The sequence below is a fragment of the Podarcis vaucheri genome, assembly GCF_965113315.1.
Source record: "Podarcis vaucheri genome assembly, chromosome: 1".
Lineage (NCBI taxonomy): Eukaryota > Metazoa > Chordata > Lepidosauria > Squamata > Lacertidae > Podarcis > Podarcis vaucheri.
Genome location: NC_138759.1, coordinates 9,069,233 through 9,172,729, shown reverse-complemented (window position 1 = coordinate 9,172,729; position 103,497 = coordinate 9,069,233). Strand labels below are relative to the sequence as shown.

Here is a 103,497-nt window from a genome sequence, read left to right as displayed (position 1 = left end):
GTGTTATTGCAGAAGACTGTCTCTCTCCCTGACTCCCCAAACAAAAAAATAGAATAAGCAAGTAAGTGTTGAATAACAACATTCAGGTTGTGTGTGTCTGTCTTGGTGCTGGCATCCACTGTGCAGAAGAACTACTGTGCAGCCTGTATTACAGATTCTGTCCCGGAGCAACAGATTTTTCCAGCATATAACCATTTACAGTACTCTTAAAATTATGAATTGTGGCTTCAGAGAACCTGGGACTGTTACCGCACCATCATTTTGCCCCAACAACTAGGGGCTCCTGCAACCTATTTATTCAGCATTCATCCTGATGTCCTGGCACAAAGGCTATGCAGATATTGAACTATGCATGGTCTTTTTTATTGAGTATTTGTTCCAATTTACTTGCAACGAGGTTATAGGACAAAAAACATCCTGATTTGCTTGGTGTGGGGTGTTTACATGTCTTTGCATTAATCCAGGTGCGCCAACCCCAAGGGGCTAAGGTGTCTTTGGCCCCCTCAAACTCTCTGGGCAAGGGGCTGGGCCCCCCTCAGTTTTGAGCGGGTGGAGGAGGCCAGCGCTCTGAAGATCCAATGCTCTTGCACGACCCTTTGATGAGCCCAGAGAGCCAGACAGGAAATTGCACTGGGCTCATCAGCAGGGTTGCGCCAGAGTGCTGAAGGTCGAGCACATGTGACGTCATGCATGCGCGACAAGCACCCAATGTTGGGTGCAACTCAGCGCCTCTGCATTAATCATTCATTTGCTCCACTCTTTTTGATGCGTTTCCCCCATCAAACTGGAAAAAAAGTTCATTTTAAAAAGTGGTGATTGAGTGCTTTAATCCACTTTTAATAAAGTAAGTTGGAGGGTATGTAACCCCACAAATGAAGTCCCACCTTCAGATGTCAGAAAATTCTCTGCCTTTCACTAGGTTTAAGATAAGATTTACATCACGTGCTGAAATGTTGAAAATGTCAAAATGTTATAAAAATTAAAGGGGTTTTCTTTTTTAAAAAAGTAAGACTTAGGGGACTGGTCACACACAGGCCTTTCTTATGTGCAAAGTGCAGCTTCTCTACATTCAAAGGGAACTTGCACACCCCCCCAACACCCCGAGAGACCACCAGGGTGTGACAAACTGCATGTCAAAGCATGGCACAAGACTGCAAGGAAACAGCAATCTGTTGTTCAAAGTGCTAGTTTCAACCTTTATTGCCTGTGAGGGGAGAGACTGCGTCAGGCAAGGCCTTATTCCTCCTGCCTTGCCCTACCCTCCGGTCTCTGCTTCTCAATTTGTATTGCATTATTTTATGCACTGTGGCTTGCCATCGATTTATTGATTGTAGTTTAGATATTATTTATTGTGATTGTTAAGACTGAATTTCTGTTTAATTGTAAATGCTGGTATTATTATTCTATACTATTCTAATGATGGTTGAATGTTACATTTTTGATGCAGGTGGCATATTTTAAAGTTATGTTTTATTATCACATTTTTGTATTACATTGATGGTTATAAGATGTACATTCCTTGTTTCTGCAGCTTGTAAACCACCTTGTGTTTCCTGCTTGGCAGGGGGTTGGACTCGATGGCCCTTGTGGTCTCTTCCAACTCTATGATTCTATGATTCTACCTTGAGTACAGTGGACACTCGGGTTGCAAATGTGATCCATGCGGGAGGCACATTTGCAACCCACAGTGTTGCATCTGCGCACATGCGGGTCGCTATTTTGAAGAAGAAGAAGAAGAGTTTGGATTTGATATCCCGCCTTTCACTCCCCTTCAGGAGTCTCAAAGCGGCTAACAATCTCCTTTCCCTTCCTCCCCCACAACAAACACTCTGTGAGGTGAGCAGGGCTGAGAGACTTCAGAGAAGTGTGACTGGCCCAAGGTCACCCAGCAGCTGCATGTGGAGGAGCGGAGACGCGAACCCGGTTCCCCAGATTACGAGACTACTGCTCTTAACCACTACACCACACTGGCTCTCCAGCTGGTACTGCCGGGTTTGGCACGGTGCGCAACCCGAAAACACACAACCTGAAGCTTCTGTAACCCGAGATATGACTGTATTGTAAAATAGAAAGACGGTATACAAATTAAAAGTGATGATGATGAGTGATGATAAATGCCTGAGCCTTGGATATCTTAAAGGACCAGCTCCTCCTGTATGGATTCAATCCGTGGTTCAGCTTAGTTTGTGAAACCCCATTCATGACCGTGTTGCTTCAGTGCAGCTACCCTTCCATGGATAGCTCAGCTGGCAAGAGCATGGGACTCTTATTATCATGGTTGTGGGTTCGAGCTCCACATGGAGCAATAAGATTCCTTCATTGCAAGGGGTTGGACTAGATGACTCTCATGCTCCTAACTACAATTCTATAATTCTGTGATTGGGACCCTGGTATTAATTAAACCAGGGGAGCCACACACACACACACCCGAGGCTTGAGGGCAGGCACATTTGGAAAACTTGAGAACATTTTCCGGGCACCACAAAATGCCCATTTCACAGCAAGGGACACTGAGGCTCAACATCCACCCAACTTTAAACACCTACACTTCCCAGAACAACAACAACTTCAAGTACACAACAAAGTCATCTAGAGCAGCATTCTGTTCTCACAGACAACCGGAAGAAGCCAGTAGTGAAGGGAGACTAAGACCATAAGTCCTATTGAATTCAACCAGGCTTACTCCCAGGTAACTGGGGTTGGACTGCAGCTGTATTATACATTCTAGCTACCACATTTAGCTGACTTTCAGAGGAGAAGGTTGCCCTTGCATAACCGTGAGCTCCAGGAGTCTTTGTACAGCTTCCAGTCTTCCCTTGAGTAATGCAGCGGAACTATTTTTGGACTTGCACTGAGATGCAAAAGGATCTGGAAATTCCATTAATCTTCCATGCCTCCAGCTTCACCCAAAGCTCTAAGGGAATGAACCTTTGCAGTTGTCTTTATCTTTTTGATAGGTATTAAACTATTTAAGGATTCCAGTCTCAACACTTCTGCAGAACCACTGCCGTTTCCTCGCTCTCTCACACATAGAGGCACATTGTTAATTCCCAAAACATCACCAAACTTCTGAGAGCTGATGCAAATGTCTTTTTAGAATGGGAGAGGGCCACTGTTATGATGCCAAGCCCAACCCATCTACTGTCCTAGAGAAGACCAAGATGAAGAAGAGAAAGAGGGTGTTTCATTTGCGGTAGGACCTTCAACTCCTCCTGGGCCTTCCCATTCTGAGGACGTAGACCTGCCTTCCTCAGACTCTAAGAATGATCTGTTACCTCACAGAAGCAAAGGGTTACAGAACAGAGGCAAGATATCTATTTCTCTACCACAAAGGGTTGTCTACAGCTAACTCAGCTTACTGGGAGCTCTCCGTGGTCCTGAAAAGGCCTGCCTGACTCTGGACACACCTTGCCAAGTCCAGCTACTATGGTCTCTTGAGCTTGGCTTGACCTGATGTCGCAGAATCATAGAAAGTAGAGTTGGAAGTGATCCCGAGGGTCATCTAGTCCAACCCCTGCAATGCAGAAATCCCAACCAGATCTTGCATGACATATCTTGCAAAACCTCCAGGGAAGGAGAACTTGCCACCACAGGTCTTACTTTCAGAAAGTTCTTCCTGATGTTTAGTTGGAATCCCCTTTCTTGTAACCTGAATCCATTGATTCAGGTCCCACCCTCCAGAGAAGGAGAAAGCAAGCTTGCTCCATCCTCCATGTGGAAGCAATTCAGATATTTGAAGATGGCTATCATATCTCCTCTCAGTCTTCTCTTTTCCAGGCTAAACATACCCAATCCCCTCAACCGTTCCTCATAAGGCTTGGTTACCAGACCCTTGATCATCTTGGTTGCCCTCCTCTGCACATATTCCAGCTTGTCAACATCCTTCTTAAATTGTGACACCCAGAATTGGACACAGTATTCCAGGTGTGGTCTGACCAAGGCAGAATAGAGCAGCACCATTACTTTCCTTAATCTGGACACTATACTTCCATTGATGCAGCCTAGAATAGTATTAGCTTTTTTGCTGCTGCATCACACAGTTGACTCACGTGAAGCTTGTGATCTACTAAGACCCCTGGATCCTTTTCACAGGTACTACTGGCAAGCCAGGTGTCCTCCGTCTTATATTTGTGCAGCTGGTTCTTCCTGCTTAAGTGTAGAACCTTCCCTAAGTAAGTCTGCAACCAATTCCTCTGAAAGTCACGAGCCCCAGCAGATCAGGAAACCCACTTGATTCTTACATCCAAAATGTTTTGCTTTTAGAGCAAGGAAGCGGCAACACCAGATCCTGAAACTAGCCCCTGGGATGTCAAAGATGCACTTCTGATTCCAAGCCAGCAGTTGCCAACAGTAAAAGAATGGCAGCAGAAGGTAATGGAATATGCAGAAATAGCTAAATTAACGGGGGAAATTCGACAACAGGGCGATGAAACATTTCAAAAAGAATGGGAAAAATTTATGCCGTACATAGGAAAGATAAGGTGAAATAGTGAAATCAGTAGAACTGAAACAAACCTCATAATGTAAAATACAAAGAAATTTACTGGATGATAAAAACAACAACAACAATAATAATTTTTATTTATATCCTGCCCTCCCCAGCCGAAGCCAGGCTCAGAGCGGCTAACATCAAATGTATAACACATTAACATAAAATCAGACAATCAATTAAAATACATCCTCAAATCAGATCAGGATCAGAATAAAATCCAATCGGATGGCAACCCGCAGATTAGGGTTGGGGACCTTAAATGCTCACCAGAACCAACTGTTTGTGCTGAACTTATATGCGCCTGTGAGAAAAATTGGGAGGCCACTTTCATGCAAGTTCTTATGAAAGGGGAGAGGGAGTCAGACTGAACCCTGATCAAAGGCCTGGCAGAACAGCTCCGTCTTGCAAGCCCTGCGGAAAGATGTCAAGTCCTGCAGTAAAATGTACAATGTCACCAATGTAACTAATAGCAGTTGTAAATGAACATAGACAACAAGAATTGTACAGTATATATAGAAGGATTTATTTGTTTATAGACATTTTATGGGCAAATGTGGAAGAACAACAACATACAAAATGGATAAAGACAATGCGAAAAATTTAGAGGTGATATAAAAAAGCAAGAAGGAGGAAGGAGGGAAGTCAGCTCCTAGGAGCAAGTATAAATGTAATACAGTATGTGTATGCGGAGTATGTAACTGAAAAAACCAATAAAGATTATCTGAAAAGAAAAGATGCACTTCTGAAGGGACAGCCGACTCCTCTGAGCATCCAGAACCCTCCACAGAGCTTCCACAGGTCAAGTTCCCAGAGCCCTAAATAGCCAATGTGGTGGTTATAGAGTAATGGAAAAGGAATCATAGAATCCTAGAGTTGGAAGAGACCACAAGGGCCATCGAGTCCAACCCCCTGCCAAGCAGGAAACACCATCAGAGCACTCCTGACATATGGTTGTCAAGCCTCTGCTTAAAGACCTCCAAAGTAGGAGACTCCACCACACTCCTGGGCAGCAAATTCCACTGTTGAACAGCTCTTACTGTCAGGAAGTTCTTCCTAATGTTTAGGTGGAATCTTCTTTCTTGTAGTTTGGATCCATTGCTCCGTGTCCGCTTCTCTGGAGCAGCAGAAAACAACCTTTCTCCCTCCTCTATGTGACATCCTTTTATATATTTGAACATGGCTATCATATCACCCCTTAACCTCCTCTTCTCCTGGCTAAACATGCCCAGCTCCATTAGCCGTTCCTCATAAGGCATCGTTTCCAGGCCTTTGACCATTTTGGTTGCCCTCCTCTGGACACGTTCCAGTTTGTCAGTGTCCTTCTTGAACTGTGGTGCCTAGAACTGGACACAGTACTCCAGGTGAGGTCTGACCAGAGCAGAATACAGTGGCACTATTACTTCCCTTGATCTAGATGCTATACTCCTATTGATGCAGCCCAGAATTGCATTGGCTTTTTTAGCTACCGCGTCACACTGTTGACTCATGTCAAGTTTGTGGTCAACCAAGACTCCTAGATCCTTTTCACATGTACTGCTCTCAAGCCAGGTGTCACCCATCTTGTATTTGTGCCTCTCGTTTTTTTTTGCCCTGCGAGACCAGGGTGGAAATCCCTACTCAGCCATGAAGCTTGGGTGAGCTTGGGCCAGTCCCTGCCTCTCAGTCTAACCCACCTCGCAGGTTTGTTGTGGGGATTAAATGAGGAAGGGAGAACTCATTGGAGAGAAAAAACGTATGATATAAATGCAATAGATAAACCCCATTGCCTAGAAGGAGAAAATTGCTGCATGAAAAGGGCCTTTAACTGGGATGTTGCACCATTCAGAAGGCGGGGCTTCCCAAAGCCAGTTTTGATGCCCCAAACTAGACCATGGAGGAAAGGATACAACAAAAGGCGAATATGGGGAGACATGCCAGAGGTGTGGAAAGTTATTCATGGCATGTACAAAGCTGATAGAGAGCCAGTTGTCTTCCTCTTCCTCTTCCACGACAGAGGACGTTCAATGGAGGTGAATGGAGTGTGGAGGAAGACAAGGGAGATCATTCTTCACACAGGGCATGGCTGTGGAACTACCCACCACCAGACGGAGTGGTGGCTGCCCACTTTGACAGCTTTAAAGGGGGTTTAGGCAAAATTAGGGACGCAGGTGGCGCTGTGGTCTAAACCCCCAAGCCTCTTGGGCATGCCAATCGGAAGGTCGGCGGATCAAATCCCCGCGAAGGGGTGAGCTCCCGTTGCTCGGCCCCAGCTCCTGCCAACCTAGCAGTTCGAAAGCACACCAGTGCAAGTAGATATATAGGTACCACTGCAGCGGGAAGGTAAACTGTGTTTCCATGCGCTCTGGTTTCCATCACATTGTTCCCTTGCGCCAGAAGCGGTTTAGTCCTGCTGGCCACATGACCGGGAAAGCTGTCTGTGGACGAACGCTGGCTCCTTTGGCCTGAAAGTGAGATGAGCACTGCAACCCCATAGTCGCCTTTGACTGGACTTAACCATCCAGGGGTCAAAATAAAAAATAAAAAAAATCCTTCCAGTAGCACCTTAGAGACCAACTAAGTTTGTTATTGATATGAGCTTTCGTATGCATTCACACTTCTTCAGGTACACTGAAACAGAAGTCACCAGACCCTTCTGTTTCAGTGTACAATGGTACTTCGGGTTAAGAACTTAATTCGTTCTGGAGGTCCGTTCTTAACCTGAAACTGTTCTTAACCTGAGGTCCCACTTTAGCTAATGGGGCCTCCCGCTGCCACCGCCGCCGCACGATTTCTGTTCTCATCCTGAAGCAAAGTTCTTAACCTGAGGTACTATTTCTGGGTTAGCGGAGTCTGTAACCTGAAGCGTCTGTAACCTGAGGTACCACTGTATCACCATATGTTTCTCAGCGCCTAGACACAAAGGCAAGAGGTCACCTTAATTGTCTTCCTACGGCATCCAGAAATTTTCCCCGGCAACGGGTTGTATATGTAGACTACATTTCTCATCTCCAAGCTTAGCAAAATACCTTGGTGTTAAAATGAAGGAACAACCCCCCCTCCCACCCATCCAAATAATTACATATACATAAGGTGTTTTTTGGTTCTTTCTTGAAGAGAAAGTAATGAGGGAAGACATTAAAGGCACCACGATGGCAGCAGAATTAATGCAAAGAGGTTTTGGGGAGATTGGTTGGGTCTTTCCATTTGTCTTAACAGTCCAATTATGTACCACATAGCAGTCCGTATAACCGGCGTACGATGGAATTATCTTGCAATCAGGTTGCCCACAAAGACCCCAAGAGGATGAGAGGTTTTATTTTATTTCTCTACTCACCCCCCTCCCGCTCCTTTAAATCTCCTTAGATTTAAGAAGGTTTTGGGCAACCAAATTAATTGTTTTTTAGGGGGGTGGAATCCTCCTTTACGGATCACACAGAGGATCAAGAGAGGGAGAGAGAGAAAACATGCCTTCTGTAGCTCTGCGAGTCAGATGTTCTTTTGGAGTTACAGTGATTTTCGCTTTTAATTCCTCATCTCGCCGACATGCATGCTGAAAGAATAATGAGGGCTGCGCTGGTGGGTTTTAAGGCTCTTCTCTGCCAGCGTACTTTAGAAAATCTTGGCCCTGCAGCAGCAATAAGGGCTGGGCTCTGAGTGTCAGGTAACTTTGAAAAGAATTGCAGTGAGCTGTAAGCAAGCAAGAAAGCTTCTGTTCAGCTAATACACCCAGTTGTCGAGGCACAACACAGAACTGGTCTTCTATTTATTTCCATAAATATTTATATAAACTATGCAATAAAAGCCATAGTGAAATTTTAAAATCGGCTCACGAAACAGTAGCTAACTATCGTGGAAAGATGTTTATTACTTATTATTTATCATTATTTCTATTCATGGCACTTTTTGTCCTTACCAATTCCCAGAGCAGCATGTTGCAAGCATAATATAAGCCTTTTAAAGGGAGATTCTTACCCTAATTTGCATCTACATTGGATTTGAAATGCCCACCCCGTACCAAATTGTCGTTATGTGTGGAGTTGTTTTTAATTGGTTCTATATTTATAGAGTGGCTTTTATGTATGGGGTTTTTTTTCCACATGGATTTTTCTTTCGAAATGCCCCCCACCCTGTTAATTTTAATTTTCCTGTGAGATATTTGGTGGGAAGCAATTCATAAATGGAATCTAGCTAACTAACCATCAGTTTGGAAAGCCAACATCAACTGGGGAAAACATTGAAACAGGTTAAAAACCAATATGCTGATTAAAGATGGGTCAACCTGCCAATTTTGGTTTCCCTCAGCATCTAATTTTTCCAATCTAGAGTTATGTTCACATTTCCATTTGCTGATTCCCCCCCCCCAAAGTCCTCATCATGAAAATCTGCCATTTTAGTGTGAATTTCTCTCAATATACATGGCATGCAGTTTTGCCACATATGCACATTTCTGCGAAGCAATTCTCCCTAATATAATGCAATCTTGTATATTATTTTCACTAATAAATGCATTTTCACGCATGTGTTTTACCCTATTATATGTACCTCTGTACACAGAACTTGGCTGGGGACTGGACTGCTAGATTTGGAAAAGTGCACATTGTTCAGTTCACATACCGTATAAGAAATTGCATATTAGTTAGGCTCACCTTCAAATACAACCTAAATCAAGATTCTACCCTGTCCTTCCCTGTGATGCATGCGAAGCCTGAACCTGGCAGCTTAAAAGGCAGCGCAGAATAGGAGGTTCTGCTGGCTTTCCAAGGGACAAACTAGATGCTTTGTGGGGCAACCAAATTTTATTTGGCCCTGTTCATGACTGAAGAGTGAGTCTCTCTGCATGTTCCTTTTCTCTTTCTTTTTGTATCAGGAGGGCAGTTTTTTGTTTAATGCTTAATAGGTTATTGTATTTTAGTGTTTTGTTGGAAGCTGCCCAGAGTGGCTGGGGAAACCCAGCCAGATGGGCGGGGTCTAAATAAATTATTATTATTATTATTATTATTATTATTATTATTATTATTATTATTTAAGCAAGCCTACTGGAGACATGTAATTTTATTGCTATGAAACTGTTGATTTTATCTGTATTTTGATAGCTTGTCTGCTATTTTTTAAACCTGTTAAAATACTATTTTTTAAAAAACAGGGATAAACTATTACATAACTGGTTAGAGGTGTTGGGTATCCAGCTAACATGTCCCATCAGTGCAAGGATTTACATTTGCACAACGGAGGGTCCCACAGTGCTATTTTTCAAGAAAAAGAGATGTTGTCAACACCACCACCCCTCATTCTCTTAGAATGGCAATGGCACCCACCTGAGCACCATTTTTTTTCCAGCTGAAAAAACCCCCCGGTTCCACTCCCCCTCCCCCTGCGATGCCCCTAAGTCTGTTCTAGGGGATTTCCCCAACCCTCCAGAGCTGGGTTTGGGGGGCGGATGGGACACATGCAAAGAAGGGCGAGAGGATTTAGGCATGAGCCGAACTCCTTGCACTGATGTGGCACTTGAAGTGAATACTACCCATTATTTTGATTAAGCAGTATCATCATCATCACCACCACTTTTAATTTGTATACCATCTTTCTAATTTACAATACTCAAGGCGGTTTACAAGCTGCAGAAACAAGGAATGTACGTCTTACAACAATCAATGCAGTACAAAAATGTGATAATAAAACATAACTTTAAAATAAGCAACCTACATCAAAAATGTAACATTCAACCATCATTAGAATAGTGTATATAAACCTTGCTGAATTAATAAGGGACTGTAAACAGGAGAAGGGGGAATAAAAGCACAAAAGTGGTCTTAGAATTATTGCAAAGAAGTCTAGGGAAGTCTCACTGGGTCTTGTGTCCAGTTCAGTCCGACACAGCAATGCTCACAAGAGGGGCACAGCGGGATTATATTGCAACAGCAAGAAGTCGAGAGGTTTTATTTTGCCGTTGACACAGACACCCTTCACACATGAACCAACAGCGCACATATATTTAAAACAGTAAGGGGGGGGAGATTAATGAGGTCTCCATCACAGGGAAGCCACCACCGGGAAGGCCCTGGTGCTAGAAGATTTTGATCCTTTCTCTCAAGAGAGGAATCCATACAAAAGGATCGCATCTCTAGACCACAGTTGTTATTATGATTGATTAAATTTGTATCTCACCCTATTCCCACAGGTCTCAGGACGGTTACAACATAAAATCACAAACACAACATACGTAATAAAAACAAAAACCACCCAGTAACACACACGCAGCCCCCCTTCCCAGCAAATATTAAAAGGGCATTGGATGTCAGTCAGCCAAAGGCCTGGTTAAAGAGGAAAGTGTTTGCCTGGTGCCTAAAGGTGTATAATGAAGGCCTGGGGAGACCGTTCCACAAACAGGGAGCCACTACAGAAAAGCCCTGTTCTCGTGTTGCATCTCTCGTGGAGGAGGCACACAACGAAGGCTTGCAAAGTTCTGGGTCGCAAAGGGAATTGTGCTCACAAGGGAGAAGATGGCTTACTCTGGAGAAACATCTCCTGCACAGCCCTTTCAGAAACAAACTTGTGCAGGAGGCCTCCTTGCCGGATCGTGTCCTTTGCCTGCAGCCCCGTGAACCCTGTCGCAACCCCCCTGCTGGCAACGCTGAGCACGCTGCTTATGCAGCCGAAAGACTTCATTTCTGCGGAAGCAGCATTGCCTAATAATCCCAGGGTTTTTAAAGCTCCGCAGGTGGAAAACAGGGGGCCATAAAAATTGGGTTATTTATTCCAGGGAAGGGATAAAGGAAGCCATTCAAAATAATGCTGGTTAGGATCTCTCTCTCTTTTTTAAAAAAGAAAGGAGACAATCCCTTCCAAAGTGAATTAAACCGCAAACTATGCCAATTTTGATTTCTAGCCTCGCCAGCCACCCCGCGCATTCATTTGGCTCCTGCTTGAAGGCCCTTCATTCTGATGTTTTGAGCCTCTTTTTATAGTCTCCAGCTTCCTTTTCACCTTCCTCCTCACAGTTTAACACAGATGTCTCGGCCCAGCCTATTGTTCCAATTGTCAGTAGTTTAAAAAGCCTCTGCAGTATTTTACTCTTTCCATTGTATCTCTGCTTCCCTGAGTGCTCTGCTCAACAGCGTATTACTTGTCTTGGCTGCGTTTTCTAAACCCATTTATCCCTCTCTCTTTCTCTCTCTCTCTCCCCCTCCCCTTCTCCAGACACTTGTTCATCAGGGAGCTTAAATTGACTTCTCTCCCATTTTGTTTCCTTAACTAAAAATGCACCATTAAGGCTGATTGAAGTCTTTTGAAAACACTTCATGAAAAATGAAAGGACCCGAAGAAATGAGGCTACCCCTGTTTGCAAATACCTGTTTTTCAGACAAATTGGTGGGAAGAAATCTGAAAGAATCGGGAACTTAACAACGCCATTGATAGGTGTTTATGCGCTCTCCTTATTCTCGCACAAATTGGAAAACTGGGCGTGAAAACATCATTTTCGGAAATGTGAAAAACTGGGGGGCACTCAGCAAGTTTCTTTAAATAAAAACAGATCAGCTTGATGGGGACAGCCAGAACAAATACTTGTATTGTTTCTTTAAAACACACACACACACACACACACACACACACACACACACACAACCCTGTGGCATTTAATAAAAACATGTATTCAGCATTTAAATATTACCCTTGTCTTATCATCAAGGTAAGTTTTGAAACAAGAGCAACATACAATTATCAGGTATTTGAATTTTAGCTAATATTTTCTCTTAAAAGCAAAATATTTCCATCTGGAGGAAATTGTGTAATGGGAAGTAATTTAGCACATACTAAATATATTAGTGGACTGTGGTTTTGGCTTACATTTGTTACAGTAAGAATTGTTACTTTGCTGTATGGACTGTGGCTGATATGTTATTATAGAAGTCACAAAGTTATAAGGAAATGTCTGAAATTGTTTATTTTGGATATTTTACCCCACCAGCACTATGGAACGTGCCCTTTCCGGTGGAAAAGAGAACGATATTGCTTTTGCCTTTTTCGCAAGGGTGTGTTTTTCTCATTGTTCAGCTCTCCACATTCCACATTTGTAAAAATTAATCAGCATTTCAGTGCAAATTTCTCTTAATATAGACATTTGTGTGCAATTTCCCATTTTTTTGTACATTTGTGAATCATGCATTGTTATGCATATTTTACTCTAGTACATACATCATTTGGATAGAGAAATTTGCAAAATTTGGAGAAGTGCAAGTTTCGAAGTATGACTAAGATTCAGTTTGCTTATTGTATTGTAAAGTAAAAAATGAGGCTGGCTTTCCTTTAAATATGAACTGAATCGAATTTATCCTTTATCTGTACTTTTTGGTGGGGAGACATATACTCAGGTTCTTAAATGAGACTGCATTTTTGTACCTTTTAAGATGGTAGCTTGTTTGGCAGTCTTTTTTGGTTAAGAAGTGGGATATAAACACAGCAAATAAATCCTCACATTTGGGGGATTTCTTGACGAGCGCTTTAGATATTTTTACCGGCGAGTGCTAGCACTTTCTCTTTTCCTCTTGCCCTTAAAAACACACATCCTCAGCATCAGATATTAAATGTCAACTTGTACCATAAATTGAAACAAATACATGTGATTGAAATCGTCTTGTCGATTTCTTAATTTATGTGGGCTGTTACATGCTTAAAACTTGTTTTCCTCCATTGAGTTTAAATGCAGTAATGTTCTTTAAAAATATAAAATGATTAAAAATACAGTGGTGCCCCGCAAGACGAATGCCTCGCAAGACAGAAAACTCGCTAGACGAAAGAGTTTTCCGTTTTGGAGGTGCTTCGCAAAATGAATCTCCTATGGGCTTGCTTTGCAAGACGACAATGTCTTGCGAGTTCCTCCTGGGTTTCTTTCCTCCCCCCCCCTTTTTCTAAGCCGCTAAGCCGCTTATCAGCTGATCCGCTAAGCCGCTAAAAGCCGCTAATAGCGCTGATCCGCTAATCCGTCAATGGGCTTGCTTCGCAATACGAAAAAACCGCTAGATGAAGAGAATCACAGAACGGATTCTTTTCGTCTTGCGAGGCACCACTGTAAAAATATTAGAATGCCTCAGAAACTGTGACGTGAATCAAGCCTTATGAGGAGCGGTTGAAGGAGCAGGGTATGTTTAGCCAGGAAAAGCGGAGACTGAGAGGAGATACGATAACCATCTTCAAATATCTGAAGGGCTGTCACATGGAAGAGGGAACAAACTTGTTTTCTCCTGCTCTGGAGGGTAGGACTCGAACCAGTGGCTTCAAGTTACAAGAAAGGAGATTCCAACTAAACATCAGGAAGAACTTTCTGACGGTAAGAGCTGTTCGACAGTGGAATGGTCTCCCTCAGAAGGTGGTGGACTCTCCTTCCTTGGAGGTTTTTAAGCAGAGCTTGGGTGGCCATCTGTCATGGCTGCTTTAGTTGAGATTCCTGCATTTCAGGGGGTTGGACTAGATGACCCTCGGGGTCCCTTCCAACTCTACAATTCTATGAATCAGCTGCTTTAGAAATGGACACTTGGCTTTTGCTAAGGATGGAGGAACCTGCAATGTCAGTTTCTCATTTTTCCAGTCATAAGTTTGCTTCTTCACATTTTCACATCAATCTGCAATTTATTTATTTTTTTTAAAAGTTATCTTGACAATTCATCAGCACTCCAGTGAGAATTTCGCCTAATATAGTGGTACCTCTGGATGCGAACGGCATCCGTTCCGGAGCCCTGCTCACATCCTGAAGTGAACACAACCCGCGTATGCACATCTGCGTCTGTGCGGGTCACAATTCGCCGCGTCTGCTCATGCGCGTGGCGTCATTTTGAGCGTCTGCGCATGCACGAGCGGCAAAACCCAGAAGTAACGTGTTCCATTCTGGGTCACTGCAGAGCGTAACCTGAAAATGCTCAACCTGAAGCACATTTAACCCGAGGTATGACTGTACAGCTATTTTTGCAAACAATTTCTCCCAACACACACATTTTTGCAAATAATTTCCTACAAATACAAGGCATTTTGGTATGTTATTTTCAATGATCTGTGGGTTTTTATAGGCACGCTTTATGTGTTTTTTTACACATTACCTGGCTGTAGAACTGCGTTGCAAAATTCAGAGAATTGTGCCTATCAAAATGTGGCAGTTTCACATATTGCTTTGGAAAGTGTGAATTGGGGAAATTCACCTTTAAATGCAAACTGAATTGAATTTCTCCCACATTCCTACTTTCAACCAAATGGGTCCTCAAGAGAAATTGGCAATAAATAATTATGCATTTGTGAAGCTAGGAAACAGAAAATCCTGACGGCGTCTTTACTCCTTAATGCTCAAGCCATCCCATGCTTCTTGGTGCTCCAGATATGGGATCACCGAAGAAGAGGAAAATCCACTTGTAAACCATCTGACACAAGAGAGGAGGAGGCTAATTCTGGTCAGTGGAGAGATTTGTAATGGAAATCTCTACCCGGCATATGGAAAAATGCCTCTCGCTGCAAAAGGAGGAAAATATCAGGAGGGATTATGCAGAGCTTAAAAGCATGCATGTGCTTCCAACGGATGAATGATTAAATTGAAAATGGCAGACAGTTCATGAAGAAAACTGACCTGGCTCTGTCTGCAAAACAAGGGACTGCATCAGAGGCTAGGTGAGGTTAGGTGGGTAGCTGGATGGGCCTTTTCGGTGTTGGCCCCCTTTTCCTGTTCTTCTCCAGGGAGCTGGCAACACTTCTCTCAGACAGAAAATGCAAGGCCTTCAGTGTAGTGTCAGTGGTCATAGCATTGGGTTTGGCCCAGGGAAACTTGGTTTCAAATCCCCAACTCAGCCTTGAAGCTCAGTAGCCTGACCTGGAAATCATCTAACAGGCCATGGCATGTGTCTGTGGTCTGTTAAGATTAGAGAGCGCTTCCCTTACTAAAAAAGCAAATTACACTTACGCTATAGTAGAATTTGCAGAGCGTGGAAGTTGACATTTCAGCTGGGCCTTAAATGATAATTTTAGGTTATATGTTAGTGACCAAGTTTTAATTTATATATTTTTTTAACTGTTGCTATATCTGTAGTGTCCCTGTTATACCTAATTGCAAATTCAAATGCATCCTTATCATGTTTTATGACTACCTTGATATTGTATGTTGGCTGGAACCATTCTGTGGCTGAAATAATAAATTCACATTCAGCTGGGCAAATGTTGCATCTTGCCAGAAGGAATGATTCCCTCCATCCCTCCACTTCCTGATCTGGGGTTTCTCCCAACCCCTGACCCCCAAGAGCCAGCTGCATGGGGAGGCAATGGAGGAGAGCCCCCATTGCACAAGCAGATGGCAATCCCGCTGTGGCAGGAAGGTAAACAGTGTTTCAGTGTGCTCTGGCTTCCGTCATGGTGTTTCTGTAGCTCCAGAAGCAGTTTAGTCCTGCTGGCCACATGAACCAGAAAGCTGTCTGTGACCAAACGCCAGGTTCCTCGGCCTGAAGCGAGATGAGCACCACATCCCATAGTAGCCTTTGACTGGACTTAGCCGTCCAGGGGTCCTTTACTTTCTACCTATTACGAACACAAACAAGCCATTGGCAATGCATGTAAGGTTGTTTCTGCAGGGTTGAGGTTGAGTCTGCATAACACTCTTGGGTGAAGCAGCGCCTCACCAGATAGCCATGTTGTGCAAATGACTCTGAACTGCATTTTACCTGGGGCTGCCCTTCTAGACTGCTTGGAAATCATAGAATCATAGAATCATAGAGTTGGAAGAGACCACAAGGGCCATCGAGTCCAACCCCCTGCCAAGCAGGAAACACCATCAGAGCACTCCTGACATATGGTTGTCAAGCCTCTGCTTAAAGACCTCCAAAGTAGGAGACTCCACCACACTCCTTGGCAGCAAATTCCACTGTCAAACAGCTCTTACTGTCAGGAAGTTCTTCCTAATGTTTAGGTGGAATCTTCTTTCTTGTAGTTTGGATCCATTGCTCTGTGTCCGCTTCTCTGGAGCAGCAGAAAACAACCTTTCTCCCTCCTCTATGTGACATCCTTTTATATATTTGAACATGGCTATCATATCACCCCTTAACCTCTAATCAATGGCACAATTATTATTTTTTAGTTTCCAAAATATTTTTTGTTGCTGGTGGTTCACCAGGCCAGCATAGCTACCTCTCTGAAAGTTCTGGGTTGTGTCAATTAATTATTATTATTATTATTATTATTATTAAAGGTAAAGGTACCCCTGCCCGAACGGGCCAGTCTTGACAGACTCTGGGGTTTGTGCGCCCATCTCACATCTATTGGCCGGGGGCCAGCGCTGTCCGGAGACACTTCCGGGTCACGTGGCCAGCGTGACAAGCTGCATCTGGCGAGCCAGCGCAGCACACGGAACGCTGTTTACCTTCCCGCTAGAAAGCGGTCCCTATTTATCTACTTGCACCCGGGGGTGCTTTCGAACTGCTAGGTTGGCAGGCGCTGGGACTGAGCAGCGGGAGTGCACCCCGCCGCGGGGATTCGAACCGCCGACCTTTCGATCGGCAAGTCCTAGGCACTGAGACTTTAACCCACAGCGCCACCCGCGTCCCCTATTATTATTATTATTATTATTATTATTATTAATTTATTTATACCCCGCCCATCTGGTTGAGTTTCCCAATCAAATGTTGACGGCTCCCAATCAAATGTTAAAAACAGTACAGTGTTACATATTAAAAACTTCCCTGAACAGGGCTGCCTTCAGATGTCTTCTGAATGTCAGGTAGTTGTTTATCTCTTTGACATCTGATGGGAGGGCGTTCCACAGGGCGGGTGCCACTACCGAGAAGGCCCTCTGCCTGGTTCCCTGTAGCCTCACTTCTCGCAATGAGGGAACCGCCAGAAGGCCCTCGGAGCTGGACCTCAGTGTCCGGGCAGAACGATGGGGGTGGAGACGCTCCTTCAGGTATACTGGGCCGAGGCCGTTTAGGGCTTTAAAGGTCAGCACCAACACTTTGAATCGTGCTCGGAAACGTACTGGGAGCCAATGTAGGTCTCTCAGAACTGGTGTTATGTCGTCCCGGCGGCCACTCCCAGCCTAACCAAGTTCTACTCAAAGTAGAATCACAGCAATGACTGGACCTAACTTAGTCATGCCCATCAATTTCACTGGGTCTACTCAAGAGTATGACTAATGTTTTAATCAATTTGTGGTTTTATTTTTCATAGACACACTGTGAAGTCCCTTGGATTGAAGAGTAGGCCACTAAGCAGCAGAATAAATGAAAATAGGCTAGGAACTAAAATGGCAAAGGGAACTTTGGGTTAAGGGATTCAAAGCGGCCATTAGCCACCTTACCTGCTACTCTAGGGCTTATTGATTGCAAACATTAATTTTCCAAATTAGAACTTCTGACTGGGGATGGGGACCCGTTTCCCTTCCACCCCCCAGCTTTTGCAGAGAAACATGTACCTTCTTTGAATATTTACAGAAATGCTTAAAATAAAACAAATAGCCAACTCAGCTTTTGTAGCTGGAGTCAGTCCAGACCCTCCCCTCCCAGGCCAGGTGGGGAAAGACCTGCAAGTCTTCCAGGATCCACAACCAAGATGGTCTCCTGTACTCACCATTCAATAGTGAGTCCCAGTGGGTTCACTGGGGCTTGCTCGCGGGTAAACGATAAAGGACTGCATGTTCAGTTGAATGACAGATTTAGGTATGTGGCTAAAATCATCTCAATTTTTTTTAGTTTGTAGTTTAAGGGAAACAAAAACAAACATACAGAATTTTTCTTCTGGAAGGTTTTTAGCACAAAACAGCAGGTGATCCTCAACACACTTGCTCAGCTGTGACAAAGTTGACTGAAACAGAATTTCTAGGGCTTTATTAGAATGATGCTTTACGGAAAAAGGTTTGCTTTTCATGGCTGCATCTGAAAAAAAATCGCTTTGACCAGGAAGAGCATTGAAAAGCCGAAATAACTAAAACCCATGAGTTGTTTTTTGTAAACTGGATATTAGGACAACTTTCTTTCAGCAAAGGGGGAGAGGAGAAGGGAACTTCCAACCAAACCAAACAAATTAATTAAGCATTTAAGACCCTGGGTATTACAAATTGAAGCATTCCAACTCCACTGTTAAAGTTCTTCTGTAATATTTTTCTTTTCTTTTTAAATAGAATGCATGAGATATATTTCAAGCCAAAACTGTCTTTATTATTTGAGGGAATGTAGAAAAGTGGGGCATTTGCCTTTAAGAGTTTCTCCCATTAATGGAAGGGAAAAGAGCAGTGAGATCAACAAGCAAAGTAGCTAAGTACGCTGAGGTCATTTGAAAGCTATGAGTTCTATAGCAGCGGTACAAGACAAACCCGTCAGCTTCCATCCCATTAAACAAGCTATGAGCCATGTGTTAGGCACGGCGTGATTATGGGCAAATCTCGACCGAGCTACACCCAAGTGTCTGCTTCTCTATAAATTATTCAATTCCTTTTATGCAAATAATGTTTCAAGGAAGCAACGGGGATCTGAAATGGCTGGGAGAGAAACATCCATTTAGAAGAATTAAAGACTGGGCGAAAGGTACAGCCTTTTTATAGGCCAAGGCTTCTGAAAACTCCAAAGAATCGGTACACTCTGAAAGGTTTGCAGCAGGGCACAGGAGTGTACATGAAGGTACAGGTTTTGCTGTCCTTCTCTCCCTTTATCCAAGAGGAAACAAAGGATTGATGCCAGCAGACATCATCCTACTGGTTTTTGAAGACTGGGAGGAAGAGGTTTGTGTGTGTGTGTTTCTCACACACAAATGCACTGCACTGTATCCAGAAAGTTCGGATAGATGGGCTTTCATTTGTGCCACCGTGAAAAACAAACCGTACTCTTTTCTGAAAAAGTGCACACACCATTTGAATTTCTGAAGAGGGAGGCATTGCAACACACACACACACACCCTGTAATTATTATCTTCTTTTTAAAAAAAAATACTTGGGGGAAAATAATAAATAAGACTTAAAACGAGAAAGCAGACCCCAAACAGCAAGAGGATTTGAAACAAGAGCTGAAAGCAGAGAGGTAGAACCGGACCAGGGAAACAGAGCTTCACACACAAAATAACCACATCATCTGGGCTTGATCAGGAATTCAAGGGGGAAGCATTCCCCCCTGTATGTTCTTCCCTGTCACATCGTATCTGCAGATATTGCTTCGTTCCAAGTCCATACTTTCTGGAAATGGGAAAAACAACAACGAAGCAATGCGCAAGTGTGAATGCAGAGGTAGGGACTCAAGGGGAAGAATTGTGCCGGGGCGTAGGTGCTTAACCCCTCCCGCAGCCATCGATTCTTTTCCCGCAGATGCACCCAGCCCCCTCTACTCGACATCTGATTTCAGAGTCCAAAAGAGAATTAGTCAACATGGGATATCCTCCACCTCCCTGCCAATTCCCTCCCACAGTTATCCGGTATCTCTGAATCAAGGCTGGGGACCACATCTTCTCCTTGTGGTCAGCATCACGTTCCACTCTGAAGGCACTTTGGTATGACTTGTTCATTGAACATTCATCCCGAATGGTTAGCAGGGAGGGTAGAGAATATGGGCTACTTGATGAGGATTCATTCTGATTTCTGTGCAGGGAGTTTAGATGCTGCTGCAGAGTGGTGCATGCTCTAGTTATCTCGTGCTTGGACTACTGCAATGCGCTCTACATGGGGCTACCTCTGAAGGTGATTTGGAAACTGCAGAGCCTAGGACTTGCCGATCAGAAGGTCGGCGGTTCGCATCCCCATGACGGGGTGAGCTCCCGTTGCTCGGTCCCTGCTCCTGCCCACCTAGCAGTTCGAAAGCACACCAGTGCAAGTAGATATATAGGTACCACTGCAGCAGGAAGGTAAATGGCGTTTCCGTGCGCTGCTCTGGTTCGCCAGAAGCAGCTTAGTCATGCTGGCCACATGACCCAGAAGCTGTACGCCGGCTCCCTCAGCCAGTAAAGCAAGATGAGTGCCACAACCCCAGAGTCGTCCGCGACTGGACCTAACTGTCAGGGGTCCCTTTACCTTTTTATTAAATAAGAAACATTTCAGCCACAGTGAGGAGAGGTCCGGTAAATGCCACCCCCAGGGATCCCTGGCTGGATCGCAAACACTCCAGCAGTGGTCTCGGGTATGGCTGCACACAGCTTGAACATTTCCTGACGCACCAAGTCAGCTTGGCTAGTTGGTTTGCTCCCTCAAGGATGCTCTACCGACGTTTCCTTTTAAAAGAGCACCTCAACACTCAGCACCCTTAGCCTCACAAGGGTCAGCAGCTCCAAAGAACCCGACGCAACCCATCAGCAGTTGGGTAGCGCAGGGAAAGGCAACCATTGCTCTCTTCTCCTGAGATCGCTGGACCAAAATTCCCATCATCCCTGACCACTGGGCCATGCTGGCTGGGGCTGATGTGAGATGGGAGTCTATAATCTGGAGGGCTGCTGGTTCCCTGCCCCGAAGACAGAGGGTCAGCTGGTTAATGGCCACAAAACGGGGCTCTTCAACCTGCCCTCCCCCCCATTTCAGATGGCCATCCACATTCCATACACTCTCCTACTATGTGCCAGTGCACATTTCCAATGTGGCAACCCCAAAATTTGCCGGCTTCTATGGTTCCACTCTGTTGTCATGCTGTGCCCCCCTTGTGAGGACTACCACACCTGATTCCCCCCCCAAAAAACACCATATATGCAAGGAACACCTTTCTTCAGTTCCACTGGAAGAGCACTTCTTGTTTTTCTTTTGCAGAATGCCTGAGGGTTTAAAGTGTTTGGGGGAAGTTATGTTATTAAACATTAGGAAGAACTTCCTGACAGTAAGAGCTGTTTGACAGTGGAATTTGCTGCCAAGGAGTGTGGTGGAGTCTCCTACTTTGGAGGTCTTTAAGCAGAGGCTTGACAACCATATGTCAGGAGTGCTCTGATGGTGTTTCCTGCTTGGCAGGGGGTTGGACTCGATGGCCCTTGTGGTCTCTTCCAACTCTATGATTCTATGTTTGGAGCTCAGTTGGCAGAACATGAGACTCTTAATCTCAGAGTTGTGGGTTTGAGTCCCACATTGGGCAAAAGATTCCTGCATTGCTGGGGGTTGGACTTAGAAGGCAGCCCTGTTTAGGGAAGCTTTTAATGTCTGATGTTTTATCACTTTTTTATTATTATTTTCATTAATTCTGTTGGGAGCTGCCCAGAGTGTCTGGGGAAACCCAGCCAAATGGGTAGGATATAAATAAATTATTATTATTATTATTATTATTATTATTATTATTATTATTATTAGACCCTTGGGGTCCCTTCCAACTCTATAATCACCAACTCACATTTTCTGCTCTCCGATTATATTATTTTCATTCATCTCTTGTTACAAGGACAGTCTCCCATATGAATTCCATATCCTGAGCCGACGTATTTTAGGAATGGATGTCAACATCAATTTATTCCTTGCTATTATCTTTTCTCCAAAGCTGCCCCTGCCAACAATACTTCCATCAGAATACCCTTATGCGACCATAACAGCTACATCTTGTACTCAACCCCAAGTCTAATTAAAACGGAACACCACCATAAGGTCAGGTTAAGGGGATGAATGCTAGTACGGTTATCCATCCGCAATCCGTCAACAGTTATGTATTAAATCTGGAATAAACATGGGCTTCCATGGAGCCTCATCTTTTCCACTGATAGCTAAGGCACACCCCTGATTTGCAGTACAACAGTGCTGAGGCTAAAACTACACGTGGAGGTCAATTGTGTGGTTGTTTTCATAAAGGTATAAATTCCAAATCAGCCTGGGCAGAGGAGTGAAAGTGTCAGAGGAGCTGTTAAATCTGTTTTCCTTCCTGTTGTTTGCCCGTCTCCTCAAGATGTTTCTCTGGGGAGCGAAAATATAGGGGAGAAAACATAGTTTCCGGTAGGGGGAAGCGTGGTGCAGCGGTAGCACTCACCTGAGCTCCTGACCACTGAGTCACTGCTGCTTATCAGGACGGAGAAGGGTCAAGCACCAGGGAGATTGGCTCAGTGCAAACACACCAGCAGGAGCACAGGATTAGCTCTGCTGCTCTATCTGCACCACACTGACATTCCTGCGACTTCTCTGTCTCCGGGTAAGCAGCAGCAACGCAGCTGTCGGGAGGTCAGGTGAGCATCACCACTCCCATCCAGCCACCGTCTGCTGCTGGTTATTTTCTGACACAGGTGGAAAAGCAGTCTGGGGAGGGAGGCACTTTTGAGCAGACAAATGAAAGAAAGGGAGAGGGTTAAGCAGCCCCTCTCCCTGCCATTCTTTCAGCGGTTAATGGCCTCCCCAAAGGTTGCTTTGCATTCTGGTTGTTGTTGGTTTTTTATGGGCAGAACTGATTGCACTTCCAATAGTCACATGTTAACTGGAGTCCCATTTGGTCCAGAGTATCCTACTCAGTCCGGGATTATTTTTTTTTTTTTGGGGGGGGGAATTAGGCATGCTTCATCAACCTTAAGAAACTTAAATCAGTTCATTCATTTGAGTCTCTGATCGAAGATATAAAATGTGAAATTACGGAACAAATTCTCCTGGGCTGTAACTCAAGTTGGGAAAGCAAACATCTGGATACAAATGTAAATCAGTGTCAAAACTAGCGTTCGTTCCTCTTGCAGCTATTTACAATTTGTTCGATCCGAAAGTGAAACTGCACTGTTTCTGAAAGGAAAAGAAAGGAAGTCAAATGAGAAGGGTTATATTAATTCAAAACAGGGATGCTACAGGAGTTTCTGTGACACAGGTGATTTTATTTATTTATTTGGTACATACCATTTGGTACATCTTGTATACCTGAAGGCAGTGTGTACTAGGCTCTGACCAGACCCACCTAAACCTCTTTAGCTTATGGAAGGTGGCTACATTATGTACCCTCCAATAGAAATAGGCAAATCTGTCTTTTTTGGATTCCCTCCGTTTCTCATTTTTCTAATCTTAAATTCCTCGTGAAAATTCACCAGCATTTTAGTGCAAACTTCTAATAATCGCATTCTGGTATGCAGTTTTGTCTAATCTGCACATATAATATACAGAGCAATTACCCCTCATATATTTTTACACACTGGTTGCTTGGAGAACTCCCATCACAAAATCTGGAGAAATGCAAATTTCAAGGGATAGCTGTTTGAGTTCACATATCGATTTGAGATAAATTAGATAATTTATCATTAAAGCTCAAACAAAACTACATTTCTTCCCCATCACGAATCACAGACTACGTCCCAGGTTTCCAGAACTGATTGCCTACAAGATCATTCTTGCCATCTACCCATTCAATTTTTATTCTCCCATCTAAGCAACACAGCTTAACAACAACAACAAAAATCAATGGTGTCAAGGGCCGAATTCACTAAGAATTAACTTCATTCCTATCCCATTTCAGACAAGAACTGTTTGCTAATACACCATGCATGGAGGGGAAAAATGTGGAACCCAGAGCCACTTTTAGCAACTTGTATCAATGATCCGAGTGCAAAAATATGGAATTGACACAGTGCCAGATCAATTTGGTGGTTAGAGTGCCAGGCCGATCCAGTTTCAAATCGGCACTTAGCCATGGAGTTCATTGGGGCAACCTTTGGCTAGTTGGTAAACCTCACAGGGTTGTTGTGAGCCTAAAAGAGGAGGAAAAGAACCACACATATGACACTAAGCCCTTAGAGTAGGGCTTGATTGCAGCCCCCATCACCCCCGACCATTGGCCAGGCCGACTGGGGTTGATGGGAGTGAGGTCCATTTAGCCCCCCACCCCATAAAATATTTGAGGGAGCTGGACCCCCTCAAAGTTGATGGGCATTGCCATTCAGATGGTGTGCATGTGATTGTGGTCCTGTGATTATGTGGACTGTGGCATACCTGTTGTCCCCCCCCCCTATATTTTATTCAAGTTGGCACCCCTGGCCACAGGTTAGGCAACCTTAACTTAGGAGGACAGGTGGGATAAAACCACTAAAACCCAGGCAAAAAATGGAGGGCTCTTTAGAAGTCTTCTTCCCCTGCTGATACATGTATTCTGCGTTTGGTCCTTTATTTTCAGCCAGAGGAGTGACATACGGGAGTGTGCAAAGCGTAGCTCACACCAAGAGAAAGAGGAAAACAGTGTGCTCAGTCGCATACCTGCACTTTCCTTGCTGGTGTGGCAGGTTTACGTGGTTCGAGAGGGGCCGCTCTGTGGTGCCCCATGGGCTGGAAGGTTGGCCGAGGCAGCTCTGACTTGCCTGATGGCGACCTCCGAATGGATGCTCCGAGGGTTACACACGCCCTGTGTGGCGTTCTTGGATTTCTTACCTGAAAGCGGAACTGTAAAATAGGCACTTTTCAAACTTAGGGTCGCCATTGTTTTACACCAGAGGCCGGCAACCAAAGGCCCATGGGCCAGAAGCAGCCCATGAGGGTCGCTTAACCGGCCCATGAGCCACGCCTGAACCTAGCCGCCTGCTTGGCGAGTCCATGCACGCTGTGCTAAACTGGCAAGGCATGGCAGGGTGCAGGGACTCTCTTCCACAGCTCCAGAAATCACTTCTGCACATGCCCAGACAATGGAAATCACATCTGTGCATGTCTGCAGTGCCGGAAATCACTTCTGCGCATGCCCAGATGCTGACAGAGTCTGGCCATGCGCAGAAGCGATTTTCGGTGGCGCGGACATGCGCAGACGCAATTTCCAGCGTCACGCTGCACCGGCCCGGCCCACGGAGGATCTCCACGGGAGTGATCCGGCCTATGCCCGGTAAGCCTTGCCGACCCCTGTTTTACACCAAGCAAGAGGAGTCAAGTTTATGAAAGGGAAAACAAGGCTGCAGGCAGCTAACTGAACCAGGCTGCTTCTTTGGGCGATTCTGCCTTTAGATGATGTTTGCCTTGGGACTGGTCCCTGGCGCCGGACCTGAACTAGACCTTGACATTGCAGCGCATCGTTAAAACTGCAGAACTCCCTCCCACAAGAGTCTGGGATGGCCCCCAACTGGGATGGCTTTAAAAGGGCATTAGACAAATTTATGGTAAGGTACATGTAAATGATGGGACGCGGGTGGCGCTGTGGGCTAAAGCCTCAGCGCCTAGGGCTTGCCGATCGAAAGGTCGGCGGTTCGAATCCCCGCGGCGGGGTGCGCTCCCGCTGCTCGGTCCCAGCGCCTGCCCACCTAGCAGTTCGAAAGCACCCCCCGGGGCAAGTAGATAAATAGGTACCGCTTACCAGCGGGAAGGTAAACGGCGTTCCGTGTGCGGCTCTGGCTCGCCAGAGCAGCGTTGTCACGCTGGCCACGTGACCCGGAAGTGTCTTCGGACAGCGCTGGCCCCCGGCCAATAGATGTGAGATGGGCGCACAAACCCCAGAGTCTGTCAAGACTGGCCCGTTCGGGCAGGGGTACCTTTACCTTTACTTTACATGTAAATGACCCCTGGACGGTTAAGTCCAGTCAAAGGTGGCTATGGAGTTGCCGCGCTCATCTTGCTTTCAGGCAGAGGGAGCTGGAGTTTGTCCACAGACAGCTTTCTGGGTCATGTGGCTAGCAGGACTAAACCACTACTGGTGCAACGGAAAAACCGTGACGGAAACCAGAGCGCACAGAAATGCTGTTTACCTTCCTGCTGCAGTGGTACCTATTTATCTACTTGCACTGGTGTGCTTTCAAACTGCTAGGTTGGCAGGAGCTGGGACACAGCAATGGGAGCTCACCCCGTCATGGGATTCGAACAGCCGACCTTCCGATCAGCAAGCCCAAGAGGCTCAGTGGTTTAGACCAGAGCGCCACCCATGTCCCTATAAATTCATGGAGGAGAAGGCCCTGATGGCTTTGCTCTGCCTCCACAGTTGGAGGCAGCTATGCTTCTGAATGCCAATTGCTGGAAACTGCAGGGAAATTTTCCTTGTGCTCTAATCCTGCTTGAAGAATTCTGGTTATCCAGTGCGAAAACAGGATGCTGGACTAGGGGACCCTGTTGTGACATCTTCAACCAACCAAGTGGAAGACCTGAGACTTAACCCAGAGAAAAACAATGAGCATCACGGCCTATTTACACTCACCTTTGACGGACTCGCTCCCAACCAGCTCATCCACAGAATGAGGGACGATAAAGTCGCCCCCATATAAATAGTTGATACCCGCATTCAGGTTCACGTTGGCTATCTTCAGGGGACAAGGCTTGGGGAAAGTAGTCTGCAGCATGGGGAATCCACAGTCTATTGGAGAGTTGGCAAGAGGAAAGACCTACATGGTGAGACATCAGGGGTATTAGTAAGTCTCGACTCTCAGGCTCGGAAATGCCGCAAAGGAAACAGGGAGGGAAAGTTACTTACCCCAACTACTATGGTCATGTGGGCCCCCCCAATCGTTCTACCAGGACACTGAGGTCCAGCTCTGAGGGCCTTCTGGTGGTTCCCTCGCTGCGAGAAGCCAAGTTACAGGCAACCAGGCAGAGGGCCTTCTTGGTAGTGGCACCTGCCCTGTGGAACGCCCTCCCACCAGATGTCAAAGAGAAGACATCTGAAGGCAGCTCTGTTTAGGGAAGCTTTTAATGTTTGATGAATTACTGTATTTTAATATTTTGTTGGAAGCCGCCCAGAGTGGCTGGGGAAGCCCAGCCAGATGGGCGGGGAATGAATGAATGAATAAATATCATCATCATCATCATCCCCTGGGCTAAAAAGGGTTTCTCAGTCCTGCTCTCATTTCAAAGCAGGATACATTCCCATTCTCCTTAGAAAAATATTCTACTATGTGCAAGACTGCCTTACAATTCAGAAGTTTCCTCCCAGTGTCCAGTCTGAGGCTGTGACAATTTTATTTCTGCTGGTTAGCGCACTCACCCATTTTCCCCAAGCTCTCAGTCCAAAGAGATCTGCCTTGACTCCATTTCCCTCCCTTTCACAATTCAGTACAGTACAGCCTGCAAAACTACAATCCCCATCAGGCTTTGCTCCTCTCCTCTCTCACAAGATTCCACCGCCAAGGGTCAAGGGCTACGCGTTTGCCTCAGTGCCCTCTGTAATTATTATTTTTTTTAAATGCACTTCCCAGCGTGTTTCTGCCTTTCCCTGTTGGATTTTCCTGCAAAGTTCAGTGGATTATGTTGGCTTTGCTTTAGCATGAGCTGAAACCTAACTTAGTCATGCTCATTAATGTTAGTGGGTCTACTCTTGACTAAAACATGGTTGCATTGCCAGTCCCCAAGTTTCCACCATGCTCTGCCTTTTTGTGAAAGATCAAAGGGTGGAATTAAATGTCACACTATGACGGATATCCCACTTGCGCAAGCATTTTGGCTTGCCAGACGGAACGATTCCCCCTCTTCCCGCACTGTGTGCTGTTTTGCAGGCTCCCCCAGCGTTAACGGAGAAATCTGAGGGCTCCCTTGGACAAAAAACAAGGACACCAGCCAGGAATACCAGAGCAAAACAGCAGCCAGTAGGCTTGGTCTTTATTGAAGACTGCCACGACAGGACTCCCCCCTGCCCCCAGGTGGAACAAGATGGAAGCCCTGAACAAAAGAAGACCCCAACTTTTATTAGCTACTAATCCCCCAAGCTACACCCCTAGAACTACATCACAACTACATCATGATTGCTTCATTGACACATCACAAAAAGGAGGGGTTGAGGGAGGAGTTGTGGTGGTAACCTGAGTGTCTGGTCACCTGGCCGGTTCCACCTTTCCCCTTCCCCATGAGTACTTTCCAGAGGACAAAGGGGAGTTTGCAGTATCCTGCCCCCAGAGGGAAGAGCTGATCATTGTCCTTTGTCTCAGTCCGTGCTGAATCCACTCCCATATGCAAGTTCTTTGTGACCTTGATGGTCTTCTGTCTGGGACCATCACGGTTGGCATGGCAACTGGGTAGGGCTCCTGAGTACGCTCAAGGGATTATGGCTGCCCTGTATCAAACCTTCCCCCTTTGTTAGTCCTTCCTTCATGGAGCAAAATAAAAGTGGAACGGTGTAGATCCGATGTACGGTTGATTTTCTATGAATTTATAACAGAAACATCGCGTATGTCGTGTGTGAGAGTGTGTGTGTGTTGAGTTTGTACAAACTAAATGATTGGGGGGGGTGTTTCCTGCAGCACCAGCACAGATTTTTTTCTTTGGTGGGGGAGGAAGGAGGACGAGGCCCCATTGTGCAAATGGAAGTCCTTATGCGGGGCTTTTGCTGATGGCCTCTTAAAGTGAACCCCACCTTTAGACCGTGACCAAAAGACCAATGAATTTTAAAATAGTTAAACCCAGTTGAAATACGAACCCTAAAAAACGGACAGGAGATTTGAGAACTGGAGCTTCCCCTCCCCCAGGTGAGCTCCCCCCAGGATCACATATACCGTATTTTTCGCTCTGTAAGACACACCAGACCACAAGATGCACCTAGTTTTTGGAGGAGGAAAACAAGAAAAAAATATATCCTGAATCTCAGAAGCCAGAACAGCAAGAGGGAAAGCAGCGATCCCTCTTGCTGTTCTGGCTTCTGGGATAGCTGCGCAGCCTGCATTCACACACATTTCCCCTTACTTTTTAGGAGGGAAAAAGTGAGTCTTATAGAACAAAAAATACGGTAGTTAAACCTGGTTGAAATGCGAACCCTAAAAAAAGGGCAGGAGATTTGAGAACTGGTGCATCCCCGTCCCCCAGGTGAGCTCCTCCCCAGGATCGCATATAATTGGTTTGCAAATGAGCTGAGCTATATTTCCCCCCAAGGAGGAAGTAGATTGGCCCATTTCTAAACGTCCTCCGCTAATACTTTCTGGTTGCAGCCTCTGCAAGCGGCAAAGCAAAGAGATGAATGGGATCCTTCTCAGCACGAGGGGCCCTGTTGCATGCAGCTGGGTGCTGCCTCCCCAGTCCTTCGCAGCTGTTTCCCTGCTAAGGGAAGCAAGGGTGAGCCACAAAAATTTTTAATGCTCCCCCTTTCCACTGAGCCGAGTATGACTGGGCACCTACATCTTGCTTCTGGGCCTGAGCCCAAGAAACTACAGATGCATCCCTTTCTGAAACTGTCGCCAGTTTACGTTGATTGTGTTTAACACCAGTGCTCCCTTCTCCGCCTTCGGCTGCAGGGTTTAAAATTCGTGCTTCTTAATATTCCTAATTGGCCTCGGCCCAGTATACCTGAAGGAGCGTCTCCACCCCCATCGTTCCGCCCGGACACTGAGATCCAGCACCGAGGGCCTTCTGGCGGTTCCCTCACTGCGAGAAGCCAAGTTACAGGGAACCAGGCAGAGGGCCTTCTCGGTAGTGGCACCCACCCTGTGGAACGCCCTCCCACCAGATGTCAAAGAGAACAGCAACTACCAGACTTTTAGAAGACATCTGAAGGCAGCCCTGTTTAGGGAAGCTTTTAATGTTTGATGTATTACAGTATTTTAAATTTTTTTGGAAGCCGCCCAGAGTGGCTGGGCAAGCCCAGCCAGATGGGCGGGGTATAAATTAATTGTTGTTGTTGTTGTTGTTGTTGTTATTCCACACAGAAGCATGGTCTGCCCGTGACTCATAGAGGTAGGACTGAAGGAATGAGGAAAATACAACAGGCCCCATAGAATCAGGGGCGGGGGGACCCCCAGTCTACAGAACCTTGGTTCCTGGAACAGTTTGATGGGACTGTAATACAGTCATACCTTGGTTTGCAAATGGCTTAGTTGTCAAGCAAATCGGCTCCCAGAAGTAACATTTTTCGGAAGCCAAACATCCATTTTGGCTGTTGGCGTTATTTCCGGGGCCAATCAGAAGCCGTTGCATTTTGAACACTTTGGAAGCTGAATGGATTTCCAGAATGGATTGAGTTCAAGAACCAAAGTACCACCATACCTGCTAGGACTTCAGCCCAAAGCTTGAATTGGATATGCACTTGGCAATATCTTGCAGGCAGGCAAAGCTTGCAGGAGGTGGAGCAAAAGACTGGTATTCTCCCGCATGACGTCACCATGTTCCGCCCCGTTTTACCAGCCCATCTTTGCTTCTCCAAGGGATGCCATGAACTAGGGGTGTCTCCGACTTATAAAAGAGCCCAGCAAATACATTAGGCAGTAAAAATTTGCAGTCAGGGAAAGATGGCAATCAACGCCTGCCATACCATTGAATTGATTCAGGGGATTTTGGGAACAATCTGTACGTTATTTGGCTCATCATTATAGCGTTTCTACCCTCATGTAGGGGTTGGGATGGGGGCTAATGTTTTGGTTTTCTGCTTCCGTTCCCAAAATGTTTCCGGAGCACCTTGGAAGAAAACAAGGCGCTAATTAAGATGCTTTCTCCTGTGCAAAATTTCCTGTGACATTTAACACCAAAAAACGTACTTTTCAAAGAGAAACGACAGAAGATCTTGCTTCTCAACTTTCTAACAAGCACTTAGGAAAGAGCAGCTTTGATGTCGCGAAGGAAACCGAGAAACCGCTTGTTGTTCCACTTCGGTGGCCTAATGAGATAATGCCTCAGTTCTGTCCGAGCTAACGAGGCAGAGCATCTTCACTGAAGCTTTCTGAGAAACCCAGAAACCTCTCTCTCCTAAGAGAGGGGAGGCCTTAGCACTCTTTCGGCAGCTGCACTAATACGGCCATGTTTTTTTATTTTTAAGTGATGTCCAACGTATAAAAAGCATAGGTCAGTTTGGAAATAAAGGCATTTACAACGTGCTGCAATCCGCTTCACAGCACTTAGAAGCCTTGTATACAAAGCACCACATCTTCAAGCAGCAAAACACACACACACACACACACACACACCAGTGTTCATTTTTGCAAGGCAGCCTGCTGAGCTCTTGGCTCTACAAAGAGGCAGGCGCTGCTTCTGATACTGTAAACATGGCAAAGATGTCGCCTAATGTGTTTGTCGGACTGGGGCTTGGGGCATCATAAACTGAGCGAGTTTTCACGCAGACTAGAGCAGCCTTCACCAACGAGGTGCCTTCCAGATGTTCTGGACTACAACTCCCATCAGCTCCAGCCAGATTTGGGAGTCGTGGTTGAAAACATCAAGAGCACCAGGTTGACGAAAGCTGGGCTAGAGACTGCGGGTGGACATTCCTAAATTACACCCCTAAATTTTAAAAGGCTACCAATAGTGTTGTAGTCAAAGGTAAAGGGACCTCTGGCCGTTAGGTCCAGTCATGGCCAACTCTGGGGTTGCGGCGCTCATCTCGCTTTACTGGCCGAGGGAGCCGGCGTACAGCTTCCGGGTCATGTGGCCAGCATGACTAAGCCGCTTCTGGCGAACCAGAGCAGCGCACGGAAACGCCGTTTACCTTCCCGCCGGAGTAGTACCTATTTATCTACTTGCACTTTGACGTGCTTTCGAACTGCTAGGTTGGCAGGAGTAGGGACTGAGCAACAGGAGCTCACCCGTTGCGGGGATTCGAACCGCCGACCTTCTGATTGGCAAGTCCTAGGCTCTGTGGTTTAACCCACAGCGCCACCCACGTCCCTGTTGTATGCAAATTACATATGCACAAACATGTATTGCGGAATGGTATTCCTCCTACAAAGAATTATAGAGTTGGAAAGTCCAGTCCAATCCCGTGCAATGAAGGAAGAAGGGTGTAAGGCCATTAAGCTCAGAGTCTAAAATAAGGGTGGGAGCCTGTGGTCTTGCAGGCGTCAATGGACTCCAACTCCTACCAACCCCCAGCCAGCACAGTCAATGCACGGGGGTAACATGATGGGGGTTGTAACTTAGCACCATCTGCAAGGCCACAGGTTCCCCATCGCTGGTCTGAAATTAACTGCTTGCATATATACAACTTCTTGTGTCTACACACATGCACACCCATAGAAGCTCTGGAAGCACGTTGCAGCGTACTCAGGGACTGACAGTGTAATTATATTGCATGCACTTCCTGACGCACATATTGGAATCACAACAGCTTAAAAATCTGGTGTGGTCTTGTTTACGTTACACAAGCGTACAAACCTCCCGCAGGCAAGTGTGAGGATTTGACCTTACACCGAAAGCGGTAAGCTTGTACCGCACATTGTTCAGTCTTACCTCTCAAAGCCTCACTCGATCGATCGCATAAACCAGTCCGCCATTCTCCTTCATCCCTCCTCTGCCATCCTCCTTCATTCTCCTTCTTCTGAACCCTGTCCTTTGCCCAGCCACATTCAATTCATCCTCCCAAAATCTCTGCCAGAAGTCATTTCTTGGCTGTACCCATCTATATGTCAAGTAAGGTCGATGCATGGAAGTGAGAGCTGGACCATAAAGAAGGCTGATTGCCAAAGAATTGATGCTTTTGAATTATGGTGCTGGAGGAGACTCTTGAGAGTCCCATGGACTGCAAGAAGATCAAACCTATCCATTCTGAAGGAAACCAGCCCTGAGGGCTCACTGGAAGGACAGATCCTGAAGCTGAGGCTCCAATACTTTGGCCACCTCATGAGAAGAGAAGACTCCCTGGAAAAGACCCTGATGTTGGGAAAGATTGAGGGTACAAGGAGAAGGGGACGGCAGAGGACAAGATGGTTGGACAGAAGCTACCAGCATGAGTCTGACCAAACTGCGGGAGGCAGTGGTAGACAGGAGTGCCTGGCGTGCTCTGGTCCAGGGGGTCACGAAGAGTCGGACACGACTAAACAACAACAACAAGGTTGGTGGGGACTAATTTGAATGTCCCCCAATAACGAGGGTGGCAGCGGGGATGGTTCACCCAGAATAAAAAGTGAATCGCAAGCATGCGTTCAATGTCATTTGGTGCTGCAGGAAGGTGGTTTTTTAAAAAAAGAAATAAAGAGAGGAATGAACTGACTTTGCAAGCCCCGTCAGAAAGTGTTATTTTGGTTCTTTGGGTGCACAAGGATTATCATTCCAGACAGGTAGCAGGACCCAGGGAGGGGGGTGGTATGTGCCACTTTGGGACTTGACAGTAGCTCAAGGTAGCTGTGCCACTGTGTGGAACTAAAGAGCCCTCGTTACTGAACTGTTGTGGATACCAGCACCCAAACATGGCTGCCCCTGAATGCGACTCAAAAACATGCTGAATTTTTAAACAGGATGGAAGAGGAAAAGAAGACACCAAAGGCAATTTCTGAGTTGATAGACTCACATCTGCCTCGGTCCTCCCCAAAACGGTAAGAGGCCTAAGCAGATCTTAATTATAATAATTGTGCTTTACTTGCTGTTCTAGCAAATGGACTTCCGCCCTTGCCCTCTCTTCTGGAGTGACTGTTACTCCATCCAGCACCTGAAGGTTAGGTAAGTGGAATACGAGGAGCGGGCGGTGGCAAATCTTGCGGGACACCTGGGATGTGGAGAGAAAGGAAACAATGGTGAAACCCAATTGTTAGGTCAAGTGCATTTTGCTCACATCCCTTCCAGAGTTTCAGGTTCAGGTTTAGGCCCTACAGTTAGCTAGCAGATGTAACACAACACAGTGAAGACAGATGTGACATACTTAACAGTGGAGGGAAATCTTGCTTCTAAACTTGCCATATGCACACGCATATGTCCAAGACAAACTCTGGATCTGCTTTCAGCCTTGTCCCTCCCATTGTGCTTTCTGAAAGGCATCATTTTAGAAGAGGCACATATACAATTTAATGACCAATGCAATTCTGGGCTACATCAATAGGAGTAGAGCATCTAGATCAAGGGAAGTAATAGTGCTACTGTATTCTGCTCTGGTCAGACCTCACCTGGAGTACTGTGTCCAGTTCTGGGCACCACAGTTCAAGAAGGACACTGACAAACTGGAACGTGTCCAGAGGAGGGCAACCAAAATGGTCAAAGGCCTGGAAACGATGCCTTATGAGGAACAGCTAAGGGAGCTGGGATGTTTAGCCTGGAGAAGAGGAGGTTAAGGGGTGATATGATAGCCATGTTCAAATATCTAAAAGGATGTCACATAGAGGAGGGAGAAAGGTTGTTTTCTGCTGCTCCAGAGAAGCGGACACGGAGCAATGGATCCAAACTACAAGAAAGAAGATTCCACCTAAACATTAGGAAGAACTTCCTGACAGTAAGAGCTGTTCGACCGTGGAATTTGCTGTCAAGGAGTGTGGTGGAGTCTCCTCCTTTGGAGGTCTTTAAGCAGAGGCTTGACAACCATATGTCAGGAGTACTCTGATGGTGTTTCCTGCTTGGCAGGGGGTTGGACTCGATGGCCCTTGTGGTCTCTTCCAACTCTATGATTCTATGATTCTATGATTCTAAAACATTTCCAGGCTTTCTCATGGATATATTTACTGTCAAATGATATATGACCTGTTTGGGGATACCAAAACACACACAAAAAAAACACTGTACTTGACATCATGAAAATGAGTCCTGAATATTCCAGAATGAGATCATAGAATCACGGAACTGTAGAGTTGGGGTCATCTAGTCCAACCCCCTGCAAGGCAGGTATCACAACTAAATAATGTCAGGCCTCTTTGATAGCACTTCAGTCTTAAGGCAGCATCCTGCGAAGCACTTACTAAATAGATTGTGCATAGTTAATGAGATGATAGTTAATAGTTTACTCACCGGATTTCCGTATATCGAGAGCTCTTTAATGCATGGAAGACAATCGAGTTTTTCAAGTTCTGACAACTCCTGTCCCAAGATTAAAAAAGGTTGTATTCAAGAGCCATTGAAAGCTTTCCTGCGGAATGCAAGCACTGACAGTCTTATGCAGGAATCTTCATACAGCTTTGCTATGGAGTCCTTCAGGGATCTCTTTCGGTAGGAATGGGGAGCCTGTGCCCCTCCAACTACTGGAGGACTGCAACTGCCACCAGCCCTAGCCAGCCTGGGGAATGGCCAGGGATGATGGGAGTAGTGGTCCAAAATCTGGAGGGCTGCAGATTTCCCAGTCATATTCCAGTCTATTCAAATCATGACCGCTAATTCCCAGTTGACCATTTGTTGGCTCAATTGTTTCTTGACCGATCCTAAGAGATAGCGGCACAAGATCCATTGCAATTAGGGATGGGGCAGAAATTTATTCCAGTCCCCATTCAAAGGCAGTCCTACCTAATTCGCCCTTCCCAAAACAGTGAGTCAATCTAAACACAACCATCCTTTCAAATCTGCACTTCTCCAGATTTTTGCAGTTCTCCAGCCAAGCTTACCAAATAAAATGCATATACCAAGGTAAAGTATGCAGTCAAATGCTCACATAACATAGAACCATGCATTGCGTTAGGGAAAATTCATTTGCAAAAAATGTGTGTTCTAGCCAAAGCTGGATACAAATCATTAGGAGGAATTTGCCGATGAATCTTCAAGAGGGTTTTTTTAAAACAAGAATTTGCAAACTGATGCGGAAATTGAAGAACTGCACTTTGGAAAAATGAGAAATGGAGAGAAACCAAAATGGATAGATTTTCTCTTTCCTAATTGTAACGGCCAAAGACAAGCTGAGTGCAGAATTCAGCGCTGGAACCTTTCTCACCCAGCCTTCCCCAAGTTGGTGCCCCCCAGCTGTTTTGGACTGCAGCTCCTACAGATCCACTGTACCTGAATTCTGTTGAGGCCAAGAAAAAGCTTCTGCAGCTTCACCAAGCAATGCAAATTGTTCAGTTCTCTCAGGCGGTTCTCCTCCAGGTGAAGCGCCACCAGGGAGCTCTGCTTAGCAAACGAATTCTCGTGGATTGCTTTGAGTCGGTTATGATCCAGCACCAATTCCTGTAGAAGTTGCAGGCCGTCAAGCCCCTCAATCTGGCTGATCTCGTTGCCTGCAGTGGCAAGAGCAAAGGATGTGGGGTGGAACAAAAGCAGTCAAGTACAACACTTCCTGTTTGCCCAGAGCGGACACACAGGGGGATGTTACTCCGGCCAGGAGGACTTCCTGTCACACCTGGCCTGGAGCATCCTCCCCCTGCGTGTGACCCGGTAGATGGGCGTGACCCTGTGAGACCCTGTAAAAAGGGCCAGTCACGCAGCCATCCTCCTCTTGCTCTGTTGACTTCTTCAACTCTTGATGCTGTTCTCTTGATGTATTTTGCTGTCTGCTGGCTTTCAGCCAGCAGCACATGGGCTCATATCCCTACATGGGATGAACCCACTCTCTTTCCTGTAACTACAAGCTAAAACCTGCTTTCAGGGAACCTACTGTGAACTGAATGTAAGTAAACTTCTTGTTATACTTTTAAAGAAGACTGTTGTGTCTTTGTTCTTTTGAAGAGGGAACAAAGGGGATTTACCAGGATCAAACCCAATCTGGACAAGCCAGAATGGATTGCTTAAGTTAAAATTTACCCACGAAACAGGACTTTGTATTTTTATTTTTATTTAGTTTGTTTTTTATTGTAATGTATTGTGAAAAGTCTTAATAAAACCTTATAAAATACAACAGACACAGCAACACACATATGCACAGTGCTATTTTTCTAGAAAAAGAGGTGCCGGAACTCACTACAAACCCTTGTTCTCTTATATTGGCAATGGCGCCTACCTGAGAGGTGCTGGAACTGAGTTCCGGTGAGTTGTGGCTGGAAAAAAGCCCTGTATATATAAACACAGACACACACAAAACCCCACAGATCAAATGGTCTACCTCTGGCCTTGTTTAGAAGTCTGCAGTGGCTTCTGGGAAGCGAATGGGTAACATTTAGTTGGGGACTATATATACTACAAGCTGAGTCTGCAACCAAATGTTGCTGTGCTCCAACTCAGGGTTCCAGCCCACCCACCCCAGACCTTCTTACAGACCTCTCTTCCATCTCTCCTCCCCCCCAAAAAGGTATCGTGTGAACATGTGATAATGACTGTTTATACTACTGTTGTTACTTACCCTGTAAAAACAGAAACTTCAGGTTTTTTAGCCTGCTAATCTGCAGCGAGGCCAAACTGGCAATCCCATTGTAGCCAAGATGGAGAACTTCTAAGCTCTCCATTATCGGAGGCAAGCTTTCATTGGCTCCCACGTCCCTGAAACAACAAGGGGACCATGTCAGGGGACAGAGCTCAGCCGCCGACTGCCAAGAAGGAAATTGACATACCGCTTCCCCCCACCCCAATGCACAGAGTTTTGCTAGAGCTTTGAAGCAGGGCTGGGCGAGGACACCCCGCTGCTGTTAAAACAGCAGAGCTGGAACCCCCACCATGGACTTTGGGCATTAACATGGAAATCCACTCTTCCCCCAGCAAAATGCCTGACAGGAGGAAAAGTGGAGCAGCTGGAAACCGCTGTTTGCTTCTGTTTAGTAAAAGTTTTATGACAACCCCTTGGCAACAGCCCTTTGCTGCCAGGGCAAAGTAGAGCAAGACATCAGAATGCAATACTTCTGCCGCTCTGCATAGGAAAAGTCAGGGCTCGGTCAAATGGAGGTTACTTCTGAGGTTTCGGTGCACTTCCTCTTTACGGGTCTGGCATGCCAGGTTAAGTTAACTGAGGTCCAGCGCTGAGGGCCTTCTGGCGGTTCCCTCGCTGTGTTACAGGGAACCAGGGAGCTTTTACAGGGAGCCAAGCTACAGGGAATCAGGCAGAGGGCCTTCTCGGTAGTGGCACCCGCCCTGTGGAACGCCCTCCCACCAGATGTCAAAGAGAAAAATAACTACCAAACTTTTAGAAGACATCTGAAGGCAGCCCTGTTTAGGGACGCTTTTAAGGTTTAATAGGTTATTGTATTTTAGTGTTTTGTTGGAAGCCGCCCAGAGTGGCTGGGGAAACCCAGCCAGATGGGCAGGGTATAAATAATAAATTATTATTATTATTATTATTATTATTACACAGCAGCGCACCCAGGGGAGTGTTCCTGGGTGCATTATCAGCAGGAAGCTTCAGCCATTCCTGGCCCCTTGACAGGCCTACCTGGAGAACGCGCGTTTGTGTGCAAACTCACTGGTCATATTCCTACATCGCATTTTTAGGTGTTACAAAAGTTGGGTGCCAACCCTGCTCTCTGCCAAGTGGTGGCAAGAGACTATGAGGTTCCAGGCACTCACCCAGGGTTTTTGTTCCTTTGGGGAACTGAAGATGTAGCGGGGACTGTCACAGCTTTAAGAAATATGGTTTATTCACCCATTTACACCTTCAGTCTGCATGGAAAGAGTCCAAATCACGCCCCTTAAGAGGTGCTGCCTCATCCTGCCTCACAGGCGGACTGTCTGTGCTCTGAAGCACAAAGAGCAAACACTTCCGATGGCCATTGCTATGAGAATACTCATACACAGTAGAGGCCTTAGATGATTACTGAAAGCAGGCTGAAAGGGAGGACTTAATTGCCTTAAGAAGGAAAGGTCGTACTGATACCCCCGCGAATCAGACAGTGGAATTAAGCAGTTTTTAATTAACTAAAGGGTTCAAAGACTTAATACCCCGACTGATAAGCCTGATTAAGGTCTTTCGGAGACATCAGACCTGCAAAACCCACGCATATCTTTTGCCAGATGTTTCTGAGAAAAGCACAAAAGCCTCGCTGTACACCTGGACCAAACTGACCGAGGAGAAGGCTGGACAAAGCAGTCTGATTTTCATAGATTAAGCAGATATAAGGGGCTCACGTGTCTGGAACAAAAGGCCGAGATGCAAGAGAGATTCCATTTGTTTTCTCTTCATGCCTCTGCCAGGAACTTGTCCACAGTATCTCAAGGCCTTCATTTACCAGTCTGGGTCGTTCACACACCAGTTCCCCTCCTCTGCACCCCCATGCTCTGATGGTGTTTCCTGCTTGGCAGGGGGTTGGACTCGATGGCCCTTGTGGTCTCTTCCAACTCTAGGATTCTATGATCAGAATGTGCCCCAGAAAAGGCTCCAAATGGAGCTGTTGACTAGGGGGACCCAGGGTGTCTGACTTGGGAAGCAGGCAGCCCCCTTATGGGGTCTTCGCTGCGAGATCACATTCATCCGGTGCTGTGCCAGCTGCACTGGCTCCCAGTGGAGTACAGGATCAGGTTTAAGGTGCTGGTTTTAACCTTTAAAGCCCTATACAGCTTAGGACCCTTGTATCCACGGGATCGCCTCTCCTGGTATGCCCCACAGAGAAACCTACGGTCTGCAAATAATAACATCCTCAAGGTCCCAGGCCTCAGAGAGGTTAGGCTGGCCTCAACTAGAGCCAGGGCCTTCTCGGCTGCGGCTCCAATCTGGTGGAATGCTCTGTCACAAGAGACTAGGGCCCTGCGGGACCTGACATCTTTCCGCAGGGCCTGCAAGACAGAGTTGTTCCACCAGGCCTTTGGTCAGGGCGCAGCCTGACTCCCTCCTCTGGCAACCTGCACAGAATTCTGCTTAATTGGTTGCCATCAATTTGATTTTAATTAATTTTTATAATGAAATATTTTTAGATTGTGTGACTATTTGACTGTTTGATTATTTGATTGTTGTTAGCCGCCCTGAGCCCAGCTTCGGCTGGGGAGGGCGGGATATAAATAATAATAATAATAATTATTATTATTAAATGCATAGAAATGGTTCTCCCTCCATAGACCAACCTCCCAAAGGGGAACCATCATCCATCTGGGCTTCACAAAGCAACGGTGCTTCTAGATCGGCGTCAGAACACCCATCCATCTTCAGCAGCTCCTGCTGGACTTATCTACGACGTACCTGTTTCCTTTGGAAGATCCTTGCTGTCCGTAGCCGCTGGATGTCACTTTCTGGTACAGCAGCTGCCTGTTGGTTAAGTGATTTGAAACCTTCTGCCTGGGAAGGATCGACTCGATGTGATTGTAGTTGAGGCAGAGGACCTGCATAAAAAAGGGAGCTGGAGGATATCAGATGAATTCAGTTTGGCCATGTAAAAAGGACCCATAATTGACCCTCTGCATTGGGTTGGACCATATAACCCCTGGCATCTCTTCCAACTCCATAATTTTCTATGATTTGCAGCTCGGCATCCAAAGAAAAATCAGTCTCACACCATGATAGGTTCCGAAATATGGCTGCTCTTTAGGGCTAATGCAGCACAGCTTTTATTGTGTGAAATCAGAAAGATACAAAATACAAGCCAAGCAATTTGTTCTAGCCAGCAGATAAGGACCTTCGCACTAGACCGTTCGAGCCTCAGGCCATGCTACGTTAGCCAATCATATGGGACAGCACGAGCTGTTCACGCGCTGTTCATGCTCCAAGGATGCTTCTAGCTATGAAATCACCCTGCAACAATAAGAACTTTGCTCATGCTCTCATGTACAAGCAATCATTTTCCCACATGTCCCCTTTTCTTGTTTATATTATTAGAGGAAAAGAGGGACCATTATTCCAAATCGTACACTTCATTGCCTAAGCGTCTACACTTTGCAACATAAATTCCTCTTGTAACCCCTGTGGTGGGCCGTGGTCGGTACCACCATGCAGTGCATTGGGAAATCAAAGAGGGTATGCATTGAATGCAACAATACACCATAATGAAGCCAGCAATACATGCAATTACAATCAATAATATTTTTCTTAACCATAATCCATTAGGCAACTGTCAGGGCTGCTACCCAGTCCCAGCTCACATAGGACCACGCTACCAGCGTTCACGTTATACAGGTTCCATTTTCAAACTGCAATGTGCAGCCCTACGTCTTCTATGTCAGGCCGGCGAAGATCCGTCTGAGTTTCCGCCTCTAGCACACCAGCTTATTACCCTAGCCTTGCTCCACCTCCTGCGCCTCTCCTTAACGTCTCTGGGTCCTTCTGCCTGGGCTTTCCCCCTGCTCTCCCCCCTTGCTCTGACCGCTGGCGCTCCCTTCTGGGAATCCCCGGACTCACTGGACAGGCTCGGGGATCTCGGGTCGTCATCCCCACTCATCCCTCCTTCGTATTCCTCCCCCTCGCTCTCTGTTTCCTCCCTTCTCTGCGTCTCTGCTCCTGAACCCCTGACAGCAACCAAGAAAATAAGCAATCCCATGGATCAAAACCTTCAGGTGGATTCAAAGGATTATGGGCTATCATTTGTTCCATATAATCAATAGTAGCAGAGATATTGGTCGATTGATCAGTTATATACATACAGCAATGAGAATGAATTAAGGCACAAATTCCACCTTTAGAAGCAAGGATCACATCTAAAGCATAATGATGTTGAAGAACTACATTTCTTATTTCTGATATTTCTTTGTTAATAGCTTTTTTAAAATCATTTTTCTCAGCAGCTAAAAGGCACTAGCCAAGCATATTTTTTTCGCTTCAAGCATATTCCACTTGCTGTAACCAAAAAGATTGCAACAAGGTCGAGAACAGAGCCCATTGTCGCAGGCCTTGCTAAAGAACCATATTGCAACTTTCTGTCCGGGAACCATGCCAAAGCACAAAAATGAAACAAACTGGAACACACTGAAATTCCCTCACCCCCTCCCTTGCCAAGAGTCCACAATAGTGCCAAGACAGCCCTCTGTACATGTTCAGGGGAACACATCATAGGGCAGGACTCCTGAGGGAGGAGAAAAAAAAATCTCTGGGGGGTAAAATCCAAGTGATGTCAATAAGGATGAGAATGGTAAATTAGTCCAATGGCTGTTTCTGAGCAACCTGCGTGATATTTCGTGGCTCGATTATTGGCATGTAAAAACCACAATCCAGGAGAAGTCACACAACCATTTCTGCAGATACAGGAGCCCATTTGCTGTAAATAAGTCTGATGTATTGCTCCTTGTACTTCTGAGTCAAAAGTCCAAGCCCAACGAAACGTGATGACACAGATGGGATGGTTGCTATTAGGAGGCAGCAAAACTGTAATGATGTTTGGTGGTTGAAGTGGCTTCCCAAGAAAAAGGGGGGCCAATGCAGTAGGGGTGAAGATGGCCTTTCAGCGTGCCAGGAAACACTGGAACAGCTGTGGAAGAGCCTCTTCCATTGCAGAGGTGATTGTGATCTTGTCCGCTGGATTCTTGTGTCCTTTAAGGGCAGAAAATAGTGGAGACAAAGTGGAGGTGGGCAGGTCCAAATAACTCTTTATCCAATTCAGCTGTCCAAGAATTTGTTGTAAATCCACCAGTTTAAGATGATCAGGAAACTGTAGTTGAGGCGTAACTGGAATGGCTGCAGATGGTGTCAGCTTGTGTCCCAGGTACGTAATGCGTAAAGTCCGCTGGATTCTTTCCTTAGCCACTGTCAATCCAACAGGTTGTAGCCTTTGCAGGAATTTGGGACACGGTGGAGGACAAGGCCGTGGCTAGCAGGCTGTGGCTAGCAGTGCCCACTGACTGGCAGGCTTTAAGCATATCAGCAATGGCTATATTTGATGTTGCCATTAGAAGGTGCAGCTCTTGCGTACAGTGCTCATTTGCATTATCAAACACAAGCTGGCGTACAATCGGTTCTTGTGCTGCCAGGTCCTGAACTTGCCACTTGAAGGTATTATACAAGCGATCAACAAATTGTCCATAGAGCTTTGCAGGGCCCTGTCTGACGCTCCCCAATTGGCCATTGCGCTCATTCTTGTCATCAGGGACAGAAGCTAAAGCCTCCTGAGCAGCAGCCGTAGTGGCCTCCCAATATTGAGGATCGAGAGTTAGCTGTTGGGCAACAGTAAGAAAATTGCCTCCTCCCGTTAACCCATCGAGGACATCAGCTTGGGTTAACATGACGGGGGGTGGCGGTGGTGCGGGAGCAATCACAGGGAAGAGATTTGGAGTATCAGCATCAAAAGGCAGCAACGGAGCGGTGGCACAGAGAGATCTTTGAAGAGGAATTGTAGGAGCGGTGCCAAATGCCTTGGGCGGAGGAGGTAGAAGAGCTGGGGGTGCTGCAGAATTTGAAGAATGCAGGGGAGTGACAGGAGGAGCCGAAGGGAAAATGTCCGGCGGTTTAGGAGGTAGGTTTGAGGCAGGCAAAGCAGGAGCGGGGAGGGCGGGCGAAGAAGTTGTGGCAGCAGCCAGAAGAATGTTTGAAGGAGTTAAGCACGACATAGCTTTGTAGACGTTACTCCAGGCATGCAAAACCTTGACATCAATCTGAGGATGATTTTGAAAGAAGTGTCCAATTTTTTTCCAATCGTCTAACTCCCAATTTCCGTCCTGGGGGAACCAGGGGCAGTGAGTGTCCAGGGCTTTTATAAGGGACTTAAGGTCAGCTTTCCGAACAGCAAGGTTGTTACTGGCCAAAAGGAATTTAAGGTCTTTAAAAAATTTTTTTCTGTGGTGCAGAGAGAGACTTTCCCATGATTGCAAGAGTTGCAAAAAGAGCAGGGAGCACTTACCGGAGGGATCCTTAGGAGGATGAGGGAGGCGCCTTTTTGCCCTGTCCGGGCGGAAGTAAGTGCTGATAAGTCCGTAACGTAGTCCAGAATCACATTCACACGGGAGCTCTCACCAGGGATCCACTACGTGGATGAACGACGCGTCTGCAGCCCTTGCCAGGCGAGGTGAGGCTGAACGTTGTTTAACAGCATGAAATCCAAAAGAAATCACACGGGAGCACTCACCAGGGATCCACTACGTGGATGAACGACGTGTTGGTGAGTGCTGAATAATGAAAAACAACGTGAAGTCCGAAGGCAGTCACACGGGGCACCAATTGTCGAGTTGCAGCTCGGCATCCAAAGAAAAATCAGTCTCACACCATGATAGGTTCCGAAATATGGCTGCTCTTTAGGGCTAATGCAGCACAGCTTTTATTGTGTGAAATCAGAAAGATACAAAATACAAGCCAAGCAATTTGTTCTAGCCAGCAGATAAGGACCTTCGCACTAGACCGTTCGAGCCTCAGGCCATGCTACGTTAGCCAATCATATGGGACAGCACGAGCTGTTCACGCGCTGTTCATGCTCCAAGGATGCTTCTAGCTATGAAATCACCCTGCAACAATAAGAACTTTGCTCATGCTCTCATGTACAAGCAATCATTTTCCCACACTATGACCTAGGATGAGGCAAGTAGCGCAAACAGGGAATAAAGATAGATCCACAGTTCTGACCTGCTTAGTCCTAGGATGTCGTGGACTGGTTAGACGCAGAAGAATGATGAGAGTGACCAGCTGGGGAACCCCCAAGGGAAGAAGGCTGAGAACCCGGAGAGTGGTGGTGGGACAACGATGAGGGGGCAGAGGGAGAAGGTCTCCCAGAACCAGAAGAGAAGAAGAAGAAGAAGAAGAAGAAGAAGAAGAGTTTGGATTTGATATCCCGCCTTTCACTCCCCTTCAGGAGTCTCAAAGCGGCTAACATTCTCCTTTCCCTTCCTCCCCCACAACAAACACTCTGTGAGGTGAGTGGGGCTGAGAGACTTCACAGAAGTGTGACTGGCCCAAGGTCACCCAGCAGCTGCATGTGGAGGAGCGGAGACACGAACCCGGTTTCCCAGATTACGTGACTACCGCTCTTAACCACTACACCACACTGGCTCCTGGCGGAGAAGAGACATGCAGGCACAGTCTCCAATTGCTCCAATTGCTTGGGGGAAATCATGGAGTGGAGGGGACTTGGTAAAGGTAAAGGACTCCTGGACGGTTAAGTCCAGTTGAATTTGACTATAGGGTGTGGCCCTCATCTCTACTTTCAGGCCGAGGGAGCTGGCATTTGTCCACAGACAGCATGACTAACGTGGTGACAGAAGCCAGAGTGCACAGAAATGCCGTTTATCTTTCTGCCGCAGTGGTAGCTATTTATCTATTCGCACTGGTATGCTTTTGAACTGCAAGGTTGGCAGGAGCTGGGACAAAGCAACGGGAGCTCACTCCGTTGCATGGATTCGAACTGCTGACCTTCCGATCAGCAAGCTCAAGAGGCTCAGTGTTTTAGACCACAGTGCCACCCGCATCCCTACAGAGGGGACTTAGGCAGCGGTGAGGAGGTGGGAACCTTCAGTCTCAAGAGCTGCTTCATTAAGCCCGACACTACTATGCCGATCACGTTTTGGCTAATAAAGAGTTAACTCACACAGTGTGATTTACTGCTGCCTCACTCCTGACAGCAGCCTTTTGAGCCGGGATGGGACACCTGTGGCCTACTGTATCCAGCTCCCATCATCACTGTCCACTGGTCCAGGCTGGCTGGAGCTGATGGGAATCCAAGAACGTTTGCGGGGCTGCAGATTCCCCACCCCTTCTCTAGAACTTCTGAGCCTGCTACCCCTGGCTGCTACTATCCTTGACATTGCAAAGCAATGTATGGACTTCACAGCATTCACCCTTATAATAATCTGTGGAGGAGGAGAGAAAGAAGACTGAGACGGAGGACTGAAAACTGGGGCATAGTTGTAGTAAATGGTAATAATTTTTTTTTTTTAAAGTAAGTCTGAAATAGCCCTCGCACACCCACTCCAGGGCCATCTATATCTGCACTCTATTCCCTGTGAATGAGAGGGGAAGAATAGGAAGCACAGATGACTCACCTTGATGTTAGGGAGGTAGACCAGACCACTGAAAGAGGTGAGGTTATTGTTCTGTAAATTCACGCTGGTGATGTTCTTAAACTGGTCTGCTGGCGCAAGATCCACCATTCTGAGTCAGACAAAGGAAAGAAAGAAAGAAGACATTTAGAGAGAGCGGATGGTAAATAAAACCTGATGCTGTTTCCCGCCCTGAGGCATGCTCTAAGGAAGCACCGACAGAGCTTTTCTTTCCCTTTTCAAAGCAAATGGAAAACATTTTGGGAATTATAGGGACAGAACTACTTAAATCGTACAGAAATTTATTTATGTGTGCTACTACAGCAGCAAGAATGTTACTCGCCCAAAACTGGAAAGAAGCAGAAGTCCCAACAAAGGAAAAATGGATACAAAAACTTATAGAATATGCAGAAATGGTGAAACTTACCAAAGAATAAGAAATCAAGATAACAAGCTTTTTATAAAAGAATGGAAATGGTTTATTGAATATTTACAGATAAACTGCAAAAAGATAAAAATTATTATAATAACCTGCAGTTTTAGCAAGAGTATATATTTAAAGTAGATAAGCAAGTGAGCAAATTAAATGAATGTATGCCGAAGATATAAAAAACAATAATAACTTTAATGAACCGCAGAAAGAGGGGGAAGGAAGTCAGGTTTTGAAATGTTAAAATGACTGTAAAATTAAGGAAATGTATAAACCTGAAAAGCATAAATAAAAATTAAAAGAGAGAGACAGAGAAAGAAAACAATGGTCTAGGAACATAGGAAGCCTCCTTACTCCAGGTCAGACCAATTGGTCCAGCTAGCTCCATATTGTCTTCTCTGACCACCACCAGCAGCAGCCACTCTCCAGAATCTCAGACAGAGGCTTTCCATGTCTTCTACTCATTATCTATTTAACTGGAGATGGTGGCGATGGAACTGGGTACCTTCTGTGTGCAAAGGCTGTGCTCTGTCATTGAGCTACACTCCCTCTCCAGGCATGCAAGCAGTGGCATAGCAAGGTCAGGTGGTACCCGGAACGAAAAATTTCTTGTCATCCTCCCCCACACTGAATTTGCGACGAGGAGTCTACCTGCCGCCCTACAGGGCAGAGTCTACCTGACACCCAGGGCAGACCGCACCCACCTTGCTCCATCCCTGCATGCAAGTCCAGCTTAGACCAGTCCCAACCACCGCATGTTTCATACACACACAAATCAAGGCACCAGCCCTTTCATTAAAAGCAGACAGTTCCCAAAAGCCTACTGGAATAAGGAGGTCTTCTTCACATACCAGTGGAAGGACAGCAAGGAGGGAGCCAGTCTGGCTTCTCTAGGGAGCTTCCCATCCCTAGCCAGACATGGTGGGAGCTGTACTTTTTAAAGGGATTCAGGGACAATTAGTGGTAAGCGCCGATGTGCAGTTTTAGGAACTCTGCTGACAAACAGAGCTGGGCAGCTGCCCACAGTCCTTGTCACTCGTGTTAAAAATATTACTGACCTGATCATAGAGGCCGTCCAATTTAATTCTTGCATTTTGCTGAAGTTGGAATGGCCCAGTCTTTCCGCAACCATATCCGCATTAAGTTTGCCCCCAAATAAATCTTTAGCGTTCTCAGTTTCAGCTGCTTCCTGCATTGAGGACATTAATTTATTTATTTTTAACTGAGAGCCGAAATGAAAGTTAGAAGATGGAAGGTGGATGTTGGAAGAATCAGGACAGAGATAAGAAGAAAGTCGTTATTCGCAAAGTATACACAGCACATCTGTGTTCCGCTCCTTCCTCCTGGGCCATGTTCAGAAAGTGGTGGTGGGGGATGAGTGTTCAGACCCCTGGGCTCTCACTTGTGGGGTGCCTCAGGGTTCTGTCCTCTCCCCCATGCTATTCAACATCTACATGAAGCCGCAGGAGAGATCAACAGGGGGTTTGCGCTGGGTGTCCATCAATATGCGGATTATACCCAGCTCTACCTCTCAAATCAGAACCAGTGAAGGCGGTGAAGGTCCTGTATGAGTGTCTGGAGGCGGTTGGAGGATGGATGGTGGCTAACAGATTGAGGTTGAATCCTGACAAGACAGAAGTACTGTTTTGGGGGGACAGGAGGCGGGCAGATGTGGAGGACTCCCTGGTCCTGAATGGGATAACTGCCCCTGAAGGACCAGGTGCGCAGCCTGGGAGTCATTTTGGACTCACAGCTGTCCATGGAGGCGCAGGTCAATTCTGTGTCCAGGGCAGCTGTTTACCAGCTCCACCTGGTACACAGGATGAGACCCTACCTGCCCGCGGACTGTCTCGCCAGAGTGGTGCATGCTCTAGTTATCTCTTGCTTGGACTACTGCAATGCACTCTACACATTTGAAGGTGACCCGGAAACTACAACTAATCCAGAATGTGGCAGCTAGACTGGTGACTGGGAGTGGCCGCCGAGACCACATAACAGCGGTCTTGAAAGACCTACATTGGCTCCCAGTACGTTTCTGAGCACAATTCAAAGTGTTGGTGCTGACCTTTAAAGCCCTAAACGGCCTCGGTCCTGTATATCTGAAGGAGCGTCTCCACCCCCATCGCTCAGCCGGGCCACTGAGGTCCAGTGCCAAGGGCCTTCTGGCAGTTTCCTCACTGCGAGAAGCTCAACAATTTTGGGGGTGTCCTGGTTTTTCCTTTTTGAAATATGGCAACCCTACATTTGCCCCAAGGTCCGAATATTCAACACAATGTTCAACAAAGCACAATATTCAACACTGACTCTGTACTCTGCTTGGGGCTGGCTGCCTTCTTTGCTTATAAGACATAAAAGTTTTATACATATCCTTTACGTAGAAAAGGAGCTCACCACTGCGGTGCCGTCCAAGGCTTTCAGAGATGGAATATGGAAAATTACAAAGAGGCGGTAGTTATCCTGCTTCCAAACGATCAGGTTTCCATACATGTCCAGGATGACCAGATTGTTTAGACCCTGGAAAAGGAGGCTGGTGTTATCAAGCGTCTCGTTCTCCCGCTTTCCACCATTCCACTGTGTGAACCCTACTAGTAAGGAGATGGATGCTCTAAGCTTAGACCGCATGGCTTAAGCAAGTCATCATTGTGTTTCTATACAATTTAGAAACTCTCACCATGTTAGAAACTAAGTCTTACTGCCTGTGTTTTCTTACTGCTGTATGGAAAAGCACATGAATCTGACCTTTGAAGAGTCTGTAAGTAAACCACTTTTAACCTACCAAACGTGTGATTTCTTTCTACGTCAAGGGAAGTAAGGGGAACTTTGGAAGCAACTTAGAAGGGGATAGCTTTATCGGTGAAACAGCTTATATTTCCACGTGTTACTTTGCTGTATATTTTGTGATTTTAAATCTCTACTGGGGCTCTCTCACCAAAGAGCACTTGCCCCAAACCTGGATCTAAACATACGGAGAATTCTATTTTTATAACATTACCATATTTTATATTTAACCAAATACCAAAAACAAGAATTTCAAAGAATAGCTGTATTTCTGTTTGAGGGGGAACGGACTCAGTGGTTCACAATCCCTTCTCTTTGGCATGACGCTACACACTCACAAGAGTTTCATTCAGGTAGGTAGCCGTGTTGGTCTGACACAGTCGAAATATATACAAAAATTGTCCAGTAGCACCTTAGAAACCAATTAAGTTTGTTGTTGGTATGAGCTTTCATGTGCATGCACACTTTTTGAGATACACTGAAACAGACGTCACCAGACCATTATACAGTGGTACCTCGGGTTACATACGCTTCAGGTTACATACGCTTCAGGTTACAGACTCCGCTAACCTAGAAATAGTACCTCGGGTTAAGTACTTTGCTTCAGGATGAGAAGAGAAATCGTGCTCCGGCGGCACAGCGGCAGTGGGAGGCCCCATTAGCTAAAGTGGTGCTTCAGGTTAAGAACAGTTTCAGGTTAAGTATGGACCTCTGGAACGAATTAAGTACTTAACCTGAGGGTGTGAGGGTGGGGTGGGGTTTTTCTCAGGAGGGTAATAGGAGATGGGTGATTGACTTTCATTCACGCTTTTAAAGTGGTGAAGTCCCCCCCTTTACCTTCAGCTGATATATTTCTTGGTTGGAAGAAACGTAGTTGTTGCTTATGTAGAGTTCAATGAGCGCATAGGCTTTTTGCAAGCCCGCCAAGGAAGTGATCCGGTTGTTCTCCAGAGAGAGATAATGGAGGTGAGACAAGTTATCAAAAATATTCCTCTCCAGGCTGGTGAGGTGATTGTTGTTGGCGCTCAACCTCATGAGCTTGCAGAGCTTCGAAATGCCTGGGGAAAGGGAAAAGAGAATGTTTCTGGTCAGAGCTGTGACACAAGGGAGCGAGCTTTCTCCGTGGCTGCTTCCATATTGTGGAACTCCCTCCCTTAACAACAACAACAACAACAACAACAACAACAACAACAACAGTTAATGAAGGCCAAGTCCTTCCTGTTCAGACAGGTCTTTGAAAACCAAAGTACTGACCACTGGGCTGCCGTCAGGGCGAACTATCTTAACTGCTGGTTCTAAATGTATTTTGGTGTATTTTAACTCAGAAATATTGCTCTTAGCCAGTTTTTCACTATTACTTTGCTTTTGAGAACAATGTTTTGTAGACGTTGGAAGCCACCTTGAATCCTGGCTTGGGGAAAAGGCAGTACAGTCGTACCTCGGAAGTCGAACGCCTTGCGAGATGAACCTTTTGGCTCCCTAATGCCGCAAACCCAGAAGTGACAGTTCCGGTTTGTGAATGTTCTTTGCAAACTGAACGTCTGTCACGGCTTCTGTGGCTTTTGATTGGCTGCAGGAGCTTCCTGCAGCCAATCGGAAGCAGTGCCTTGGTTCCCAAACGTTTTGGAAGTCAAATGGACTTCTGGAATGGATTCCATTCGACTTTGAGGTACCACTGTATATTTAAGTACGGTACATTAAATAACTAAATAAACCAACAATGACGATAATTTCTCAAGAGGAGACAGAGAAATCAAAGCAAAGGGACAAAATTGTCTGCCTCACCCCGCAAATTAAGTAAATAAATAAATAAGAGATAAGAATAATTAAAATGCTTGCTGAGGTCACATAGATGCTTGCTGAGGTCATATAGCGATACAACTGGCAACCCAACTGAGCAATAGTTGGCTTCCACGAATTGACCAATCACATCGCAGGGAACTTGGTTCTGGAAGCTTCTCCTAGTTTTCAGCAAATCCAAGAAAAGTTAAGATTTTTTTAAAAAATAAGATGAAAAAAGGTGTGCTCTTTGCAATTTTGCAAAATATACTCTTTAACCACATGAAAGGTACACCCTGGGGTTAATTATTAAAAATTTAACTTCCTAGTTTTAAAACGACTGAAGGTTTTGACGTATTTCTCAGAGTACTGGTGGTAAAAAAATACCTAATTTAAAACAACTGTTGTTCCTGGGAAACCGGGAATTATGTTCACATGTGGCGGGGGTGTAAATATGTACAATTTTTCTAGCAAAGGTTGTTTAAGAACTTAACAGAAATCACTGGGTTAAAGCTGACCAAAAGTCCAGAGGTAGCATTACTATCAATTTACAATGGGGTGGAAGGTTCACGGGTTATGAAGGACTTGCTCACAAATTTATTGACAGCTGCACAAATTATGATAGCTAGGGAAGTGGAAGGGGCAAGCAGAATATAAAATGGAAGAATGGTATAAAGAGGTGTGGGACATAGCTATTAATGATAAATTAACATGTGCCATTAAGGTAAGATGGGGGACTATGTAGGAGAAATGATTTTGAGGAGATATGGAGAGTGTTTGTAGAATTTGTAAAGTGATAGCTCTAGTTATGGACTCGATCCATTCCAGGGTGCCATTCGCGCCCCGAAAAGTCCTCAACTAAAGCGCGGCTTCTGCGCACGGCGCGATAGAGTGTTTCTGCGCATGCACACGGGGCGAAACCTGGAAGTATACACTTCCAGGTTTGCCATGTTCGTATCCTAAAAAACACAACCGGAGACTGACGTAACAAGAGGTACAACTGTGTTGTTGTTGTTGTTGTTGTTTAGTCGTTTAGTCGTGTCCGACTCTTCGTGACCCCCTGGACCAGAGCACACCAGGCACTCCTGTCTTCCACTGCCTCCCGCAGTTTGGTCAGACTCATGCTGGTAGCTTCGAGAACACTGTCCAACCATCTCGTCCTCTGTCGTCCCCTTCTCCTTGTGCCTTCCATCTTTCCCAACATGAGGGTCTTTTCCGGGGAGTCTTCTCTTCTCATGAGGTGGCCAAAGTATTGGAGCCTCAGCTTCATGATCTGTCCTTCTAGTGAGCACGCAGGGCTGATTTCCTTCAGAATGGAGAGGTTTGATCTTCTTGCAGTCCATGGGACTCTCAAGAGTCTCCTCCAGCACCATAATTCAAAAGCATCAATTCTTCGGCGATCAGCCTTCTTTATGGTCCAGCTTTCACTTCCATACATCACTACTGGGAAAACCATAGCTTTTACTATCCGGACCTTTGTTGGCAAGGTGATGTCTCTACTTTTTAAGATGCTGTCTAGGCTTGTCATTGCTTTTCTCCCAAGAAGCAGGCGTCTTTTAATTTCGTGGCTGCTGTCACCATCTGCAGTGATCATGGAGCCCAAGATCTTCCCCTTCTATTTACCAGGAGGTTATGGGACCAATGGCCATGATCTTCGTTTTTTTGATGTTGAGCTTCAGACCATATTTTGCGCTCTCCTCTTTCACCCTCAATAAAAGGTTCTTTAATTCCTCCTCACTTTCTGCCATCAAGGTACAACTGTACAGTACTGTTAAAACAGAAAGGGATCAAACCATCGCAAGAGGTGCTGAAATTTTGGAAGGTTGGATAGTTGCAATGGAATGGTTTCGGTGGTGGGGTGCACATTTTTATTCTTATTTATGTATGATTATTACTTTGACAAAGTATAATAATAATAATAATAATAATAATATTGTATGGAAGTGAAGCGAGAGCTGGACCATAAAGAAGGCTGATCGCTGAAGAATGGATGCTTTTGAATTCTGGTGCTGGAGGAGACTCTTGAGAGTCCCATGGACTGCAAGAAGATCAAACCTCTCCATTCTGAAGGAAATCAGCCCTGAGGGCTCACTGGAAGGACAGATCCTGAAGCTGAGGCTCCAATACTTTGGCCACCTCAGGAGAAGAGAAGACTCCCTGGAAAAGACCCTGGTGTTGGGAAAGATGGAGGGCACAAGGAGAAGGGGACGACAGAGGACGAGATGGTTGGATAGTGTTCTCGAAGCTACCAGCATGAGTTTGACCAAACTGCGGGAGGCAGTGGAAGACAGGAGTGCCTGGCGTGCTCTGGTCCAGGGGGTCACGAAGAGTCGGACACGACTAAACAACTAAACAACAACAATAATAATAATAAACAAACAAACAACTGTTGTTGAGACACTTCATTCCGAATCTGCGAGAAAGAGAAAGAGGATGGTGACAGGTGGCTGTCCTGCCCACCCTCTAACATAAATCCTGGCTACACCCATGGACCCAGAAACAATTCAGAAGCTAATGCCATCGAGTATCAAGGGCCCTGAACTGAAAGCGTTCTCCAGCTGCCCTTTCTGAGCGCCGCTTCTCCAAGGCGGACGACCATGTGACGCCCGTCTCCTCCAGGAAGTGGCAAAGGTCTTGCAAAAGCTGCTTCTGTGCAGAAGTGCTCCTGGCCCCGGCCTCCTCCCTGGGAGCAGAGCCAAGTCCAGGAACGCCCAAAGCTGTGGATATTTGGAACGGAGCATGCAAAATACCTTACCCTCGAGGGTTGTGATGCAGTTTCCATCTACCGTGAGCTCCTCCAGATTTTGGCAAGTATCCAGTCCTTCTATTTTAGTGAGGTTGTTGTTGCTAAAGGATGCCCACCGCAAATTCTCCAGTTTGTCCAAGCCACTGATTCTGCTGAGATGTTGCCCGTCAAGGTCTAACACCGTGATCTGTTGGAGCAGAGGGAGTGGGGTGAGGAGAAAACACAATCCTCACTGTATAACTCTGCTGAATCAATGAATTTGGGATTCTAGGTTTGAGGGTCATCAGTGCAGATGATGTTTGGTGCACAGCCTATCCTACACTGAATGACAGACAGGAGCATATTTTATCTCGCTGAATTTCACTGAGTCTTTTCTTCTTGTATAAAGCAACTAACAACTGTGATAAATAATAATACAGTGGTACCTCTGGTTGCGAACAGGATCCATTCCGGAGGCCCGTTCGCAACATAAGCAGAACGCAACCCGCAGCTGCGCAGCTGCGGGGCGCGATTCGTCACTTCTGCACATACGCGTGACGCCATTTTGCACATCTGCGCATGCGAAGAAACCCGGAAGTAACCCTTTCCGGTACTTCTGGGTCGCCGTGGGACGCAACCTGAAAACACTCAACCTGAAGCAAACGCAACACGAGGTATGACTGTAATGATAATAATAATCACTATTTCTATAGTTCAGTTTCTGTGAGTGTGTGTGCACATTGAGTGCTGCATTTTAACAATAATGTACAGAGGCTAATACCTGCCTAAATTCCGACTGATCGCCAACATTTTTAAATTTCTTATTGACATTTTAAAAAAGGATAAACCATTAAAAACAGTGGTGCCGTGCTGATTTATATCTCATTACTTGCTTTCATCCTCACAATAATGTGGGAATCTAGCTTCCCAGGATTCCCATTTTACAGAGGTGGAGACTGAGGCAGTGAGACAGTGGCTTTCAAAAGATTCTCCCGTGGACAAGTAACTGAGGTGTGTTCTGGACCCATCTCTCTGAAACCCAGTAACTACCTCCTTGAGAACCCCCAGAGGTTTCTCTTTTCGCCTCTTGTTGAAATGCATATATGTTTTCAGCAAAAATGCGTCCTTCCCCCGATACGAATCACCTTTGGCACCAATGTCACACAGTGTAATGTTGACACCATGGGCTGAAACGTCCGCCTCCCTTGGCAGCCTCTGTGAATGCGCTTCCCTTAATGTACAAAGAGCAGAACGCTATGCTCATCTGCCCAAATGTGTTCTCCTCTAGCTATGCTATGCGCTGTGCAACAAATTGAACTGACAGAGGAGCTTTTAACCTTTTCTACATGGCAAATTAACATGATTCTGGATGATGGGCCGCAACACAGACTGTGACAGGTCGAGGTGCCTGAGGATCTCCCTGGACTGCCTTGTCCAATGGCCTTATTTTGTGGAACGGACTACGAACGGTGGGTGGTCATTGAGGAGGGAGAATGAGAACTATGCTGAAAGGAGCTGGACCTGAGGTTTGTCCAGAGAGCTTGGGAAATGGTTGCCTATCAGCCAGCTTGATGGGCCGTTAGCCTGACTGGTCAGAGGAAGGCGGCTCCATCATAACCACAAACTGCTTACTCTGAGATGGAGCCACGGAAGGGATTTTGGAACAGTCTGTTTTTATCTTATCTGTCGAACGCAAACTTTTTCGTTCCAACTGCTTCGTTCCAAAAATTCATTCCCAGTTCCCCCTACCCTTATTCAGAATAGCTGTTTCCACAAGCCACTAAGGAAAGATAATGACCCAATAAAATTCCAAAAAAGACACGGTGGTGCCTCAGACTTGCCGATCAAAAGGTTGGCAGTTCGAATCCCCGCAATGGGGTGAGCTCCCGTTGCTCAGTCCCTGCTCCTGCCAACCTAGCAGTTCAAAAGCACATCAAAGTGCAAGTAGATAAATAGGTACTGCTCCAGCAGGAAGGTAAACGGCGTTTCCGTGCACTGCTCTGGTTCTCCAGAAGCGGCTTAGTCCTGCTGGCCATATGACCCAGAAGCTGTACGCCGGCTCCCTCGGCCAGTAAAGCGAGATGAGTGCCGCAACCCCAGAGTCGGTCACGACTGGACCTAATGGTCAGGGGTCCCTTTACCTTTTTAACAGCTAACTGCACACTTATTTAATTAAAGCTAGTTTATTTATTTCAACAAAACTTTATGAACTTGATGCAGTGATGCCAGCCTTCCAAAGTCTGACAGTTGTCTACACCGCCAGCAGCCCCCTTGCCTCTAGCACCCCCCTAGATCATCCTACTGGACCCCCCCGGGGGGGCCCAGTACTGCCCACTTTGGGAGCCACGGCGTTAAAGAGACCCAGCTATCTTTTTCTCCTATGGAGTGGAGGAGAATCTGGTTCTAAGAGGCTTCTGCGGAAGAGTCCCCTAGAGTTAGAGAATGGCCATGGGGGTGGCACAGCAGCCCCCAGAAATGGTGGACCTGTTGGATTCTTCAAGCCTTATCAGAGGAAACTGGCCACTCTCCAGGCACTCGGCTTGAGATCCTTGTTGATCTCCCCGTCTGCGTCTCCCGGCAGGATACAGGCTAGGTCACTATCGGCGATCCTCCTCAAGCGTGAGAAGAACACACCACTCTCCCCTCTTCCCTGTCTCCCCAGGGAGGGGAAAGAGTCAGACAGAAATGTATTTACATGTCTTTATTTCTGTCCTTGCAGCAGTACAGAGAAACGCGTCTGCACTCATCAGACTCCAAACAGCAGAGAGAGAAACTCCACCCCTGTACTTCCAGTACAGGTCAGATGACACTCTGAGCTAACATCCGGTGCTCAGTACAGTGAATAGACTGTCCCTTTGTTCCCATGGTACAGTCCCAAACATCAACATCCTGTTTTGCATTCCAGCCACCTGCAGCTCGCTCCCGCATTGCTGCTTTTCCTATGGAGTGGAGGAGAATCTGGTTCTAAGAGGCTTCTGCGGAAGAGTCCCCTAGAGTTAGAGAATGGCCATGGGGGTGGCACAGCAGCCCCCAGAAATGGTGGACCTGCTCACAAAATTTCAGGAGATCTGATTTTACGAGCACGTGGTATTTGATAAGGTTTTCCCCTTACCCGAGAAGGCCAGTTGTTCTGAAACGTGTCCACTCTGTTCTTGCTAATCTGGGTCAGGATCACGGCCTGAGGAAGGATGCTCAGTATGCGAAGCCTGTCTTGGTCTGTCCGAGAATTCTCCACCAGAGACGCCTGGAGGAACGAAACCACCAGAATGAAGGCAAACAGCAAACGAACGCACAGTTAACCCAATCAAATCACCTTTGGAGACATTTTTAAAGCAAATGTGTGAGAGAGTGGGGATTTCTCCCCCTCTCCCAACCTTGCTAGAGCTGGCTCATTTCTGGGTAGGCCAAGCATACTTTCCACTTTCTAAAAAGCTTGCAAGATGGATGAAGAAACTCACTGCTGGAGAGACCATCATCTTAACAGAAAACCAACTCTGCCTACCTTGAGGGTGGCTCTCCTAGCTGTCACTGGACTGCAATTCCCATCATCCCTCACTATTGGCCCATGCTGGCTGGGACTGATGGGAGATGGGGTCCAATAGCACGCGGAGGCTTCCCAACCCAACCAAACTGACCATTGTTCTGACTTCTCCCCCGCTCTGTTTATGGACCTTCTAAAACAAAAAGCTGTTCCTGCAGTCTATGGGTCTGCAGCTCAGAGTATGGGGTGGTTGTGGAAATCTTGGTGGACATACGTACAGGACCCAAATGGATCTCCTGCTGCATATCCTTCGCGCATTCCCTCTTGGGAATGCCCACAAAACAAAGTCTGGTCAGAACTGAATAGACACTTCCAGACTTAACGCTAAATCCTGGCAAATGAGCCGCCCTAGCCGCTAGAGGGCCTTGAAAATTTGTGTCCCGGGCTTCTTCGACTCATCTACCCATGTACTATATCGGCATTATTTCCAGTTCTGCTACCCCACTCAGGGCCGTCTTTACCTGGGGGTGCAAGGGGTGTGGGTTACCTGGGCACCAAATTCTGGGGGGGTGCCAGGCGCCCGCCGCTGAAGCCGCCTAAGCTCTTAACTATCTACCTGTTATGAAATAATGAATAATTTTGATGAAGCTAGAAAAACAAAATACATATATACCTAGGTATTACCGAAATGTATACCTACCGTTTCACTAAAGGACTTTCGACTTTGTGCACTCATTTACCTCACATGTGCCGTGCCAGCGGCTGCGCCTGTCATTCACAACGGCAGCACCTGTCATTCACAACAGCGCCGTGCACGTGAAATTTTGGGTTGCTGGGCAGATCTTTGCACCCCCGGCGGCGCATATGCTAAAGACAGGGCTGCCCCCCACTACACCTTTCTCCCCTCCCTCCAAAGCTTTGCCCATGAGGAGGTGCCCCACTCGGACCGAGAACTCTTCCTTGCCGCTGCCTTAAAGGAGCAAACGAACCCGGGCTGCCTAACCTGCGTGATTTTCGAGTCTGCCATGAACTGGATGGCAGCTGCCGCCTCATCCTCAGTGATCAGAAGTCCATCGAGGTGGGTCAGAGCCCTCAGCTGGCCAATCACACTCAAGCGTACGGAGGCTGGCTGGGGGGGGGAGGAGAGAAAAACAAGAGTGGGATGACCTTGGACGGAAGCATTCAGTGGTGTGGGATGTATCTTCACTGAAGCAGTCAAGTACAGTGGTGCCTCGCAAGACGAAAAGAATCCGTTCTGTGATTCTCTTCGTCTAGCGGTTTTTTCGTCTTGCGAAGCAAGCCCATTGACGGATTAGCGGATTAGCGCTATTAGAGGCTTTTAGCGGCTTATCTGCTGATCGGATCAGCTGATAAGTGGCTTAGCGGCTTAGAAAAAAGGGGGGAGGGGGAAAAAAACCCCGCAGGAACTCGCAAGACATTGTCGTCTTGCGAAGCAAGCCCATAGGAAATTTGTTTTGCGAAGCACCTCCAAAACGGAAAACTCTTTCGTCTAGCGAGTTTTCCGTCTTGCGAGGCATTCGTCTTGCGGGGCACCACTGTACAACATTTTCCTGTTGCCTAGAGTGGACACACAGGGGAATGTGGCTCCAGCCAGGGAGGACTTCCTGTCATACCTGTTCTGGAGCCACCTCTCCTTGTGTTTGACCAGGTAGATGGGCATGACCCTAGTTGACTCTGTAAAAGGGCTAGCCATGCCGCCATCTCCCCTTTTTCCATTTTCGCCTTTCAAGCTTCTCTCTATGTGATGGCCTGGGAATCGGATTCAGAGGCTGAACCTGAGGAATCCCAGCCTGCACAGGAGTCCCCGCCTCCAGGACCGGCTGAGCTGGGGCTGGGGCATGAGCCTGAAGGGTCCTCACCTGTGCCGGATCCTCAGGCTGAGTCTGCTCTGGCTCCGGAGATGATGGAGGACCCATTGCCTGCAGGTGCTCCACTCTCAGCCCCGTCAGGGGAAGCTGAGGTTGCCTCTGGGTCCGGTGACCCTCCAGCCTCTCCTGAGCTGCAGAGGCTCAGGGCAGAGAGGCAGAGGGAACTAATTTCCCGCAGGAGGAGTGCTCACCTCCAGGCCAGGAGAGGCGAGTCACCTGTGGACCGGGGCCGCCCTATGCCTCAGAGGAGATAAAAGCCAGCCAGCCCAGTTCCAGGTTGTGGGAGCAACATTGTTGGCAACCTGTTCCTGCCAGCACCCTGTCCTGCTCTTCTGCCAGAGTTCCTGACCTCACCCGACTCCCTGCCTTGGACCCAGCTTCAGCCTTGACGGACAGCCCCCATACCACACCCTCAACCTCGGACTGGACTCGGACCATGCCGCACGATAACCCCCCCGGGACCAGCACACTCTTGGACCACCTCTTCTGGCTCTTAGCCACCACAAGGCACATCCTTACAGAGGATGGAAGCCACAAGGAAGAAAGTCTGAAGCCCAGCTGAGACTTCTTTTCTCTACAAACGTAACTGTAACCACAAGATAAAGCCTTTCTTCAGAGCACTGCTGAACTGAATGTAAGCAAACTTTACTCTTGCTTTTAAAGAAGACTGCCGTGTTATTATCTTAAGAGGGAAATAAAAGGGGAAACTGACATGGAACAAGCCAGACTGGACAAGCCAGATTGGATTGCTTAATTTCAACGATTCTAATGAATCCATCAACTTGCTTCCAGCAATCTGCAAGGGAACGTGCTCTGCTGCTTGCTCGCTAGCGTGAGTGAGGAGGGATAATATTTAATCAATGTATCCTCTCCTGCTTGCCTCAACATTCCCGCAGGTGGTGGCTCCTGCCCCAAAGTGCAAGTTATCCCAGGCCCTGGCATTGGTCACCTTCCATGGGCAGCTTAAGAACATTTGTGTTTACCAAGGCGTAGGGATGGAGGAAATATGCGACGCCGTTTGCATTTTATTGAGAAGCTACCAGTTAGTCCTGCCTTATGGCTATATTGCTTTTAGTTCTTTTATTAGTTCTTATTTATGTTTTGCTGTTTAATCCTCTCTTTGGCCCATCTTATTGGGAAAGCAACGTATAAACGACTGAGGGTGCAATGAGATTAAGGGCCACTATCTGAACGATAATCTTGGTCATTTGATTGCCCTTTTTACCCATTGCTGTCTTTTTATTTGTATATATTGCTTGTTTCATTTTGCTATGCCCGTTGGCTAATACAAATAAAGTTTCTCCTAATCTTAACGTATAAACGAGGCAACTGAATGGACAGCAAATGAAAGGAACAGCAAATGAAATTCAGCACGGCCTTCTCTAATGCACTACAATAATAATAATAATAATAATAATAATAATAATAATAATAATAATAATAAAAAATTATTATTTATTTATACCCCGCCCATCTGGCTGGGTTTCCCCAGCCACTCTGGGCAGCTTCCAACAGAATATGAAAATACAGTAATGCATCAAACATTAAAATCTTCCCTAAACAGGGCTGCCTTCAGATGTCTTCTAAAAGTCTGGTAGTTGTTCCTCTCTTTGACATCTGACGGGAGGGCGTTCCACAGGGCGGGTGCCACTACCGAGAAGGCCCTCTGCCTGGTTCCCTGTAACTTGGCTTTTCACAGTGAGGGAACTGCCAGAAGGCCCTCAGCGCTGGACCTCAGTGTCTGGGCAGAACGATGGGGGTGGAGAGGCAGGAGGGGAAAGTAGCTTCCACAACAACATCATATCCAACACAGAAGTAGCTGCAGGATGTGGGAAACTTCTGGCAACATCTGCAGGCCAGAGGCTCCCCATCGCTGCCATCCTATAACAGCACACAGCAGAAACAGGGAATTGTCCTAGTAGTGTTAACAAAGACCAGTGCTAATGGGGCTTACTTAAAAGGCAGTACTGAAGTAAAAAAAAAAGACCCCAGTTTTGTGGGGGGTTTTTTTGTTTCTTTACAAGTTCAGGAGGAGATCTACCTTATGCCAGGGGTTATGACGAATATCGAGACTGAGCACCATGGGGGTATGTTTCCGTAAGACGCCAATTTCTTCCCCGGCCTTCTTCAGCTGGTTCCAGCTCAAGTCCAAATACTTCAGTTTGTTTAGGCCTCTGATGCCCTCCAGGGTGATCACGTGGTTATGGCTGGCGTCAAAATATTCCAGGTTCGGCTGCAGCGGAAGTAAGAAGTGCGAGGATGACTTGAAAAGCAAGCAGCTAAGAAACGAATTTGTTTGCAGAACAATCGGCATGGTATTACGACTGTATTAGGTGGTTTGACAGTGGAACTGTCTGTCAGTTTGCATTTCTTGATGCAGAAAGTATTGACCTGATGTGTAGAGATCTTTCCTATTCTACTCAATTCAAGAGGGTTCTGGAAGCTTCTCTGTGTGAAAGAAGCAAGCAGAAGGTTCATGATGTTTGGGTTATTCCTTCCGAGAAGCTGAGTACAGCTGGCTTAAACTGGTTCTGTCATCTCCTTTGTCAAGGTCATGGAGACTATAATAATGCCAGGAGGAGCCTTTCACTTTCTTTTCCTTTTGGTGTGGTGTTTTGTACATAGCATGCTTAGTGTTAAGGTTTAGACTTATTATAAGTTATTCCAGATTTAAGTTAAGTCTGCTGCAACTGGATTTTTTATGGACAGGGCCAATCCTGATTGTACTGGATTTGTGACCATTGTGCTCATTTGCCTTCAGTAGCAGTAAAGCTTTGCTGGATGAAATATTACCGTAATTGCCTCTGGTCTATTTCTTGGGAATCCTGCAAAAGGCTTAAGCTTTTACTCTGCTAACCATACGTCGGAGTTCTGCTCCGGAGTTCTAGATATCCCTTGGGGGTCCCTTCCAGCTCTTCAATTCTATGATCTATGAAGTCACATCAAAGGTTTTAAGCAGATAAATATTATATCCAATGATCATAGAATCATAGAATCCTAGAGTTGGAAGAGACCACAAGGGCCATGGAGTCCAACCCCCTGCCAAGCAGGAAACACCATCAGAGCACTCCTGACATATGGTTGTCAAGCCTCTGCTTAAAGACCTCCAAAGTAGGAGACTCCACCACACTCCTGGGCAGCAAATTCCACTGTTGAACAGCTCTTACTGTCAGGAAGTTCTTCCTAATGATGTCCAAAGACGTGCATTTCCCCATGAAAAACTCCCTTCACTTCAGGGCTTTTTCCACTTTGTGCCTTAAATTCAACCTTAAATTTGATTTTTACGAACGTACCCACTCTAATGAGAAAAAATATAGCGGCGTTACTCTTACCAAGTGGTAAACGTCATCTAAACAGGTGAATTCGTTAAAACTAATGATGAGTTTGCGAAGCCCGGTGAGCTTGGAGACGTCTCGGAGTTTGCTAAGCCTGTTTCCATGCAGATTCAGAATCTGCGTTGAAAGAGAAGAGGGGATTGAACGTTCGTCTGCATGCAAGGCGGCTGCTACCCTGCCACGGAGCCACAACAACATCTGGAGGGTATCAGATTGGGACTGAAAATTTTATTATGGGGTTGGGCTTCTGCATTGGTCCTTTTGCTTTCTTAAAAAAAGAAAAAGAAAAAACCCAAGCTCTGCCCCTTTTCAATATAATTGGGACAGTTCCATGTTTAGTCACATCTGGCCCTAAAAGCCTTGCTGGAAAAACTCTCCCCTCTTCCCCATTGCAATGGAGAGGCAGTGTGGCCCAGTGGCTAGAGTGGAAGGCTAGGAGTTCATATCCCCACTAAGCACGCTGGATGACCATGGCTAGTCCCTATGTCTTGGCGTAACGTACCTCCCAGGGATGTTGAGGATAAAATGGAGGCTTGGGGGGGGGCACGGAGAACCACACTTGCTTGTTTGAGGAAATGTGAGATATACAGTGGTGCCTCGCAAGACGAAAAGAATCCGTTCTGTGTTTCTCTTCGTCTAGCGGTTTTTTCGTCTTGCGAAGCAAGCCCATTGACAGATTAGCGGATTAGTGCTATTAGTGGCTTTTAGCGGCTTATCTGCTGATCGGATCAGCTGATAAGCTGCTTAGCGGCTTAGAAAAAGGGGGGAAGGGGAAAAAACCCGCAGGAACTCCCAAGACATTGTCGTCTTGTGAAGCAAGCCCATAGGAGATTCGTTTTGCGAAGCACCTCCAAAATGGAAAACTCTTTCGTCTAGCGAGTTTTCCGTCTTGCAAGGCATTCGTCTTGCGGGGCGCCACTGTACATTAAAAGATGATGAAGCTACATGCTCTCTTCTCCTTCCACCTCCACTGCCAGGTGTGGTTCTTCAATCTGACTCCCTACCACCATGCACCTGTGAAATCCCGACCTGTCTAGAGAGGTGCAAGGAGACTGTGGTGGTTTTTTAATTTATTGTTCTTATTCCTTATTGAAGGGGGCGAAAGAATTTTGTACCCAGTATAAAATTAGAAGTGCACAAGGTAAAAAAAATAAAGACGTGCAAATAACAACAATGGTTCAGACACACTCGTGTAAAAAAAAAAAGAGACACATACATACAAATTTATAAGCTTACAAGGTATATACACCGTATTTTTCACTCTATAAGACGCACTTTTTCCCTCCTAAAAAGTAAGGGGAAATGTGTGTGTGTCTTATGGGGCGAATGCAGGCTGCACAGCTATCCCAGAAGCCAGAACGGCAAGAGGGATCGTTGCGCAGCGAAAGCAGCGATCCCTCTTGCCGTTCTGGCTTCTGGGATAGCCGCACCAAGCCTCTTCAGGGCAACGGGAGGAACATGCCCCCTGCCCTGAAGAGGCTTGGCATGGCTATCCCAGAAGCCAGAACAGAAAGGAGGATCGCTGCTTTCGCTACGCAGAGATCCCTCTTGCTGTTCTGACCGCTTTGCTGGAGAGGCGCTGCGCAGAGAGGGAGAGAATACTTTTTTTCTTGTTCTCCTCTAAAACTAGGTGCGTCTTATGGTTAGGTACGTCTTATAGAGCGGAAAATACGATAAGTGGTGTGGCAAGGCAAAAAAAACAAGTCCCCCCAACTTCAGGGAATGGGAAGAGTTTGCAGTCTCCTTTGGAAACAGCACCGTGTCGCTTCGATTATGCAAGAACACCGTGTAACAGAACCTGCTCACCATTATCTGACTGTAGATATTGGCCTTGGCTACTGCCAGCACCGTCTTTTCATCCAGGCAAACGATTTTGGGCTTGGGCTTAATGATAGGCTTCATGCTTAGAACTTCGTCGTCGCGTTGCAAATCCCGAGAAAGCACAAATCCCGCCGAGTTTCTCCTTCCTTCCTCCCCGGTCACATTGCTGAGCGACGAGAACAGAGGCTCCACTTTGACCTAGGCAGAAGACCCACAGCGTTCTCTTTTTGCCACAGCTTGTTGCTGCGTTTCCTTTGTTTAACTAAACAGATATATAAACAAGCTAAGCGAGAGTCATAAAGATGCTTCGGTGCAACACTCAGCATGGGGGGTGGGGGGGGAAGCCTGTGATTCTCCAGGCATCGTTGGACTATAGCTTTCATCATCCAACATCTGGAGGGCCAAAGGCTCCCAGCTCCTGACTTAGGAGGACCAAAAAATACAGAAAAAGTGCCTGGATCTGCTCCTCACTGGATTTGACCCTTTGCTAATTAGCTTGGGGTCCAATCGCTGAAGTGGGGGTGAGCCCCTTTAATTAAAGGCAGAGCTTGCTAATTGAGAAAGATGTAGCCATGCATAGGTGGTGCAATGAGTGTGTGCCATCCGTTAGAATTCCTGCTCCGTGACTGCAGTCATGGAATTTTTGTCTTTCACATGACGGTATGTGTTTTGCCTCCACAGAGTGGGAAGTGACGGAGACAGGATGTTTGTGTTACTGTGTTCCGTGAAGTGGGACTATTGTCCTTTCGTTCTTTTTCTCTTTGCTGTCTAATGCTAGAGAGAGGGGGAGCCATGTTGCGGTGCTCTGTGTGTGTTTATATGTAAATAAAGTAGATTAGCCATAATGCTGAGTTGCTGAGGTCTGTTGATGCGCAAACTCTGCGGATCCCTAAGTGTGCCAGTGTCAGTTGGCATCGGTTGCTGTGATGTTCGGGCAGAAGAAAGCTTATGAAGCTCCCGAACGATCGACCAGGAGGGAACATGCCAGTTGGGCATGTGTCCCTGCCAGGGTCCTACCAGGACAATATCTGTCCATTTCAGTTTCGTAGACTTGGAAGGTACCCCCAGTGATCATCTAGTCCAACCCCCTGCAATGCAGGAATCTCGACTCAAGCATCCCTGACAGATGGCCATCCAACCTCTGCTTAACAACCTCCAAGGGAGAAGAGTCTACCACCTTCTGAAGGAGCCTGTTCCACGGCCAAACAGCTCTTACTGTGGCGTGGCGTACATTTCCATCGTGTGGCCCCTTTAACTGCAGGGGCAAGCTGTCGAGCCTGTACCACAGCTGGGCATTGCCACTGTGGCAGCAGCAGAGGCAGCAGAGGCAACAGCAAGCAATGCATTCCTTGTGGGACAGATCTGCTGCCCCGTAGATGCCAGCGCCTGAGGCAGCCAAGTCACCTTGCCTCATGAATGGGCCGGCCCTGACTAAATGGCAGCAGCTCCTCAGGATGCATGATAACTCTGTAACTAAAAGGTAAAAATGGTAAAGGACCCCTGGGCAATTAAGTCCAGTCAAAGGCGACTATGTGGTGTGGCACTCATCTCGCTTCAGGCCGAGGGAGCCGGTGTTTGTCCACAGACAGCTTTCCGGGTCATGTGGCCAGCAGGACTAAACTGCCTCTGATGCAACGGGACACCGTGATGGAAGTCAGAGTGCACGGAAATGCCATTTCCCTTCCCGCCGCAGTGGTACCCATTTATCTACTTGCACTGGTGTGCTTTTGAACTGCTAGGTTGGCAGGAGCTGGGACAGGGCAACGGGAGCTCGCCCTGTCGCGGAGATTCGAACCGCCAACTTCCGATTGGCAAGCCCAGGCACATTTGCAAAGGGGATCTCTACCCTAGCCCCTCCGCGCTGAACGCATTGGTAGGGAGCAGGAAGCGCGTACCAACGTGATGTACTCAAACTCTACGATGTACTCGGGCAGAACCAGGTCGTGATCGAACACAAACCACTCGCACTGTCGCAGGTTGCAGTCGCAGTTCTTGTAGTCCAGGGAAGAGCAGACCTCTGAAGCTGAAAGGCAAGAACAGGAATGGCGGGTTCTCTTACGGATTCCCCACCCCTCCGGATAACGGTTACTGAAGTTTTGAAATTGTAAGAACAGGAGACATTTCCAGAAGGAAAATAAGAAAGAGAGGAAAGAAGGAGAGCCCGCAGGATCAGGCCAATGGTCCGGCATCCTCATCTCACAGTGGCCAACAGGTGCCCATAGGAAACCCACAAGCAAAGTTCCTGAGCACAGGAGCAATACTCCCCTGTGGTTTCCAGCTGCCTCCAGCTCCACCATAGCCAGCAGCCATCAATAGACCTCTGCCCCACACAACAGCAGAGGTTTAGGACCAGCTGCCTTCCTGGGTGGACAGACCCTATTTGCCCCTGCAAAGCATGTGCAGAAACCCTATTTATTAAGAACACAGCTGGTTACATCTGGTTAAAAACAAAGCAGCAAAAACAATAACCCACTCACCTCCCGTACCACAGAAACATTTTAAAAGGCTGTAGAGCGTTAATCAGCCAAAGGCCTCATTGAAGAGGAACGTTTGCGCCTGGCACCTAAAGGTGTATAATGAAGGTGCCAGGCGAGTCTCCCTGGGGAGAGCACCCCACAAACGGGGAGCCACTGTGGAGGAGGCCAGTTTTCCCATTGCCCATCGCAGCCTGTCTTTGCATGCAGGGGAAACCCCTAACTCACTGAGGATTTAAGAGAAGTCGAAGCTGACAGCTTCTGGGAGCCACAGGTGAGATCTGAGTGCGGGGGGGGGGGACCAAAGATGGAAAAACTAACTTATTTCCCCGACCTCCTCGTACCTCCCCTTCTTGTATACCCAGTTTAAATTGTTTATACAGCAAATCCTTATCTCAACATCTTAAATTATTGTATCTTTAAATTCTTGCTTACAAAAAGAAAGTCATTTTATCATAGTTACAGCTTGAAACCACTTAATTTCAATCCAGCATCATTCAACATTCCTTAATTTTATAGTATTTTTGTAGATAGTCCTTAAATTTTTTCCAGTCTTCTTCTGCCGACTCTTCTCCCTGGTCACGGATTCTGCTAGTCATTTCTGCCAGTCCCATACAGTCACAAGTTACAAGAAAATAAGTTGTGGAATTTATGTGTTTTTAATTTTTTCATGTTTTGTTTTTTCTTTTTGTTTGTAAAAAATTGGAAACTTTAATAAATATCTTTTTTTTAAAAAAAAAAAACAAAGATGGAAAAACTATACAACATGTCTCCCACCAGAGGTACTAACCCTCCCTTAACACCCCCCACACCCCATACCACGTATGCTTTTGAGAAAAATAGAATCGTAGAGTCCAGTCCAACCCCCTGCAATACAGGAATATACAGCTGCCCCGTGTGGGGATCGAACCTGCAACCTTGGCATCATCAGCACCATGCTCTAGGCAATCCAGCTATCCAGGCTGCCCCAGGAGGGTCAGCGCTTGTCACAAGAGCTCTGCTGGAACAGGACAAAGGCCCATCTAGTGCAGCAATTTGTTCTAAATATGGTTACCAGACATCCCAGTTTCCCCGGGGACGGTCCCCGGATTTACAAATCAGTCCCCTGACAAAATCCTATCATTCCTACTGAAGTTGAAAAGTGTCACTGGATTCATTGACAAAAATCTGGTAACCTTATTGTAATATTCACCAGCCAAATGCCCATGGGAAGCGTGCAAGGGAAGCCCAGGCACAACAGCCCTTTTGCCCCACTTGGGATTCCCTGTGGCTCATATTCAGAGGTATATCTCCTCCGACAGCGGAGGCAGAACGTCGCCACCATCGCTGTGAGCCACCCATCCCAAGCACAGATGTGGCGCTTACTTCCATCTTCCCGCTTTCTCTATACTAGGCAGATCACGGCTTTTGGAGCACCCCAAAGCAGAAAAAGAATGCAAAGGTTTCAAATAAATGCAGAGGCTTCATGTGTGAGGCTGGATCTCCCTCTAGTGGCTACTCGCTGCCTTGCTATTTTCTTCCGGTAGCAGTAAAGGCAGAGGTAAAGATAAAGGGACCCCTGACCATTAGGTCCAGCCGTGACCGACTCTGGGGTTGCGGCGCTCATTTCGCTTTATTGGCCGAGGGAGCTGGCGTACAGCTTCCGGGTCATGTGGCCAGCATGACTAAGCCGCTTCTGGCGAACCAGAGCAGCGCACGGAAACGCCGTTTACCTTCCTGCCGGAGCGGTACCTATTTATCTACTTGCACTTTTTGGTGTGCTTTCGAACTGCTAGGTTGGCAGAAGCAGGGACCGAGCAATGGGAGCTCACCCCATCGCGGGGATTCAAACCGCCAACCTTCTGATCGGCAAGTCCTAGGCTCTGTGGTTTAACCTACAGCGCCACCCACGTCCCATCCGGTAGCAGTGGGTGAGTGGAAATATCTGCTCTCTCCTGAGCTTTTTCTAGGCACTCTCTCACCCTCTGCACCGGAGTCCTCGGACAAATGGAGACTTCCATTTTTTGCGGGGTGTGGGTGGGTGTCCAAATAGCTTACAGAAGCTTTCCAAATGACTTAGAACTAATTGGGACGTATCTGAAACAGACTGAATGGCCAAAACACATCTATAGCTGGTCGTTCTGCAACTGCGAATCACAGAATTGTAGAGTGGGAAGGGACACAAAGAGTCATCTGGTCCAACCCCAGCAATGCAAGAATCTCAGCTACATAACCTCTGACAGATTACCACACACCTGGTTTACTGGTAGTACATGCAAAAAGGACCACAAGCTTAACATGAGTCAACAGTGTGATGCAGCAGCAAAAAAGCTAATGCTATTCTAGGCTGCATCCATGGAAGTCTAGTGTCCAGATCAAGGGAAGTCATAAAAGGTAAAGGTAAAGGTACCCCTGCCCATACGGGCCAGTCGTATCCGACTTTAGGGTTGCGTGCTCATCTCGCTTAAGAGGCCTAGGGCCAGCGCTGTCCGGAGACACTTCCGGGTCACGTGGCCAGCGTGACTAAGCGGCATCTGGCGAGCCAGCACCAGCGCCACACACGGAAACACCGTTTACCTTCCCGCTATAAAGCGGTACCTATTTATCTACTTGCACTTAGGGGTGCTTTCGAACTGCTAGGTGGGCAGGAACTGGGACCGAACGACGGGAGCTCACCCCGCCGCGGGGATTCAAACTGCCAACCTTGCGATCAGCAAGTCCTAGGCACTGAGGTTTTATCCACAGCGCCACCCGCGTCCCAGGAAGTCATAGCAACACTCTATTCTGCCTTGGTCAGACCACACCTAGAACACTGTGTCCAATTCAGGGAATCCCAATTTAAGAAGGATGTTGACAAGCTGGAACGTGTGCAGAGGACGGCAGCCAAGATGATCCATGGTCTGGAAACCAAGCCTGATGAGGAATGGTTGAAGGAGCTGGGTATGTTTAGCCTGAAAAAGAGGAGGCTAAGAGGAGATACGACAGCCATCTTCAAATGTCTCAAGGGCAGCCCTATGGAAGAGGAAGCAAGCTTGTTTTCTCCTGCTCTGGAGGGTAGGATCCAAACCAATGGATTCAAGTTATAAGAAAGGAATAACTTTCTGACAGTAAGAGCTGTTCGCCAGTGGAAAGGACTCCTTCTGGAGGTGTGGATTCTCCTTCCTTGTGTGGGAATGTTCAGGGATGCAGGAGAGGATATATTGTCTGATTATATCCTTTTCCAACTTGTGTTAACAAGTTCCACAATTTAGCAGAATAACACCCCCCTTTTTAAACTTGCAGCGGATGCGTTTGCTCAGGCTTGCTAAAGCCTCTATAAAAACTGTTCTGTTATTTTCCCCTTATTCCCTCATAAAAGATCAGACATGACACAGTCTTCTACAAAAGTATAAAAAGAGTTTACTCACATATCATTCTGTTCACAAATAGGATCCCAGAAGGCAGACTTAGCTTAGAAAAGTAACATACACTTGGAAACTATCCCTTAAGAAGACAGTCCCTTTGTCCTCTCTTGGCTGGAAGCCAAGAGGGCATCTTTGGCTAAGCAGATGTTGCTTCTTCGATGCATGTGGTGAAAAAAAGAGAGATGGCTGCCCTGCCCAGTGCTTTTGTTGTTACCTGCACAGGTGAGGCCACGCCCACCTCTAGTCACATGCAGAGGAAGTCTGTCCCAACTCAGAAGGAAACAGGAAGTTTACCTGCTGGCTGGGCAAACATTCTTCCCCATGTGTAAACATGTTCACTCTAGGAATGTTGTACTTGACTGCTCTTGTGTTTCACATCCCACACCTTGGAGGTTTTAAAATAGAGATTGGGTAGCTATCTGCCCTGGATGGTTTGGTTGAGATTCCTGCATTGCAGTGGGTTGGGCTTGATGACCCCTGAGGGTCCCTTAATCCTATGATCTCCTTACTTGTACCACTGTGCATTGTCCTTTCATTTATGTTTGGTTGTTGGGGTACATCACACCTAGGTGGTTATATATTGTCGATTCCATATGAGGACCCGAGACATCACCTTGCCAACAAAGGTCCGTATAGTTAAAGCTATGGTTTTCCCAGTAGTGATGTATGGAAGTGAGAGCTGGACCATAAAGAAGGCTGATCGCCGAAGAATTGATGCTTTTGAATTATGGTATTGGAGGAGACTCTTGAGAGTCCCATGGACTGCAAGAAGATCAAACCTCTCCATTCTGAAGGAAATCAGCCCTGAGTGCTCACTGGAAGGACAGATCCTGAAGCTGAGGCTCCAATACTTTGGCCACCTCATGAGAAGAGAAGACTCCCTGGAAAAGACTCTGATGCTGGGAAAGATGGAGGGCACAAGGAGAATGGGACGACAGAGGACGAGATGGTGGGACAGCATGAGTCTGACCAAACTGCGGGAGACAGTGGAAGACAGGAGTGCCTGGCGTGCTCTGGTCCATGGGGTCACGAAGAGTCGGACACGACTAAACGACTAAACAACAAATTGGGTACTGTTACATTTTTAAAAATAATAATAATCCCAGGATCAAATTTCCCCAATGAAATCCCAGGAGTATGATATGACCAACTCCAGTTGGAGACACTAACTTACACTTGGGTTTCTCTTGCTGGTCCACAGCCCCACTGCTGTCTGTACTACAGGGGTTGTTCTGGGAGGACTTGCCAGACCTGTAGACGGAATTGATGTTGGGATAGCTGGCCTGGACGATTGGCTCTCCGTCGTGAGCTGGGGCGCTGTGTCCAAGGAAGACTTTTGCAACGATGAGTTTCCCTGAGAAAGGAGAAGAGAAGAGAACGTCTCACTTACAAGAACACAAGGCATCAAAACCCCAGAGGAGAGTCCCAAACGACGGAAGCAAAATTAATCAAGCCGCAAACAGAATGAGTGACCAATTTTTCCCGGATCTGCCCACTCATTAAGGACATCATCAGAGGTCATTCCCCTGGGTGCCATCCAAACAGAGGTGAAGTGGGTGTCAATATTTTCCTTTGGAGGCGCCCCGACTCGCTGTCCTACAAAATGCCGAATTTCCGCCCTTGCAGAACACATTTTTGCATGTTGTTCTCACTAGCGTGTGTATTTTTGGTGTACGTTAAAAATAAATAAGTGATTTGCCCACCACTCTGAAAGCCTTTTCAGCTGAACAAGAGGAATTAAAAATGGCTTATATAAATAGCTAACTAACTAACTAAATATAAAAGGTAAAGGGACCCCTGACCATTAGGTCCAGTCGTGACCAACTCTGGGGTTGTGGCGCTCATCTCGCTTAACTGGCCAAGGGAGCCGGCGTACAGCTTCCGGGTCATGTGGCCAGCATGACTAAGCCACTCCTGGCGAACCAGAGCAGTGCACGGAAACGCCGTTTACCTTCCCGCCGGAGCGGTACCTATTTATCTACTTGCACTTTGAGGTGCTTTCGAACTGCTAGGTTGGCAGCAGCAGGGACCGTGCGACGGGAGCTCACCCCGCTGCGGGGATTCGAACCGCCGACCTTCTGATCGGCAAGTCCTAGGCTCTGTGGTTTAACTCACAGCGCCACCCGCGTCAAATAAATAATATAACCATTTTTGCATTCATTCGTTGGAAAACTGCATAGCAGCCTTTGATGGATGTATGGATTTTGAAACAGATTTTGAAGCATTGGTATGAGAAGGGTGAATCTGGTATAATCATAGAATCGCAGAAGTTGGGTCTCTTGACGATCATCTAGGCCAACCCCCTGCAGTGCAGGACTATGCAGCTGCCCCATACAGGGATCGAACCTGCAACCTTGGGCATGATCAGCACCATGCTCTAACCAGCTGAGCTACAGGTCTGCATAAAAACCCCCAGACTGAATTTCTTCTTTGTCTCCAGTGCAAGCTGCTTTCCTCCCTGACAGTTCCTCACCTTGTCACAGCAATATTATTTGGCTTCCGGTCTCATGTACGACTGGTCTGCCCCGCAGACGACCTTAAGGTCCATGAATAATCATAGAGGTCAGGGCCCTAAGGAAGTCAGACTATCCTCCACCAGGGCCAGGGCCTTCTCAGTGATGGCTCCGACCTGGTGGAATGCTCTGTCCCATGAGACCAGGGCCCTGCAGGATTTAACTTCCTTCCGCAGGGCCTGTAAGACAGAGCTATTCCACCTGGTTTTCAATCTGAACTTAGCCTGATCTTTTATTCCCCTTCCTTCCCCCCTCCCCTTTTTATGAAGATTACCCGCTCTCGGATCCCACAGCTAATTCTCCCCTGGTCTTCTCGCTGGCCCAAAAAGGACTAATTTAGCCAGCTAGCCCTGGTTATTATCTAATGTTTATTGGATGCATTTCCCCCCTAAATTGATTTTTGAATTTATGGTTATTCACGTTTTATGCTGTTTTTTGTTGCATCAATTAAGTATTTTAAATTTGTTGTTAGCTGCCCTGAGCCTAGTTTTCTGAACCGGGAAGGGCAGGGTATAAATAAATTATTATTATTATTATTATTATTATTATTATTATTATTATTATTAGGGACGCGGGTGGCGCTGTGGGTAAAACCTCAGCGCCTAGGACTTGCCGATCATATGGTCGGCGGTTTGAATCCCCACGGCGGGGTGAGCTCCCGTCTTTCGGTCCCAGCCCCTGCCTACCTAGCAATTCGAAAGCACCCCTAAGTGCAAGTAGATAAATAGGGACCGCTTTAAAGCGGGAAGGTAAACGGTGTTTCCATGTGCTGCGCTGGTGCTGGCTCGCCAGCTGCAGCTTCGTCACAATGGCCACGTGACCCAGAAGTGTCTTCGGACGGCGCCGGCTCACGGCCTCTAGAGCGAGATGAGCACGCAACCCTAGAGTCGGACACGACTGGCCCGTACGGGCAGGGGTACCTTTACCTTTATTATTATTATTGCGAACACCCCCACTTCCACTAGCAGAAAGCATGGCCTTAAAACTTCACATCTTGCTGGACCACCCCGCTAGCACCCAAGGCTCTGTCCCTCTCGTCACAACCCGCTGCATTTATTGCAAGGCCTCTGCGGCTTTTCCAGCTGAAAAGGCTTTTTTTATGTGACGAGGGCTCTAAAAATTATTCATGGGTGCTTAGAGCAACCTCTCTATATTTACCACGCCTGAATGTATCCTCGGAGTCCCCCTTGCTTCTGGCTTGCTTTTGCAAATATTCAATTCTTGGACATTCGCAGATACTGAGACTGTTGGAGAGCTGGACGCCTCCTTCGCTTCCAGACTGCAAAGAGCAACAAAGCAAGCCTGAGTAGGCAGATCAGAGTGACCCTTAAATGCTCTCCCAACAAACCCCTTCCTTCCCATGGAAAGCTGCCATGCTAAGCAAAACATTTCCAGCTCAGCTCTCCCTTATCTCTGTTGGCTATTTTTCTGAGTCATGCAGAGTGACGAAGCAGTTTCACCCTTGAAGAAGATGAAGTAGACTCCGTACTCAAGACTTTGAAGACAACTCTTTGCTTGCGGGATGGCAACTATTGCAAGCAGTATCGTTGTTGTTGTTTAGCTGTTTAGTCGTGTCCGACTCTTCGTGACCCCATGGACCAGAGCACGCCAGGCACTCCTGTCTTCCACTGCCTCCCACAGTTTGGTCAGACTCATGCTGGTAGCTTCGAGAACACTGTCCAACCATCTCGTCCTCTGTCATCCCCTTCTCCTTGTGCCCTCCATCTTTCCCAACATGAGGGTCTTTACCAGGGAGTTTTCTCTTCTCATAAGGTGGCCAAAGTATTGGAGCCTCAGCTTCAGGATCTGTCCTTCCAGTGAGCACTCAGGGCTGATTTCCTTCAGTATGGAGAGGTTGGATCTTCTTGCAGTCCATGGGACTCTCAAGAGTCTCCTCCAGCACCATAATCCAAAAGCATCAATTCTTCGGCGATCAGCCTTCTTTATGATCCAGCAGTATCATACATATGTACTAAGTCCGGTGCAATGCATTTCACTCTCTTGAGCCCAAAAGAGGGTCTTCTTGCTTCTAAAACTCCACTGAAGCAATCCATAAATTGTAGCTTGTCTGTCCTCTCCAACTCCTCTGGGTGGCGGGTTCTTGGAGTCTCCACAGTCGGAAAAACAATGGCAAGTCCCAACCTTCCTACCACTAACTAAGACACAGACGTGCTCACTTTTAAAAGGGAGTTAACAAAGGCAATGATTCAGCGTTACTGTGACCTTAAACTGGAGTCCCAAGATTTTGCAGCTGTTACACTCCATTCCATTGCATAGGTTTTCTTTCCCCCCGGTACAATTTATTCTTTATAAAATGCATTTTCTACAAATACAGTACAAGTACTAACAGCACTCTAGAAAATGAGAACATCAGGCTGGGCCAGCCCAGGACACTTCGCCACTTCAGACGAGACAGAAAACGCCAGACCCCTGTCACGGCTGCTGCCTTCGCTTGAACCAGCTATAGAGGAGGCAGGAGTGTCAGGGGGCGTCCGAGAGTGAAGGAGACAGACACACTGGCAGTGATTGGCGGCAAAGGAGGCTGGATCTGCTGCCTGGGGCAACCACCTCACCTCGCCTCCTGAGTAGGCCAGCGTTGACTTCAGTGGAGGCACTGGCAGAGGAAGAGGAGTGCAGAGGGAGCGCACCGCCCCCGGCAGCGCAATACCAGTGGGGTGCCATTGTGGCTGCCCCCCTGCCCACACTGAGTGCCATGCCCCCAGGACATGCACCAGCCAGCCCCACCCTGCCTGCTCTCCGCCCCCCGGTGCCGGAGCATGAAGCTCCACCACTGAGTGGAGGCATTTTGTTTCTTTTTTTCCTAAGAAATAAAAAGTAGACTTCAATCCTAAGGCTCCTTCGCACGATGAAGTGGTACAGTCTGTAGAAGGCTGTACTACAGAACTTTTCTGAAGATGAAGATGCTAATTCAGACCAAACGCTCTGAAGCCAGAGACACACAAGAGGCCTCCATTTAAACTTCCGGTTACCAAGAAGACCAAACTTTAATAAAGAATGGGGAAAGAACTATAATTTATCTTGGAGACCACTGTAAGCAGATGCCAACCTTAGCAGGATTGCCATAACACTTTGTAATGGGAATTGGGTTGCTCGTGCGTAAAGGATGCTGAAGTTCTAGGCAACGTTGCCTGGCTAAACCTTTCCCTGGCTGGACAGCCCTTTCTCCATGGCTGTGTCAGTCGCTGGCAGAATCCGTCAGTGGGCGTTTCCTGAACTTCTTCCAACATAAAAATTCCTTGACGCCCAGTCTCCGCCTAGCCTCCCTGCGCGGAAGCTTTCTGCGCAGAGTAGGCGTAGCCAGCAGAGGTCCTGGACTCTCCCCGCTGGTCTCTGTGGAAGAGTCTTGGAGCCCTCTCTCCGAAGTCCTTCCCTGATCCCCTTCCTCCCCGGTGTCACGCTGATTACCTTCCCCAAAGGGAGTGTTCTCTCTCCCTCTACTGGTCCCTTCTCCTGCATGGTCGGGAAGCCTTACCTCCACTCTTGGCTCCGATGGCAGTTCCCTGACACACTTGTAATGTAGCAAGCACTATGGAGACAGTGATGTTATATAAAATATAGATTACTGGGAAAGATGCAGCAGAAAAGGTTTAATTAAAAGGACACATGGAGGGGAGGTGGGAAGTCCAGAGATTCGGAGGAATCTGTAAACGTGGATGTGAATGGGCGAGGAATAAATAATAAGTTGTTGTTGCTGCTGCTGTTATATACTTGTAAAATCAAATAAAAACTATTTCAAAAAATAAAAAATAAAATAAACTTCCGGTTACCTTTTTTACTTCCTGGAAGCCGTCCTCTAGGATTTGAACCAACTGCTGTTTCTTCAAGGGAACGTCTGGGGGAGATACATAGAAGAGATATTCCAGCATCTTCCTGTAGTTTCTAGATTGGGAAGGTGGGAATAAGAGGGGGGGGAGAACACCTCTAGTACTGGGCGCAAGACTGCTCAGGGGCGTTAAATGTCTCGGGGTACCGGGCACACCACACAAGTTTGCATATGATTTGCATATAAAATGAATGCTTTCGGGAAATTAACAAAGAAGGTGGATAGTGTCCCAGCAGCATTGCACTTGCAACCAACATACTTTTTGAAAACAAAGTTTTAAAAGAGAGGGGCAAAGAGGCATGAGATGTGGAGCTTGCTGCTAAAGCGCCTGCTCATGAGACAACCTCCCCCACTCTCCTGTCTCCAGCTGTGGTCTAAACCACTGAGCCTCTTGCTGATCGGAAGGTCGGCGGTTCCAGACCCTGTGATGGGGTGAGCTCCCATTGCTCTGTCCCAGCTCCTGCCAACCTAGCAGTTCAAAAGCACACCAGTGCAAGTAGATAAATAGGTACCGCTGTGGCGGGAAGGTAAACGGCGTTTCCATGTGCTCTGGTTTCCTTCACGGTGTCTTGTTGCGCCAGCAGCGGCTTAGTCATGCTGGCCACATGACCCAGAAAAGCTGTCTGCTGACAGATGCTGGCTTCCTTGGCTTGAGAAGTGAGATGAGTGCCGCAACCCCATAGTCGCCTTTGACCATCCAGGTTACTTTACCTTTAACTTTACCTACCCTCTCCCTTGTTTGTCCCCAGCTTCTGGTACTCAAAGGTTTATTGCATCTGAAGCTGGAGATGCTGCCAGCTAAATTACCATGGCCGATAGTGGCTGCAAAACACTACTCATCTTGTGGGAGTACCGTGGTTTGTTGAAACCCGACATGTGACAAAGCATTAACACTGTGGGTGTTCATCCACCCCACTCACACATGAAAACAAAGACCACAACAGCCAACGACAAATGAATAACCACACCCTAGGCCAACCCCAACCTCTCTCACCACCAAAGGAACACAAGTGAACAGCAAAGAACCTGCACAAGCAACGCTGACACAAAACCCCACAAATATTAAGTAAAATAGAAACATCGCCACTCTTTCCTCCTTTTCTTCCTAATGTCTCAACAAATGAAACTGATTTGTAAAAATGTTACAGGGGGAAAAAACACGAGAGAGAGACATTGCACACACTTTTGTAAATCAAGAAAATCTGTAATAATAAAAATAATAAAAGCAAAACACTGTGGGTGTTTATAAAGAAAAACAGTTTTGACAAGGGACTCTTTTGAGCAGGAAATTTGCATGCAGGGCTGCTTACTCCTTTCCCTGCTAACCAGGTTTCTCTGTAGCCAAAGGATGCAGACCAACTTTGAACTCCGGTTTTAAAACTCTGGTTATAACAAGGGTACCTCACCTTTGGCCAGAATTTGCTATCCTGCTGTCTTACTCATCTGTAATTAAAAGAAAACGCACTTACAAGAACTCATTTAAATCTTCTTTGTCCAGAAAGTGTTGAAACTTCTCTTCAAATTTCAGCCTCAGAATCCGGTTGTGCACCCGAATGACGCGATTCACTTTCACTCCTGTGATGCCATGGGTTTTGAAGTCCAAGGCGCAAAATCGGGATAGAATCAATTCATAGCAGGAATTAAACCTGTGTTTAAGAAAACAGAGGACTTTGAGGCTGTTGACGGCTGAGGTATGTGCATCAATTGTGCACTGTAATACAATTTTTTAAAAATGTCAGTTTGTATGTCAATGGATAGCAAAACAAAAGAAAGACTTGTGCACAATAAGCCAATTGCAACGGAAGAGAAAATACTGAATGAAATTGCAAATTAACGTTGGAACAGATTGAGACAGATTAGTGAATGGTTTTGATGACTGAATTATGTGTTGTTTTGTGATATGCTGTAATTGTGCTGCATTTTGATGTATCTTAATTTATTTTTACAGATTTCTGATTGTCGTTTTAAGAAGCTTTGTAGGAAGCCATTTCACAAACAGAAATAAAAATGAACGAATTAAGAATGTGGGCTTTGTGGTTCATTCTGTCTATTCCTCCCATCTGGAACAGAATTGTTTTTGAGTGTTTCTAGATGTTTAAATTACTTTATCTTCTCTGTGTGTACTTAGAGACTTCTGTGGAAATATGAAGAGGTGTAAGAATTAACCTTTCAAAAATATATATCAAGGTTTCAAAATACAGTATCTCAAAACAGCTGTACCAGGCATCGCTGGGGGAGCCCTCTTCAAAACGGGTGTTTCCCACTGTTTCCAGTTCAGTCAGCAAAAACTGCACAGCCAAACTACTGGCTTTCTTCTTCTTCTTGACTTCTCCCTGATACACGGCTTCAACTCTGCAACAAAAAGAGCAGGATCTGTCTTGGTTGGAAGGACCACAATAAATACCAGCTGGTCCTAAAAGATCTACATTGGCTCCTGGTAAATTTCTGAGAACCATTCAAAGTGTTGGTGCTGACCTTTAAAGCCCTAAATGACTTTGGCCCTGTATACCTGAAGGAGCTTTTGAATTATGGTGCTGGAGGAGACTCTTAAAGAGTCCCATGGACTGCAAGAAGATCAAACCTATCCATTCTGAAGGAAATCAGCCCTGAGGGCTCAATGAAGGACAGATCCTGAAGTTGAGGCTCCAATACTTTGGCCACCTCATGAGAAGAGAAGACTCCCTGTAAAAGACCCTGATGCTGGGAAAGATGGAGGGCACAAGGAGAAGGGGACGACAGAGGACGAGATGGTTGGACACTGTTCTCAAAGCTACCAGCATGAGTTTGACCAAACTGCGGGAGACAGTGGAAAACAGGAGTGCCTGGCGTGCTCTGGTACATGGAGTCACGAAGAGTCGGACACAACTAAACAACAACAACCTGAAGGAGCGTCTCCACCCACATCATCCAGCCCAGTACACTGAGGTCCAGCTCCGAGGGCCTTCTGGCGGTTCCCTCATTGTGAGAAGCGAAGTTGCAGGGAACCAGGCAGAGGGCCTTCTCGGTAGTGGCACCCACCCTGTGGAACGCCCTCCCATCAGATGTCAAGGAAATAAACAACTATCTGACTTTTTGAAGACATCTGAAGGCAGCCCTGTATAGGAAAGTTTTTAATGCTCGGTGGTTAGTTGTGTTTTTAGATGACACGCAGATTTGCATAATGCTTGGAGCCATTTCATAAGAGGCAAGAAAAGTGAAGGAGGAGCTGAGGGAGGATTAAGGAGGAAGAGAAACCCCACCGTGCATTTCACCCCAGGTGTGGGCAGTGAGCACAAGACCTCCAAATCCAAAGCCTACTCAAATAGCCCTTGAACATTTCCTGAAACGCACGTACTCCTCTAGCTTTTTGCTCCAGAAATTCACTCTTCTTTTGAGGGCCTCCAGTTTATGCAGAAACCACTGCTCAAGGCTTGATTCCTCTGAGGCCTCATCCGGACTCTCAGCTTCCTCGTCGGATTTTTCGCAGCCTAAGTTTTGGCTCGAAATAGCTTTGCTCGCCTGTATCTTGCCAGAGGCCTGCAGTTCCACCAGTTCTCGTTCCAGCTGTTGGAAAAGGAAACGATGAAAAGAAGTACATGGAAACGCCGCAGTCTTTAGGGCTGCACTATGCTTTATGCTTTATGCTTTAAGGACGCGGGTGACGCTGTGGGTTAAACCACAGAGCCTAGGACTTGCTGATCAGAAGGTCGGCGGTTCGAATCCCCGCGCCGGGGTGAGCTCCCGTTGCTCAGTCCCTGCTCCTGCCAACCTAGCAGTTCAAAAGCACGTCAAAGTGCAAGTAGATAAATAGGTACCACTCCGGCGGGAAGGTAAACGGCGTTTCCGTGCGCTGCTCTGGTTCGCCAGAAGCGGCTTAGTCACACTGGCCACATGACCTGGAAGCTGGACGCCGGCTCCCTCAGCCAGTAAAGCGAGATGAGTGCCGCAACCCCAGAGTCAGTCACGAATGGACCTAATGGTCAGGGGTCCCTTTACCTTTATGCTTTACGTTAAGCATGTCCTTTATTTTATTTTATTTAAAACCGTACAAAGCACTGAACACTTCAGTGTTTGTTTGTTTTCTTTCAGAAGCAGCAACTGCACATTGGCTCAACCCAGTTTGGGAGCAAAACACACATCTCCACAAAATTATTCCATTGAAAAGTCTGCTCTTCCTTTCTCTCTGAAACAAGCAGTATCTTTGAGAGCAAATAGCAAATTGGAGGTGGGGGGGGAGGAGAGATCTGTGGGGGAAAGTGTTAGAAGGAAAGAGTTAACATTGCCTCCTTCTTGCACTGTTGTTTTCTTCTGGATTGCCCCCCCCCCCCCGCTGGCTGGTTTTTTCCAGAACTATCAGGTGGCCAATGCTAAGCACGCTTCTTTTAAAAAAGAAAGTGTGCTTATCATAATATGCAGTTTGGCCTATGATTTCCCAAGCCCAAAGACTGAGCGGCTTTCAGAAGAACCACAAAGCCCATCTCTTTGAGATGGCCTTCGTATTGGAGAAACGGTGGGGAAATTTCAGGGGAGTGGCTCAAATGTTCATTCTAGGGTGGGTGGGTGATGCTTTTGTTCAGCCGCCCTAACAACTAGGCAGGAACTGACAGGGTCAGAGCCAATTGGAGACAAAATCTGTGCTCACACTCCTGTTTACTGTGCAATCAACTGCATTTCCAGTGCTGGGTTTTCAATCTCACAATCTCACAACATGACCCAAAACTTTGTAGATACAGTCATACCTCGGGTTACAGATGCTTCAGGTTGCGCATTTTTGGGGTGTGAACGCGCTGAAACCTGGAAATACCAGAACAGGTTACTTCCAGGTTTCGGCGCTCGCGCATGCGCAGAACCACTAAATCGCTCTTTGCGCATGCACAGAAATGCCGAATTGCAACCCATGCATGCACAGACGCGGCACTGCAGGTTGTGAAAGTGCCTCCCGCACGGATCACGTTCACAACCCAAGCGTCCACTGTACTGTTGGATACTGGTTTCTCAAACCAGTATCACACCACTTGGGAGTCCTAAAATTTCTAACCAGCACAAACAGCTTTGCACAGCTTAAAGGCAGCCCCTGCTCTGTCACTTCTCCCTGGGGTGCACACAAACAGAAACGTAACTGAAACCATGCTGACCTGAACGGGGGTGGGGGGAGGTCTGTGGAATGTGTGGCTGGGGTGCAGGGGGGGAGACCCCTGCCCTCTAAGGCGGCAATGTGAGCACCTCTAAAATCCAAGCTCACTGCAACTAAAACCGCCAGTCCCAGAAGCAGGGCCCAACCCAAAGGCACTTGGCTGATGCCGCCAAGGGCCATGCTTACGTTCTTGATGTTGTAGCTGAAATGCTTTATGCGGTCTTCCGGAAGCTTCTGCAGCTTGTGCTTCCTCTCTTTTAGCTTCTCGAGCTCCTCATTAAGCTGGCGCTGGGCGCTCTTGATGCGCATGTTGTAGAACATGACCTTCTTCATCACCATGGTCTTTGAAAGATAAAAGGGAAACGAAACGGGGGGAATGTGGAGGGAACAGTCATTGCGCAATGTCACAAAAACCACCCATGGCAACCAAGATAATAAATAATAAAAATAAAAATAAAACAATTTATTTATACCCCGCCCATCTTGCTGGGTTTCCCCAGTCACTCTGGGCGGCTTCCAACAGAATATCAAAATACAATAGTCTATTAAACATTAAAAGCTTCCCTAAACAGGGCTGCCTTCAGGTGTCTTCTAAAAGTCTGGTAGCCAGAAGGCCCTCGGCGCTGGTCCTCATTGTCCAGACAGAACAATGGGGGTGGAGACACTCCTTCAGGTATACAGGACCAAGGCCGTTTAGGGCTTTAAAGGACAGCATTATTAATTTGTTATTTATACCCCGCCCATCTGGCTGAGTTTCCCCAGCCACTCTGGGCAGCTCTCAATCGAGTGTTAAAAACAATACATCATTAGATATTAAAAACTTCCCTAAACAGGGCTGCCTTCAGATGTCCTTTAAAAATAAGATAGCTGCTTATTTCCTTGACATCTGATGGGAGGGCGTTCCACAGGGCGGGCGCCACTACCAAGAAGGCTCTCTGTCTGGTTCCCTGTAACCTCACTTCTCACAATGAGGGAACTGCCAGAAGGCCCTCGGCGCTGGACCTCAGGGTCCGGGCTGAACGATGGAGGTGGAGACGCTCCTTCAGGTATACAGGACCAAGGCCATTATTACTTCCAGATGTGGCAGGCTAGCCCAGCTGTGTTTGAGGTCCCTCCAGCTCATTTTGAAGAAGAGGAGGAGGAGTTTGGATTTGATATCCTGCTTTATCACTACCCTAAGGAGTCTCAAAGCGGCTAACATTCTCCTTTTCCTTCCTTCCCCGCAACAAACACTCTGTGAGGTGAGTGTGGCTGAGAGACTTCAAGGAAGTATGACTGGCCCAAGGTCACCCAGCAGCTGCATGTGGAGGAACGGAGACGTGAACCCGATTCACCAGATTACGAGACTACTGCTCTTAACCACTATGCCACACTGGTCCTGGAGCTCCACCTCAAAATCCTGCTCTGATGCTACTGGTCATACTGGAAGAGCTGAATTTTAGAAGGCCTATCGTTGTGAATCAATGCAAATTCCCCCTCCCCAAATCACACAGATGTATTACTGTCGGACATGCCAACCAGGTGATCCTATGTCTAATAAAGACATGAGGGAGTCTCCACTGACCTCTGCCAGCTCCTTGATTTGTTTGGAAGATACATCGTATGTGTCGAGCCTCTGGAGCTGAGGGATGTGATACAGGACGTGCGTCGCGTAATTGCAAAGAAGGCAAACCGGATTGGGGTCGTACTGGGGGTCGTTCAGGCAGAGATCGACTAAACGAGGCAGCCTGGCCAAATTGGTTACTTCCTGTTGAGAAAAGCGGGGACAAGAAGATTGTATGCCTCCTAGCGCATCCCATATTCTGGGCGAGATCCAAGCGCGCCGACTCACTCGCACGACAGAAATCTGCTTCTCACGCCATCTCACGCTTGCAGCCCCACAAAATCTGCTCAGTGGTGGTGGTGCCTAGGGCGTCGCAGGAGGGAAGAGAAGTCTTTGCACTTTGTCACAATGAGTTGGATCTCGCCCCCTGCGTTTTAACTGCCAGAGAAATCTTGAAGGGGAAAGAGGATTGGGGGGGGGGGACTTCAGCCTCAAGGTGGATAAAAATAAATGTTTTTTTTTTAAAAAAATAAATCAATAAAATTAGATTTTTTAAATTTTAAATTCGATTTTTAAAATAAAATGCTTCTGGAGGAAAAGGTGCTGACACTGAGGTCCAGCGCTGAGGGCCTTCTGATGGTTCCCTCCCTGCGAGAAGCCAAGTTACAGGGAACCAGGCAGAGGGCCTTCTCGGTGGTGGCGCCTTCCCTGTGGAACACCCTCCCACCAGATGTCAAAGAAATAAACAACTATCTGACATTTAGAAGACATCTGAAGGCAGCCCTGTTTAGGGAAGTTTTTAATGTTTGAAGTTTTATTTTGTTTTTAATCTGTTGAGAGCTGCCCAGAGTGGCTGGGGAAACCCAGCCAGATGGGGGGGTATAAGTAAAAAATCATTATTATTATTATTATTATTATTATTATTATTATTATTGGCATCCATCTGTCTCAAGAGACAATGGAGCATATCTCCAGGGGTGAAGTCAAACCTCTGCATTAGCAGCAGCAAAGTGACACACCCTGGACACATGCCTGGGAAGTGTATGGAGGTCCTGGGCTGCTCAGGTGACAAGGCCCTCCCTCTTGGCCTGGCTGAGGTGGTCCAAAGGAAAGCAGAGCAAGATATTTGACGCCCACCTTGGCTCCCGAAGTACAAGGCGCCATCCACCCGTCTTGGGGACTCCACTCTGGATTTGCGTATGTTTACGTTTTAGCCCTATCTTCTCTCGAAGGTGTCTCACAAGGCAGCGGCATTTTAGGATCAGAGTTTCCCTTCTCCTAGATGGGCTCCCTTCCCAGGTGGACGAGCCCCACCTGCCCCTCACTTCCCTCTGCAGCACGTGCAGAAACTGCCTTCTTGACTGATGGACCTGCTATTGGTCTTGTCTGCTCAATCCGCCTGAGCCTGTCTTCACATGTAGGGGAAATCCCTAATTCACCAAGGGTTTGAGATCCATCAGCTCCCCTCACCTTGGTTAGGCAGCCAGTTGGAGACATTTCCTGGGGTGTGGTTGCCATCGCATGCTGACAGCTTCTAGGAGCCACAGGTGAGACCTCAGGGCAGGGTATGAATGAATTTTATTATTACGGTCACAGACCAGTTCCAGCTCACTTACAATATCAGGAAAATCATAAAACACAACAGGAATACATTGAATTGTAATTGGGTATAACAGAGACAATTCAGATATAGCAGCAGTTAAAAATATATATTAAATCTTGATCACTAAAATATAACCTAAAATTGTCATTTAAAACTTTAATCATTTTGGTAGTACAGCTTGTTCCCTACGTTTTATGGAGTGCAGGGTAGTTTTATAGTGGCCGTGGCAAACTTAATATTAGCAACCTTGATGGTACGCGATTGCCTTTAAATGTTTTTAGGTACTCAAAATATTTGTAGATTATTATTTTTTACGGCTAAAATATCTTTTGATTTTAGTTTAAATTTTATTTTTTAGTTTAAATCTTATTTTTTAGTTTAAATCTTATTTTTTAGTTTAAATCTTATTTTTTAGTTTAAATCTTATTTTTTAGTTTAAATCTTATTTTTTAGTTTAAATTTTATTTTTTAAACATGTTGGTGTTTGCTGCCCTGGGCTCTTTTGGGAGGAAGGGGTAGGACAGAAATGCCATACATGCAGAACATAAATAAATAAAGTAAGTAGGCAGGGATTTAGCCTGAGCACCATGAGCCCTGGCAGCCAGAATCCAGCACAGACCTTGAAGGATGATATTCGGTTGCCAGACAGATTTAATTTTTCTATATTTGCACTGGGATCCAAGCGATATCCTAAAAAAGAAGAAGAAGAAAATCACGTGTGACAGGGATTGTTCCTGTTCCTGCACTCTCTTTCTAGCTCCATTCCAAGGACTCTCAGCCAATTGTAATATGGGCAGATCAACACCATCCATTTAAAGCACATGCCACACCAATGGCTTCCCCCAAAGAATCCTGGGAATTGTAGTCTGTCAAGGATGCTGGGCACTGTAGCTTCATGAGCGTGGAACTACAGTTCCCAGGATTCTTTGGGAGAAGAGAGGCACTTTAGCTGTAGGGTGTGGATCTGCCCTACGGAAAGGCCTGTGCCAATGCACTGGAACAATACCTATCATATTGGCCTGAATATAAGCTGCACTTTTTTCCAAATTCGGGCCCTGAAAAGTTAAAGTGCTGCTTATATTTGCAACCTTACTGCATGACCTTACTGCGCGGCTCCCCACTTCCCAAGGAAGCAGCCTGGGAGCGTGGGACAGTGGCGCACCGCCTGCCCGCTGCTCCCAAGCCTCCCTTGGCACTGGCTTGGGGTGGTAGTGCTGGGAAATAAGCCTTGAATTTTAAAGGTGCAGTTTATTTGCAGGTGTAGCTTATATTCAGGCCACTTTGGTATCAGGTGCATGCCTGATGTATGTGTGACTCCTGCATCCTGCGCCGGGAAGAGTAGCTGTGTTTGCCCATGTTGCCGCATGGCAAACGAGCCTTGTTGCAGATTAGGTAAAGGGACCCCTGACCATTAGGTCCAGTCGTGACCGACTCTGGGGTTGCGACGCTCATCTCACTTTAGTGGCCGAGGGAGCCGGCGTACAGCTTCCGGGTCATGTGGCCAGCATGACTAAGCCGCTTCTGGCGAACCAGAGCAGCGCACGGAAATGCCGTTTACCTTCCCGCTGGAGTGGTACCTATTTATCTACTTGCACTTTGACGTGCTTTCAAACTGCTAGGTTGGCAGGAGAAGGGACCGAGCAACGGGAGCTCACCCCTTCACAGGGATTCGAACCGCTGACCTTCTGATCGGCAAGTCCTAGGCTCTGTGGTTTAACCCACAATGCCACCCGCGTCCCTTATTGCAGATTAAAGACTCACAAATTATTACATAAAGCTTTCATGGACCAGAATCCTCTACATTGGATGTGTTTTTTTATTTGATTCATTTATTTATTGAATTCATATACCACCCTATACCTGCAGGTCTCAGGGAGGTTCACAGGGTGCATTTAAGTGCACTCCTCAGTACCTGCAGCCAAGGATCACACCATATTGCCATATAAAGTGGACTCTCATCCATCAAATGTCTTATGCCATAAGGCAGTTGTGAGTCTTCAAGGAGCCACCAAGACCAGAGCAGAACAACCCACAGACACTTCCGAAGCCCCGACAGGTGCAAAGCAGAAGGAGTGTGAAGCATGCAACTTTCTTTTCATATCCAGTTTGAGAAACAACGTCCCTCACATTATTTCCGCTGGGACGGGGAATGCGCCAGCTTCACATTCTTCTAAGGCAGGGGTAGGGAGCTGGGTGTTGTTGAACTAAAACTCCCATCATCTGGCCAATTTGACTAGAGCCGATGAGAGACAGGAGTCCAGCAATGTTTGGTAAGAAGAATTCAGAAGACTATTACGCAGAGCCCTTTAAAGACCATATACACTAAAACAAAAGCCATTTCCCATCGCTGGGGAGATGACGTTACGGGCTGGGAGCAAGCCCTCCCCACGCGCATGGGGCACGATAGCCCCTGCACCATTGGTTGGTCTTCGGCCGCTTCAACCCAAGGCTGTCCAATCCAAACGGTCCGGGGGCGTGGCGCGGGTTATTTAAACTGCCCACGGCCAAGGACATGTTCCTTTTCTCCCTGCTCGGTCAGTTCTCCCCCCGCCCCTCCCTTAGGTTAGTCTCTTTATCTCCTGACCTTGCTACGGACTTCAGTTGGTTGCCTGTTTTTTAACAGAGGCCTGGCAGGAATTTTTTCCACTTGGCAAATTAGCATCGGCCATTTGGTTTTTCGCCTACCTCGTAGCAATTCGTCACAACTTTTGTCAGGTTTGGCGGTCAGGCATTGGAGTATTAGGCTGAAGGGGAGGGGAGGTAGTGGCCATCACTCACCCCTCCTATTTCAAGGGTATTCCGTTAAAGGAATCTGAGGGGTGTGGTCCCGTCCAAAGCCCCAGACGGGGGGGCTAGGGCCATGGCACGACCCCTAGCGGTGACCCTGGGGGAGTTCCTAGTTGATGTGCATCGGCAGGGCTCCGCCTTCAGATGGTCAACTCTTTCAACACTCCTGCAGACGGGCAGGAGTCACATATAGTCTTGTGGTTTCCAGTGCCTAAGCCAATACCACTCACATTCTGTAACCAATAAAGTTGTGGCCTTTTCTGTCCATTAACCTAAAATACTGTTTCATGTGTCTTTATTCCACTTCCCGGTAGGGTCTGGAACTGTGGGATGTGAAACACAAGAGCAGTCAAGTACAACATTCCTAGAGTGAACATGTTTACACATGGGGAGGGATGTTTGTCCAGCCAGCAGGTAAACTTCCTGCTTCCTTCTGGCCTGGGACAGACTTCCTCTGCATGTGACTTCCAGCCAAGAGAGGACAAAGGGACTGTCTTCTTAAGAGATAGATTCCAAGTGTATTTTACTTCATTAAGCTAAGTCTGCCTTCTGGGATCTGATTGTGAACAGAATGTGAGTAAGCTCTTTTTATACTTTTGTAAAAGACTGTGTCGTCTCTTCTATTTTACGAGGGAATCAGGGGGAAATACCAGAATACAGTGGTGCCCCGCAAGACGAATGCCTCGCAAGACAGAAAACTCGCTAGACGAAAGAGTTTTCCGTTTTGGAGGTGCTTCGCAAAACGAATCTCCTATGGGATTGCTTCGCAAGACGACAATGTCTTGCGAGTTCCTGCTGGGTTTTTTTTCTCCTCCCCCCCCCTTTTTCTAAGCCACTAAGCCGCTTATCAGCTGATCCGATCAGCAGATAAGCCGCTAAAAGCAGCTAAAAGCCGCTAATAGTGCTAATCCACTAATCCTTCAATGGGCTTGCTTCGCAAGACGAAAAAAACCGCTAGACAAAGAGAATCACAGAACAGATTCTTTTCGTCTTGCGAGGCACCACTGTAGTTATTATAGAGGCTTTAGTGAGCCTGAGCAAACGCTGCCGTTGCAAAGCTTAAAATAAAGGGGAATGTGTTACTCTGCTGAAATTGGGGAACTTGTTAACACAAGTTGGATAAGGATATAATCAGACAATATATCCTCTCCTGCATCCCTGAACATTCCCACAGGAACCTTGCCACACAAAGAAAGGCACATGCATTCCATCTTTAGTCTTAGCATCAAATGTCGGTGCAGAAACTGCTGAGTGGGCTTAGGAGAGTCGCCAGTCTCTTCTTGCCTTTGCCTCAATGGCTCTGGAGCACAGCAGTTTTCCTCTTCTCCCCCAGTATCATTTAGAAAACTGCCCACGCTCCCTCCCCAAGACACTTGTCCTCTATACTTTCAGCTGTGCATATACGTGTCTCAACATTTTAAAAGCATCACCTACCAATCTTGCCAATTAAATTCCCCGCGAGATTGACATCCTTCAGCTTCTGCAGCGTACTCAGCCCCTGTAAACATTTGTAAGGAACAGACTTCAGGGTCACGGAATACCTCAAAGCTTTAATAAATGTAGGGTTATTCCTGTCGGGTGACAGTGCTGATCACAGAATGATGAGGTTTTTAATCAATCAAGTTTAGTTCTTCAGACATGACATGTGCCAACTTACGTTAGCAGAACAAACGCTTTTGGAAATGTTAAGACCAAACTGCACATCTAATATGCTGTGATAAATACATTCTGTGGCACTTTGAAAACTAGCAAGTGGACTCCAGCCCAGAACCGCTTATCGATAACAAATCTCTTAAGTCTTTACGGTGCCACATAACTCTTTGATAACAACTTTCAGAGGGAAACCAAAGAGTTTAGGTGGTTCTCTACCTCTTCACTAGTGCTCAACAATCTTGGGCAGTTTCTTGGGCTTAAATTTGGTCTAATGGCTTTCCTTAAAAGATTCCTGGGTGTGAGAATCCTCAGTTATAGGCCCATAGTCTGCCCCTGCTACTGAACCACAGTTCACTGGGTTCTCTGGAAAGACAGAATGCCAATCTAAAAAAAATCAGCTGAACGGCACAATCGTATATATGTCTACCCAGAAGCAAAGGTAAAGGACCCCTGGATGGTTAAGTCCAGTCAAAGGCGACTATGCAGTTGCAGCGCTCATCTTGCTTTCAGGCTGAGGGAGCCGGTGTTTGTCCACAGACAGCTTTCTGGGTCCTGTGGCCAGCAAGACTAAACTGTTTCTGGTGCAACGGAACACCAAGACCAGAGCAGCGCACGGAAACACCGTTTACCTTCCCGCCAGAGCAGTACCTATTTAGCTAATTGCACTTTTGGTGTGCCTTCGAACTGCTAGGTTTACAGGAGCTGGGACCAAGCAACGGGAGCTCACCCCGTCACGGGGATTCAAACCGCCAACCTTCTGATTGGCAAGCCCAAGAGGCTCAGTGGTTTCAACTGATCTGTGTCTAGCCAAGATTGCATTGCTATGCAGGGACCATATGCAGCTGTCACATGCTTTGCTCAGCAAGTTCCAGATCGTCTAGCACATCTACCTGGGCAAACAGGACACAGGAGATGAATGTTGGCTGGGCCATCCCTGTACTAATGAATTTAATTTATTGGATTTATATCCCTTCTTTTCGTCCAAGGAGCTCAAGATGGTTTGCATTAGGGCTGAGTGAGTTCTCAATATATCGTCCAAAACCGGTTTGAAGTCCATATCATGATATTAGTTTCATGATTTTTGACCTGGAAATATATGGTGTGGGCAAGTCGGTAGGTGTGCTATGCAAATATCACAATGTGGGGAAAACCGTGAAGCCAACCAAAGCCTCTACAGAGCTCCATCCTTATATCAGACATTGTGATTTATCAGTGTATCACGATGTTTAGCTGGTAATCTATCGCGAAGTTGAAAAGCACGTATAGCCCAGCCCTGCTCTTCGCCTTTATGTACCATATTTTTCGCTCTATAGGACATACTTTTTCCCCTCCAAAAATTAAGGGGAAGTGTGTTCATCCTATAGAGCGAATGCAGGCTCCTTGGCTTCAGCGATAGCAACGCAAAGCCTCCGAAGCGCAGTGGGAGCGCAGCGCGAGTTTCCGCTGCGCTCCGGAGGCTTCGAATTGCTTTCGCTGAAGCCGGGAGAGCAAGACTCTCCCAGCTTCAGCAGAGAGGGAGAGTTGTGCAGAGCTCCTTCAGCCAAGCGGGAGGAGAAATGGAAGGGGCTCCGTTTCTCCTGCCGCTTTGCTGAAGGGGCACTGAGCAAAGAGGGGGAGAATTTTTTCCCCTTGTTCTCCCCCTCTAAAACAAGGTGCGTCCTATGGTCTGGTGCATCCTATAGAGCGAAAAATATGGTAATTCCATCCTTATTTCAAAATAAAAAAAATCCTTCCAGTAGCACCTTAAAGACCAACTAAGTTAGTTCTTGGTATGAGCTTTCGTGTGCATGCACACTTCTTCAGATACGCTGAAACAGAAGTTGCCAGATCCTTCTATATAGTGAGAAGGTGGGGAGGGGTATTACTCAGAAGGGTGGTGGGAATGGGAGATTGGCAGATAGCTGAGATGAGCCTGTTGACGACTCTTAACGACTGTAATAGGTCTTACAGGAAAAGGCAAGGGGTGAGAAGGTGAGAAATGGCTTAGTCATGTATAATGAGATAAGAATCCAATGTCTTTGTTATTTCAGACATTGTCATATCTCGATATATATAATGATGTTCAGCTGGTGATATATTGTGATGTTGAAAGCCAGGTATCGCCCAGCCCTAGTGTGCGGGGTTCCCTCCTTCCTCATTTAATCCTTACAACCCTGTGAGGTACGACTAGAGGCAGTGACTGGCCCAAGGTCACTCAGTGAGCTTCATAGCCAAGTGGGGATTTGAATGCTGGTCTCCCTGGTCCCGGTCCAAACTCTAAACATTCCACTGCATTGGCTCTCAAGGGCACCTGTTCAAAGGTGCTTGTGGCATCACTGTGATAACATGCACAAATTGTCCTGCCCCAACCATAAGAGTCAGACAGGAATGAATGGCCAAAACAAACAAACAAAGAAAACCCCAGGCTCACCTCTATTTCTCTAATCTGGTTCCCATTAAGCCAAACAACTTCCAGCTTTGTTAGCTTCTCCAGATTCTCAATAGTTGAAATCATGTTGCAATAGAGGTAAAGCTTTTGCAGCAAAGCACATCTTTGCAAGCCATCGATCTTCTGAAAAGAAGGGAGCGCGCGTCAGTTTTAAGCACCAGCCAAAAAAGGGAGAAAAGTGCACGCTTGAGTAAAATTACAGTGGTGCCTCGCAAGATGAAAATAATCCGTTCTGTGATTCTCTTCGTCTAGCGGTTTTTTCGTCTTGCGCAGCAAGCCCATTGACGGATTAGCGGATTAGCGCTATTAGCGGCTTTTAGCTTTTTATCTGCTGATTGGATCAGCTGATAAGCGGCTTAGTGGCTTAGAAAAGGGGGGGGGGAGGGAAAAAAACCAGCAGGAACTTGCAAGACATTGTCGTCTTGCGAAGCAAGCCCATAGGAAATTCGTTTTGCGAAGCACCTCCAAAACGGAAAACTCTTTTGTCTAGCGAGTTTTCCGTCTTGCGAGGCATTCGTCTTGCGGGGCACCACTGTACCTTGTCTGGGGAAATCCCACCAATTGCAGGCCCACAAAAGATGTTCCAGCCAGCCAATCAGACGTGCTCTTTTCCAGGAAACTCGGTTCCTTTACCCCTTTCACCCCCTCAGCCCACCCCCTGCACACACTCCTGGACTTCAAAATGAGAGGAAAGCCAGTTGGTCAAGGGTCCACCCACCCTTCCTTGCCCACTGGAAAATAAAAGGCTAAAATAAAAGCCTATTAAGCCCACTTACTGTTAAGCCGCATTCGGCCACCCATAGCTCTTTAAGTACCAGGCAGTACTGCAGGTCAGAAATCTCCTGGATGGCCTGTCTGACGAGAACCAGCCTCGTTAAATTGGGGAAATGTGACAGGCCTACTATTCTGGGGTAGCCAGAGAAAAACATTTCTAGGCTCCTCACCGAAGATCCCTCTAGGTCAATTCTGTCATAAGACAGTCCATTACAGGTACACTGGAAGAAGAGAGAGAGACACAACCACTGTTATTGACCTCCTTCTTGATGAGAAGGAGAAGTCAAGCACATGCCAAAAGGTGTCATTGATGTCATTGGCTTAGAATAATAATAATAATAATAATAATAATAATAATAATAATAATAATAATAATAATAATAATTATTATTATTATTATTATTATTATTATTATTATTATTTATACCCCGCCCTCCCCAGCCAGAACCAGGCTCAGGGCAGCTAACACCAATAAAATTACAATAAAACATAATAGAAAAAGAAAAAACAGTTAAAATACGGGTTAAGATACAATTTTAAATGTGGATGTCAAGGAGATAAAGAACCATACAACTTTTAGAAGACATCTGAAGGCAGCCCTGTATCAGGAAGTTTTAGTTTGAGCCAAAAGGGCACTTCTCGTGTTTCTTAGACGAAGGTCAAAGTACCCTGGACCTCAATCACATTCAGAAAAGAAACACAGTCAAATAAAATACGATCAACTATACAATCAATTACAATAATAAATCAAAGAGTTACCAGCTCTTTAACTATTTCATCGGAAGGAATCTGGTTTTGATTATCACTTTGGATCATCTTCTGAGCATTGCAGCTTAATGGTCATAGCACAGGATCTAGACAAGAGAACAGCAAAATAATTATCTGCTGAGAAACCAGACACATAAATGTCAGAATACTGTAAATGGGAAAGACAGTGTTCAACAATGTTAACTTCCAGAGCCATCACCTTGATAGGCCCACATGAAACAGGCTACAGAACCAAGAGAAAAATTATGTATTTTAGGTTTGGGAATGCCTGTTTCCTTAGATAACACAAAAGTGGGGATAAGGGGGAGAATCTCCCCTTCCCTCCTGTCCCATCCGATTTTGCGCCAGTTCATGTGTTCTCAGCTCCAGTTTCAGATCCTGTGATTCAAAGACAGCGGGGAATCAGTGTGGAAGAATAGCTGGGAGGGGAACGGAACGGTTGCGGCTCAAACTTCCACAAGTCCTGTGGTTCTGCTTCACCCGAGTGCACATGGGGCATCCTACAAGTGTCAGAGAGGACCAAGCAGCTACCTTTCTACATGCAGGGAGCTCTGTTCACGTGGAGAGTTGATTCCCAGCTTTCCCATTCCCGGAGTGGTGAAGGTGGTATAGGGCGAGGATGGGGAGCAGAAGGACCATGTAGTATATATTGCCACACCACTCCTATTTACATCTGGAGAGAGGAGCCTCTGGGGCAGAGGAAGCTGGGCAAGCTTCCTGCAAGCACCAAACAGATCAACCATTTCCACTGAATCTCCTGGTATTTCTACATTTAGTTGGAAAGAGCTGCAGGGCCACTCAAACTGGATCAGGCAGAGGTAGGAGGGGGCGGTGTTAACCTTTCTGTCCTATTCTATTTCCTCAGTCTAAGGTCACATATGCACCATACATGCACATGGCTCCCCCCTCCATTTTTTTAAATATTAAGCCGCATAAACTATAGTTAAAATAAATGAATACGCAGGACTCCATAGCAACCCCCAAATCTCTGGAATTCTCCACCTCATAAAGTGCATCTGCCTCTTCCATTGATGTATTTTCATACAGCTTTTCCCAATAAGTAGCCTATTATGTGTATCCTCCTCACTGTTAAATATTTATAAGCGTGCACATATATGGAGATTTTGATTATTTGCATTGTGTTTTACTGTTTTTTTCATTATATTCCAAGTATTCACAACTTTGGGGACCATGGGGAACAAAAAGCAGCATAAGAGTAAATAAAGATTTAATGAAAATCAGGAGCGAATTCAAACACCGGGGGTTGGACTAGATTACACTTGGGCTCCTTCCAGTTCTACAATTCTCTAAGGTGTCAGACATACCTCTTTGGGGAGGGAGTTGCACTGCTTAGGAGCTGCCACAGAGAAGGCCCTGTATTTTCTTCCAGTTTGCTTCCAGTGGATTCGAAGACACTGTGAAACACATAGTACAGCGTCCAAGGATGTGAGATGCAAAATTCCTCACTGAAATGTCCCACACAAAATCACCTGGTGACCTCAGGCACACAACTATTTTCCCTTGCCCACCCCAACAAAGAAATCTGCAATACAGAAACAACAGTGACACACCCAAAAGGCTGTATGTTATCACTATTATTAATGATGTTAAAATTTGCAGTATATGGCAAACCTAGGAAGAACTTTAAAACAACAATATTCCAAAAGAACTCCCATTAAACAATCCAAAAGAAAGGAGCATTCCTTAACAATATATTATGATTCCACACTTACAATCACTGACACAGGTCACAATCTCCATTCATTCCGTCCCCTTCCGCCTCCTTCCAGCCACCTCAAAGCTGAGGGTTTTGTTTTATATTTTATAAGGCCATTACGAATTCTTTTAAGCAGCAAACTAAATCCCATCTTGGCTGTGAATCCTGAAAAACCTGCTCCCTGCCTTGTGCACTTTTTGATGTGGGTTTTTCTCTTTTTGTACCTTTATTTTTAAATCTGTTACGATTTACGTGGAAATGGTTCCATTTGGTTGCGTGCTTTTTGATGTGTTTTATTCATTGTTTATTACTACTTATTTATGTAAAGCTTTTTGCGCTGTGTAAGCCACCTTGAGCACGGTTGCAACCACGGAAAAGGCAGCAAGAGAAATAAAATGAGATACGGACGCAGGTGTGGAAATCTGGTTTCAGGGGACACTAAAAAAAAAAAAAACCTCCCCCCCCCAAAGTGCAGCAAAAATGTCCACCTTCTTTTCTACAACAGCTGCCGTCCTAACCCCACTTACCCGGGAGCAACCTCCACTGAAATCAATAGGGCTTGCCTCCGAGTAGACATTTTAAAGTTTGTTTTACATCTGTACGCTGCCCTTCATCGGAAGTTCACAACACATAAAGAAAACAGAAAATTTGCAGCGCAGCAAAAGCAAAACAAGCCAGTAAACCCACAATGGCCAGGACTGTACTGAAGCACCTCCGTTTTTGTGTGTGTTTTTTTAAAAAAAGAAACAGTGGGCTAAAGCGGGGTAACTAATCCGGGGTAAGAGACTTCATGCATGCTCTCCCAAGTTGTGTGGAGAAGCAACCCCTCTTTGCATAGGGCAAGGAAGAGAATGTACAACGCAGCTACCCCATGGGAAGGGGAAATAGAAAGAGGGTAACAGCGAGGTCAGTCCCTTCCCTCTCTCGGGCGGGGTGCCAGATATGGGGGAGGAAGGAGGCGCAAGGCAGTTGCCTAGCAACGGCAGGTAACCCACTCCTCCTCCCTGGCGGCCGCTCAACCTACCTGGAGCCCAGAGAGATGCTGGCTGAAGCCAGGCGGGGCTGTGTATCGTGAGCGGGCCCTACCGTCGCCTAGGCAACGCTCCTCCTCTCTCCCCGCCCGCTGCCTAGCAGCAGCCAACCAGCGTCGGCAGGCAGGCAGGGGCGTGTATGGCGTCACAGGGTTCCACGCACAGACTGGAAGGAATGAATGGAGCGGCGGGGAGGAGCTTCCATTCAACCTCGCGCGCCCGAAAGGGCGCGGTCTCACCTGAGTCCGGTGGGACAGGTGTTCCGGGGTGGGTGGGTTTGAAGGTCTGGAGCAGGTTCATTAGGAAGGAAAGGCAGGCAGGTTGCAATGGGGGTTGTTTGAGGGGTTGTTTGTTTTGTGTTTTGCTCACTGGTAAAATAAAAATAATTATTTACGACACCATACGATAATTATCGTATGGTGTCGTAAATATGGGGGGACGCGGGTGGCGCTGTGGGCTAAAGCCTCAGCGCCTAGGGCTTGCCGATCGAAAGGTCGGCGGTTCGAATCCCCGCGGCGGGGTGCGCTCCCGCTGCTCGGTCCCAGCGCCTGCCAACCTAGCAGTTCGAAAGCACCCCCGGGGGCAAGTAGATAAATAGGGACCGCTTACCAGCGGGAAGGTAAACGGCGTTCCGTGTGCGGCTCTGGCTCGCCAGAGCAGCGTTGTCACGCTGGCCACGTGACCCGGAAGTGTCTCCGGACAGCGCTGGCCCCCGGCCTATAGATGTGAGATGGGCGCACAAACCCCAGAGTCTGGCAAGACTGGCCCGTTTGGGCAGGGGTACCTTTACCTTTACCTTACGATAATTATTATTGCCATTGTCCCATACAGAACAACGAAATTGAAAAAAATCTACATCATACATTCGAAAACCAACAAGTCTGCTATCCCAGCTATCCTAGCCTGGTTAGCCCCCTAAAAACGTTTAGTTGTGCCCGACTCTTCGTGACCCCCTGGACCAGAGCATGCCAGGCACTCCTGTCTTCCACTGCCTCCCGCAGTTTGGTCAAACTCATGCTTCATGGTTTCACCAGAAGCGGCTTAGTCATCCTGGCCACATGACCTGGAAAAACTGTCTGCGGACAAACATCGGCTCCCTCTGCCCGTAAAGCAAGATGAGCGCCACAACCCCAGAGTCATCTGCAAGTGGACTTAACTTTTCGATAAAATCCTCAGGCAGCCTCTGGCAATTTCCCCCCATTTTATTTTTGTTGCATAAAATTGGTGATTAAGAATAAACCACAAAGCTCTAAAGTGGTTTAAAGGTAAAGGAACCCCTGACCATTAGGTCCAGTCGTGACCGACTCTGGGGTTGCGGAGCTCATCTCGCTTTATTGGCCGAGGGAGCCGGCGTACAGCTTCCGGGTCATGTGGCCAGCATGACTAAGCCGCTTCTGGCAAACCAGAGCAGCGCACGGAAATGCTATTTACCTTCCCACCGGAGCAGTACCTATTTATCTACTTGCACTTTGAGGTGCTTTTGAACTGCTAGGTTGGCAGGAGCAGGGACCGAGCAATAGGAGCTCACCCCGTTGCGGGGATTCGAACTGCCGACCTTCTGATCGGCAAGTCCTAGGCCCTGTGGTTTAACCCACAGCGCCACCCGCGTCCTCTAAAGTGGTTTACAAAGAGGATCAAGTGATAAGAACAGAAGCCAGCCATGGCGGCATTTGCCAGCCTTGCACTTTGCATACTGCCTCTGACGGTCACTGATAGCCTTATTCTCCTCCATGAATTTGTGCCATCCTCTTTTACAGGTGTCCCAAGTTGGTGCTCACCACTGCCTGCCATGGGAGCAAATTCCATTGTGAAAATACTTCTTCCCACAGCACACAATTAAACCTGTCTGTCCTGAATCTTGCAACATCCTGCTTCATGAGATGACTCTGAATTGCAGCACAGTGGTAACTTGGTTCTCGAACGCCTTGGTACTCAAACAACTTGGAACCCAAACACTGCAAACCCAGAAGTGTTACGGTTTGTGAACTGTTTTCAGAAGCCGAACAGTCTCCATTTTGAGTGCTATGCTTCCGATTTGAGTGCCACACTTCCATTTTGAGTGTTACGCTGAGGTCTGTCTGTTTTTGCTGTTTAGTTTGCGTTTTTGTTTTTGCAGCTTTTTTTGTTTTGTTTTTGTGACTGTGTGGAACCCAGTTCAGCTACTGATTGATTGATTGTGTGAGTGCAGTACATGGTTTATTGCTTTCATTTGATGGATCAGTAGTCTCATTATATAGTAAAGTTCATGTTAAATTGCGGTTTTAGGGGTTGTTTTTAAAAGTCTGGAACGGATTAATCCATGTTGCATTGATTTCTATGGGAAAGTGTACCTTGGTTTTGGAACGCTTTGGTTTTGGAACGGACTTCCAGAACGGATTAAATTTGAGAGTCAAGGTATCACTGTATTATGAAGAAGAAAAATGTCTCTCTACCCACTTTATTCACCCTATCTTACACACGTCTATCATGTCCCCTTTTATACATCTCTCCCCCCCCCCCAATTAAAAGGTCCCAATTGCTGTGACCTTTCCTCACTTCATCCCCTTGATCGATTTTGGTTGCCCTTTCCTGAATCTTTACCAACTCTACAATAACCTTTCCGAGGCAAGTTCTGGTCACTTAGGTGTGAGCATGTCCTGCTTAAGTCCATAGGGTTTACTCTGAGTAAGTGTGCATGGGTTTGGGCTGGTGGGAGTTGCCTTCCAAAATATCTGGGGGGCACCAGCTTGGGGAAGGCTGCTCAGGCAAAAGGACATGCTCATCAGGAGTTCTTCCTCCCTTCAGATGTGAGAAGCGAAGCTAACCCACACATTGCCCGGCAGTACTTTGACACATCGCCAGGTGTCGCTGTTATTCACAAATTGCATCTCCTGTCCATTTCCGTGATTTGCCTTGCAAGTTCCTCTATCGCTTATCAGTAAATCCTTTATTGTGCTGGTACTAAATTTGTTGTTGTTGTTGTTTAGTCGTTTAGTCGTGTCCGACTGTTTGGACCAGAGCACACCAGGCACTCCTGTCTTCCACTGCCTCCCGCAGTTTGGTCAGACTCATGCTGGTAGCTTCAAGAACACTGTCCAACCATCTCGTCCTCTGTCGTCCCCTTCTCCTTGTGCCCTCCATCTTTCCCCACATCAGGGTCTTTTCCAGGGAGTCTTCTCTTCTCCTGAGGTGGCCAAAGTCTTGGAGCCACAGCTTCACGATCTGTCCTTCCAGTGAGTACTCAGGGCTGATTTCCTTCAGAATGGAGAGGTTGGATCTTCTTGCAGTCCATGGGACTCTCCAGAGTCTCCTCCAGCACCATAATTCAAAAGCATCAATTCTTCGGCCATCAGCCTTCTTTATGGTCCAGCTCTCACTTCCATACATCACTACTGGGAAAAGCATAGCTTTTGCTATACGGACCTTTGTTGGCAAGGTGATGTCTCTGCTTTTTAAGATGCTGTCTAGTAAATTAGAGGTGCACAATCAATGTTTTTTCCTTAGCATGCACTGTTCATGTGCTCCCAGCCATTAAATCATAGGGTTCAAAGGGACCCCAAAGGCCATCTCAACCAACCCCCTGCAATGCAGGAATCTCAGCTAACACAGCGACAGATGGCCATTCAACTTCTGCCTAAAAGCCTCCAAGGAAGGAGAGTCCTCAACCTCCCATGGTAGATCATTCCACTCTGTTACTATATTATTATAATTCCAATGTTCAACTTTATTATCCCACTGCTCCACACTTTTACTATATTATAACAAATTAATAATAGCATCCGTTTTTGTGTCACACAGGGCCCCAGAATGGGGCTAGATCACATAGGTGCCAACTCCCTAGGGGTCGAGGTCCCTTTGCCCCCTAATAGAATATTTGAGGGGACTGCCCCCACCCCAAGCTGATGGGCATTGCCATTCAAATAGTGTGCGTGCACCGTGTCATGTGATCAGTTGTGCTTACTCCCCCCCGGCAATATTTTATTCAAGTTGGCACCCTGCTCGATCAAGAGCATGGGTAGGTAAACTAAGACCCAATTGCCTTCTAAATCTAGCCAACGGATGGTCCAGGAATCAGCATGTTTTTACATGAGTAAACGGCCTTGGTCCAGTATACCTGAAGGAGCGTCTCCACCTCCATCGTTCTGCCCAGACACTGAGGTCCAGCGCCGAGGGCCTTCTGGCGGTTCCATCACTGCGAGAAGCCAAGTTACAGGGAACCAGGCAGAGGGCCTTCTCAGTAGTGGTTCCTGCCCTGTGGAACGCCCTCCCACCAGATGTCAAAGAGAAAAATAACTACCAAACTTTTAGAAGACATCTGAAGGCAGTCCTGTTTAGGGAAGCTTTTAATGTCTAATAGGTTTTTGTATTTTAGTGTTCTGTTGGAAGCCGCCCAGAGTGGCTGAGGAAACCCAGACAGATGGGTGCGGTATAAATAATTAATAATAAATAATAATAATAATAATTATTATTATTATTATTGAGTAGAATGTGTCCTTTTATTATTATGAGTTATTTGTGGCCCATAGGAATTCGTAACCCCCCCTCCAAAATATAGTCCGCCCCCCCCACAAGATCTGAGGGACAGTGGACTGGCCCCCCTGCTGAAAAAGTTTGCTGACCCCTGATCAAGAGCATTGTGGGCAATTAAAAAATCCAGCCACCTAGTGCTGAGCAAGGGGAAAAAGACAAGCTTTTAAGGTGAAGTGACGACAGCCAAATCAGGTGTTTTCAATATACCCTACAAGGACAATGAGATCCTCAGAGTTGCCCCGGATTCCAGGAGCTGTTGTCATCCCTGGGCAGGAGCATCATTCCTCAACCCTATGTGAGAAGCCACACCTGTCAATATTCTGTTTAGTTTCTGTTAATTGATTCTCATGGGAACTTACAGATTCTGGCTTCACACAATTAACTCAAGGCAGTGTCAATTTCCTCTTGGCAGAAAGCCAAGGTCTGCTTGACCTAGCAACAACTTACTCTGATTGGTTAACGACCAGCACTCAACTCTGTTATCTAGAAATGCTAGCACAGTTTGATGTTAGGTGTGTTGAAGGAGTAGAAGTGCTGTGTATGGTTAAGAGAGAGAGAGAAAGAAAGGATTTATTTTGCTTTGTTTTGTATGCAGAAACTCTGCTGGTTTTATTTTTCCTTTTAATAAATCCTGTAAATAGTTATTCTGAGTCTAGCTGACTAGTCATTTCCACCTCGACTAGCTTCTTTGCTGTGCAGGAAAACTCTGCTACGTTTGGGCTAAAGCCATTAGAACTATGCCTGACACTTCAAAGTTCAATGATATTCCCCCTCCTTTACAGCTGTTTAAAGGTATAGGGGGCCAGTCCACTTTGCATCTGGTCATTCCTGGGGCATCGGTGTGCTAGCATTGTGCTGGCCTGGGGCTGATGGGAGTTGAGGTCCAAAATAAGTGGAGGGCACCAAGTTGGCAAAGGTTGATGTAGATCAGGGGTAAAGGTAAAGCTAAAGGGACGGTTAAGTCCAGTCGCTGACAACTCTGAGGTTGCAGCGCTTATCTTGTTTTACTGGCCGAGGAAGCCAGCGTTTGTCCACAGACAGCTTCCGGGTCATGTGGCCAGCATGACTAAGCCACTTCTGGCGAACCAGAGCAGCGCACGGAAACGCCGTTTACCTTCCCGCCGGAGCGGTACCTATTTATCTACTTGCCCGTTGATGTGCTTTCGAATTGCTAGGTTGGCAGGAGCAGGGAGGTCACCCTGTTGCGGGGATTCGAACCCAGTGCTCGATGGAAGGTGGATTCAGCTTGTGCCGTAGAACCCTCTACCGCCCACCTAGAATCCTGAAACTCCCACTAGTGGGCGGTAGGGACCAGGCTGACAACCCCTGGTGTAGATGAATGAGACAGTGAATGGCAGATGAAGGTGATTGACTACATGGAATTGGCAGAAATGACTGGCAGAATCCGAGACCAGGGAGAAGAGTCAGTGAAAGAAGACTGGAAGAAATTCAAAGACTACTTACAGAAACATTGTAAAATTAATGAATGTTAGAAGGATGTTGGATAGAAACTAAGCGGTTTCCAGCTGTAATGCTTTAAGAGATATGAAAAAAAAAGAGGTATCACAAATGGGTAAACGTTTAATGGTAAGGATTTGCTGAACTAACAAATCTAACTGGAATACAAAGAAGGGAGGTATGAGGAGGTCCGAGGAAATAAGTGTACGGAAGTTATGTTATTGAAAATTAATGTGTGTTTTTAACTGTTTTTTTATTTTGTATGTTTATTTTTCTTTTTTCTTGTTATATCTTAAAAACTTTTAATAAATATCTTTAGATGAATGAGACAGTGGTGGGAATCAATATGTTCCATACCGTTTAGGCTTACCCATTACAGGGGGTGCACTAGATGACCCTTGGCATCCTTTCCAATGCTACAATTCTTTTAAAATTTATTTTAAATGAAATTTTATTAAAACTTTAACATAATACCATATAATAAAAGAGACTGATCTTAATAAAAACAGAGAATGAAACAGAAAACACCAAGAGAAAAGCAAAAACGAAGAAGAAAATAAGAAAATAAAAATAAAAGCGATTTCTGATTTTCTATCTGTCAGCTGTGTAAAAGAAATTATTCAAAATATTCGCTCTAGAATGACACCCAACTGCTCTACTTTTTGTTAGGCAATATTTTCCCAAATAGATAAATTCGTTTTCCTTTTTGCACAAAAAGTCCAAATGGGGTTACAATTCTAGGATTCTATGGTGCATCCCATCTTGAGCAAAGATAATTTGGGGTTAGTTTTCTTAATACTGTACTATTTTATCTAATTGTTTTCTGCTAAAAAAAACCTATGATAAAGTAAAATACAGAAATTCTGCTATATATCCTTTGAAACTCCTTCATGTACCCTGGGAGTACGTGCACCACAATTTGGGGATCAGTGCCGCAACGGATTAGCCCGAACTGAAAAGATAGCTCAGATTTTAGGGGGCTCATAGAATAAATCAAGGCGCAAATCAGCCACTGATTTTGCTTATTTGGTCTGCTGTTAAGAGCACGCAAATTTAAAACACAGCTCAGTGTTATATAGCGGCTCAGAAGCACAGCGGCACATTGGCAGAAGAAAACAGCAGTAAGACTATTTTAAAAGAGAGTAAGCCCTGCCAGCATTATTAATGCCCGCTTCCATCAATGGAAGATGCTTCATCCATTAAGTTCCACTCTGCACTAGTCCTGGGAAGATGCAAGCTCATCACCGTAATTTAGTTTAGGTCTCCATTTCAGGGATGCTACCAGTGCAGCTGTTTCAAAACAAGACTTATGTTGATCCCAAATGACCACTGCATTTTGTTGTTGTTTTTAAATTTTTATTAGATATTTCAACACAGTAATTTTAACAAAAATACATTATCCACATTGTTCCCCCCTCCATTTTCCCCCTCCTCCTCCCCCCTAAACGGAAAACCCCACCCCCCCACCCCCAGACTTCCGTCAGCTCCTTTCTCTGGTTTCTCAACACATCTTTCTGTCTGCATATTGTAAAATTGTAAAGATCCTCAAATTATCTATCTATCTATTACAATAAAGAGTTTGTGAATGTTTATTCAAAACCTGCCAAAGAGTCCAGTTAATTTTGTTGCTTCTTTAAGTATTTCGTAAAAGGTTCCCATTCATCTTTCAAATCACAGTTATCCTTGTCACATAGTTTGTGAGTCAGTTTTTCCAATTCTGCATAGTCCATCAGTTTTTCTTGCCACAGTTCTTTCGTAGGGATTTCCTCATTCTTCCATCCTTGTGCTATTAAGACTCTTGCCGCCGTTGTCGCATAATTAAAATATTTTAAAATTTCTTTGGCAGTTCTTTTCCCACAATCCCTAATAAGAAAGCTTCGGGCTTTCCCCACAAATGTTAAATGAAACATTTTCTTTAACTCATTATATAGCATTTCCCAGAACATTTTAATTTTACTACAATCCCACCCAAAATGACCACTGCATTTTGAACCAGTTGAAGTTTCTGGGTCGTCTGCAAGGGCAGCCCCATGCAGAGCGCATTGCA

The 103,497-nt window shown here is 46.5% G+C and overlaps 1 protein-coding gene across 3 annotated transcripts; it reads right to left on the bottom strand.

The window, feature by feature from the left end:
• Positions 1-22,919: 22,919 nt before the first annotated feature.
• LRRC9 (leucine rich repeat containing 9) lies at positions 22,920-95,546 on the bottom strand. Of its 3 annotated transcripts, none has more exons than XM_082216571.1 (34): positions 95,477-95,546; positions 94,061-94,150; positions 92,727-92,821; positions 91,970-92,188; positions 91,176-91,316; positions 88,547-88,610; positions 84,945-85,015; positions 82,744-82,926; positions 81,366-81,521; positions 79,401-79,609; positions 78,287-78,418; positions 77,536-77,712; positions 76,011-76,122; positions 73,381-73,501; positions 70,884-71,063; positions 65,748-65,875; positions 63,838-64,050; positions 62,029-62,148; positions 60,738-60,929; positions 57,811-57,936; positions 56,439-56,570; positions 53,357-53,534; positions 49,660-49,880; positions 48,436-48,558; positions 47,103-47,233; positions 45,618-45,726; positions 39,910-40,049; positions 37,153-37,289; positions 35,877-36,094; positions 34,902-34,970; positions 33,550-33,675; positions 26,488-26,671; positions 24,579-24,761; positions 22,920-23,123 (listed from the first exon to the last, which is right to left on the bottom strand). In XM_082216571.1, exons 3-33 carry the CDS (start codon positions 92,781-92,783, stop codon positions 24,607-24,609), a joined length of 4,524 nt encoding a protein of 1,507 aa, XP_082072697.1. In that variant the 5' UTR covers positions 92,784-92,821; positions 94,061-94,150; positions 95,477-95,546; the 3' UTR covers positions 22,920-23,123; positions 24,579-24,606. The 3 variants fall into 3 exon arrangements, with proteins under 3 accessions (XP_082072697.1, XP_082072695.1, XP_082072696.1); XM_082216569.1 differs by having other exon boundaries at positions 22,920-23,117; XM_082216570.1 differs by lacking the exon at positions 94,061-94,150 and having other exon boundaries at positions 22,920-23,117; positions 95,477-95,545.
• Between the last annotated feature and the right edge of the window lie 7,951 nt (positions 95,547-103,497).

Excerpts from the sequence above, each read along its gene's own strand:
- LRRC9 (XM_082216571.1), bottom strand. The coding sequence starts at position 92,783 with ATGATCCAAAGTGATAATCAAAACCAGATTCCTTCCGATGAAATAGTT. Across the intron at positions 82,927-84,944 it reads ACCGAATATCATCCTTCAAG|GAAGTAACCAATTTGGCCAG; the intron begins GTCTGTGCTGGA and ends TTTTCTCAACAG. Across the intron at positions 33,676-34,901 it reads TCTCGATATACGGAAATCCG|GTGTCCCGCAAGATTTGCCA; the intron begins GTGAGTAAACTA and ends TCCACATCCCAG.